A 124,145-nucleotide genomic window follows, 5' to 3' on the forward strand; every position below is an offset into this window, starting at 1 on the left:
TATTCCTTTACTTTCAGATAAGCAGTTCCTGCTTGGCTGTCGAGGTGGATACTAGTTAGTAAGCCACCCTGGATTACGCTAGCATTTTCACTGGAGTGTTCCACGTCATTCTCTGAAGAAAACATGAGATCAGGGGAAGATTCTCCAGCAGTACTGTTGGGTAGATTATTTTGAGCAAGAGACTCTTTGGGGTCTTTTCAGATACTCAGAATGAGGCTACTGAATCCAGTCACGTCTGCCTGGGCACGTCCTTAGGTTTCAAGGTATACAGCTTGGAGAGGGCGGAGGTGGATCACAGAGCAGCTCTCTTGTCAGCCCCAAGGCGGGCTTCATGGAGAAGGGATCAGGCAGCAGTGACCACGGAATGGAACCCCCTCCACTCTGCAGCCCAGGGGTGGGTGAACAAACGTGTTCAGGTCACGGCGCGGGCTGACATACCGGGTCTGGAGTGCAGCCTGTGATTTGTGAGTGACCATGGCACCAGCCAGGGCAGCTGCTGGACAACGGGGGGTGCCAGCATTTGGACTTGAGGGCTTTGAGGACCTCCACCATTAATGCAGGATCGGTTCTTTCCAGGCTCCTCCCAGCTGCTCTACTAGGGTCTAATTACTCTTCTGTCAGTTAAGGCCTTTTATGTTGTCTCCTGATGAACAAAGTGTCATCAGGGGACAGCCTAGGGGACTGGGAGAGTCCAGGGGCCGAGTGAAGACATGCGTTGGTGGAGTTGTGGCCTTGGAAACGCTTATCATTCTCAACCCTCCTATCATGCTAGATTCATCTGTGAAATGAGGGGGTTTCAGGTCATCTCCACACATTTAACACACAGTGATTTCTGAGAGGGTTCCTAAGCTGAGGTCCATGGACCATGGATGGGTTTCAAGGGACCCATGAACCCTCTGAGCCTACACGTGCTCATCTCTGTATGCTCATATCTGCACAGGGCTCGGTGACAATGATACTGGCAGAGCGTTCTAGGGAGATACCATTCACATTCTTCAAATGAATGAACTCACATCCAGTCCTCACCTCAGCCTTCAGGGGCACAGAGAGGGTAAGTGATTTGCCTGAGGTCACACAGTGGGCATTTGGGCTCTGTAGCCCAAGCTTTTGTCCACTTTACTACCTGTGGGTAAGAAATGGTCTTTCCATTTTTTTTTCTTGTGTCTGATAAAAACCTTCTATTTTCACCCGAGGAGATGCTATAAAGACTAACAAGGTGTTTTAAGGTTAAATTCCTCTTCCGATTTAAATCACCAGTGCTGACTTAATCACTAATAATTAAACCATCAATACTGATTAAAATCATAGGTAATAAGTTAATTATAATGCATCAATTGCAATAAATCAATAATGATTTAAGTCATTAATAATAAAGCTTTATTAAGAGCTACGGGAAAACTGGTACATGAAAAGCAGTATATATGCATGACTTTCACACAATTCTTTTTTCACAGTAGGTGACTGATCTCAGATAATCACTATTTTTACAGATTCCTGTAATTTTCAATTAATGTCCTATGGAAACCAGTCTATTGTATTAGAGACATAAAAGATTATTCATTACTCATAAAATGTTTTTCTGTAAACACCAAATATGGGACAATTATTTCATTATAGTCAAGTCTGACAGCCTCTCTTAGCTTTATGTTTTTATGTGTTTATTCTGGAGGCAGTTTGACTTCCTCTTTACTAATTTGGATGCCCTTTCTTTCTTTCTTTTGTCTGATTGCTCTGGCTAGGACCTCCAGTACTATGTTGCATAGAAATGAAGAGAGTGGACATCCTTGTCTTGTTCTATTCTCAGGGGGAAGGAATGCTTTCAACCAAAAGCCAATTTTGACTTTTTTTTTTTTTGAGACGGAGTCTCGCTCTGTCGCCCAGGCTGGAGTGCAGTGGGGCAATCTCGGCTCACTGCAAGCTCCGCCTCCCGGGTTCTCCTCAGCCTCTCCGAGTAGCTGGGACTACAGGCGCCCGCCACCATGCCCGGCTAATTTTTTGTATTTTTAGCAGAGACGAGGTTTCACCGTGGTCTCCATCTCCTGACCTCGTGATCCGCCCGCCTCGGCCTTCCAAAGTGCTGGGATTACAAGCGTGAGCCACCGCGCCCGGCCATGAGTAAGTTCTTTAGTGGTGATTTGTGAGATTATGGTGCACCCTACTCGTAGTCTTTTATCCCTCACCCCCTTCCCACCCTTCTCTCCAAGTCCCCAAAGTCAATTGTATCATTCTTATGCCTTTGTGTCCTCATAGCTTAGCTTCCACTTATCAGTGAGAACATACGATGTTTGTTTTTCCATTCCTGAGTTATTTCGCTTAAAATAGTAGTCTCCAATCTCATCTAGATCCCTGCAAATGCTGTTAATTCATTCCTTTTTATGTCTGAGTAGTATTCCATCATATATATATATACCACAGTTTCTTTATCCAGTCATCGATTGATGGGCATTTGGATTGGTTCCACAATTTTGCAATTGCAAATTGTGCTGCTATAAACATGCATGTGCAAGTATCTTTTTCGTATAATGACTTCTTTTCCTCCGGGTAGATACCCAGTAGTTGCTGGATCAAATGGTAGTTCTACTTTTAGTTCTTTAAGGAATCTCCACACTGTTTTCCATAATGGCTGTGCTAGTTTACATTCCCACCAGCACTGTGGAAGTGTTCCCTGATCACTGCATCCACGCCAACATCCACTGTTTTTTTATTTTTTGATTATGGCCATTCTTGCAGGAGTAAGGTGGTATCGCATTGTGGTTTTGATTTGCATTTTCCTGATCATTAGTGGTGTTGAGCATTTTTTTTCACGTTTGTTGGCCATTTGTATATCTTCTTTTGAGAATTGTCTGTTCATGTCCTTAGCCCACTTTGTGATGGGATTGTTTGTTTTTTTCTTACTGATTTGTTTGAATTCGTTGTAGATTCTGGGTATTAGTCCTTTGACAGATGTACAGATTGTGAAGATTTTCTACCACTCTGTGGGTTGTCTGTTTACTCTGCTGACTGTTCCTTTTGTCATGCAAAAGCTCTTTAGTTTAATTAAGTCCCAGCGATTTATCTTTGTTTTTATTGCATTTGCTTTTGGGTTCTTGGTCATGAAATCCTTGCGGAAGCCAATGTCTAGAAGGGTTTTTTCAATGTTATCTTCTAGAATTTTTACAGTTTCAGGTCTTAGATTTAAATCTTTGATCCATCTTTAGTTGATTTTTGTATAAGGTGAGAGACAAGGATCCAGTTTCATTCTCCTATATGTGGCTTGCCAATTATCCCAGTGCCATTTGCTGAATAGGGTGTCCTTTCCCCACTTCATGTTTTTGTTTGCTTTGTTGAAGATCAGTTGGCTGTCAGTATTTGGGTTTATTTCTGGGTTCTCTCTTCTAGTCCATTGGTCTATGTGCCTATTTTTATACCAGTACCATGCTGTTTTGGTGAGTATGGCCTTGTAATATAGTTTGAAATCAGGTAGTCTGATGCCTTCAGATTTGTTCTTTTTGCTTAGTCTTGCTTTGGCTATGGGGGCTCTTTTTTGGTTCCATATGAATTTTAGAATTGCTTTGTCTAATTCTGAGAAGAATGATGGTGATATTTTGATGGGGATTGCATTGAATTTGTAGATTGCTTTTGGCAGTGTGGTCATTTTTACAATATTGATTCTACCCATCCATGAGCATGGGATGTGTTCACGTTTGTTTGTGTCATCTGTGATTTCTTTCAGCAGTGTTTTGTAGTTTTCCTTGTAGAGATCTTTTGACTCGTTTGTTAGGTATATTCCTAGGTATTTTATATATATTTTTTGCAGCTATTGTAAAAGGGGTTGAGTTCTTGATTTGTTTCTCTGCTTGGTCGCTGTTGTTGTATAGAAGAGCTACTGATTTTTATACATTAATTTTGTATCCAGAAACTTTGCTGAATTCTTTTATCAGTTCTAGGAGCTTTCCGGAGGAGTCTTTAGGGTTTTTGAGGTAAATGATCATATTGTCAGCAAATAGTAACAGTTTGACTTCTTTTTTTTTTTTTTTTTTTTTTTTTTGAGACAGAGTCTCGCTCTTTCACCTAGGCTGGACTGCAGTGGCACTATCTCGGCTGATTGCAAGCTCTGCCTCCCGGGTTCACACCATTCTCCTGCCTCAGTCCCTAGCTGGGACTACAGGGGCCCTCCACTGTGCCCAGCTAATTTTTTGTATTTTCAGTAGAGATGGGGTTTCACCATATTAGCCAGGATTGTCTCGATCTCCTGACCTCGTGATCCACCTGCCTCGGCCTCCCAAAGTGCTGGGATTACAGGCGTGAGCCACCACACCTGGCCCAGTTTGACTTCTTCTTTCCTGATCTGGATGCCCTTTATTTCTTTCCCTTGTCATATTGCTCTGGCTAGGCTTCCAGTACTACGTTGAAGAGGAGTAGTGAGAGTGGGCATCCTTGTCTTCTTCCAGTTCTCAGAAGGAATGCTTTCAACTTTTCCCCATTCAGTATTATGTTGGCTGTGGGTTTGTCATAGATGACTTTTATTACATTGAGGTATGTCCCTTGTAGGCCAATTTTGCTGAGTTTTTTTTTTTTTTTTCTTTTGAGATGGAGTTTCCTTCTTGTTGCCTAGGCTGGAGTGCAATGGCATGATCTCGGCTCACCGCAACCTCTGCATCCCAGGTTCAAGCAATTCTCCTGCCTCAGCCTCCTGAGTAGCTGGGATTACAGGCATGCACCACCATGCCTGGCTAATTTTGTATTTTTAGTAGAGACGGGGTTTCTCCATGTTTAGGCTGGTCTCGAACTCCTGACCTCAGGTGATCCGCCTGCCTCAGCCTCCCAAAGTGCTGGGATTATAGGTGTGAGCCACTGCACCCGGCCGAGAGTTTTAATCATAAAGAGATGCTGGGTTTTGTCTAATGCTTTTTCTGCCTATATTGAGGTGATCATTGATTTTTTAAAATTCTGTTTATGTTGTGTATCACATTTATTGACTTGCATATGTTAAACCACTCCTGCATCCCTGGTATGAAACCCACTTGATCGTGGTGGATTACCTTTTTGACATGTTGTTGGATTCGGTTAGCTAGTATTTTGTTAAGGATGTTAGCATCTATGTTCATCAGGGATATCCGTCTGTAGTTTTCTTTTTTGATTATGTCCTTTCCTGGTTTTGGGATTAGGGTGATGATGGCTTCATAGAATAAATTAGGGAGGGCTCCTTCTTTCTCTATCTTGTGGAATAGTATCAAAAGGATTAGTACTAATTCTTCTTTAAATGTCTGGTAGAATTCTGCTGTGAATCCATCTGGTCCTGGACTTTTTATTGTTGGTAATTTAAAAATTACCATTTCAATCTTACTGCTCGTTATTGGTCTGTTCAGGGTATCTAATTCTTCATGATTTAAGCCAGGAGGGTTGTATTTTTCCAGAAATTTATCCATCTCTCCTAGGTTTTCTAATTTATGTGTATAAAGGTGTTCATAGTAGCCTTGAATGATCTTTTGTATTTCAGTGGTGTCAGTTGTAATATCTCCCTTTTCATTTCTTAATGTGGTTATTTGAATTTTCTCTCTTCTTTTTTTGGTTAATCTTGCTAACGATCTATCAATTTTATTTATCTTTTCAAAAAACCAGCTTTTGTATTTTTTTGTTGTTGTTTCAATTTCATTTAGTTCTGCGGTAATCTTGGTTATTTAATTTCTTCTGCTGGGTTTGGGTTTGGTTTGTTCTTATTTCTCTAGTTTCTTGAGGTGTGACCTTAGATGTCAGGTTGTGGTCTATCAGTCTTTTTGATACAGGCATTTAGGGCTGTGAACTTTCCTCTTAGCATGGCCTTTGCTGTATCCCAGAGGTTTTGATAGGTTGTGTCATTATTGTTGTTCAGTTGAAAGAATTTTTAAATTTCCCTCTTGCTTTCCTTTTTGACCCAATGATCATTCAGGAGCAGGTTATTTAATTTCCATGTATGTCCATGGTTTTGCAGTTTCCTTTTGGAGTTATTTCCTGTTTTATTCCACTGTGGTCTGAGAGAGTGCTTGATATAATTTCAATTTTCTTAAATTTATTGAGACTCATTTTGTGGCCTATGATATGGTCTATCTTGGAGAAAGTTCCATGCGCTGTTGAATAGAATGTGTATTCTGCAGTTGTTGGATGAAATGCTCTGTATATATCTGCTAAGTCCATTTGTTCCAAAGTATAGTTTAAATCCATTGTTCCCTTGTTGAGTTTCTGTCTTGATGACCTGTTTAGTGCTGTCAGTGGAGTACTGAAGTCCCCTGCTATTATTGTGTGGCTGTCTATCTCATTTCCTAGGTCTTTTAGTAATTGTTTTATAAATTGGGGACCTCCAGTATTAGGTGCATATATGTTTAGGATTGTGATATTTTCCTGTTGGACAAGGCCTTTTACCATTATACAATGACTCTCTTTGTTTTAACTGCTGTTGCTTTAAAGTTTGTTTTGTCTGATACAAGAATAGCTACCCCTGCTCGCTTTTGGCGTCCATTTGCATGAAATGCCTTTTTCCATCCCTTTAAGTTTATGTGAGTCCTTATGTGCTAGGTGAGTCTCCTGAAGGCAGCAGATAGTTGGTGGGTGATTTTTTTATCCATTCTCCAGTTCCATATCTTTTAAGAGGAGCATTTAGGTCAATTACATTCAATGTTAGTATTGAGATGTGAAGTACCATTTCGTTCATTGTGCTATTTGTTGCCTGTGTGCCTTGGTTTTTTTGTTTTTTGTTTTTGCTTTATAAATTGTATATTTGTTTTATAGGTCCTGTGTGATTCATGCTTTATAGAGGTTTTGTTCTGATGTGTTTCCAGGATTTGTTTCAAGATTTAGAGCTCTTTTTCAGCAGTTCTTGTAGTGGTGACTTGGTAGTGGCAAATTCTCTCAGCGTTTGTTTGTCTGAAAAAGACTGTATCTTTCCTTCATATGTGATGCTTAGTTTTGCTGGATCAAAATGCTTGGCTGATAATTGTTTTGTTTGAAGAGGCTGAAGAAAGGGACCCAATCTTTTCTAGCTTGCAGGGTTTTTCCTGAGAAATCTGCTGTTAATCTGATAGGTTTTCCTTTATAGGTTACCTGGTGCTTCTGTCTGACAGCTCTTAAGATTCTTCCCTTTGTCTTAACTTTAGATAACGTAATGACAATGTGCCTAGGCGAGGAGCTTTTTGTGATGAATTTCCCAGGTGTTCTTTGTGCTTCTTATATTTGGATGTCCAAGTCTCTAGCAAGGCTGGGAAGTTTTCCTCGATTATTCGCCCCAAATATGTTTTCCAAACTTTTAGATTTCTCTTCTTCCTCAGGAACACCGATTATTCTTAGGTTTGGTCATTTAACATAATCTCAGACTTCTTGGAGGCTTTGTTCATATTTTCTTTTTTTTTTTTCCTTTGTCTCTGTTGGATTGGGTTAATTTGAAGACATTGTCTTTGAGCTCTGAATTTCTTTCTTCTACTTGTTCAATTCTATTGCTGAGACTTCCTAGAGCATTTTGCATTTCTATATCTAATGTTTCCTGAAGTTTTGATTGTTTTTTCTTTATGCTATCTATTTCCTTGAATATTTCTCTCTTTACTTCTTGTATCCTTTTTGGATTTTCTTGCACTGGGCTTCACCTTTTTCTGGTGCCTCCCTGATTAGTTTGATAACAAACATCCTGAATTCTTTTTCAGGTAAATAAGAGATTTCTTTTTGGTTTGGATCCATTGCTGGTGAGCCAGTGTGATTTTTTAGGGTTGTTAAAGAGCCTGTTTTGTCATTTTACCAGAGCTGGTTTACTGGTTCCTTCTCATTTGGATAGGCTCTGTCAGAGGGAAGGTCTAGGGCTGAAGGCTGTTGTTCAGATCCTTTTGTCCCACGGGGTGTTCCCTTGATGTAGTACTCTCCCCCTTTTCCTATGGATGTGGCTTTCTGAGAGCCAAGCTGCAGTGATTGTTATCTCTCTTCTGGGTCTAGCCACCCAGCAAGTCTAACAGGCTCTGGCTGATACTGGGGGTTGTCTGCACAGAGTCCTGTGACATGAACCATCTATGGGTCTCTCAGCCATGGATACCAGCACAGTATTTGGGGTGTCTCCCAGGTCCTGCAGGAGCAGTCCACTTCCTTGAGAGGGTCTGTGGGTCCTCTCGGGATTGCCGGTTTGTTTTTGCACTCGTTCTGGAGCTAAAATTCACAATGTGAGCCTGCGCATGCTGCTCTGTCCATCCGAGTTGGAGCTGCAATCTCAGCACTACATTTTAAAGCTCATAACCACTTCCTAAGGCCTATTGACATCCATGCCAGCTTTTAAAATGTGGGCTGTCTTTGCTGTGCTCCTTGAACAGCCTGTGAGGTTGTCAGCCCTGGGGTGCCAGTGGCAACCCAGGATGCTTTCACATTGTGTGTTGTGGGCTGCCTCTGATTAAATGGGGGTTCAAATCCTTTAGCTCCTGACTTCTCAGCCACACTCGCCAGGTCGGTAAAGCTTCCTCCACCTTCAAGTCTTCTCATGGGTTGTTCCTCCTTCCTCTATCTGGTCCTCAGGTGCTCATCGGGGCTGACCCTCAGCTCTTTCCTTTCCTTAGCAAAGAGTCATAGAGGGCTCATCCCTGAGCTGCCAAGCCCTGCCCTTGGCTCTAGTGCTGCCTTCCCCAGGGCCTCCCCTCCATTCCTCCTGTTGGCTCCTTTGATGAAATTTGGTAGTCTCTTTTTATTCTTTTTAGTTAACGAGTGCATGTGCATAGCTGACAAAATCTGTACAGTTGACTACTCTCCAATGTTGGTAGAATCAATGTAAAGCCAACTGGTTTTGTCAGCTGTAGAAATGTTTAAAAGTGAAGCTTTTACAAAACAATAGCTCCAAGACAAAACAGTGAGCTCACAGGTAACTGCATTCTTCCTGTTTGCTCATACAAGGCACCTGGAAACTCCCCACTGGCTGGTAGAATTTGGAGTGACCGTGTCCCTGCTCCCCCATTTATAGAGGGGACAGACATGGACTCTCACCCATGCTCTGGGGGCACTACAGATGGGAGATGTTCTTGCAGAAAAGTGTGAACAGTCAGACTTCCTGGGTTCTCCCCATGCAACCTTTTTTTCTTGTTTTGCTTTTTGGTTGTTTTAAGACTTCGCTGAGGCCAGAGAGGAGCCCTACCAGATAATGTTGACAAATGGGAGTAGTGCATGGCCCCTGATTAATGTCTAAGCTAAGAAAGAAGAAGTTAAACATTAACTGTTGCATGATTATTGCAACAGCTAAGTCCTGAGGTGACCTGTGAAATAGCACATATAGTTTCATAACATAATACACAGTTGACCCTTGAACAACATACGTTTGAACGGCATGAATCCATTTATACACGAATTTCATCTCCACCACCCCTGAGACAGCAAGGCCAACCCCTCCTCTTCCTTCTCCTCCTTGGCCTACTCAACATGAAGATGATGAGGATGAAGACCTTTATGATGACCCACTTCCACTGTATGAATAGTAAATATATTTTATCTTCCTTATGATTTTCTTAATAATCTTTTCTGTAGTTTACTTTATTTCAAGAATACAACATATAATACACATGACTTACAAAATATATGTTAATTGTCTGTTATCGGTAAGGCTTCTTGTCAACAGTAGGCTATTAGTAGTTAAGTTTTGGGGAAATCCAAAGTTATACATGGACTTTCAACTAAGCGAAGGGTCAGTTCCCGTAACCCCTGTCTTGCTCAGGAGTCAGCTGTGAGGTAGAAGGATAATTGTGGAGCACAGAAGTTGTGATCAGAGAAGCCGAATATTCACTGTTATTGAAGCAGCAAGGGCCAGGCAGTGTACATGTGAGAAGGCTGTGGGGGCACTCCTTGGGGGTGGATTAGAGCATGTTGTCTGCTCCTGGCTTAGTGTCTCTCTCTGGGACTCACCCTTGACGGGAACTGCTGATGCCAAGGAGGTGCTTCCTCCCAGGAAAGACTCTAATGCTGTGGGGGTACAAAGGTTCAGCTCAGGTGATCCACAGGGGTATATTTTGGTACTCCCTGCCCAATTTGAGCCTGAGAAGGGCATGGGGATCAGGGATTTAGACCCCCTAGGGATGAAGGTTTGGTTACCCCCACCAGGTAAGCTGCATATAACAGCAGAGGTGCTAGCTCAGGGTGAGGGGAGGCAGAATGGGTACAGGAGGGAGATGAACCTCAGTTCTCTGTTGTGCTCTGAGATCAGCTGCAGGAGAGGGGACTGTAGTCTGCCCCACCAATTCTCCTCTGTTAAAGTTCACCCAGGAAAACTGACCATTCAGAATCCTGGAGGAAATGGAACCAGCAGCATGCGCGGTGGACTGTGATGAGACCCACCTTCCCCCAGAGACTAGGGGTGTTAGGTGTGAACTGTCCTCATCTCAAAGGAGTCCACTTACCCAAGGCCACACGCCCTCCTGGGGGCAGCTTGTGCTCCACGACCAATTGATGCGGGGGTATGAAGGCCTGGCATCTTGCTTCAACTGGGGAAATCTCTGAAGGGCCACCCCAGCTCCAGAACTCCCCATGGCTCCAGAGCTCCCCATCACACCCAGCAATGCAGGTGGTGTCTGCTGACTGCAGCATCAGTGTCACCTCTCCCTGGCTGGCAAGGGCTGCGCCCAGGGCACTCCTCAAGAAACCCCTCTGGGACACGAGTCTCTTTGTGAACCTCATCTCAGACGCGTTCCAAAGCAACTGCTTCTACCAGTGTTGTGTTTCCTCCAATTTACTTTTTTTGTTTTTTGAGATGAAGTCTCACTGTCACCCAGGCTGGAGTGCAGGAGTGGGATCTCAGCTCACTGCAACCTCTGCCTCCCAGGTTCAAGCGATTCTCCTGCCTCAGCCTCCCAAGTAGCTGGGGTTACAGGTGCACACCACCACACTCAGCTAATTTTTGTATTTTTTTAGTGGAGATGGGGTTTCACCATGTTGGCGAGGCTGGTCTCAAAACTCCTGACCTCAAGTGATCCATCCACCTTGGCCTTTTCCCAAAGTGCTGGGATTACAGGCGTGAGCCACCATGCCTGGCCTGTAATTTTCTTTTATTTACTAATGTCATCATAGTATAACCCTGTCACAATTTTCATGGAAATAGAAACCTGTATTCTGCATCTAGCCACTCATCTCGAAGGTTTTTTCCGCTTGTAATTTTATAGTTGTCCCAGGATGACTCCTCCTTTGCCCATGAAAGCACCCACGAACTTTACTTGGATTATTTGTAACCTCACAAGTTCATACTAAGTTTTGCCTTTATTTACAAAAATCTTAACTCCCCAATTATGAATTACATGCTATTGTAGTTAAAAATATTTTTTAATTACCCATAATTATCCTATTCAGAACTGACCACTTTAATATTTTTATGTTTCTTACCTTTTAAGAATTCTAGTTGAGACCATACTGTCTTCTCCCTTTAACACCTGACATAGTATCTTAAGCATTTCTCCAGGGCATTAAAAATCCTTTCTAAAGATGATTTTTTAAAGGTGATGTAATATTCCATGGTGGAGGCTGACCTCTGATAAGTAAACCATTCTCTGATATCAGGCCTTTAAAATAGCACCCATTGGCCGGGCATGGTGGCTCACGGCTGTAATCCCAGCACTTTGGGAGGCTGAGGCAGGCAGATCACTTGAGGTCAGGAGTTCGAGACCAGCCTGGCCAATATGGTGAAACTCCATCTCTACTAAAAATACAAATATTAGCCAGGTGTGGTGGCAGGTGTCTGTAATCCCAACTACTTGGGAGGCTGAGGCAGGAGAATCGCTTGAACCCAGGAGGTGGAGGTTGCAGTGAGCCAAGATCATGCCACTGCACTCCAGCCTGGGCAAGAGAGTGAGACTCCGTCTCAAAAAAACAAAAACAAAAAACCAGCACCAGTGTTTTGAACCAACCAGGAGTCCACCCACAGGGAATGGCTTCCACCCCCAGAACGTGGACCCAGGCATGCCTATTGGTACTACAAGGGAGCAGTACTTTGAGGACTTTGTAGGCCATTTGAAGGTAGAATCTAGAGTCTTGTGTATCCCCCCAGAGAACCATTTCCCAACATGTACCTCTGCTTCATAATTTCAGATGGCTTGCAGGTGACCATTACTATTTTTTAATTTCAAGACTTGTGTAAATTATCTGGGACTTCAGAAATGCTATTCCTTTGGCCAAGTAGAAAGCATTTTAAAAAATGAGTTGATAGCCACTAAGCACATGAAAAAATCCTCATCTCTAATAATTGGGGAGATGCAAATCCAAACCATATGGAGACTCCACTTCACATTCATCAGGATAACTAATATTAAAACAAAACAAAACAAAACAAAACAAAAGAGAAAGCAGGTGCTGGGCAAGGATGTAGAGAAATTGGAACCCTTCTGCATTGCTGGTGGGAATGCAAAATGTCACAAAATTGAGACTTGGTATTACCATATTATCCAGCAATTCCACTTCTGAGTATGTACACAAAAGAATTGAAAGCAGGGACTCAAAACAGGTGTTTGTACACCAGTGTTCACAGTAGCGTGATTCACAGTAGCCAAAGGTGGAAACAACTCAAATGTCCATCAATGGATGAATGCGGTACACACATATAATGATGTGTGTACAAAAATGTTTTTAAACCCTCTGTGGTAAATATGCAGGTAAAAAGAGAAGAAAATGTGACATTTTGTGAGAACCTGTTTTGTATAAATGTTTTAACTATTTAACTATTTTATGTCACTTATATTCAGCATTAAAAAAAAGTTTGACGGACCCGGCGTGGTGGCTCACACCTGTAATCCCAGCACTTTGGGAGGCCGAGGTGGGTGGGTCAGCAGATTGAGACCATCCTGGCCAATAGGGTGAAACCCCGTCGCTACTAAAAAAAAAAAAAAAAAAAAAAAAATACAAAAAGTTAGCCGGGCGTGGTGGCAGGCGCCTGTAGTCCTAGCTACTCGGGAGACTGAGGCAGGAGAATGGCGTGAACCAGGGATGCAGAGCTTGCCGTGAGCCGAGATCGCGCCACTGCACTCCAGCCTGGGCAACAGAGCGAGACTGTCTCAAAAAAAAAAAAAAAAAAAAAAAAAAGTTTGACACATGCTACAACATGGATGAACCTTGAAGACACGATGCTGAGTGAAATAAGGCAGACACAAAAAGACAAATAGCATATAACTCCCCCTACTGGAGGTATCCAGAACAGTCAAATTCAGAGACAAAGGAAGTGTGGTTACCGGGGGCCTGGGGAAGGGCAAAGGGGTAGTTAATGTTTAATAGGTAGAGTTTCAGCTTGGGATGATGAAAAAGTTTTGGAAATAGATGGTGGTTAACAGTTGCACAACAATGCAAATGTACTTAAATGCTACTGAACTTACAAATGATTAAAATGGTAAAATGTTATGTATATTTTACAATAAAAATAAGTTGATATAAAGAAAAGCATAAGCACAGATGATGTGGCTTAAATCAAGAACCCATTTCTATAAAAAATAAGCAAAATTAGCTGGGCGTGGTGGTGTGCTCTTGTGGTCCCAGCTACTTGGGAGACTGAGGGTGGCAGGAGCGCTTGAGCTCAGGCAGTCAAGGCTGCAGTGAGCTGCTGTGAATGCATCACTGCAGTCCAGCCTGGGGGACAGCATGAAACCCTGTCTCAGAAAAAAATAAATTCTATTTCTGGCCCCAAAAATGTTTTTAAACCCTTTGTGGTAAATATGCAGGTAAAAAGAGAAGAAAATGTGACATTTAGTGAGAACCTGTTTTGTATAAATGTTTTAACTATTTAACTATTTTATGTCACTTGGTTCTAATACTGTAATGTAGGCACTAATCTAGATTCAGATTAGGAAGCTAGGTCCCACTGTGAGTAAGTGGCCAGACCACCTTCCAAACCCAGCCTGTCCACCTCCTGATTTTGTGCTTTCTGGTACACCTCACTGCTTCTTGCTTACCCCATTTTACTTTCTTTCCATTGGGCACTGTAAAAAATGTCACTATTTGGCAGTTTGCACCTGCAGGGAATTAATTTGGAAAAACACAAATTATGGACCAAGTGGTACCTAAATAATGGAAGCAAATCTTGTCCTTCACAGAACACACACATCAAAGCCAGAAACAGAACTGAGCACTCACCTGGGACTCGGCTCTTCTGGTTTCCCCAGTTTTGAGCCAGATGTAGTTGCCATATTCTATATGAAATCAGTAAAAATCAATAAGGTGAAAGGGTTCTGTGACCAGTCATGGTAGGGTATGGGGAGGGAGTTGCCAGGGACTTTTAGGACCCTGGAAAACAGATATAACACATCCTCACCATGGTACTTTGGAAAATGCAAAAGGACATCGGGAGCAAAAACCTACCACCATAAAGCACCTCACCACCTAGAAATAACCAGTTCACATTTAGGTCAATATAGTTTCCACTTTTACTGTGCATACACATATATACAATGTATTTTAAAAATGGGCTTTACAATATGTAGTTTGATCACTTGGTTTACAACTAAATATATTGTGAACATTTTCTCTTCTGCAACAGTTAAAATAATTGCATAGCTTGGAGGAAACCCAATTTATTAAGAAATCTTGTTGGGGATATTGAGGTATAATTTTTTTTCTAAGGAGACTTCATTCTTTTACAATGCCTTTGGGAAAAGAAAGGGGAGTCCTTGTCTTATATAGCTTTCTATAGATGATGGAAACTTGCCCTTCCATTTAGCCTTTTTACTTGCCTCTCCACCACCAGCTAATCACCAATCAAGTAACCAATTTTATGTTTTCCAACCTCTCTTTTCTATTTGCTTCCTCTTTCCTACTCAGTCTCCCTGCACACTTGCAGATGGACTTCCATTCCTTCAGCACTCTTGTTCCTCCCCTTAAAGAGGCTTTCTTTCCTTTTAAGGAGACTATTTTAATTGATTTTGATCAACTCTACTCAAAACTGTATTCTAAGGTCCACATTAGAATTAGTCTTGAATAATCTGAAACACCAGGCCTTGTGCAGTTGCTCACGTGTGTAATCCCAGTGCTTTGAGAGGCCGAGGCGGGTGGATCATAAGGTCAGGAGTTCGAGACCAGCCTGGCTAATATGGTGAAACCCTGTCTCTACTAAAAATACAAAAGAATTAGCTGGGCGTGGTGACACATGCCTGTAATCCCAGCTACTTGGGAGGCTGAGGCAGGAGAGTTGCTTGAACCTGGGATGCGGAGGTTGCAGTGAACCGAGATCATGTCATTGCACTCCAGCCTGGGTGACAGAGCAAGACTCCGTCTCAAAAAAAAAAAAAAGAAACATTGGACTTGGGCACAATGGAGATATGGCCGACTTTCTTTTGAAAAAAGAAGTAGTTTTTTGGGAGAGGGCAGGGCAAAGAGATAAGAAGTAGTTAGTTCTGTAAGGAAATGTTAGAAGCCATTTTGGAAATGTATTCATTATTTTAAGGCAACTAACAAATGATCATCTTTCAGTTAGGACATTGTAGCAGCAGCCTTTACTGGTCATGAAATTTGCATGATATCTAAAATTGTATTTCTGGAAATAGATCAATGTCAATTAATAGTAGCTTTGTATAGAAAGGCAGATGCCAGCTAGCATAAAAGTGGTAGTACGTGCAGACGGTGGTAGTTCTGGAGTCCTGGAAGCCACGAGGTGCTCATCCATCACAAGGCCATCTGGAAGGTAGGGATGCTTGGTCATTAAAGGAAACCTCTCTGGCAGTTCATCCTGCTGCCCACAAACATGGCATATCCACATGCCTACTGTGAACCTGCTCTTCTCAGGACACTCACACCTGGAACCTAGCCCAGTGGTGATGCCTTCACTTGCAGGGATGAGCAGAACCTGGTTAGGTTCTGATTGGTCCCCATGTTCCGGGAAGTGAACATGGTCCCTACACATCCAATCACCCAACCCACACTTACCAAACACCTATCCTGAGCCTGACACCCAGGATGCATAGCAAAGACACAATCCCCGTCTGGATTGGGGAATTCCTTCCTGTTCTCAGTGAAATGTTTGCTTTCATTTACTTCCTGGACTTGAATATTTTCCATTTCTAACATCTCCAAGCCCAGAACTAGAATAGGTCTCTGAACTTGGGGGCCCTAGAAACCTGGCTAAGGCTGGGGTGGAGAGAGGACTGTCGCCTCTTTTTCTCTCCAGGTGCTGCCTTTCTTTTCATTGTTTTCCTCCAATCAGTAAAAATCAATACGGTGAAAGGGTTCTGCGACCAGTCATGGTAAGGTATGGGGAGGGGGTTACCAGGGACTTTTAGGACCCTGGAAGTTTCTAAAGGACTAGCAAGGGGCCAAGCCTCTGATAGAATTTGTCATTGGGGTGGGCTCTAAATGAGCTGCCCATCCTGGTTTGGGTCCCCCTACCCAAAGGAAAGGAACACCAGAGAACATCTCTTGGTTAAACAAGAGACCAAGACTTGTTTATTTTCCTCGGTAGAAGTTCAGACCATAAAATGTCAAATAGACTTGAAATACATCTCCATCTGAAAGGCAGCAGGATTAGCCAGGTTCCTGAGGAAATAAATATCAAAGAGACCAAGACAGGAGTCTGCGATGCTTTTATAAGCAGAACTTTGGCTGCCAGGCTCTAGCAAGCCAAGAGGTACAAGGAGAGCCTGCTAACTAAGCACTCCCCAAGGCAACTAGGTAACTTCAAAGGGCAAAAGAAAGAGGAGAGCCTCCGCTTACCACAGCCGGGTAGAAATGCCTGAGGAAAGCAGCGGAGCTGGCCGTGCCAGCATTTACACAGGGAACACTTCTTGGGCAGCCAGGTGTCATGGGGCACAGACCCACAGTTCCTGAGAATGAACAGGTAAGGTGATAGCCTTGGGTCTGAAATTTCCACTTCCCCTTCCCTCTTCTCTCCACGGCTCCCCGCCCCTCTGAATGGCTTACTCTTTGCGCACATTGTGCTCACAGTTCCGTCCGTAGAAGGAGGGGGGGCAGGCACAAAAGGACCCCAGCATGCAGGTTCCCCCATTCAGGCAGCAGGTTCTGTTTAGCTCCTTACCTGAAAGGTAAGAACGGATGACTGAGGGTGTAGGGATGGAAAAGGGCAAGGGCAATTCCTGTAAGGGAAGGTTAATGCAACACCAATGTGTTGTACCACAGAATAAGACTCTGTGCCTTTGAGCAGAGAAGTCATTTTCATGCATAGGCCAGTGGTGGTTCTGGGGTTCCCCAGCGTGAAGCGGACTTAGGTGAGGAAAACTGCGCTCTAGAGAAGTAAAATACACAATCCTTGTCTCACTTCCAAAACCAAAAGCAGTCCAGCACCTGCCCAGTTCCAGAACCAGGTGCCCTTTTAGGTGACAGAGTGTTGGAAAGATCCTCAGGAGACACATGAAGGGCCAGCGCAGAAGCATCGAAGCCAGTCAGTTCTTACTGTGCTGTATCCCCATGGGCGGCACACGCTGGGAAGACCGAGGCCGAATTGCAGGCTCCTCCTGGGGCCGAATGCTGTCATCTCTGAAGGCCAGGTCTCCCCGAGATGGACGCGCAAATTCCTGATGGCCCAGCCCTTAACGACAAAATCAATTCATGGAGTCTGTATTTCAGGTCACATAAAAATTGTGAGTGATCAAAAGAACAAAAGGTCTCTCACCGGCAACTAATCCCAGCTCAAAGGCTTTAGAAATGGCCATGATCCAAACGACACTAGGAAGAGGAAGTCAGACATGAGTTAGCAAAACAAAGGAAATAAAACCTTACAAGTTAACACCTGCGTCCTCTCATCACAAGGACAAGACCACAGATCACTAAAGAGAAATTGTAGAGCACCACCTTTCTTTTTTTAATGGTTAATTCATATAACAAAGAAAAATGTTGAAAAAAAAGTCACCAATATCCAAGTCTTTTTAATATACATTATTATTTCTTAGGCCCGTCCTCACATAAGTACCTAATTTTAAGTAGGTATATGTCTTGTATCTTCTGTTTCACATATTTTTTCTCCTGCATACAGTTTTCATATAAAGATTTAAAAATGGCTGCATCCAATGTTACTGATGAATCACATTTTACAAACTATTTATTTATTTATTTTTGAGATGGAGTTTCGCTTTTTCACCCAGGCTGCAGTGCAATGGTGCGATCTCGGCTCACTGCAACCTCCACCTCCCTGGTTCAAGCGATTCTCCTGCCTCAGCCTCCGGAGTAGCTGGGATTACAGGTGCCCTCCACCATGCCCGGCTAATTTTTGTATTTTTAGTAGAGACGGGGTTTCGCCATGTTGGGCAGGCTGGTCTCAAACTCCTGACCTCAGGTGATCCACCCGCCTCAGCCTCCCAAAGTGCTAGGGTTACAGGCATGAGCCACCGCGCCTGGCCAAACTATTTTAACCAAACATTTAAAAGGTTTTTAGGTAAAAAATGTGGGTTTTTTTTTTTTGCTATTATTTTAATGATTTTGCAAGTATTGAATCTGCTTATACCTTTAATCTTTTCAGAAGATTTTAAATTTGGTTGTAGTATTGACCTTTGTTTATACAAGAATAAAGAAACACTATTTCATAGGCAGTCATTAACATAAAATGAAAATTAACATTAACACGAAAATGTTAAAAGCCAATGGCAAAGTTAGAAGTAACCGTGTGAAATTTCAGGTCTTTCAGGAAAAACAGCAGTGCCATTGGCAGCTCTCTTAAGTCTTGAGCAAGAGAAAAATCAAATGACAGGTGTAGAACATTATTTCCTAAGCTGGCAATCTCTAGCAATCAAAAAATGTTCACATTAAAGATTAGCTCATACCTGTAAGAGAAGCGGGCCATCTTCCTGCAGTCCATAGCTTTTAACAATTAGGGGGAAAAAAGGCGTTAGCATCGCTTTAATTCAGAGTCATTGCCAAAACAGCCAAAGGAAAACATTCATCTCCTAAAGCGAAAATGGCAATTTAAGAAGAAAATGAGAAATACGCGTTCTCCAGAAGGCCGTAGCAGAAGCAGGAGCAAGGTGTCCAGGGGAAACTGGAGGGCTTTCGGCCTTGGACGTTTTGACCTTGAGCTGGGGACTCAGCCTTTCCGGGGATTCTCCTTCTTCAACGACAAGCCCCAGTCGGGGCGGGGAGACCTTTCAGGTGGGCGGGACGCCCACCAGCATGACAATGGCCCACAAGTGGGGAGAGGAGTCGTGTAAAACTGTGATTAACTAACCCTAATATCTCTATCCTTACTCGTTGCAGGCTAAAATGATCAGATGTACTCTTTTGGGGAAAGAAAAGAAAAAAAAAAGAAAAAAGAAAAATCAGTTTCTCTAATCAAGTTGGTGATTCCAGGTTGGAGGGGTGGTGGAAAGTAATTGCTTTAATAGGAAAACCTGAAAATGTATGGGTCTCAAGGCGTTCGATATTTTATTTTATTTCAGGAAGTTTTACTTCCTGAAATTTGCTTCCACCTTTGTTTTTCCAAAAGGGAGTTTTGAGCCCCGTACTCCCCCTGGGGGATACCCGGGTGGCCAAGAAAGGGGTGCTCTCCGCCCGAGGAGCTAGGTATGTGTGTGTGGGAAGACTAGGAAGCTTGAAACTGAGATAGAAGTTCAGGGTCAGGAAGGGTTCCTAGGGGGCTTCAGACTTAAGTGCAAATTCCAGGCGGACCTGAATTCCTGAAAGGAAGCGGGAGCCGGCGCCAGGTGCCCGGGAGAGGGGAGGGGCGGCCAGGGGCGCAGCCCCTGGGGCTCTGGCAGTGGCAGTGCCGGCCTGTTCCAGGAAAAAGTTCTAGAACCACGGCAGTCCAGCATGGGAGGCCATTTCAGCCCCCAATCACGGGAATTTATCTCAGCCTCCCAGCGCCCACAGGGCGGCTTCTTCCAGCCCCTCGCCGTCCTGGCCCCACGACACCGAGAATTACCCCCGGACTCTGATGTGCCGCTTGCAGGGGTAAACATGTTTATTGAGTGGTTCCACTATGCACCAGACGCCCCAGATGGAGAGAGGCGTCTATGAGCCGGAGTCGCCTCACCTAACATTTAATTCCTCCGGGTTATTTCATGTGTTACTAAATACGCCCAAAGTCGTTAATAGTTTTTAAATCGCATTTAATTCCAATTTCTAAAGGAAAGCCTGACGGTTACTTAATATTTGCAGGCACACAAATGCGAAACTTTTATTAGATAGTTGTTTCCATCCATCTCTGTTATTGGATTTAGGCCTCGGCAGAAAGAATTGGTAGCATCCGAGGCCATTTCAGTGTCAGTGCCCACCTGTGTGGATGCCATGGATCCACAGGTGCTGGGAAGAGGTGTTATTTACTTCTACACATGATCTCAGGAGAAGCAAACGTAAAATAATTTGTATTGGGGGAGTGAGGCCCCATCCAGTCAATGGTGGGATGCAGCAACATTTCCAACTCCACAGCAGTTGACTATTTCATTCCTGCTGCGCTTCGCCTCTTCCCTGTGTGGCCTTTTCAGGTGAAACGCTTCAGGTAGCATGCTGAGATTCACAGGGGACAGGGGAACATGGCCTGAAGCTCTAGGAGGCCGGAGGTGGGGGAGGGCTCTGCAAAGGAGAAGGCTAGCCCTGGAGCTGCAAGGAGGTTTAAAGATGTTACTCAGTGCGGTACATTTGTAAGGTAGCTTGTGCACCACAGTCCTCATCAGTCCAAGGTGCTAAGTAGATAAGTAGCGCCCACAATATTAGTCTCACTTTATGGACAAGACAACTAGTTCTATTTGGGGATTTGAAGGTCTTGTCTTCAGAGACTGGGCAGGCCTGTGGCAGAACCGGCAACAGAACACACCCCTGCGTTGCTATTTCCTTATCTAAAGCTCTTGTGGAATTTTTAGAGCTTAAATAGGACCCCTGGAAATCACTGCATTTTCAGAGGAAGTAACTGAGGTCTCCAGTCTGGCGATGTTGGCATTGACGGGACCAGAACCCCAGGACGCCAGCTTTTCAGCCACACAAAATCCCTTCTCTAAGGGCCAGAACCCCCTGAAGAGATCCCCATTCCCCATAGGTACTGACTGCAGAGGAAGCCAAGTGGATCCAGGGTAGTCAGCGCCTGGGCCAGGTTTTGGGATGGGGGGTGGGGAGAAGGGGAAGGGAAGGGCTGTGGTGTTTAAGAGAGGTTAGATATTTGCCACTGGGCTAGAGATGTAAGGGCTATTTAACAGGTATTTAACGTCTACTACTGGGCTGCCTGTGGACTGGAGCTTGGCTCTGGAGAAACAGTTATGAGAAGTGACCCCACTGTGAGGCTGGAGAGAAAGAACAGTAACTGTTGATTCTAATTGTACTAACTGCAAAAAGTTGTTGCTGCCTTCAGGTGGGGGAATTGAATGACTACCCTAGGATGGCCACTGGTCACCTCTGCTTGGTCACTGTTGAAACTGGGCTGCTGGCCAGCCTCCAGGCCAATGAGTGCTTTGTGTCAAAAGGTCAGGCCTAGGATTGGGAAGTGCTGTGCAATGGGGGTTCCCCAATCACAGGCAGCCCATCTCAACTCTTACGAAAGGCACTGAGAGCAGAAAGTGAAAAACAATGCTCTTGGTGTTGGCCATTTCTTGGTACTGCCCTTGAGACATTGTGTATTAAAAACTGGGGCAGAATTGTGTTTAAAAATCACACAAATAAGCATTTGACTTAAAACCATTCAAACAAGAATGGTGGAATGAAATACATCATAATCAAAGGACAGAATTGCTGTGTCTGCCTAAAATTCAAGGAAGAAAATAAACTTGGAGAATGGGATCAATTTTAGCTATCAAAAGCCAATTCGACCTTGTTTAAATGGTTGAGAACACGTAGAACTAAATTCCAACCAAAGAGTTAACAAAAGAATGCCATGTCTGCAGTACAATGACAGTATTTCAAGGTAAAAGCCTCCTTTTATCATAGGGCACTTAGGTCTTACCTCTGTCATTGTTCCCTTGAACATCCAGGCAGGCCAGAAGATGAGAGAGAGCAGAGGGGGCGGGGGAATTCTGTATAAGTATGTACCGTCCCGCTGAGGAATGTCGGGGCCTCTAATTTCATCAAGCTTAGCTTCTGTTAACACCTGAGCTACACTCCTGCGGAAGCATTATCCACCCAGTGTGTCCTGGCCACACTTCATTAACAAGTTAATGGCTTTCTGTTTTCACTGGCAAACTTACAAATTGCAACTGGAAACTTATTCGGTATTTGCCACAGGTCTCTGTGTGGGACATAAAAGGACAGATTCCTGCATTCAAAAATCTGCAATTTCAGTGGGGAAGACGTGCTCAAGCGAGTCATTTTAGAGCCATATTGTTACATAAACAGTGTAAGAGGAATGGAGAAGGGCTTAAGAGAGGACTTCATTTTTATCCGTGCGCCATGGGGGCCGTATCATATTTCTTCCTATGTAGACATACTATACATTATTTTATCAATGAATAGACATGACATGTTTCCACATTTTATCGTGAACTTCCTTGTACATATATCTTGGTGAACGCTTGAGAGCATATCCCTCTTGTAAATTTCTAGCACTGGAATTGCTTAGTTAAAGGGTGGATGCTTCCAAATTATTTTCGAAGAAGCCTACACCAATCTCCCCTCCGCCCCTCCTCCCTCCCCCTTGAGTTGGTATTGAGCTCATCTCCCAAGTACTTACCAGCTCTGGCTGCAGCAAGCATCTTAAGTTTTGCTAATACAGTATGTGAAAAGTAGTATTTCATTGTTGCTTGGATTTGCACTGTGTCCTGTGGTTATTGGGTGTTTATATTTCATTTTCTATGACCTGGCTGGTCCTTCTTACAGAGCACTTGGACTGGCTTCTTTGAGACTCAGCCCAAATGTCATTTGCTCTGGGAAGTCCTTGCTGAGACCATCCTCCCTACTCCAGCTTCCAGCTGTTCTGAGAGCCCTGTCCTGGGCAACCACTGTCCCCAGAGTTTATCTTGTCATCACAGTATATATATATATATATATTTTTTTTAGATGGAGTTTCACTCTTGTTGCCCAGGCTGGAGTGCAATGGCTTGATCTCGGCTCACCGCAACCTCCGCCTCCCGGGTTCAAGTGATTCTCCTGCCTCAGTCCCCTGAGTGGCTACGATTACAGGCATGCACCACCATGCCCGGCTAATTTTGTATTTTTAGTAGAGATGCGGTTTTACCATGTTGGCCAGGCTGGTTTCAAACTCCCAACCTCAGGCCATCTGCCTGCCTTGGCCTCCCAAAGTGCTGGGATTACAGGCGTGAGCCACCTTGCCGGGTCTCACAGTATTGTAAACTGCTTGTGTGTGTGTGTGTGTGTGTGTGTGTGTGTGTCTTTCACCAACTCTCCCCTTATCCTTTATTCCCTTGGACTAAGAGGTCCAGAAATCTGGTCTTCCAGAAACCTCAGCTTCTCCAGCCTCTAGTGCAGTGTTTACCTGTGCTGGTTTTCTTTTGGCTTAGTATTTCTCCACCAGCCACATCTGCCACAGACACATATTAAATCTCAGCCCCAGTTTCTAAAATGGGGGTGGGGCGAGGGCAAGGTCCTTGAGAAGCGCCACAGGAAAACAACTTGTTTCCTCAAACTTGATCCTGGAAATAAAACAAAGAATACCCTCTTCCCCCAGCAAAGGAGGGAAAAAAGACAAATTTGAAATATGTAACCCAAACCACCACTGATATTCTGGGCTGAATTCTGGGCAACTTATTAAGAGTATTTAACCATATATAGCCAGGCACGGTGGCTCACGCCTGTAATCTCAGCACTTTAGGAGGCCGAGGCGGGCGGATCACGAGGTCAGAAGATCGAGACCATCCTGGCTAACACGGTGAAACCCCGTCTCTACTAAAAATACAAAAAATTAGCCGGGCGTGGTGGCGGGCGCCTGTAGACCCAGCTACTCAGGAGGCTGAGGCAGGAGAATGGCGTGAACCCAGGAGGCGGAGCTTGCAGCGAGCCGAGATCGCGCCACTGCACTCCAGCCTGGGCAACAGAGTGAGACTCTGTCTCAAAAAAAAAAAAAATGAGTATTTAACACATATAAGACAAGATAATTTTGATGTACTTACTGGGAACCATGTGAGACTATGGAAACTCTGATTTACCCTTTTTTTTTTTGAGATGGACTTTCATTCTTGATGCTCAGGCTGGAGTGCAATGGCGCGATCTTGGCCCACTGCAACCTCTGCTTCCCAGGTTCAAGCGATTCTCCTGCCTCAGCCTCTTAGATAGCTGGGATTACAGGTGTGCGCCACCATGCCCTGCTAATTTTGTATTTTTAGTAGAGAAGGGGTTTCACCAGTTGGCCAGGCTGGTCTCGAACTCCTGACCTCAGGCAATCTGCCTGCCTTGGCCTCCCAAAGTGCTGGGATTACAGGCATGAGCCACCGCACCCAGCCCTGATTTAGACTTTTAGACATAGCTATAATTTAGAATTCTTTCACACCAAAATCTTAATTTTTTTCAATTAAATTCAACAAATATTTACTGATCAGCTATCTGTACTTAGCACGATGGGGTAAACAGAGATTTCCAAGGTAGGGCTCCTGCTCGCATCTCCCCTCCCCTGAGATAAGACAAGCCCAGTAATCTAAATGAAGTGCCATTTTAGTGTGATCAGTAAGCTGCCGATGGTGAGGAGGCAGTCACTTCCTAATTTCCTACCAACCAAGTCAAGGCCATTTGGCCCCAGCAGACAGATAGGTGGGCAGACAGACTCCCAGGAGTTAGACTTGGGAGGCAAGGTGGGGTCTCACTTGGTTTTCATGACCTGCACAATCTCATTTAAAAGTGCTTCTTAAGCCGGTGGTGTGGCTCATGCCTGTAATCCCAGCGATTTGGGAGGCCAAAGCAGGCGGATCACCTGAGGTCAGGAGTTTGAGACCAGCCTGACCAACATTCAGAAACCCTGTCTCTGCTGAAAATACAAAATTAGGCCGGGCGCGGTGGCTCACGCTTGTAATCCCAGCACTTTGGGAGGCCGAGGCGGGTGGATCAGTAGGTCAGGAGATCGAGACCACGGTGAAACCCCGTCTCTACTAAAAATACAAAAAATTAGCCAGGCGTGGTGGCGGGCGCCTGTAGTCCCAGCTACTCGGAGAGGCTGAGGCAGGAGAATGGCGTGAACCCGGGAGGCGGAGCTTGCAGTGAGCGGAGATTGCGCCACTGCACTCCAGCCTGGGCGACAGACCGAGACTCCATCTCAAAAAAAAAAAAAAAAAAAAAAAAAAGAAAATACAAAATTAGCCAGGCGTGGTGGCAGGCGCCTGTAATCCGAGCTACTCAGGAGGCTGAGGCAGGAGAATTGCTTGAACCCGGGAGGCAGAGGTTGCAGTGAGCTGAGATCAGGCCATTGCACTCCAGCCTGGGCAACAAGAGTGAAACTCCATCTCAAAAAACAAAAAAACAAACAACAACAACAGAAAAAACAAGTGCTTCTTATGTGGTGGATTTTGTATTTGATCACATACAGCTCTTAATGGCTATTTTTTTTTTTGAGATGGAGTCTCGCGATGCTGCCCAGGCTGTAGTGCAGTGGTGCCATCTTGGCTCACTGCAGCCTCTACCTGCTGCTGGGTTCAAGTGATTTTCATGCCTCAGCCTCCTGAGTAGCTGGGACTACAGGCACGTGCCACCACGCCTGGCTAATTTTTTTTCTTTCCTTTTTTTTTTTTGAGATGGAGTCTCACTCTTGTCTCCCAGGCTGGAGTGCTATGACACAATCTCAGCTCACTGCAACCTCCACCTCCTGGGTTCAAATGATTCTCCTGCCTCAGCCTCCTGAGTAGCTGGGATTACAGGTGCCTGCCACCATGCCTGGCTAATTTTTTTTATTTTTAGTAGAGACAGGGTTTCACTATGTTGGTCAGGCTGGTCTCGAACTCCGAACCTCAGGTGATCCACCTGACTTGGCCTCCCAAAGTGCTGGGATTACAGGCGTGAGCCACCGTGCCCCGCCAAAAAGCATTATTTTCAAAAGGCCGGGCACAGTGGCTCATGCCTGTAATCCCAGCACTTTGGGAGCCGAGGTGGGCAGGTCACCTGAGGTCGGGAATTCTAGACCAGCCTGGCCAACATGGTGAAAGCCCATCTCTACAAAAATACAAAAATTAGCCGCACGTGGTGGCAGGCGCCTGTAATCCCAGTTACTGGGGAGGCTGAGGCAGGAGAATTGCTTGAACCTGGGAGATGGAGGAGGTTGCAGTGAGCCAAGATTGCGCCACTGCACTCTAGCCTGGGCGACAGAGTGAGACTCCTCTCAAAAAAAAAAAAAGAAAAGAAAAGAAAAGAAAATAATGCTTTTTAAGGAAATGAATTTTAGAAGTGTGACACATATATCACAGAAAAGGTATTTTTCAGTTTAGGCTAAGGGATATGAGGAGCCATTGCCATTAAGGATCAGGAAGTGGTCACATGGACTCCTGGGAGCAGCCAGGGACTTGATTACTGATTATTAACTTGTCATATTTTCACGATGTCGGCTATCAGCAAAACATATTTGGCCAATTAGTAAAGTATCTAAAGAGAACCTAAACTCACACACATTTTAGGATATTAAAAAGATAAAATATAATGGTGAAATTGAGACCTTCGATGTCTGCTGCTTCTAACATCGAAAACACTTTTACATTCCCTTGGTCATACGGCTTTCAAAGCCTGCGTCTGGCTGGGTTCCCAGCTTAGCGTGCTGAGCACTCGGAACCCGCTCCTTTCCATTCCACACCCTCCGGGATCTCCTGGCCCTGGGTAGGAGGCTGCAGATAGTCCCTGGGCCGGGACTCGCGCTGGCCGGCTGCAGCGCGCAGGGTGCCAAGCCCTCCCCTACGAAGTCTGTTTTGTCTCAGGCTGGGCTGAGTCACATAGAATAGATAGATAGTTGATTTAGCACATGTCCTCCAGATCATATTATCCGCCTACAAATATAGCCTGTTAGCGCACAGGCACGGGAGGCTTCTTCCCGCTCGGCCGTGCTGCTCAGCGGGTGTAAACAGCCTCTGCGGTGTAAACAGCCTCTGCGGTGTAAACAGCCGCGGCGGGCAGGCCAGGACTGTCAGTGCCCGCCCCTCGCGGCAGGTAAGCGCTGGGCGTCCGAGGTGGCCGGCGGGGCGGGAGCGGGGGCCTTGCGCTCCTCGTGGGAGGACGCGGGCCGACTGCCGGTGCCCCGGGCGTTCAGTTGTTTACTCCTTCCTCCGTGCCTTGGTGACCTGCAGTCGGCCGGAGCGACAGGGGTAAACGTCCCTAATCGGACAGCGGCTGGGGCTTAGGCATCGACCGGTATCTGAGGTCCAGGATTACGGTGGGATGGCGAGAAAGGAGAGAGCGTGGGGAGGCAGGGGTCCCCGCGAGTGAATCTCGCTCCGGCTTAGGCTTAGCAGTTCCCCTGCGCGTACTGCTCCGGCGCCCAAGGCTGAGCCCAAAGCTTTCTGGTCCAAAGCGCTGTCCAGGGGAGATAAATCAACTTTGTTTGTGTCCTGAATGGTATGATTGACACATGGCCCTGGCGGGGAAGTCTTTTCTTCCAGCGTCTCACGCCCTCTGGCTTGGGGTGGGGACAGGCGTGAGGCAAGGGCGGAAAGTGACTGGAGACTCAGAGGAGGAGGAATTGTCTGGCTTGTTAGCGGCTCTGCCCTGTTGCTGGCTCTTCTGCTGGACCAAACCCTCTCCCAGAACTCAGGGACTGGGGGTTCACCCATTATTCACCCAGAGAACCTCTGCTAATCACGCCAGGTGGAGAAAAACCCTCGGATACTCTCATACCTCTTGTTTCTGTCTTACGTTTAATTGGTGACAGGGATTCTTAGTTTCCTTTCTTTTTTCTTTAAATGATTGAACTTTTTTTTGACCTTACTAGGTGCCAGGTACTGTCTTAAGCTCTTGACACAGTGATCCTACGTGATGTTCTCGCCAACCTGTGAGCTCAGTGCTGTTTGTTCCACCACGTCCACATGAGAACACCAGGCTCAGAGAGGTTAGGCCGTGTTCTCAGGGACATGTGGCCAGAGAGTGGGTAGGCAAGGCTCCAGCCCAGGCAACTTGGCCCTGGAACTGCCCTCTTAATCCCGTCTGGACCCTCTGCCTCCCCTGGCTGGATTTGCTAGCTTAACAAATTACAATAAAATTAATCAGATGTCCCCAGGGAAACTCTGATCATGTGGCAGAAATGTCATTTAATTCAGGATTTGGCTGACTATACTGACCTTACTTGACTATTTAGCTCCTATTTACCCCCGTTTCTATCAGAAAACTCACTGCGTTCATTCCAACCCTAGTGTCCAGGCAGTGGCCTTATGTGAGGATAGAATGGAATTTGTGAGTCACCAAAGCTCCTTGGTTGTCTTATTATTGCCCATTGTATCTTGGTGCCCCCAGAAATTCCCATGGGTTAGTTGTTCTCTTGGATACAGCAAGGCTGATGATAGAGGCTTTCCTTACATTGATGACACACCTGGAAGGGTGCTGTGGAGGGCTTGGAGCTGGGTAGCCTGGGGTGGAGGGGTCCTGGGAGTTCTGAGGGGCAGGTGTGGAGGAGAGAACCTCTCTCTGCCTGGCTGGTTCAGGTGACCTCTGGCATCAGCTCCGTCCTCCTCTCCTGCTCCATCCCTTGCTCCTGTCCTCCTCCCAGCCTCACAGTGGGAGTGCCAAGAATGGCTTGGCACCTACATGATGAGGTGAGTCTCCTCCCAGACTCCCCCAGATCCTTCTTAGGATGCTCTGAGAGGTTAACGCTGAACCCACTTCACACCTCCTACCCAGCAACCCAGTGTCATTTGACAAGAAGGGAGAGGACTAGGTGACCGGAAAGCCCCCCCTCCCCCTGGCATATGACTTCTGAGTGGAGACTAGTGCCCTGGTGCCAGGGGACATATTTTTCCAGTCATGCCCTCTGGCTCTGTAAAGTGGATGGCTCTGTAAAGTGGATGGCTCTGTAAAGTGGATGGCTCTGTAAAGTGGTTCTGATATAACTGGTTTGGGGAGGGGGGTGTGGAAAGTTATTCAGCCAAACCTGCACCGTTAGCCCTTTCCCCTTCCTCAAGGTCCCTGCAGGACTCTCCCAACCCCTCCCCCTCCCCTTTCTCTTTTGGCTCCTACAGGGGTGGTTCAGCCTCTGTTGTCTAATGAACATACTGCGCTCAAATATATCCTTCGATGCTCTCCCCTGTAGATTGGGAACTTGGAGGCATGGACAAGGCTTCTGTCTTTCTGCATTTAATGAGTGTCCATAATGTCACTTAGGGTTCCTAGGCATTGAAAAACAGAAATACACACTAAGTACACTGGCTCAGTACACATGGTTTCTGTGTTGAGGTTCAGAAGCAGGAGACTGGCATCTGTAGCCCCTGGACTACTCCAAACCTCCTCATTTGATGGCCATAGCACACCTCTCTCTGCAGGGGCTTGGACAACGTGATGGAGAGGCCCCTCCAGTTCCCATAGTATGCTACAGTATGACCTGCTCAGCTGAACTCGTGGGGGCCAGGCTGTGAACCCAAGTCTGGGGACTCCCAAGTGGCTGCTCCTTTCAGTAAACTGTGGCTCGTCTATGGCTTGGTCCATGGATAGATAAAATATAATGAATCAAATACTTTAACTTGCACTAAGTATTGTGATGCAAATAAACAGTAGACTGAGAAATAAAATAACAGGCGGGTTTACTTTAGATGAGGAGGCCAGGAAGGCCAGACAGGAGAAAACATTTAAGGTGGGTTCCAGGGGTGTGGGGAGGAAGCCACGTGACTTGGGGAGGACTGCTCTAGGCTGAGGGAGCAGTGTGTGCTGAGCTCTGAGCGGGAAGAGGCGTGGGGTGGATAAGCACTGAGAAGGGGAGCAGGAGGGGTGAGGTGGGATGGGCTGGCCGAGGGCAGACCATGCCAGGGGCTCACTGCCTCTGTGGAAAGCTGGGATCTCATTCTTATTTCAAAGGCAGGCCTTGGGGGGAATTTGTGCCAGGTGGTGGCATGATCTAGGTCTCATTGGAAAGTGACTCTCACTATTGAGTAGAAGATGGTTTGCATGGGGTTGAGTGGGAAGCCAGGAGACCAGTTAGGAGGCCTTTCCCCAACTGAGGCAAGGCGTGACACTAGTTGGTGGTGAGAAATGCATGCCCTCTAAGACGTAGGTGATAACTGGATGTGTGGATGAATGTGTGTGTGCATGCACGTGTGTGTGTGCATGCTGTCTGCATAGTGGGTGGGCAGAGTGAGGAAACGAAGCAAAAGAAGTGACTTCTGGCCGAGTGCAGTGGCTCATACCTGTAGTACCAGCATTTTGGGATGCCGAGGCGGGCAGATCACCTGAGGTCAGGAGTTCGAGACTAGCCTGGTCAACATGGTGAAACCCTATCTCTACTAAAAATACAAAAATTAGCCGGATATGGTGGCTTTTGCCTGTAATCCCAGCTACTCAGGAGGCTGAGGAAGGAGAATTGCTTGAACCCAGGAAGTGAAGTTTGCAGTGAGCTAAGATTGTGCCACTGCACTCCAGCCTGGGTGACAGAGTGAGACTTCATCTCAAAAAAGAAAAAAAAAAAAAAAAGAAGTAACTTCCAGATCTTCTAGATTATGATGGAGTTATTCTTGAGGTGTGGAATTAAGGGAGGCCTAGGATGGACAGACTCTAAAGGAGCAAGTTTGGAGAACATCATGTTTCTTTGAGATATGTGTGAGACATCCAAGTGCATATTCAAGGAGGCAGCTGAGCATGCACACCAGATGGCACTAGAAGTTAAGACTGATTTTTAAAGTGTCTTTTATAAAAATCCACTGTCTTGGTTATTTATTGCTGCATAACAAGTTACCCCCAGGCATAACAGTTTAGAATAACAGACATTTATTATCTCACAGTTTCTGAGAGTCAGAAATCCAGGGCAGTTTAGCTGAGTGTTTCTGGCTTAGGGTCTCATGAAGTTGTGGTCAAGATGTCCACAGGGGCTGCCGTCATCTGAAGGCTTGACTGGGGCTGGAGGATCTGTTTTAAGACAGCCCCCTCTCATGGCTGTTGACAGGAGGCCTCAGTTCCTTTCCTAGTGAAGCTTTTCCACAAGGCTGCTTGAGCATCATCATGACATGGCAGCTGACTTCCTAGAGTGAGTGATCTGAGAGAGAGTGAAGACCTAGTCTCAGAAGCCACACACCATTATTTTCACCACATTCTAGTCATTAGAAGTGAGTCACTAAGTCTAGCCCATGCTCAAGGGAGGAGGAATTAAGTTCTACCTTTTTAAAGGGAAGAATGTGAAAGACTTTGTGGATATAGTTTAAAACCATCACATCCACCAAAGCAAAATATTTTACATTTTATTGTCCACTAAAGCTAGGATCAGTAAACTATAACCTGCAGGCCTGGCACCTGTTTGCATATGGAATGTGGGCACTGCTGGAACATCTGGGGACCAAGCTGGAGTATTTTCTTCTGTTTCTATTCCCCCACTGCTCTCAGCTCCTGTCCACCTGGCCAGCTGTATTTTGCTGCAGCCCAGGGCCCACCCTGGTTGCCATCTACACATTGGAGACTCTATTGTTAGCAACCAAGCAGTGGAATCTCAATTCAGGAGCTGGTGACTGAGTAGGTCACCTTGCCTCCAGCCAGCTGTCCAACTTGTGATGACTGGAGGAGAGAAGGACACACAGGCACCTGTCTGGGTGATACTGGGGCAGAGAAAGAAACAGACTGCAGCAGGCTCACTCCCCGGCCCCTTCCCCTGCCAACCTCTCTCCTCTCTGTTTTTTTGAGACCCAGGCTGGAGTGCATTGGTGCAATCTCAGCTCACTGCAACATCTGCCTCCCAGGCTCAAGTGATCCTCTCACATCAGCCTCCTTAGTAGCTGGGACCACAGATGCATGCCACCACCCGGCTATTTTATTTATTTATTTTATTTTTTATTTTTGGTAAAGACAGGGTTTTGCCATGTTGCCCAGGCTGCTCTCAAACTCCTGAGCTTAAGCAATCTATCCACCTCAGCCTCCCAAAGTGCTGTGATTACAGGTGTGAGCCACCGCACCCAGCCACCCTGCCCCTTTTTCACCATACCTGCTAGGCCTTTCCCTCTTGGGCTAGTCCCTCTTGTTCTGAGAATGTTTTTGACAAGCAGCAGCTGGACATGAAACATGCTCACTACTCCGGATGGTTCTCTGGAGGCAAGCAGGGAGAGGCTCGCCAGAGGGTTCTCTTTTGTTATGTAAACACCTACATATATCTTCAATTTTGCTTATTGGCCTGTGAAACCTCTATTATTTACCATCAAGTTTTCTCAGCTCTGCACTAAAACAAAAGATTTTCCAGGTGTTATTTTCCTTAATTCAACCTTTGAGAGTGTGCTGATGGTTAACATTTTCACTCAGGAGCTGGAACACTCCTTTGCAGTGAGAGATGCCACCGTTCTCCTTCTGTCTCATCATTGCAGGTGTTTTCTTCCCTGGAAGATGCTGTGTGACTGTGGACAGTGTAGCCCAAATCGAGGGAGGCTTGTTCTCATAATTCTGCTACAACCACACAAAACCAGACCCACAGCAGGGAACCGGAATCAGATGCTGTCTTGGAACCATGACACTTTGCTGTCAAATTCAATGAGGGTCCAGGCTGAAGCTTTACACTTAGGCGGCTTTGTAGAATCTACTTCGTTGTAAAGTTTCCTATAAGAGGATATTGCTTTGTTTGTATTGAGGGTCTCCTGACTGGATCCCGTAGAGGTTAATTTTTCCCTTTTCTGTGTTGGAGTAGCATATGATGATGACATTTCTATAGTTCTAGAGAAAGTTAATGCTTAGGACATTGCATTCTATGTCTTTGCCTGAAAGATTGTGTTGACTAGAGTTTATTTTACAAAGAAGAGATTAGCTTTGTAAATTTGTGAGGAGATCTCTCCCCTGAGCTGCTGAGGGACTGGCACCTGTGTCTGTCCCTGACAACTGTGTCCTATGGGATACCCAGTGTGCTTTCTCCCCTGGATGGAGGGTCTCCTACTTACCCTGGACTGACACATGGACTCTCATTTGAAACTACTTTCTCAGTCTCAGAACCCACCCATGAACTACCTTCTAGGTTAAGGTAAAATTTGTCCAGTTGTCTAGAGAGGTCTGGACTTATCTCTGTCCTACATGGAATGCCAGGGGCTGGGCTGGAGCTGGCACTCAGGACTTTGTATGTCATAGCTTCCCAGCACCTCTGGACATCACATGTAAATTGCTAGCAAATGTGGTCATCACCCACTGTTCTTAGAGTCTCCAGTTTTCATTATACATGTTTGCAAACCAAACTGCATCTTACAGGCAAGATGCTGATTTACATCCCAGTACATTCAAAGCCCCCTTAATTGTATAAGAGAACCTCTTTTTCTGCTTTTTAAAAACACACGGAAAATGGTGAACATGGTTAGATGACAGAGAGAATATATTCTTTCCCACCAAAATACCAAGAGTAGTAATGACTTATAACTACTTAAAAATATGTCAGGGCCTTTGGTAATTAAATTTCATAATTCCAGGAATTTATTAAAGATGATTAAGCTGTTTTTTGTTGACATGATCAAATATTTAGAACACAAAGGCATTAAGAAGAGACCATTCCTCTAAGATGGGAATTAGAATTACATTTCTCTAAGTTAATGCATAGCAATTCATAAGCAATGATTTTTAAAATGTAGGGGCAGTTAATGTACAGCTCTGGCTACTTGCCAAGGGCTAACTGGCCTAAGGAAATGAAAGAACGTCAACAACAGAGTCTGTGATGTGTCTGGTTGATCTAGAGAACACGAGCCCTGTGTGTAGGGAGTAATTCTTCCAGCTTCAGTTACTCTGGCTGGCTGGGCTGCCCACACTGCTCAAATGCAGTTAACTTTACTTTGGCTTGTTGGTTTATGTGTAGACTTGGGATCTGTGTAGAGATTTCCTCAAAAAAACTAGGCTGACTGATTCTCTTATTAATGTTTCTTCACCACTGGCTGTGGACTTTGATCTTTATTTTCAGGATGATGCGTAGTGTTCCTTTATAGAGACTTTTAAGTCGAAAGCCAAAGCGTTAATTAAGATCTTTGCAGGTTAGATACTCCTGAGCTGAAGATAACAGAGTAAGAAAAGTGGTAAAATAAAAATTAAATGCACTTCTTTTACCTATCATTTTTATGGTAGACATTTGAAATTTACCCTTTCAGTGATTTTGAAATATGCGATACTTTATTATTGACTATAGTCGCCCTGCTATGCAATAGATTTCAAAACATTCCTCCTACCTATCTGAAACTTTGTACCCTTTGACCAGTAACTCCCCATTCCCTTCCTCCCCGGCCCTAACCTCTTTCTACACTCTCTTTCTACGAGTTCAACTTTTTTAGATTTCACATAAAGTGGGACATGCAGGGAACCTTCCTTTTCTGATTAGAGGAGCTATAGCCCAAAAGAGTGGAGCAAACCGTCACGCTTTCTTACTCTCTTAAATCTTCGCTGCTTGGCCGCGACTGTGGGTACAGTTGTAGGAAGTGCACGGCAGAGCAGGGTAACTACACCACCAAGTTTTTGGCCAGAGGACCGAAAAAGGGAGCCCAGCGATCAGGAAAGGACCAGGGAGATCAAAGAGAGGGAGGAATTGGGAGAAAACAACTCCGTAAGTTTGTTCCTGGGCTCCTCCCCGAGCTGCGCATGCGTGGATCTGACCCTAACCAGCACTCCAAAGATGTTAGACCTGAACACTGAGATAGACATTCAGCCACGCCGTAGACTGGCCACTGGGTGGCGCACACGGAACATAGCTGAATAGCACCACGAAAACTGGAAACTGACCTGACATGGGGATCACAACCCACAGAAGGCAGGTTGGAATTTGTGGTCTGAACTCAACCAAATTGGTTACCCACGGTGTCAGTTACCAACTTACTGCCTCTCAGCTTTGAATGCGCCACTCAATAAATATACCCTGTGTTATACAATGGCATTCCTTTAAATATTGGTCCTTTAAATATTGGTCCTTTAAAGTGAGCGCAGTGCTATGCTTTCTCAGTAGAAGGCACTGGAGGGGCAAGGTAGTAGGAAGAGGCTTCCTGCCTCTTTTTGGCGTGGGCTGGGGATCAGCAGTGTGCATGTGAGAATATCCATCGGAACCTGCCCCAAGCATGGGCTCAAAACAGTCCCTTTGCGACTTTGCATCCTTGGCCTTGCAGCCACATTTCTACAACTCTCTTGAGCCAGAAAACAGAGCCCTTGTGCAGCCCACGTGCTCTGAAGACCTCCTGCCTGTGCTTGTATTTCGACTTTCTTCGCAAGCCTCCATATTACCTGCACACAGCTGCCTGTGCCCCTGAGGGTCACATGTCAACCTGCCATGCCTTCTGCAAGTGCCTGTGTGGTCCACACACTCTGAAGGCCATCTAGACTTCCATCACATGCCCATGCCACCAGTTGCTGATTGGCTGTCCCTACCTGCACTTGAGGGGTTCTTCTATTACTTGCCGAGCAACTCCAGATCAGCCTGCCCAAACCAGTGGACTTACCTGCTATCTGATGGGCTGAACCCCTTCCAAGTTGGCCCTTCCTTGGATATGCTCCCTCAGCCCTGGGGTATGAATGGAAAGATAGAAAAATATCAACAAAGAAACAGAAGATACAAAGAACTAATTGGAAATTTTAGAAATAAAAAGACAATAATTGAAATAAAATACTGGATAGGCTCACAAACATAATGGAGATGGCATAGGGAAGAGCTAGGAAACTTGAAGTAGATTCCTGGGTTTCGTGCGCGTCCGTGTGAAGAAACCACCAAACAGGCTTTGTGTGAGCAATAAAGATTTTAATCACCTGGGTGCAGGTGGGCTGAGTCCGAAAAGAGAGTCAGCAAAGGGAGTTAGGGGTGGGGTCGTTTTATAAGATTTGGGTAGGTAAAGGAAAATTACAGTCAAAGGGGGTTTGTTCTCTGGCGGGCAGGAGTGGGGGTCGCAAGGTGCCCAGTGGGGGAGCTTTTGAGCCAGGATGAGCCAGGAAAAGGACTTTCACAAGGTAATGTCATCACTTAAGGCAAGGACCGGCCATTTTCACTTCTTTTGTGGTGGAATGTCATCAGTTAAGGCGGGGCAGGGCATTTTCACTTCTTTTGTGATTCTTCAGTTACTTCAGGCCATCTGGGCGTATATGTGCAAGTCACAGGGAATGCGACGGCTTGGCTTGGGCTCGGAGGCCTGACACTGGGTATTACCAATCTGAAAAAAAAAAAATAGAAGAAAAGATTTATCTAAAATGAACAAGCCCTCAAGAATCTATGGAACAATACTGAAAAGTCTAATATTTGTGTCATCAGAATTCCAGAAGGAGAGGAGAAAAAGTGTCATGCAGAAAAAAATTTCAAGAAATAATGGCTGGGGCTGTGCGCAATGGCTCATGCCTGTAATCCCAGCACTTTGGGAGGCTGAGGCGGGTGGATCACAAGGTCAGAAGTTCGAGACCAGCCTGATCAACATGGTGAAACCCTGTCTCTACTAAAAATACAAAAATTAGCCAGGCATGGTGGCATGTGCCTGTAATCCTAACTACTCAGGAGGCTGAGGCAGGAGAATTGCTTGAACCCTGGAGGCTGAGGTTGCAGTCAGCGGAGATCACGCCACTGCACTCCAGCTTGGGCGACAGAGCGAGACTCTGTCTCAAAAAAAAAAAAAAAAAGAAATAATGACTGAAAAATCCCCAAATTTGTCAAAAGACATAAATCAAGTGATTAAAAAAGCTAAACAAATCCAAATCAGGATAATCCCACCCAAAATCCATGCCCAGATATAATAATTAACCTGAAGAAACCCAAAGATGAAAAAATTTTGCCAGGTGCAGTGGCTCATGCCTGTCATCCCAGCATTTTGGGAGGTTGAGGTGGGAGAATCACTTGTGCCCAGGAGTTTGAGAGCAGCCTGGGCAATAGTGAGACCTCATCGCTGCAAAAATATTTTTTTAAAAAATTAGCCGGGTATAGTGGTGCATCCCTGTGTTTCCAGCTACCTGAGAGGCTGAGATGGGAGGATTGTTTGAGCCTAGGAAGTTGAGGCTGCAGTGAGTTGTGATGGTGCCACTGCACTCCAGCTTGGGTGACAGAGTGAGATCTTGTCTCTGGAGGGGGGAAAGAAAAAAAAAAAGAGAGTAGCAAGAGAAAAATGATGCATCTCCTATAGAAAAGTGTGATTCAAATTATTTCAGATTTCTAATCAGAAACTATGGATGTCAAAAGAAAGTGGCACAACATTCTAAAGGTGCTGATTAATAGAAAAGAAAAGATTGCTTTCAAATTCTATATCCAGCAAAAATAATATTTATGAATGGAGGTAAGAAAAAGACATCTTCAGTTGAAGGAAACCAGAATATGTCAGCATATTTTCTCTAAAATAATTGTTACGGCAAGTTTTTAGATAGAAGGGAAATGATAACAGATGGAAACTTGAACAGCAGGAAGGAAGGAACAGGAACATATAAATATCAAGATAAATATAATGGACTAGTTTTCTCCTCATGAGTTCTTTAAATTTGATGATTAGAAGCCAAAAATATAACATTGATTGACATAATACATAAGACATCTGCAACATAAAGGTGGGAGTGTAGGAGGACCTATATGGTGGTAAGATTTTTACATCTCACTTGAACAGTATGGTAACATACTGTTTCTAAGTGGACTATGAAAAAGTAAGTATGTGTAATAATTCTTAGGACAACCATAAAACAAAAGAAAAAAACTACCCAAAGAGACATAGTAAAATATATAATAGAGAAAATAAAATGTAATACTAAAAAATGTTCAGAGAAAAGAAGGCAGGAAAGTGTAAAAGAGGAAAACAAAAGAGGGATCAAATAGAAAAAAAGTAATAAAATTACAGATTTAAATCCAAATATACAAGTAAGTGTATTAAATATAAATGGCATACATACGTCAATTAAAGACAGAGATAGTCAGAACTGGTTAAATAAATGATCCAGTAATAGTCTGTCTACAAAATCTCACATCAACTATAAGCATATAGTTAGATTAATATAAAATGATGGAATCAAGAAAGTGAAAAGCAACTCACAAAATGGAAGAAATTTTTTGCAAATTATATACCTGGTAAGGGACCTGTATCTAGAATATATGAAGTACTATTGCAACTTAACAATAAATAAAAAGACCAATTAACCGAATTAAAAAAGGGGAAAGGATCTGAATAGACATTTCTTCAAAGAAGATCTATAAATGCCTAGTAAGCATATGAAAATATGCTCAACATCATTAGTCATCAGGAAAATGCAAATCAAAACAACAAGATACCTCTTCACTCTACTAGGATGGCTATAATAAAAAAGACAGATAATAACAAGTGTTGGTGAGGATGTGGAGAGACAGGAATCTTCATACACTGCTGGTGGGAATGTAAAATGATGTAGCTCCTTTGGAAAACAGTCTGACAGTTCACAAAAAGGTTAACTATAGAGTTATCATATAACCTAACAATTCTCCTTTATATTTACCAAGGATAAGACAACAAATGTACACACAAAAACTTGTGCATCATTTTAACTTTTGTCAAAAGTCTCCTTTAGGTAAAACAATTCTTTTTTTTTTTTTTAGACAGAGTCTTGCTCTGTCTCCCAGGCTGGAGTGCACTGGCATGATCTCGGCTCACTGCAACGTCCGCCTCCCAGGTTCAAGCAATTCTTCTGCCTCAGCCTCCCGAGTAGCTGGGACTACAGGTGTGCACCACCATGCCCGGCTAATTTTTGTAATTTTTAGTGGAGACGGGGTTTCACTGTATTGGCCATGGTGGTCTTGAATTCCTGACCTCATGATCCGCCCACCTCTGCCTCCCAAAGTATTGGGATTACAGGTGTGAGCCACTGCACCCGGCCTCCTTTAGGTAAAACAATTCTAAAGGAGACAAAGGCAGTCTCCAGCTGGGCAGAGTGTCTCATGCCCATAATCCCAGCACTTTGGGAGGCCTAGGTGGGTGGATTGCGTGAGCCCAGGAGTTTGAGACCAGTCTGGGGAACATAGTGGGACCACCAACTCTACAAAAAATACAAAAATTATCTGGGCATAGTGGCGCATATCTGTAGTCCCAGCTACTTGGGAGGTGGAGGTAGAAGGAATGCTTGAGCCTGGGAGGTTGAGGCTACAGTGAACCATGATGGTGTCACTGCATTCTAGCCTGAGCAACAGAGTGAGGCCCTGTTTCAGGAAAAAAACAAAAAAACAAAAAAAACCCCAAAAACCAAAAAACAACCAACCAAACAACAACAACAACAACAACAACAACAACAACAACAACAACAAACAAAGGCAGTCTCAGACATCAGAAGTCAAAGGAAAGAAGGGAATAAATTAGGTCAGCATTGTCAGCTCTTTAGAGTAAAATTATACACGTTCATATTTTCAGCTGCACAAACATAAGCCAGTTCTCCCACTCCTATTGGCAAGCAATTTATAGAGAGCACACTCTTGAGTCAGAAGGTTAAATATTTTGGCCAGGCATGATGGCTTGTGCCTGTTGTCAGGCCTCTGAGCCCAAGCTAAGCCATCATATCCCCTGTGACCTGCATGTACACATCCAGATCGCCGGTTCCTGCCTTAACTGATGACATTCCACCACAAAAGAAGTGAAAATGGCCTGTTCCTGCCTTAACTGATGACATTGTCTTGTGAAATTCCTTCTCCTGGCTCATCCTGGCTCAAAAGCTCCCCCACTGAGTACCTTGTGACCCCCACTCCTGTCCGCCAGAAAACAATCCCCCTTTGACTGTAATTTTCCTTTACCTACCCAAATCCTAAAAAACGGCGCCACCCCTATCTCCCTTCGCTGACTCTCTTTTCGGACTCAGCCCACCTGCACCCAGGTGAAATAAACAGCCATATTGCTCACACAAAGCCTGTTTGGTGGTCTCTTCACACGGATGCGCATGAAACCTGTGATCCCAGCACTATCGGGGAGGCTGAGGCGGGAGGATCACTTGAGCCCCGGAGTTCAAGACCAGCCTGGGTAACATAGCGAGGCCCCGCTTCTACAAAAAATTTAAAAATTCGCCAAGTGTGGTGACGCACGACTGTGGTCCCAGCTACATGGGAGGCTGAGATGGGAGGATCCCCTGAGCCCAGGAGGGACTACAGACGTGCGCAGCTATGCCCAGATCCAGGTGCAATGAGCAGTGATTGCACCTGGATCACTGCCCTCCAGCTTGGGGAACAGGTAATACCCTGTCTGAAAGAAAAAGAAAAAGAAGATTAAATATTTGGCTTCGTATCCATGATTGCTATTTAGAAGTGTCTGAAATTGGAGGGGAAAGTATTCACCATCCCTACTATTTAGCAACTGACAATCTGTTTGTGCAAATCAGGACATGGATTTAGCAAGACTTTGCTGCTGCAGTTAGGGAATTACAAAACAATATCTAGAAAGTTACTTTACTTAGATAAGGGACATAAGTATAACTTAGTGGAATGGACACTGAAAGGTACTTTTCTGTCCTGATAATTTTTTTTTTGCAATGATCAAATAATTACTTAAAACAAAAAGTAAATATAAAGTAGGAAAATAAAAAAGAAGAGAGCTCATTTAGTGTCCTGAGAGTGAAGCAATATCTTTTATTTACTCATTCATTCATTCACTCCCTCATGCATTCCACAAATATTTATGGAGGGCCCACCATGTGCAAGGTGCTATACTAGGTGCCAGGGATATAGACATAAAATTTTGGGGGGCCTCTCATGTTTCATTTGGTGACACTAAAAGTAGAGACTAAATCATCTCTAAATTCCCACTGAGATGTCATGGCCAAAATGTGCCCAAGTTTGACTTTCCTTGCTCTTGGAAAACCAGGTAAACAGAGATCAACGGTTTGTGAAGGTTCAATCTGCAGGGAAACCTCAGAGGACATGTCTCCAGGCTGTGTGGTCAGTCTTAGGTGGCAGAATGCTCAGTGGGGCTCAGTGCCATTTTTTTTTAACTTAGTGGTGGCTGGCCTGTGGCCTCAGATGATGAGGGCTGGGAATATTGGGGAGAAGAGGCAGAGACTGGTGGTGGCAGAGACTACCCTGGAGAACAGAAATGAGGTAGGTCAGCCGGACTGAGGAAAGAAGGCAGGAGGAGGATGGAAAAGGCAATCCCAGAGGGGAAGAATTGAGGTGATGGGTTACAGAAGAAAGTCGCTGTTATGTGCCTCATGTCCTATACTTAAAGGAAGGAAAGAACACTCAAATATCTTTAGAATAAATTCTACCAACAAAAGGGGACTTTTAGAAAAGCAATTATAACACTGCCTATGTGAGCTTTTTTTTTTTAGATTTAAATAAACTAAGAAGTTATATTCCATTCTACTTGAGAGGAGAGAGGATGTGTGTGCATGCGTGCCTGCGTGTGTGTGTGTGCACGCCCGTGCCCTGTGATTAATTCATCTAACTTATCCTTGATTATGTAACAACCTACTGGGAATATTAGGTACATATACTAGTGAATTCAATACAATGTGGAACTGTGAAGTTTGAGGAATCCCCAGGGGGCTTTGGGAGCCCAGAGTCTATCTGAGGGTTAAGGAGACAAGTGTGACCATCTAGAGAAGGTGACCCTAGGGTGAGTGTTGAACTATGACTTACTTACACAAAGTACTACCAAACCTTAAGAACATTAGGAAACTGTCATCCTCCCAGCCTGGGCAATAGAGTGAGACCCTGTCTCTACAAAAAATTTAAAAATTAGTTGGGTGTGATGGTGTGAGCCTGTAGTCCCAGCTGCTTGGGAGACTGAGGCAGGAAGATTGCTTGAGCCCAGGAGGTTGAGGCTGCAGTTCGAGCTATGATCGTGCCACTGCATTCCAGCCTGGGCAACAGGGTGAGACTCTGTCTCAATAAAAACAAGACAAAACAAAACCCAACCAGCCAAACAAGCCAAAAAAAAAAAAAAAAAAAAAGGAAACTGTCATCCTTGAAGTAGTAAGGCATATCATTCCTTAAGCCAACTGATTCATTCATATTTCATTTTAAAGTTTATGTTAAAACTGTTTTCTGTTTGTGTATCAAGCTGACATATCTATGTATTTTTTAAATAGGTAATTCCATGCTCCCAGAATGGGACATAAAGTGGTTGTCTTCGACGTTTCTGTCATCAGAGCCTTGTGGGAAACTCGTGTCAAGAAGCACAAAGCTTGGCAGAAGAAGGAAGCGGAAAGGCTTGAGAAGAGTGCCTTGGAGAAGTACGTGTTTTCTCAACCTAGTCTTGTAGCTTGTTTGGCGAATTAGGATTTGGACAGGCAACAGTTGCTTTGTGGAGGAGGATGCTTTTCTTCTGGGATTTCTCACTGTTGGTAACATTTTCCTCATTAAACTTCAGAACCTTACACTGTTGCTCAGTACAAATATGCAGTTCCTATGATAGCAACACCCATGGTTATAAGGACCTACTTACCACCCTCGTGGTAGGCACGAGGAAGACCGAGATGACACAATAAATCCCCCTACAGCAAATGCTGTAGCAGGCTGCCTAGCTAGAGTTCACTGAGCTAACTCACCAGGCTGCCTGGCGCTCTGGAGAACATCTGATTGCCATCTGGGGCAGCTTGGGGCTACTCTGTTGTGCACTTCAGCCCTCCCCCATTGAGCTGAATTCTAGGTAAGATTCATTGTGTTGGTGTCATTTTTACTTGGATGAAATGGTGTCATTTGCCTATCATATATGGCCATGAAATATGAGTAAAAGAAAGTTATGTATATGAACACCAAGTTGAGTGCTTTGGAAAATCTACAAGGTAGAAAGGTTGCAGGTGGCTTTGTATATATCTGCAATTTTTATTCCCTGTGGAGAATCCAGAACTGGAACTCATGGATGATGCATTAGGGGTGCTGTTTCTATAAGACTGACACAGTGGGATTCTCACTGGCAGACCCATTCTCAAAGAAAGTCCCAACCCTACATCAAGTTGGCCAATGATGGTATATTTGCACACTTTAAGTTAAAAATAAGATGTGTAGGGGCTGGGTGCAGTGGCTCACGCCTGTAATCCCAGCACTTTGGGAGGCCGAGGCGGGCGGATCACGAGGTCAGGAGATCGAGACCATCCTGGCTAACACGGTGAAACTCTGTCTCTACTAAAAATAAAAAATTAGCTGGGTGTGGTGGCAGGCGCCTGTAGTCCCAGCTACTTGGGAGGCTGAGGCAGCAAGGCAGGAGAATGGCGTGAACCCGGGAGACAGAGCTTGCAGTGAGCTGAGATCAAGCCACTGCACTCCAGCCTGGGCGACAGAGTGAGACTCCGTCTCAAAAAAAAAAAAAAAAAAAAAGATGTGTAAGGTGTGAATGTATCTACATTCTTGGTTCTCCACCTTTATTAGCTTTTTGGATTAAACAAATACCTATTCTGATCATGCTTGATAATTAAGCTGCTACTGTATTCACCACAGTGGTTTCAGGTGGTTACCACCATCCCTAATTTGCAGATGAGGAAGTTGGGACTTAGGTAAGTTGCTCAAGTTCACACAGATGGTAAGTGGAAGATGTGGCCAAGCCCTTGCCTCTATATAATGCTGTAATCACAGGTAGTTAGAACATCTTTTCTCTTGCCACTAATCTGAGATTGCCCAATATGAAGTAAAGGATTGCTTGAGGAGTTTGAGACTAGCCTGGGCAACATAGTGAGACTCCGTCTTTACAAAAAAACAACAAAAAAGAATTAGAACCCTTAAACCAGAAAGCCCACATGGCAACGCATCCAAGAGACCTACACTCACATAAATCATACAAGGTCCCAGAGCCCAAAGTAGCTCTCAGCCCTGCTTCGATTTCCTCCGCACACCTAGCATCTGGGGTTACTCTAGAGCAGAACAAGCTTGCTGCATGGAGGCCCATGCCCTTGGCAGTGGGGAGGGGAGTTAGGGAAGCACTTGTAGCTGATGCAACTTCCGGAGGTTCTTGGAAGAGGAGCCATCTGCAGACACCTGGGGTCTGCAAACTGTATTCTCTCATCTGCTTTGGAGTGGGATCTGCCCTTCAACCCTGTCTTTCTTTGTGGTGTTAAAAAGCTTCACGCATCTCACGTACATAGGATTGAGCTTGACTTGTCATTGAGCTTGTGCACTGTCTCATCTTAACCTAAGACAGAAAACTTCTCAGATATTTGTTTGGCTTTTCTAGCCCAAGATAAGGAAAACAGCCACCAAGTTGGCTGGGCAGATAACGAGGAATGTGAGGCAGGGCTGGGGAGGAATGTGCATGTTTAAGAAAGGAACTTAGTTTCTCAGGCTCCTCAGAAATGGGGGTAGTGAATTTGCCTTCTTTACAGGTATTTTTGAACTTCCATAATATAATTCATACTGTGATCATTAGTACTATTCGAGGGTTAACTTTTAGTTTCTCAGGATCTGTTTACTGTGCAAAGGAGGAATTAATATGTTGAAAAATTAATGGCTGCCTGATTATAAAAGGCAACTATTTGGTTAATTTAAATTTATTGAAACAAATAAAACCTCCCAGCTTGTTTTGTGACCTCACTTTAGGGTATCTCATCCTGTAATGCTGTAGCTGTTCCATGAAGTATATACCGATGCTTAAACATTATAAGTAGAGATAAAATACGAAATACCACTCTCTCCGAATGAAACTTGATCATTTGGAGTGGAGGTTCCCAAGCCCTGGGCTGACCTGTTAGGAACTGGGCCGCACAGCAGGAGGTGTGCAGTGGGCGAGCAAGCATTACTGCCTGAGCTCCGCCTCCTGTCAGATCAGCCGCAGCATTAGATTCTCATAGGAGCACGAACCCTTTTGTGAATTGTGCATACAAGGGATCTAGGTTGCCCACTGCTTATGAGAATCTAATGCCTGATGATCTGAGGTGGAACAGTTTTATCCCAAAACCATGCCCCCAACCCCTCATCCATGGAAAAATTGCCTTCCATGAAACTGGTCCCTGGTGCCAAAAAGGTTGAGGACCACTGATTTAGAGGGAGAAATAAAAGAGCCATTGTTAGGCTGTAAGTGAAGAATTTCTTCTCCATTGAGGCTGTTTGCCATCTGGGCTGGGATTGTGGGTTCCTTTCCTAAGGAAAAGATATTTTATTTGTACATTTATTGGTTTAATTAGAAGAACTCTAATGGCATTTTTTTGTATGTTTATTGCATATTTGGCATTCACCTAAAACTGAGTTGAGAGGAAGATTTCACATTCAATTATATGGGAGATAGAGTGAAAAGACAATGAATTTTATTTATTTTAATTACTCTCAAGGAAGAGAATGGAATTAAAAAATAGTTTATATTTCCTTCTTCACTTTCCTTTCATTAGGTTTCAGAGGGAATAAGACATAAAATATTTAATAAAGAAAATAAGACAAAAAATATTTATGAAAGATTACAAAATAGATTTGGTATATAATTATTTTTAATGGGGTACATCTAATTTTCTTTTTTTCTCCATTTTATATTGGCTGTGCCAAAATACGTGAAATATTTATAACAATTTGTAATATGTGCTATAGGAATGATATATTACATAGGGATGAACCGGTATCATCTCATTATATTGCTAGGATCTGCCTTCAGGTTCAGTCTAAGAAATGAGGAAAGAAAAGTTAGAGACATTAATCTGAAAAGTGCCCAGTGAATACAAAAACTTGCAGTGGCTGTGCTGTTGGTTTTAAAAATTTTGGAGGTATTGCTTCTAACAGAAGTTCCAGCAGCATGTCTTTGACCTAGAGTCTGCCCCTTGTCCTGACTGCTACAGTAAGATCTAAATCTACAGGTAGATATTTAAAATTCATTTTTATCGTATGGTTATAAAGCTAAATCACACAGAAAAGCTAATAAGGAAAAGCAACAATTCCAAGCCACTACAACATCTCCCAGAGGAGCCCACTTCTCTTTCAGCACTCTCTTCTGCTTTTAAATTCATATCCCTTCATGTGCTGACACACACACACACACACACACACACACACACACACGTTATATATATATTTTTTCTTTTAATTTTTTTGAGACGAGTCTCTTTCTGTTGCCCAGGCTGGAGTGCAATGGTGTGATCATAGCTCACTGCAGCCTCGACCTCCAGGGCTTAAGCAGTCTTCCTAGCTCAGCCTCCTGAGTAGCTGGGATTATAGGCACGTGCCATCAGCCCCACTTTTTTTTCTTGTATTTTTTGTAGAGACAGGGGTCTCACTTTGTTTCCCAGGCTGGTCTCAAGCTCTTGGCCTCAAGAGTTCCTCCCGCCTGAGCCACTGCACCCAGCAATATTTTTAAATTTATCACTTTTGTTATATTACTTACAGACTTCATATGTAGATCCTGAAGCCCCGACTCATTGATTGCTGGGTGCCTTTCCCCAGCACAGCTCACTGGGACTGAGACCTATAGAGCTGTGCCGGCCAGTGCTGTCAGCAAAATATTTTTTTTTCAAATGTTCCAGCTTCCCTCAGCTGAATGGCAAGCATGAAACTCCAGCAACATCTGAAATGGTTTCTTAAAAGCAAAACGTCTTATTAAGAAGGTGACATTTGCATGTAGACCTGGGGAGCCAGCCCTGCAGAAATTTAAGAACAAGGGTTCCAGGCAGGCGTAACAGCAAATGCAAATGCCACTGATGGCAAGAGAGGGGCAAGGGAATTAAGGATGGATGCCAGGAGGTGATTACAATGGGAGCCATGAATATGTTTTCCTTTCAAAGCCAGACCGGTGTGCAAGGTTATGAGTTTTCCTTCATTTCATTTACTGTGTGGGGGCAGGTGTAGAGCAGGGAGATAATGGGATATAAACTAAACTGTGGCAGGCACCTGTAATCCCAGCTACTGGGGAGGCTGAGGCAGGAGAATCGCTCGAACCCGGGAGGCGGAGGTTGCAGTGAGCTGAGACCGTGCCATTGCACTCCAGCCTGGGTGACAGAACAAAACTCTGTCTCAAAAAAAAAAAAAAAAAAAAGGAGCAAATTGGTGTTTCTGGGGATGGGAGAGGGTTGTCCCTCCACTGGGTAGAATTTATGTGTTTATGGATAAGAATTATTTGTATGGCTTTCCGTTTTCTACAAGTTAACTTTACTCTCTACAGAGTTATAAAATAGCTTAGTCAAAGTCAAAGGTACATTCCTATAGAATCGGAGAATCCCCTGGAGGCTCCAGCATTCCAGGAAAACACTATCCAGCTGTGTTTTGCTTCTTTCAAAATCTGAAATTTCTCCTTACACTTGACAGTGCCTGGTGGTCCAGACCGGGACTTCCTGCGTGCCCAGTCCTGGAAGCTGGTCTTGTCCTAGGTGCAGTAAATCTTCAGACCCCTCCTAACCACTCCAATGGCAGGCTTGCCTGTGCCCCACAGTGCCACCCTACAGCCTGACTGAGACTCTGAACCACCCTTCTTTCAGATAACAGCAGAGAGTTTCATACTAGGATTGTTCCTTGACCATGGGGCTTATCTCACACTTATTTAGTGTATATACTGCCTTGGGCCATGTGAAGACCAAGTCTGCACCTGCAGCTTGTTTCTAAAGTAGCCCCCAGAAGACCTGAATCCTGACTGCCACAAGGTTCCCAGTTGGGCTGAGTAGGGTGTGGAATGCTTTGCTGAGTGTGGAATGCATCTAAGCCCCTATCAAAGGTGGGCTACCTTATTTTGAGTCGGACAACATCTGTGTTTGATGGTTTTGAAGGAAAACCACAAAGCATCTTGTTTTGCATCACATAGAATATGTTAAAGGCCTCAAACAGAAAACAAATTCCTAAATGAAGAAAGGCCCACCAGGTGCAGAGCCCTGTTCTGACAGCTGTGTTGGCATCTGAAGGGCTGTGAGACACGCCAGCTGTCATCATGGAGCTTAGCATCAAGCTGGGGGATGAGCTATGGATGTGGAAAGCTCTAAAGGATAGGTCAGAAAATTAGCGACACGTGGGTGGTGAGGTTTGGTGGGGATGCTGAGTCCTCAGCCAGCTCCAGTGTCTGAGTGGACCTCAGGTCCATCTACAGGAGTGAAATTCCCCAAGGTGGCTGATGGTGACATTCCAAAGTCAGGTGTTTTATACAGTGGAGCTCTGTATTTCTATTCAAATACCCTTGAAAGATCAGTGAATCCCTGTGGCCCTGCACTTTTTTAAAACTTAGGTTGGCATGATATAATTTCAAAGGAAATTATAATTAAATGCATAGCCAGAAATTCCATCTAACCCATCGTCTCTACTTTTAAAGTTAAAGTTACTAATAATTCGCAAAAGGGTTTAGGGTTTCCCCTGCACCCCCACAGCAGGGAGGAAAGAGGAAGGGAGTGCTTACGTAGGCCTGGGAATGGCAAGGAGAGCACCCATGCCCAGGTGGCTGACTCACTTCTCTAGGCAGGTGATGGCCAGTCCCCAGGAGAGTAACTGTGACTCCTGCTGCCTGTTTTAGGATAAAGGAGGAGTGGAACTTTGTGGCCGAATGCAGGAGGAAGGGCATCCCCCAGGCTGTATACTGCAAGAATGGCTTCATAGACACCAGCGTGCGGCTTCTGGACAAGATTGAAAGGAACACTCTCACAAGGCAGAGTTCACTTCCCAAGGACAGAGGCAAACGGAGCAGTGCGTTTGTGTTTGAACTTTCTGGGGAGCACTGGACGGTGAGTCGAGGCAGTTCTCGCCCAATGAGGTGCTGTGGTCGATGACTGCTGTTCGCCTGAGTCCAAGGATGAATGAATGAATGCTTTTGCCTTTAGAGGCGATTCTCCTGTCCCTTCCTCAGTGAAACGCAGTGCAGTCCTGGAAGCAGTGATGGGACCCACTTGGATACCTCTGTGGCTGAGCAGCTGGGATGCTCGCACCCTCTCCTGGACAGCACCGTCTTTCAGGATGCGTTCCTCTCCTGTTCCCCGCCCCAGACCCTTAACATAATTCTTTGCCTTTAAAAAACATTAATTTAAGTGACAGCGCGCTTTCATTCATCTAACACCCTGGCAGTGGGCAATTACTTACTTGCCGAAGTGCCGAAGGGCAGCAAAGGAATTTCTGCAGATCCTTTATCTGGTTTTCCTGTCCTGAGATTCTGAGGCCAGGGCAAAGACAATTCCATCTTTCTTTCCTCAGGTCCCATAATAACTTGGGCTATTGCCCATTTCATCGGGACAGGGTTCCCTGGGACCCTCCCTCCATCTCTTTCTATCCTGCCATTTTGTGTCTTTTTTGTTGTTGTTGTTGTTCAAGAGTCTTGCTCTGTCACCCAGGCTGGAGTGCAGTGGCAAGATCTCAGTTTCCCGAGTAGCTGGGACTACAGGTGCGCACCACCACACCTGGCTAATTTTTGTATTTTTAGTAGAGACGGGGTTTCACCATGTTGGCCAGGTTGGTCTCGAACTCCTGACCTCAGGTGATCCTCCCGCCTCGGCCTCCCAAAGTGCTGGGATTACAGGCGTAAGCCACTGTGCCCTGGCTTTGTATTTTTTTTTCTAGAGGCGGGGTTTTGCCAGGTTGCCCAGGCTGGTCTCAAATTCCTGAGCTTAAGCCGATTACCCTGCCATTTTGTGACTAAAAGGACTCGGTGGAGAGACTAAATATTTGGCACGACCCGGGGCTGTCTTTTATTAGCCATGTGATCCGAGGCGGTTTTTATCATTTGATAAAAATGCATATCACTTTTATGGGTTTTTATCATTCTTATCAGTAAAATGCTGCTAATGCTTGCCCTGACCCTATCTGAGGGCTATTGAGAGGATGAAGTGCATGAACATTCTGTGAAGTATAAAGTTCTTAAAAAATGCGAGAGGTTATTACTGTAAACCTTTTTGCTGTTCTTTCCCTTGCATCCCCATCATTGAGATCAGTAGGTAACAGGCTGCCTATTCTGGGGCACGAAGGGAGGCATGTCTGGATTGTTAATTAAACACCATTGGCCAATAAACACGATCCTGGGTGTGGCACTTACCCTGTAAGGGTGTCCAGTTCACCTGGAGAACCTGCCACGAGCCCTCATGTTTCACAATCTATCTTTTGAAAATCATTGTAAAGCATATTTATTATTATTATTATTATTTGAGATGGAGTCTCGCTCTGTCGCCCAGGCTGCAGTGCAGTGGCACGATCTCAGCTCGCTGCAAGCTCCGCCTCCCGGGTTCGCGCCGTTCTCCTGCCTCAGCCTCCTGAGTAGCTGGGACCACAGGCACCCGTCACCACACCTGGCTAAATTTTTGTATTTTTAGTAGAGACAGGGTTTCACCGTGTTAATCAGGATGGTCTCGATCTCCTGACCTTGTGATCCGCCCGCCTCGGCCTCCCAAAGTGCTGGGATTACAGGCGTGAGCCACTGCACTCGGCCGTAAAGCGTGTTTAATGTGCCCGGTATGGTAAGGGGAATGGGAAGATGGTTAGGATTCAGAAGGCTCGGAGAGACCTCCATTGTGAACCAGGTGGATGGCGTCCTCAAAACTTGCAATCTCTTTGTCCCCATACTCCATCCCCTAAGCTGTACTCTGTTGTGACTGAGTACAGGAGAGTCCAGGAAGGCTCTGGGCCCCACGTATTCATTAGAGTGAATTTCAGTTACAATTTTCCTCCCCCAGAGAGCTTGTGCTTCGGCCTCACCTCTGACTAAGGAGTGAAAGGCTGTGTGTGTTAAGGGATTTTTCAACCTCTTAGAGTGCTCTGTGGCAGTGAGGGAGTTGTGGCCTCTAAAGTCACACCTGGCAGCCTGCCTGGCCCCTGCAAGAGGTCAGGAGGGAAGGAATGGGCTGTGGAGCTTCTGGGGCCTTAGGGACTAGGTAGAGATCTGCTACAGCCCTTAGGGCTGGCTGAGGCTGTGTGGCCAGCTTGGACTGGGGCCTGGGGCTCCTGTTTTGAGCCAGAAGCTCTCAGACCCCGGACCCTGCTCTTATAGGGGAGATCCTCAATTTTATTTTCCAACCCTGCAATAGAATTTTTCATTTTTACTACCACATGTTCAATTTCCCAGAGCTGTTTGCTGTTTGTTTCTTCAAATGGATGAATTCTGTGAAGTGGCTTTATTTTTCCACTTTTACAGATATCTCTTAATCTTAGCTTTTAAAATTTTGTTCTGTTTTTATTTTGCAGGGTAATGGCTTTTCTTAGCTATCTCGGGATCAATCTTTTTTTTTTTCTTCTTTTTTTTTCTTTTGTTTGTTTTTTTGAGACAGAGCCTTGCTTAGTCACTCTGTCTGGAGTGCAGCGGCATGAACATGGCTCACTGTAGCCTCTATCTCCTGGACTCAAGTGATCCTTCCACCTTAGCCTTCTCTGTAGCTGGAACCAACAGGTGCATGCCACCACACTCGGCTAATTTAATTTTTTTTTTTTTTAAAGATAGAGTCTCACTTTGTGGTCCGGGCTGGTCTTGAACTCCCGGGCTCAAGTGATTGTCTCGCCTTAGCCTCCCAAAGTGCTGGATAGTTTTTTTGTGGGGTGGGGGGGTGTTTTCTCGTTTCAGAGTTTCCTTTTTCTTTTAGGGTATGTGTCTTTATCTTGCATGTTGGGACTTTTCTTGGAGGTCTGGAGACACTGGGTTGTGCAGAGCACTAACAAGCTGACCAGAAGCTCTGAGTGTGTGTCGGCCACACTTAGCTTTCGAGGACCTTGCTGTAAAGTCCTCATCTCACTGGTGCCTCCCCTCTCCTATTCATGATTATTCATGAATGTTCATGAATGCACATTCATGATTTGTCTGGAGCTGTGGGAGCATACAGAGAAGGATCTTCTCAGTTCCTGGGACAGAGAGAATCTCAGCATTCGTCACTCATCATCTGATTGTCGCCTCCCCTGCCTCAGCTGTGCCTGAGATACCCCAGTTCAGGGACTTTGTTGAACCTCCTCCAGTGACTAAGCCTCAGCTTCCTACTGGTGGGGAGCAGAGGTAATTGCTGTGTGGCATGGATGGGGGTCAAGGTTCTGGTCCTCAGACTTTGAACCTGATCTCTTTCTTTGGGCCCTGACTTCAGCTCTCACTTCCAGGGGTACCAGGCTCTTCTACCGCTGAGTCTCTGGTGGCTTCTGGTGAGAAGCCCAGGTTGTATCCCAGTTGTTTCTGCTGCTGGTCTAAGATTGAGCAGCTCTGGGAAGCCAGGTTACCATCTTCCAGCTGTCTGGTTATCCACATTTTGCAGCTGATGTCTCCTTTCCCTTTCTCTTTGCCCTTCTACAAAGTTTATGGCACCTAAAAGGTTCCTGTACTGTTGTCTTTAATGGAATTTTGGAGAAGAGCAAAAGTACATGCATACATTCAATCTGTCATTTTTACTCGATTCTTTTCATTTCTATTTCATATGATATCCTAATTTTTGTTTGTTTGTTTGTTTGTTTGAGACGGAGTCTCGCTCTGTCGCCCAGGCTGGAGTGCAGTGGCATATTCTCGGCTCACTTCAAGGTCCGCCTCCCGAGTTCATGCCATTCTCCTGCCTCAGCCTCCCGAGTAGCTGGGACTACAGGCGCCCGCCACCACACCCGGCTAATGTTTTGTATTTTTAGTAGAGACGGAGTTTCACTGTGTTAGCCAGGATGGTCTCAATCTCCTGACCTCGTGATCTGCCCACCTCAGCCTCCCAAAGTGCTGGGATTATAGGTGTGAGCCACCATGCCTGGCCTATCCTAAATTTTTCTTGTTAAAAATAGTCATGAACATAATTTTAGAAATTTAATAATCTTTCATGTGTGCCATTCTTGAAAGAGTGGAATGAGATAGGTTATTTATGAGGGAGTCAGTACATTGAAGTTTCAATGAAGAGATTGTGATTATGAGCCTGTGGTCAGCTCCCTGATGACCCAACTCATTCTGTCTCAGTTCCAGGAGGCAACCCTCTGGTGTGGTGCAGGTTCCATTCAGATCAAGAGGTGTCGGGACAGTTTGCCAGGACCACTCGAAGGGGGCAGGTGGTAACTAGGTAGTCGGCTGCAGAAGCAGTGGCACAGGGCCCTATGCTTGGTTTAATGCTCTGTGCTCACCATCTTGAACTTCTTAATTTTTAACAAGGTGCCCGCATTTTCATTTTGCACTAGGCTCTGCAAACTCAGTAGTGGAGCCTCACTGTAAATCATTCACTTAAATGTCTTTGGGGTTTCAGCTTTCCTCTTCCAAAAGGGCTCACTTTGCCTATCAATTTTTTTTTTTTTTTTGAGGTGGAGCCTCACTCTGTCACCCAGGCTGGAGTGCAGTGGTGCTATTTTGGCTCACTGCAACCTTCACCTACCGGGTTCAAGCGATTCTTCTGCCTCAGCCTCCCAAGTAGCTGGGATTACAAGTGCATGCCACCACACCCAGCTAATTTTTGTATTTTTAGTAGAGATGGGGTTTCACCATGTTGGCCAGGCTGGTCTCGAACTCCTGACCTCAGGTGATTCACCCGCCTTGGCCTCCCAAAGTGCTGGGATTACAGGCGTGAGCCACTGTGCCCGGCCCACTTTGCCTATCTTATGGTACTGTTGCATGAGATAGTACTAGAGTGAAAGCACTTTTGCAAGTTAACAGCTTAACCCACACACAGGATGGCAATGGTTGTAAAGCACATTACAAGTACCAAGTACAAAAAAGAAGGATCACTGTGGACTCCATTGCTCCCTCCACCTCCCCTTCAACTGCCATGGAGTTTTCCACACCTCATCCCACCTCCACCCTGTGCTCCAGCCACTTTGCTGATGGTGTATTGTGGTCAGCTTCTGAGGTCAGGGGACCTGTGTTTCTCGTATTTGCCCCACCCCTCAGTGCTGAGCACCCCTCACCTGCAGTGGGGGCTTGGTAACTCTCGGTGAATTAGATTTCTTCAGCTGGATAAATAGCCTCCCTAACGTCTTTAAATGCTTCTTGCTTGACACCTTTACAGTTTTATCCCAGAACATTTGAGCTAGGGGAGGCCTTGGACACTGAGTTCATCAATGTCATTTCAGCAGTGGAGACCCAGGGAGGTGGCGTGACTGAAAAATGGCAGGGCCTGGGCCAGAACTCAGGTGTCCCAGCTGTCTTTCTCATGCTTTTTCCCTTTCATAAACTCTTAAGAATATTTGGAAATGTGGTGCAGCAAATATTAGAGGTTTATCAAGTATTTCTAAAAGCAACTACAGACAAAGGGAAATGAAGCGCAAATTTTGAAATCAAATGTATAGACAGACCTTAGGGGATGTTAAGTTGGTATGTTGCAAATAAATAATACATATTGTAGCTGTAAGTGTGAGTCTGGTTTTTTGTGTTCACTAGGATTTAATTTTAATAACATCATGAATTCACGGCAGTTTTGAAATAGGGCTAATATACTGTTGTGAAGTTGATGACAACTGTGGTATCTTTGGTTTCTTTTTGAAATGGCTGGAGTGCTGGTGGTTAAGTTTTATGCTCTCGTGTCTGCTTTCTCTCTTCCTGTTTTAAAATAAATGCTTGGCTTTACACGGCTTTGTGCACACGGAGGAGCTAGTCCTGACTGATGTCATTCTTTCTATTTTAGGAGCTCCCAGATTCATTGAAGGAGCAGACACACCTGAGAGAATGGCACATAAGCAATACCCTGATTCAAATCATTCCTACATATATTGAGTTATTTCAAGCGATGAGAATTCTGGATCTGCCAAAAAACCAAATCTCATATCTTCCAGCAGAAATCGGTATGTCAACTTAGCAGGGGTCTTCGGGCCTCTGGTGTGTTAAGCAGGCAGCTGTCAGGCAGGTGACAGACACTGTGCAGACACCGTGTTTCCTCTCCAGCTGCCCCAGGAAGTGGCTGGGCAGGGCAGTTTCGAGGTTCCCCAGAGCTGCTTGTTTGCAGCATCCGTTTGGGCGGTGAGGTCGGCATCTCACCTGTATAACTCAGCACGTGGGACACTTGCCAATTGCTCAGAAACCAGAAGTTTCATGAGTGAGCAATACTTTGTTTAGGAACTCTGTGTTTATTTTCTTTTAGTTTTAAACCTATAAAAATGCAATATGCTTATTATAAATGTAATGTATTGTTCCTATACATTAGTCCATTGATAAATCTAGTTTAGCTTATGATGTCTTTTTTTTTTTTTCCTTGAGACAGAGTTTCTCTCTTGTTGCCCAGGCTGGAGTGCAATGGCACAATCTCGGCTCACTGCAACCTCTGCCTCCCTGGTTCAAGCGATTCTCCTGCCTCAGCCTCCCAAGTAGCTAGGATTACAGTCACATGCCACCAGCTGATTTTGTATTTTTTTTTAGTAGAGAGGGGGTTTCACTGTGTTTACCAGGCTGGTCTCAAACTCCTGACCTCAGGTGCTCTGCCTGCCTTGGCCTCCCAAAGTGCTGGGATTACAGGTGTGAGCCACTGTAACCAGCCTATGTCTTTTTGATGGATCAAAATTTTATAATTCTCAGTCATTATTCAGTTGTGTTATCTTAAAATGAAAATAAGAGTGATCATTATTGCTTCTCTTTTTCCTGGGGTGTGAGGAGTGAAGGTCTGGGGCTGCACGGAGCTCCATTCTTACACATGTGCCCTGGGGCCAGTGGTTTCAAACAGTTACGTGAAAATTTACCAGAAGCCAAGACCCTGTGGGACAGGTGGCTTGTGGGGCCTCTGGTGTTCGTACACATCTTGCTGGCTGTGTCAAGACTACAAGGCTCTGACCGCCCTCTTACCCAGGCCGATCTTGGGGATGTTTATGCACGTACTAACCTTGAGGGATGAGGTGACACCTGCTCCCAGGCAAAGAGCAGCCTTGCTAACCACTTGCTGTAAAAGCGGTGGGTTCCCCAAGCTCAGGGTTCTCAGCTGTGATGTATATTTGCATAGCATCTATCCAGGCCATCTGCGTCAGGCTTGGTAGACTTAGCTGTAAGTCCAACTCACATCAGTATGCTGTCTTGGACCAGGAGCCTTGTGTCTTCTGCCGGTATCCATGAAACAGGAATAGGCAAAACTTGTTAGCTTCTAAGCAGGGTAAAATCAAATTCTAGACCCAACAAGGACTAGTACTTCTGTTTCCTTGCCTAGTTTCTGGAAAGGTAGAAATGACCTTAGAATTTTTATGACTAAAAAGTACCATTTTTGACACATAAGGGGTCATTTACCTCCTGCCCCTTTATTTTGCAAATTGGAGAGACCCACTGACGTTAGCTGACTGAATCATTTATCATTTACATATTACACTAAGGAACTTCTTCAGAGCCTGGGCTAGAAGCCAGATTTCACTATTTGCAGGTCATTTTTGGGCAAGCTCATGGTATATTTAAATAACTGGATAGAGTTTCTGAGGACTGAGTTACTTTTAAAAACGCTTTTTAGGCTGGAGGCGGTGGCTCACGCCTGGAATCCCAGCACTTTGGGAGGCTGAGGCGGGCAGATCACTTGAGCCTAGGAATTTGAGACCAGCCCGGGCAACATGGCGAAACCCCATCTCTACAAAAAGTAAAAAATTAGCCAGACATGATGGCACGTGCCTGTGGGATGATCGCTTGAGCCCAGGAGGTTGAAGCTGCAGTGAGCGGTGATGGCACCGCTGCACTCCAGCCTGGGTGACAGGGTGAGACCCTGTCTCAAAACAAACAAACAAACAAACAACCCTTTTCAAGTAGGAAGGTTCTGTCCTTATACATTTGAGAAACCACAGTGGTTGACCTAGACTCAGGGATCCTTGCCATCCTCCACCTGGGCTTGGGAATCCAGTGGTTGGCAGCAAGATAGATGGGGTATTAAGCATGGATCCGTCAAAAGGGGGGCATCAGAGCATCACCATGAGATGAGTCATGCTCACAAGTTGTCTGAAATGTCATCAGAGGTGCTCCACTTAATATGTGTTTTTGTTCATCTCTTGAAATGTCTTCCTTGAAATTATTTCCAGCAAGATTAACACCTGTTCTTTTTTAACTTCCCACACTACACCAACGTAATATTCATTCTTTCCTCATGAGCCTGTTTGATTTGAGCAGTGGTCTTCACCCTGGCTACGCCTTAGAATTCCCCAAAAAGCCTTAAAAATCTAAATGCCAAAGACCCACTGCAGACCAATTCTGTAGGAATCTCTGGGTACAGGGCCAGGAATCAGCATTTAACAAACTCCCTACATGATTCCCATGTGCAGCCATGGTTGAGACAACTGGTGGGGGAGTGAGGATGTTATCCTTGCACACTCGGAGGAGGAGAAGAGATTGGTGGGTGAGGCGTAACCGTGGGGGGACCAATGTGGGACTGGGGCACTATACTTAATCTCTCTGCTCTTCAGTTTCTTCATCTGTAAAGTTGGGATAATAGTTGTTGCTGTCATTTAGTTGTTGCGAGGATTAGATAAGGCAATAAACACCAACATATTGGGTACATAGTTGTTATTCCAAGTGATCATTCAAGTGATTATTCCAAGGCACTCGAGTCCTGTTGAAGACATGATGTCATCCCCACAGACCTCATTCATGTGCAGGGAAAACTATTCAAACATACTAGAAAGGTGTAAAATGTAAATCAAGCCTCTCAGTAAGCGCTAAGTTTCCTGGGTATTCACATTGTACATACACTCATGCTCTTCTAGAGACCTACATTGTAGCTATTTATAAACAGACATGTAACCATGCATGTTAAATATATTTACACACATGGGCTTACACTGTGTTCTTCAGTCTGTGCCTCACATGTTTCCCCCGATCACCCCATGAAGGCAGAGGTGGACTCTAGGATCAGGCTCCCTGGCTCTTTGACTTACTGGAAGGTCACCTTGAGCAAGTCATTTACTGGTTTTCAGTTTCCTCATCTGTGAAATGGGGATAACAAGAGTACCTAGTTCACAGGGTTGTTGTGAGGATTAGATAGATAATACATAGAAAGCATTTAGAGTAGGTGAATCACTGGTATTCACTAGTCATTATTATTATTATTATTACTATTATTAGAATCATCTTTACGTTAATGTTATTTTTCAGTATCAGAACATCTAAACCTTCTCTATTCTCCTTAGTAGCTGAGTGATGATTATGGCATTATTTATTTAACTTGTTCCCCAAATATTTTAAAATTAAACTTAGTGAATTGAAGACTGACCTAAGATTCTGAAGACACAGATGTTATCTAACTTCGAGTAACTTGAGCACATATTTTAATTTTTTAAATCTTAGTATCCTCTTTTGTAGGATAAGGGGTCAGAATGATCTTTAAAACATCTGCCGCCTCTAAAATTCTCTAGTTGAATTTTTTTTGTGAGTTAACCTATGGGAGGGAGGGGGACAATAAATCTCAGAGGCTTTAATACTCTTTCTATACCAGACTTAAGTCATATATGTATTTTATCCAACTTACAATTTTCAGTCTATTTCAAATCAACGGAATATATTTTATCCAAATACATCCATAACTTAGGCAAAGACAGACCATTCCCTTCTCACATGGCCGAGACATATATCATATCTCCAGTTTGGAAATTCTTATGACATGTGAGTATCACAATTTTTCATCGTTATATAGGAAATTCTTAAGAAAAGAACACAATAATAAAGAGGGAGATGTTCTTAGAATGATTTAGGTAATTTTCTTTTTTATTTTATTTTATTATTATACTTTAAGTTTTAGTGTACATGTGCACAATGTGCAGGTTTGTTACATACGTATCCATGTGCCATGTTGGTGTGCTGCACCCATTAACGCGTCATTTAGCATTAGGTATATCTCCTCATGCTATCCCTCCCCCCTCCCCCCACCCCACAACAGTCCCCAGAATGTGATGTTCCCCTTCCTGTGTCCATGTGTTCTCATTGTTCAATTCCCACCTATGAGTGAGAACATGCAGTGTTTGGTTTTTTGTCCTTGTGACAGTTTACTGAGAATGATGATTTCCAGTTTCATCCATGTCCCTACAGAGGACATGAACTCACCATTTTTTATGCCTGCATAGTATTCCATGGTGTATATGTGCCACATTTTCTTAATCCAGTCTATCGTTGTTGGACATTTGGGTTGGTTCCAAGTCTTTGCTATTGTGAATAGTGCCGCAATAAACATACGTGTGCATGTGTCTTTATAGCAGCATGATTTATAGTCTTTTGGGTATATACCCAGTAATGGGATGGCTGGGTCAAATGGTATTTCTAGTTCTAGATCCCTGAGGAATCGCCACACTGACTTCCACAATGGTTGAACTAGTTTACAGTCCCACCAGCAGTGTAAAAGTGTTCCTATTTCTCCACATCCTCTCCAGCACCTGTTGTTTCCTGACTTTTTAATGATGGCCATTCTAACTGGTGTGAGATGGTATCTCACTGTGGTTTTGATTTGCATTTCTCTGATGCCAGTGATGATGAGCATTTTTTCATGTGTCTTTTGGCTGCATAAATGTCTTCTTTTGAGAAGTGTCTGTTCATGTCCTTTGCCCACTGTTTGTTTTTTTCTTGTAAATTTGTTTGAGTTCATTGTAGATTCTGGATATTAGCCCTTTGTCAGATGAGTAGGTTGCAAAAATTTTCTCCCATTCTGTAGGTTGCCTGTTCACTCTGATGGTCGTTTCTTTTGCTGTGCAGGAGCTCTTTAGTTTAATTAGATCCCATTTGTCAATTTTGGCTTTTGTTGCCATTGCTTTTGGTGTTTTAGACATGAAGTCCTTGACCATGCCTATGTCCTGAATGGTAATGCCTAGGTTTTCTTCTAGGGTTTTTATGGTTTTAGGTCTAACATGTAAGTCTTTAATCCATCTTGAATTAATTTTTGTATAAGGTGTAAGGAAGGGATCCAGTTTCAGCTTTCTACATATGGCTAGCCAGTTTTCCCAGCACCATTTATTAAGTAGGGAATCCTTTCCCTATTGCTTGTTTTTGTCAGGTTTGTCAAAGATCAGATAGTTGTAGATATGCGGCATTATTTCTGAGGGCTCTGTTCTGTTCCATTGATCTGTATCTCTGTTTTGGTACCAGTACCATGCTGTTTTGGTTACTGTAGCCTTGTAGTATAGTTTGAAGTCAGGTAGAGGGATGCCTCCAGCTTTGCTCTTTTGGCTTAGGATTGACTTGGTGATGTGGGCTCTTTTTTGGTTCCATATGAACTTTAAAGTAGTTTTTTCCAATTCTGTGAAGAAAGTCATTGGTAGCTTGATGGGGATGGCATTGAATCTATAAATTACCTTGGGCAGTATGGTCATTTTCACGATATTGATTCTTCCAACCCGATTTAGGTAATTTTCTTCTAGTACTTGCTTCTTGATACTCTTTGAGTTATTAACATGGAGTATTTTGAGTAAATCCTCTTTTTCACCAAACATAAGTATTGAGAGCATCTAGAATAAATCAGTTTTCACATGTGGGGCAAAACGAAAAGAGATGAAAACATATTAATTCAGGGCATGTTTCTCTCCTAGAGGAGCAGATATATCTCCTTACAAACTTGGGATAAATGAAGAAACACTCAGCTGCAGGATCTGATGCTCAAGCATAGTAAGGAATGTGGGAATGAACAAAGGATTTTTAGCTCTTTTATGTTGAGCAGCTGAATTTTGTAAAGGAGGTGGGGTTTGATCTCTTATCGTGTTGTCTTATAGATCTATTGAGGGCTGATGGAGGGGAGGAGTCAGGGAGGTGTGATTACTAGACAGGGTATTCTTTATCTCATTATTAGAGCAATTATTTTTGACATTTGACATCAAAGAATTAAGAATGACAATGAGTGGTGCTCTTAACTTCTTTGTGAAACTCCCAAGAAATTATCATTATATGGATTTAAAATAGCTAATTATTGGAATTACAGATGATCCCTAATTTACAGTGGTTAGATGTAAGGTTTTTCAGCTTTTTGATGGTGTGAAAGCGATGTGCATTCAGTAGAAACTGTACTTTGTTCCTAGAAGGGTGCGGCTGCTAGAAAGAAAGAAAGAAAGAAAGAGAAAAGAAAAGAAAAGAAATACAACAAAAAAGAAAAGAAAAGAGCAGCACTATTTACAATAGTAAAGAGTTGGAACCAACCCAAATGCCCATCAATGATAGACTGGATAAAGAAAATGTGGCACACATACACCATGGAATACTATGCAGCCATAAAAAAGGAGGAGTTCCTGTCCTTTGCAGGGACATGGATGAAGCTGGAAGCCATCATTTTCAGCAAACTAACACAAGGAACAGAACACCAAACACCGCATGTTCTCACTCATAGTGGGAGTTGAACAATGAGAACACATGGACACAGGGAGGGAACATCACACACCAGGCCTGTTGGTGGCTGGGGGGAAAGGGGAGGGAGAACATTAGGAAAATACCTAATGCATGTGGGGCTTAAAACCTAGATGATGGGTTGATAGGTGCAGCAAACCACCATGGCACATGTATACCTGTGTAAGAAACCTGCATGTTCTGCACATGTATCCCAGAACTTAAAGTAAAACAAAAAAAAAAAAAAAAGAAAGGAAGGAAGAAAGGAAGAGAAAGAAAGAGAAAAAAGAAAGAAACAAAGAAACAAAGAAAGAAAGAGAAAGAAAAGAAAGAAAAGAGAGAGAGAGGGAGGGAGGGAGGGAAGGAGGAAGGAAGGAAGGAAGGAAGGAAACTGTGAGTACCTATACAAACATTCTGCTTTTCATTTTCAGTGTGGTATTCAATTTATTACAGGAGACATTCAACACTGTATTATAAAACAGGCTTTATGTTGGATGATTTTGCCTAACTGTAGGCTAATGTAAGTGTTCTGAGCACATTTAAGGTAGGCTAGGTGAAGCTACAATGTTTGACAGGTTAGGTGTATTAAATGCATTTTTGACTTAATGATATTTTCAACTTATGGTGGGCTTATTGAGGTGTAACTCCATCGTAAGTTAGGGAGCATCTGTATTTAAACATTTTTACTCAAATATTGTAGGATATGGTAATTCCTTAAGCTGCTTCTTGGGCTCTAGAAACAAGGAGCCTCTATACAATTCACTGTGCTCCAGTTGTAATATCTTCCCCTTACTGGAAATTAGGTCTGAGGGCTTTGGGAGAACAGGGAGTAGGTAGGCAGCTTCATTTCAGTTGGAAAAGATCCCTGGGCATTTCAAGAAAGAATAGACTAATCAGTTATTTAAAAATATGACACACTGAAGGCATGAGCCTTAAAAGTTTTGTTTTAGATTCTGTAATGTTGGACCCTTATCACACTGAAAAACTCTGTGATTTCCAGAACCTTGGGGTCGTGATGCTACAAGATAATGTTCATCAGATACACCCCCCAAAACCCAAATACTAAATTATGTTTAGTTCCTTCCCCATCATTATTTACAGAGCTGTTTACTTCTTAGTTTTGTTTTTTGTTCTTAAAAGACCATAAAGGACCTATTCAATGGAAGTTAACTTTTTCTGATGACAGGTTGTTTGAAGAACCTGAAAGAGCTCAATGTGAGTTTCAACCACCTGAAGAGCATTCCTCCAGAATTGGGAGACTGTGAAAATCTAGAGAGACTGGATTGTTCTGGAAATCTAGAATTAATGGAGCTACCCTTTGAAGTAAGAGATAAACATTTCTGCACTACGATTTACTTTTATTTGGTTTATGACATAGAATGGCCTATAATATGGCAAGAAGTTTTAACATATGAAATCTATCTTTATTATATCACGTTTTCCTGACATTTCAATCACCGTATACTGGTCTTTAAAAACTCTTTTTTTTTTTTTTTTTTTTTTTTGAGATGAAGTCTTGCTCTGTCACCCAGGCTGGCGTGCAGTGGTGTGATCTCGGCTCACTGCAGGTTTTGCGTCCTGGGTTCAAGCAATTCTCCTGCCTCAGCCTCCTGAGTAGCTGGGACTACAGGTGCACACCACCACGTCTAGCTAATTTTTGTATTTTTAGTAGAGATGGGGTTTCGCTATGTTGGCCAGTCTGGTCTCCTGACCTCAGGTGATCCACCTTCCTCGGCCTCCCAGAGTGCTGAGATTACAGGCATGAGCCACCGCACCTGCCCTTCTTTAAAAACATTTTATACTAGGTCAGAACCCAAATTTAAGTTCAGAAATGCTAACAAAGGAAAACCAGGCAAAATTTCACACAAGAAATTTTTATTTAATGCTTGTTAATGCTTGTAATATATGATGCTTGTTGTTTCTAATGCAGATCCTGATTTATTTATCCACAATGGTAAAATTGAAAATAAAAGTGGTAAAATTTTTTATATACTCATAGCAAAACTTGTAGATGATTAAGGTAGTCCTACAGATAGGATTTAAGAAATCCACTGATTTAAAAATATTCATGAGTTTCTTTTGGTCTGTATTCATGGAAAAATGATTTTAAATCATTTTCTGATAAAGTAGAGCACATAAAAGTGAACAATTTTTAATGCCAAATTAAACTCAATAAGCATCTCATGCTAGAGCGAGACAAGGATATCACAATCTTACTGGTAATTAATGAGCTAAAAATGGTGATTGCTGGTGACAAGGCATGGGACACCAATTGCCATCCTAGAAGGGGTGTTATTTTCCTTTCCTGTATGCTGCAGGGTAGGAGGAAGTGGCTGCTTCTAAGCTGTTAGCACCTATTCTACCCTAGGAGATGCACAGCACGGGTCCTGGTGAGGGTGCACAGCCAGGGGTCATGGTTCCCCGCACAGATCCACTCATCTCCCAGTCTTTTCCAGTTCAGGCAATGGCTCAATCTTCACACAGATGTTAAGGCTGGAAGTAAATTAAGTCATCCTTAACCTCTCTTCTCCCATGTGCCATATCCAATCCATAAATAAATCCTGTTGAGCATGCCCTCCAGAATATACTCTGTCTAACCATTCTCATCACCTTCCCACTGCCACCCTGGTCAAGACAGTGTTGTCTGTCATCTGGACTGGGGCAACAGCCTCCCTGTTTGCTTCTCTGCCCCTTCTTCTACCTTTTCCTCCTTTATTGAAGTGTAATCCACATACCATACTACTCACCCATTCAAATTTAGGCCATTTCCATCACTCCTTCCCCACCCACTACCCCCAATTCTCTCTTGCTCCTTTGATATGAATCCCCATTCCCACTCCCAGGACTAGGCAACATGGGAGGTGGAGGCTGAGATCTCTCCACTGCACTCCAGCCTGTGTGACAGAGTGAAACTCCATCTCAAAAAAAAAAAAAATCTAACTATAATTGTTGAATTGTCTCTTTGTCCTTTTAATTCCATCAGTTTTTACTTCATATATTTTAAGTTGTTAGTTGCATATACATTTATGATTCTTATATCTTCCTGACATACATCAGGGGAGCTCCTGCTATTGACCCTTTTATTATTATGAAATGTCCTTCTTTATTCTTAACAATATTGTTTCTTAAATATATTTTGTCTGATATTAATATAGTCACTCTAACTCTTTTATAGTTATGTTTTACACGATATGGTGATATTGTTTGGCTGTGTCCCCACCCAAATCTCATCTTGAATTGCAGCTCTTGTAATTCCCACACGTCGTGGGAGGGACCTGGTGGGAGGTAATTGAATCATGGGAGCAGGTCTTTCTTGTGCTGTTCTCGTGAGAATAAGTCTCATGAGATCTGGTGGTTTTATAAATGGCAGTTCCTCTGCATAAGCTCTCTTTTTGCTGCTGCCATGTAAGACGTGCCTTTGCTTCTCCTTTGCCTTCCACCATGGTTGTGATTCCTCCCTAGCAATGTGGAACTATGAATCCATTAAACCTCTTTTCTTTATAAATTACCTGGTATCGGTTATGTCTTTTTTGTGTGCAGTGGCATAATCTCAGCTCACTGCAACCTCCACTATCCAGTTTCAAGTGATTCTCCTGCCTCAGCCTCCCAAGTAGTTGGGATTACAGGTGTGTGCCAGCACATCCGGCTAATTTTTGTATTTTTAGTAGAGATGGGGTTTTGCCATGGTGTTCAGGCTGGTCTTGAACTTCTGGGCTCAAGCAATCTGTCCACCTCAGCCTCCCAAAGTGCTAGAAGTACAGGCATGAGCAACCACACCCAGCTTGCACTGATAATTTATAGCAATATAAAATCCTGGAAGGCAGCCGCAGTGTATTATTTATCTTAACTTCCCTACATGTACACAGTGAATGACACATCTGAGGTGCTTCAAAATACATACTGTATTGATCTGCTTTGCATATATTCATAGAAATGCCTTTGGGGAAGAAATACCAATCTTAAAATTATTAGTTGAACTTAATTCCCACTCTTACAAAAGTAATTAGAACATTTTGTTATTCATTTCTAGTTAAGTAATTTGAAGCAAGTTACATTTGTAGATATCTCAGCAAACAAGTTTTCCAGTGTCCCAATCTGTGTCCTGCGGATGTCGAATTTGCAGTGGTTGGATATCAGCAACAATAACCTGACCGACCTGCCGCAAGATATAGACAGGTAGCTACTTGCATTCTAAGGTGAGGTGTATGTATTAGTTACTAACGCTTCGAACACTGTTAACATTTAAAACATGTACAGTACATGAATGTTCTTTGGAATCAACTAATTTTCCAGAATTTCTTGTTTCCAGGAAATCAGTTTCCAAGGAAATTATAGAATAAGACAATTTCCAGTCTGCATCATACATGTATGTGTTTACGTGCATTTGAACACATCTTCATTGTCTTGATGAACTTTAATTTGCTTTAGTCTTCCATAGAATGGCACCATTAACTTTCCTTCACTCTACAGAAGTGGAAAAGTTAATTTATTAAGTATAGAATAGAAACATATCACTGTATGCTTAGAATATCAATGAGGACAAATTTTATTAGTTTCACTTATTGATTCATTATACATAAACTTTCAAACAAAATTGATATACTTAGCCAGGTTTTCAAATTATATTCTTTCAAATCAAAAGTACACATATTTTTAAATTTTTATTTTTGGTTGAGACAGGGTCTTGCTTTGTTTCCCAGGCTGGTCTCAAACTCCTGGGTGCAAGCAATCCTTCTGCCTTGGCCTCTCAAAGTTCTGTGATTATAGGCATGCCACTGTGCCTGGCCCAAATTATATTCTTGCAGCTATTTCATGTTTTTTAAAATAAGAATTATCATGTAAGATTCAGTCATTCACTTATGATATTATTAGACTCCAGTATGGCAAGCCTAGAGAATGGGATGGGTTTAAAGTGGTAAATGAAACACAATCTCTGGCATCCTGGAACCTACAATTTTTTTTTTTATTTATTTATTTATTTATTTATTTATTTATTTATTTATTTATTTATTTTTAGACAGAGTCCCGCTAGCTGACCCAGGCTGGACTGCAGTAGTGCAGTAATGGCTCACTGCAGCTTCGACTGCTTGGGCTCAAGCAATTCCCTCACCTCAGCCTCCCAAGTAGCTGGGGCCACAGATGTGTGCCATCACACCTGGCTAATTTTTTAAAATAATTATTTGCAGAGACAAGGTCTTGCTGTATTACCCAGGCTGGTCTTGAATTCCTGGACTCAAGTGATCCTCCTGCCTCAGCCTCCCAAAGTGCTGGGATTACAGGCATGAGCCACCGTGCCCGGCCTACAATCTTTTTTATAAAGAAACACAAGCAAGCTATGATGACACAGAGGCCAGCAATGGCTTAGGCCTGAATGCCATCTTGTATGACTTTTCTTGATTCCTGGTACATGTGATGTGTATTGATGCTTTCTAGGCTTTTGAGACTAAGAGGGAATCTTATAGTTTGCAACATGGGAACTTTATGAAATATTTTTGGGATTAGCCAAAGTTTTGGAAATAAATGAAAGAAAAATTCCCAGGGGCAGGCCACTGAGTTAGAATAAAATGGAAAACAGAATAAGACATATTTGGAACATATTTTGCTCATTTACTTTTCACTCTGCAGTTGCCTTCCTGTCTTAAAGTTGGAAGATGTGATGAGAGAAGGATAATAACTGGGCTTTAAAGATATACAAGAGGAGGCTGGGCACAGTGGCTCTTGGCTGTAATCCTAGCACTTTGAGAGGCCAAGGAAGGAGGATTGCTTAAAGCCAGGAGTTCAAGACAAGCCTAGGCAACATAGTGAGACCCCGTCTCTCTCATTAAAAAAAAAAAAGGTGTACCAAAGGAAGTACATTGCTAAAATCTGTTTATTCTCATTTCAATTCTAGTATGATTGCCTTCCCATGCCCTGTTAACCCTTGTAAATGCAGTAGACTCTCAGAAGGGACATACTGATGTTTGAGGCTCCATCATGGCCTAGTGTGTATTGTGCAGTATGCTTATCCCGCTGCTATAGCTGTGTCTTCAACTGGTGATTAAGTCAGTAAAAACTTACAAAAAATCATGTCACCTGGCATGACTTTAGTTATTTAAAACTTAGGCAGAGCATAGTGGCTCATGCCTGTAATCTCAACACTTTGGGAGGTTGAGGCGGGCAGATTGCTTGAGCCCAGGAGTTCAAGACCAGCCTGGACACTATGGCAAGACCCTCTGTCTCTACAAAAAATACAAAAAATAATTAGCCGGGCATGGTGGCGTGTGCCTGTAGTCCTAGTTACTCAGGAGTCTGAGGTGGGAGGATCATTGAGCCCAGGAAGTTGAGGCTGCAGTGAGCCGAGATTGTGCCACTGCACTCCAACCTGGGCAACATAGTAAGACCCTGTCTCAAAAAAAAAACCAAGAACAAAACTTAGAATAAGTTGGTTCTCATAAAGGTCACATGTATAAAATAAAGTAGGGACTTCCTATTAGAATTTATTTGTAATTCATGTTGGTTTTCTTAGCTATGATGCTAAGTCCAGTGCTATGATTGTTTTTACCTCTTCTTAGGCTAGAGGAGCTGCAGAGCTTTCTCTTGTATAAAAACAAGTTGACCTACCTTCCCTACTCCATGCTGAACCTGAAGAAGCTCACTCTGTTAGTCGTCAGTGGGGACCATTTGGTGGAGCTCCCAACTGCCCTTTGTGACTCGTCCACACCTTTAAAGTGAGTAGCCCAGAAATCCCAGTAGACACACTCAGACACAGGTAAGGAGTGAGAAGCACCGGAGCCTGGGAAGCTGTCTCAGGACCCGGATTAGATGGCTCTCATACTCTGAGAACCTTATCCTAACTCACAGAAGTTCTGGTGACTTTTTATAGGATTTTGGAGTTTGTGGCATATGACACGAGGAAGAGGCATAGGGTTCAGAGGATTTCTGCACAAATGCTGCATGCTGGTTGATGGTGTTGTGAGACATATGTCCAGGGCCTGTGATCTCTCGCTCAGTGCTCACATCGCTGCTGGCCTGGAGGGGTCAGCAGATGTTGAAAGGACCCTCCCTGGTTGCTTCACCCTTCTTTAGGTTTCCTTAAGTGAACCTATAAACCACCCACAACTAAGAAAAATCACCCATGCAAATGTACTCCAAATAACCTTCAATCTGGGGATGTGGAAGTGGACTTGAAAAGTCCTAGCTCCGCCCTCCCCTGAAATGACTCCAAGGCAGCTGATGGCTCCCTGGCAGCACATCCTCCCAGAATCCGGAGCTTTGGGGTTGCCCCATTAATTCTACCTGAGACCATTTTTGTCCATCCCTAGCGGTTTGGGCCCTCCCCACATTCTTCACACGAGGCTGCTCTAGTAAGAGCCACCTTCTCTCTGTCCAGAGACCCATTGGCCTTGAACACCAGGTGGCTCTTAACACAACCACTAGCGAGAATATTTCCCCAGGACTCCTAGTTCTTCAGTGGTAAGAGCTTACTGTCAGCAGAGTTCAATCTTATCTTCCTGTCCTTGCAATAAATGCATGGCAAACAAATAAAGAGTTTCGACCGCTGGAGAGAAAGAGACCAACTTCATATCTGCATAAGCACAAGATAAACAGGGTGTAAGACATCTCACACATGCCCTACTCCGCTCCTTCCACTAGAACAGGTCTTCCACTGTGCTTGGCTGTGTGTGGAATATTGTTTGAATAAGAAGAGGACCACTGGTGAGAGGGGTAGCAGGACTCCTCCCTAGAGCCCCTTCCACATCCAGCTCCTGGAAGCAGGCTTGGCAGCTTCACGTCTCATAGCAGTCAGGGTAAACCTGTCACCTAACTAAAGTAATTTCAAATGATATAATTGTAGGACTCAGAAATCTAAGAGAATCAGATGGAAGCTCTTTGAATTATTGAAATTTCAATAAAAAAGGATACAGGTTTGCATAAAAATTTAATAGCTTACTGATTCTTAGAAATAACCTGTAGAAGTTCAAGACCAGCCTGGCCAACATGGTGAAACCCCATCTCTACTAAAAATACAAAAAATTAGCTGGGCACAGTGATGGGCACCTGTAATCCCAGCTACTCAGGAGGCTGAGGCAGGAGAATCGCTTGAAACCGGGAGGCGGAGGTTGCAGTGAGCCGAGGTCGCACCACTGCACTACAGCCTGGTGACAGAGTGAGACTCCATCAAAAAAAGAAAAAAAAAAAAAAAAAAGGAAATAACCTGTAGAAAAATAATGGAAGAAATGATGACATTAATAATAATAACCAAAAAATCTAAAATATCTAGGAAAACCTCTAGTGAAAATCATTCTCTTACATGAAGAGTATTAAACAGTCTTCCCAAAGAATAATAAAGAAGACTTGAATATTTGAAAAAGGTATAATGTATCTTTTCTGGGTGAAAAGTTGGTCAAGATGTGATTTTTTCCAAAAATTATACTTAAGTGTAATGTAATTCCAATCATAACTCTAATGGAATTTCTTTTTTGGAGCTTGAAAAATGTATTTGACAGTATGTGTAGAAGGACAAAAGCTAAGGACAGTAATAATAATTTTAGAAAACAAGAGTAATGTGACAGAACTTGGCTTATCAAGGATCATAGTGTGGCTGGGCACAGTGGCTCATGCCTGTAACCTAACCCTTTGTGAGGGTGAGGCAGGAGGATTGCTTTAGCTCAGGAGTTCGAGACCAGTGTGGGTAACATAGCAAGATACTGTATCTACAAAAAATTAAGAAATTAGCCAGGCATGGTGATATGCCCCTGTAGTCCTAGCTACTTGGGAGGCTGAGGCAGGAGGATTGCTTGAGCCCGGGAGTTCGACGTTTCAGTGAGCCGTGATCGCACTGCTGCACTCCAACCTGAGCAACACAGCAAGACCCTGTCAAAAAAAAAAAAAAAAAAAAGCCTGGCTTGGTGGCATGTGCCTGTAGTCCCAGCTACCTGGGAGGCTGAGGTGCAAGAGTCGCTTGAGCTTGGGAGGTCGAGGCTGCAGTGAGCTATGATTGTTCACCACTGCACTGCAGCCTGGATGACAGAGCAAGACTCTATCTGAAAAAAAAAAAAAAATTAATTACAATACATTTAGAAGGGGTGACCTCAAAATGATGCAATGCTGGGCAATGATTTGTAGGTGAGTTATTGGAAGAGAATAGATAGTCCTGAAATCAATGCTAATACGTGATATAGGAATTTTCATAAGCAACTGGGGAAAGTATGAATGACTTCATATGGTATGAAGAAACTGGCTAGTGATAAAGCCTGTTCTTCACTTTATAGCATAAGAAATCTTGGAGTACATTGCTATATATGCCATATATAGTTAATATCACAAATATATGGTATAAATAGCATATAGAAAGAAAACCAGACCAAGAGACAAGTTAAATATAAAAAGAAAGTTATTAAAAGAATAAGGAATGCCATGTTAATGATGATGGCTTGATCCCTTTTAACACTTATACACTTATCCTTTATAAGAGCCTATTAAAATGAAAGGAAAAAATTTAAAATATGAGAAATCTCAATATTTTTATGAGATACATCAAGCAGACAGAATAGCAGTCATTGATGAAAGTAAGGTGAAACAGACCAAATGCCAGAGAACAAGCCGAGGAGCAGGCCAATCTGTCCTGAAGATGCTTGGTGGCCAGAAATTTCGGTACAGGGAGTTGTAGACAGAAATATGGTGCTTAAAACAAGAGGAAAAACGGAAGAATTTTTATATCAACAGGCACCCCCCAACCTCCTCCTTAATTACAAGGGGCAGACCACTCTGTACCAGCAGTCCAGGCCCCAGACCAAAAGCCTGAGATTTTCTCTAAGGTAGCCCTGGAGAAAAGACCCCAGAGTTCTGTGTTTGGCGACTGCCCTGGGGACCTGCTAGCTCCGTCCCTGAGTGATCACCCACAGTGAGGCCAGTACCTTGGCCAGCGCTGCATACATACTCAGGGGCCCAGCCAAATTCTGCCGTCTCATTCTCAGATATGAAGGCATTACCAGCCTTACCAGATAGTTGTCACAAAAATGTAAATGTTATTTATTGATTTTCAATTTTAGAATCAAACTGCAGGCAAAAGAAAAGTGAGATGTGATTACACATCAGAATGTGTATAGTATTGACCTTAACAAAGTAAAAGTACACAATGTCTGTGATTGTGCTTTGAGATGCATCAAAAAAAATGAGATGTCTGACACGTGGATAGATGGGTGGATAGATGTGTGAACAGATGGGTGGGTAGATGGGTGCATGGATGGGTGGATAGATGGGTGGACAGATGGGTGGATGGATGGTTGGATAAATGGGTGGATGGTGGGTGGATAGATGGGTGGATAGATGGGTAGATGGTGGGTAGATGGATGGGTGGATGGATGGATGGATAGATGGGTGGATAGTTGGGCGGATAGGTGTGTGGACAGATGAGTGGATATGTGTTAAAATAAAGCAAGTATAGCAAAATATTCAACATGGAATCTAGGGGATTGTACATGGGTGTTCACTGTGAACTTTTTTCTACTTTTGTGAATATTTAAGAATTTTCATAATGAAATGTTTAAAAAGTAAAATAGTAGGTAAAAATTTGGAAGTGTGAAGGTTGGGAAACTGGAAAGAAGGGGAGAAATACCAACACTTGATTGAATGACATGCAAGTATTTGTCCTAAGGTAAAAGGTATTTTAAATAGATTAAGGAAAAACAGTGATAGACCAATGAAAAAAGATTGCTTTTGGGATCTGAAGAGTAATCAAAGGGAGGGTGAGAGACTATTGCTTCACAAAGAAGCACGATTACATTCTGAAGATTTAAAAATATGTACAATGATTACTTTGATTAAAAAATTTAAGAATGATAAAATGTAGGTATATTTCTTATTTTTGAATAGGGAAGGATGATAAACATTAACTCAGTGAAAAAATTATAAAGTAAAAGTTGAATGGTTCTATCTACATTAAACATTACAACTTTTAAACTTTCTCCATGTTCAGACATTAAATAAAATTAAAAGGAAAATGAAGTGGGAAATATATATGTATACTAAAATACAACACTCGTGGCTCATATCTTCCATATATACAGCCCTCGTCTATAATCCAATGAGAACACGCTAACATCTCAAGACAGCAGGGCCTGCAACTGCAACCAAAAACTATTTAAGAGATTTACTGTTTTGAATTGAAATAATTATAACATTTTTCACATCGATACATCTTTGAAAATTGTGAAGACGGAAGATCAAATGCCATTTGGGTTTCCCCGCTTTAGCTTGTGTGTGTGTGTGTGTGTGTGTGTGTGTGTGTTTTAGCAGTAGTTCATCTTTCATTTAATTTTATTCTTATTTTTTCAGAGATGAGGTCTCTCTCATTCTGTTGCCCAGGCTAGAGTGCAGTAGTGTCGTCACAGCTCACTGGAGCCTTGACTTCCTTGGACTAAGCGATTCTCTTGCCTCAGCCTGCCGAGTAGCTGGGATGACAGGCATGTGCCACCACACTCAGCTAATCTTTTATATTTCTTGTAAAGATGGAGTCTCTCTATGCTGCCCAGGCTGGTCTCCAACTCCTGGCCTCAACCGTATCCTCCTGCCTTGGCCTCCTAAAATGCTGGGATTATAGGCATGAGCCTCTGTTCCTGTCCTATCTTTTATTTATTTATTTGTTTATTTTTGAGATTGAGTCTCCCTCTGTTGCCCAGGCTAGAGTGCCATGGCGTGATTTCGGCTCACTGCAACCTCTGCCTCCCAGGTTCAAGCAATTCTCCTGCCTCAGCCTCCTGAGTAGCTGGGATTATAGGTGCCTGCCACCACACCCAGCTAATTTTTGTATTTTTAGTAGAGACGGGGTTTCACCATGTTGTTTAGGCTGGTCTCGAACTCCTGACCTCAGGTGATCCACCTGCCTCAGCCTCCCAAAGTGCTGGGATTACAGGAGTGAGCCACTGCACCCAGCCATGTCCTATCTTTTAAATACCCATTTTGTGGGGATTTTCCTTAAGTCCTTTGTAATTTGGACACATCATTTTAAAGTTGGATGTCCCTTACTGGGAGTAACATCAAACATTGCATGACTACATGCAGCTGTGAGGATCTGCCTGAGAGGAGGTGTTACTGTCCACTCCATGGCCTCCTGTCCTCTCTGCCTGTGACTAAGGAGCTCTCATTTCCGCATCAGGCCTCTGAAAAGTCTGTACTTTAAAATTGGCTCTATATTACTGTTGGATTATTCCACACTGGAATTCCACTGGTGATGCTGGTATCATGTGGTCAGTTGTGACTTTTAAAGATAAGCCAGAACTTGGGATAACAGAGGTTATTTTATGTGAGGAATTTTGCAGTTTAAAATGCACAGGCGATAATGTGATACTTTCCATGCTTTCTCGAATAGATTTGTAAGCCTTATGGACAACCCTATTGATAATGCCCATTGTGAAGATGGCAATGAAATAATGGAAAGTGAACGGGATCGCCAACATTTTGATAAAGAAGTTATGAAAGCCTATATTGAAGACCTTAAAGAAAGAGGTGGGTTACTCATATTTAAAAATTATTTAAAATTAGTGTACAGACTTCCACTTATGGAATACATTTGTTAATAGAAGTCAAATTGACAAAAAGTTTATTGGTTGAGGGGCATGTTACTTTGTAAATTATTTTTCCATTTACCCTCCAATACACTCCAAATGATACATTTCCTTAAAATATCAAATTGTCCTAGTCCACTTGAATGCTTGATGAATCATCCACTGTTTGACAGGGAGGCTGGGAAACGTGCACTTAAAATGTCAGGGTTGCATTACTAACCATACGTGAGTTTTTAACTAAACGATATTGACAAAATAGTATCCTAAGTTACTAGAAAAATAAGATGTCATTTCAAAATCCATTTACATTCAACTTTTGAAAAAGTTATCTCACATAAATCAAGAACACTTACATAAAAATCACAAAAGGGAAAGCACAGGATGGCCAATTTGTGCATAGATGCATTTAGTTTTGGTTCCCATAGGGTGGTGAGAATACAGAGGGGCGAGGGGGGTCAAGTACCTCAGGAAAGGGTGGGAAGGCTTTTTCCCAGCTCCAGATTCTGGCGGCTGTTTCCAAAGGAGTGGAGAGATCCTAATGGTGTTCTGGAAGCCTTAAGGCCTTCCTTCCATCGCAAGACAGCTTCCCTAGGAAAAAGGCATACATCAGTCTTTGGTCTTCTAATCACTGCCTCCTTTCTGGGTGTGGATGCCTGAGAGTCATTCCTTAATTTTTCAGTTCTTTGATGAGCTAGGTGCAGACCTGGCAGGAAGAGAGATGTCCCACATGTGGATTTAGGAAGGAAGCAGCACTGGCCCTGGGCCTCTGATGATGAGCATCTGTGGGCAATCTCCCTCAGCCACTCTCAGAAAATGGCATGTGTGAGCATGCCCCTCCCTCATCAGTAGATGTCTGAAGACGATTAGTCACATTCAGATAGTTAGAAATGATGGAAAGTGTCACTTATTGGGCAAATTAAAAATTGTTTCAGCTAAACTAAAATTTCTATATGGTTACTTTTAATCTGTTTGGATATCCCTAATTTTGAATGCTGAACTAATATGAAATAAATTAGAAATTTATTGTAAATGTGAAACTGAAATAACAGAACCATTTATTTGTCAAAATTTACCTTTGGGTTGTATGGTTTTCCTCTTGTGAGAACCTTTAGTGTTCCATTTTATTCATTTATTTATTCATAATTATATTGTAGTGCTATTATGTAAAACTACAAGAAAGAAAGAAAATAGGTGTTAAGTTTTGGATCTATGTGGCCAGCAATAATAATTTGCTTTTAAAATTAATCAATTTAAATAAAATAAATATATTTATATATTATAAAATATCATTTAATAAATATATTATTTATTATTAATTTTATTGATAATATATTATTAGTTATTATTTACTTAAATAAATTAATTTATTTTAAAATAATTTGCTTTTAAAAATTAACTTTAGGGATGATAGATTTTTAATTTGTTCACTTATTTCTAAATAATAATAATTTATTCTGTATATATTCATATATATTAGATTGAACACATGATATTGCTAATATTCAGCTGGTTTTGTCCTACAGAAATGACACTTTTTAATGTTTCAACCTAGATATGGTCAGGCATGTGCTCTGAATTTTAAAAAATTTGTTCGTTTTCTTTTCTTTATCATGGTGTCTTCCCTGTTTTCCTTCTTTCCCCATCAGACCAATGTCTGAGTGAAAAAATAGTAGATTTAATCTGCCCACAAGGACCTACAACCTTGTGTGATTCAAGAAGGATGAGGATGTGAAGCCCTCACTGGTCCTCAAGCTTTAGTGAACATAGGAATGAGAGTTTTTACTCATCAGGCCTGGGGCAGGGCCTGAGAAAGTACACTTCTGACCAGCTCCCTGGTGATGTTGATGCCTTGTGTCTGAGAAGTACACTTTGAGAGCCATTGGTGTAGACCATCCTTTGACAAAACTTTGGCTGTGAAAGGAGAGAGAAGAGGGGTCAGCATCTAGTGGGAAGAGCAAGGCTGAGAGAAGGTTTACTTTCAAAGATCATGTATGGTTTAGGAACAGCCCAAACTTCTCTTATAAATGGTACCCTCTGCCACCTACTAGCCACAGACCCAAGTCCATGACCATCTATTTCTATTTTGTCAACTATTAATACTATAGGGTCATACAGCTTCCAAGATCTTGATGTAACTGTGAGTTGGCTGGAAAGATGGCCAAATAATGAAAGTTAATGATTCTTAGATATAAACATTTCTAAAGTTGGACTGCACATTTGTGATGGCTTACTTAATGGTGACAAATGCATTATTTATCACCTATACAGTATCTCTGTACTTAAAACATGAAGTGACAATAATGAGTATATTGAAATAGGCCATAGCATGTAGTTAGATTTCATAATAAAATGGTGAATGATTGAGCATATTTTTTTCTTTCTGTTACAGAATCCGTTCCCAGCTATACCACCAAAGTGTCTTTTAGCCTTCAACTTTGATATCCATCAGAAGACTGCAAATCTCACTACTCTCTGGAGCTATATATAAATCTTTGTTATGATCATGTCATATAGGAAGAATGGCTTGTGCTTAAGGACAAAGTCTAGAAACCACTATCATAGTTGCTAAGAAAAATGGTTTTCAAATGTCAAATACATGAATATCTCCCTCCATGGACTGGAGAATTGAAAAACTGGTTTATATATTGATATTTCCAGGTTCATTTGCATACATTTGTTTCCAAATAATGCACATTTAATATGTTTTAAAATGTCTTATTTTTAAGAATTATAACTAAAAGACCAAATACTGAAGTTAAGTGCATTGTTTTCAGGAATCAAAAGATAAAGGGGCAGGGTGTGGTGTGGCTCACACCTGTAATCCTAGCACTTTGGGAGGCCGAAGTGGGTGGATCACCTGAGGTCAGGAGTTCCAGACTAGTTTGGCCAACATGGCGAAACCCCATCTCTACTAAAAATACAAAAAATTAGCTGGGCATGGTGGCAGGTGCCTGTAATCCTAACTACTCAGGAGGCTGAGGCAGGAGAATCACTTGAACCTGGGAGGCGGAAGTTGCAGTGAGCCGAGATTGTGCCACTGCACTCCAGCCTGGGTGACAGAGCCAGACTCTGTCTCAAAAAAAAAAAAAAAAAAAAGATAAAGGGATGGTGAAAAGAGCATTTATATTGGACTAATCAGATGAGAGTATTTTGTTATTTTGAAAGAGTTTAATTATTTCTTTTACTGAGAAAAATCTTCCTTGAGTTTATATAAACTGCTATTTCCATATGTTTTAAGTTATATTTTAGCAAGTGTAGACTCCCAGGAGAGACTTGTAGGTACAATCTAGGCCTTGAAGAAAGAAAGGCTGGAATATCTGCCCATGCTTTGGGCACGAGATGCTCAGATGGTGCATGGGTAGCTCTAGTTGAGGAAGTGTGGGCCTGGCTGTTCATGGGAAGTCTTCAATGGCCTTCATGGATGGCCATCCTGCCCTGAGTGGTCACCTTGGGGGTCCTGGGACACACCTCAGTAAAGAGCAAAGGCAATGCCCTCAGGGTCCCTTCCTCCAAGATGGCCATGTAGGGCAACGGAGATGACCAGTCCACACTGATAAGGAGTTCCTATCAAGGCTTCCTTGTGGGTACCACAGGACAACTCTGCCCATAGCAAAGATGCTTCAGTCCGGAGGGAGCCCATGGGCTGTTTGAATCTGGGAGAGGTGGGATTCATTACAGGACTTTGGGCTCTTATGTCACATCACATGATTTGGAGAAATTAGACACAATCTCTTATTTTTATACCACTGTCTTGGGCTAAAATAAACAGGTTGTGGCTCATGTGGTGTTGAAGATAAATAAGCTTAAACAAATAACTTTGGCCGGGCATGGTGGCTAACACCTATAATCCCAGCACTATGGGAGGCCGAGGCAAGCAGGTTGTTTGAGCCCAGGAGTTTGAGAACAGGATTTCGAGAACAGCTTGGGCATCATGGCGAAACCGCATCTCCACAAAAAATTCAAAAAATTAGCCAGGTGTGGTGGCACGTGCTTGTGGTCCCAGCTACTCAGGAGGCTGAGGTGGGAAAATCACTTGAGCCTGGGAGGTCGAGGCTGCAGTGTGCTGTGATTGTGCCACTGCCCTCCAGCCTGGGTGACAGAGTGAGACCCTGTCTCAAAAGCAAAACAAACAGCAATAACAATATTATTATTGTTATAACTAAAAAAACAAGCAGCTTTTGTGACTAAGAAGGAAAATATGCATATAGTGGCGTATTTTTATATGAATCGTCTCCTCTGTGGTCCTGCCCAGTACCATCCAGTGGAGCTTTCTGCAGTGACGGAAATGTTCTGTATTTGCGTTGTCCAACGTGGTAAACCAGACACATGTGATTCTTGAGCACTTGAACAATGACTGATGTGATTGAAGAACCCATCTTTCAATTCAATTAAATTTAAATAGTCACATTTAACGGTTGATCTTTCAGTGTTTCCAGCAACAACCTAAACACCTTTATCAGTGCCTAGGAATGTTCAAGGCCCAGGCTGGGGTTCAGACCTGCAGAGGAAAACATCAGCTGGCTGGGTCAAGGCACCGTGTGTTTCTTGGTCAGGACAGAGACAAAAATGAGGAAAACTAGGGGACCCCACACACACATGTGGCTACCATACTCCCAAACAGGTCTAGCCAGTTTTTTGTTTTTTGGAAGTTAATCTGGGGTAGAAATGTATGGTGATTTTTATTTTCTCTGTCTGAAGAACCAGCCATTTTTAAAAAGGTTATTATTGACATCCCAATATTTTGTCTTGATGGGCTTACTCATAAGTCCAAACATTTTATTCTCAACAGGTGTAAAACAGGCAGAGCGTTCTAAAACCGCATGGTAGTGCTTCAGTGGAGGACTGCTTCCACTTAGAGGCAAACTCTGCAAAGTAGGCTAAGAGAAGACAAGAGGGCCGGTGCGGTGACTGACGCCTGTAATCCCAGCACTTTGGGAGGCCGAGACGGGTGAATCACAAGGTCAGGAGTTCGAGACCAGCCTAAGCAACATGGTGAAACCCTGTCTCTATTAAAAATACAAAAAATTAGCCGGGTTTGGTGGCGGGCACCTGTAATCCCAGCTACTCGGGAGGCTGAGGCAGGAGAATCGCTTGAACCCAGGAGACAGAGGTTGCAGTAAGCTGAGATCCCACCATTGCACTCCAGCCTGGGCAACAGAGTGAGACTCCATCTCAAAAAAAAAAAAAAAAAAAAAGGGATGAAAAGAGTAGGAAAATGAGAAATCACCTTCGCTGAATCTTAAACAGTTACATTTTTTCTTTTTAACACTAAAAATACAATTCAAATTTATTAGCTATACTACTTGAATGATTTTGGAATTTTATTTCATGCTAAGGTATGTGTTACATATAGCCAAGTGGAAAATATATCTGAAGAGGGGCTTTCACACAAATAGACTGTTCATAATTTATGTAAATTTTATTTTAATAAAACCAGTTTTTTGTTTAAAAATCTTGTTTCACTGTCACATATGAAAAAAATACTGCATTGATATATAATTATTTCATGTTACATAATAACCCAAAACAAATATATTACTTGAATATGTTTGCAGAGATACTATTTAATTTATTCATATAAATGCACAGAAAGATTCCAAAGGAGAATATATATCTTAGGGAAAATATAGAGATTTGAAAATTTGACATGATGCAAATAGACTGATACATAATTTGGAAAGGTTATTTACATGGCAGAATACATGTATGAATATTAAAGTAATATGAATGGAAGAATAAAATATTCTTAGAAGAAAAACATCCTGGTTCTAAAAGCTTTTTATTAAACCTATTTTTTATATGTTGGAAGTGTAGGGGGGAAAAGATTTTTTTTCCTCATCTGTTGCTAGGTTTATGGCTGAGACTCCTATAACAAAAGATGGATTAAGAAGTGAAAATAGCAAAGAAATATATTTAATATAAGTTTTATTCAATATGGGAGGCTTCAGAAATGAAGACCCAAAGAAACAGGTAAATTTGTGTGTGTTTTTGTTTTTTTTTTTTGTTACCCAGGCTGGAGTGCGGTGGTATAATCTCAGCTCACTGTAACCTCCACCTCTCGGGCTGAAGTGACTCTTCCACCTCAGCCTCCTGAGTAGCTGGGATCACAGGTGTGTGCCACCACGCCCAGCTAATTTTTGTATTTTTAGTAGAGATGGGGTTTTGCCATGTTGGCCAGGCTGGTCTTGAACTCCTGACCTCAAGTGATCCTTCCACTTTGGCCTCCCAAATTGCTGGGATTACAGGCATGAGCCACTGTGCCTGGATAGCTAGTGCATTTTTTAATACTAAGTTTGATGATGAAGTGCATAGTTGTGGAAAAAGATGATTGGAGGACAACAGGGTGTTATCTAATAGAAATATGCTGGGGGAAACTTAACAAGGCCTGTCAGTTCAATTCTTCTAGGTGTCCCTGTGTCTTTGAGGATAAGGTTGTTCCTATAATTCAGATACAGGCAGGATACCTCTGCAAGGGGGCGTCTTATGACTGACTGCAGGGAGGAAGGTCAGATAATTCTGTTATGGCCTACTTCAGGGGTGAAGGCGGAGAGGAAAGTCAAAGATACCTTCCTGCTTCTGCCGTTTTCTCAAATGCCAAGGCGCCATATTTTGGGATAGAATGTAATGAAGCCCATAAGAAGTGAAGGGGCAAAGGCACTTAGGTGAAATCCTTAAGTGGTGTATTGTAATTAATAGCAAGACTCACATCTGGTTTCTTGACTGTAGCTTTAATTTTATTTCCACCAGAATCTCTTAAATTTATTGATGGTTCTAGCCACCCTCCCCACCCACATGTTTCCTTGTTTGGGGTGTAATGGATCATGGAGCTAGTAAGCTATAAAGTAGTGAATTAAATCCTTACTACCGTATTCCTCCCAGTTTGAACTGTGGAATAATTCAACAGTCCTTTTTGTACAGAGACAAAAGGTCATTTTAATTTTAATAACTGGATGTGGTAGGAGATGATTCCTTCTCACTTTCTCACTTTTCTGTAGGAAGACCCAGCAAGCTTCTCAACTCTCCTTCTGGCTTAGACACGCCTCTTTCTGAAGGCTTAGCTGGTGTTTATTTGGGTCATTAGAGCAGACATTCACAAAATGGTCAGTTTTTTAAACTTTAAAAGGGAAAGGTTGAGGAAGTGGATATCCAATCCTATTGCTTACTGAGGTACGTATTCTAATTGGCTCAGAATGGATTATGTTTTCACCCAAAGACCATTCTGTGTTTGAGCCAAAGTTTAGTGCTTTATAATTGTACTGAGGGTACTAATCCTTTTTAAAACGAGGATTTGGTTTTGATACATAGATGACTTATGTTTCTTACTCCAGCTTTGACCTTCAATATTGGCACCTGTTTCTGGTTTCTCCTCTATGGGGCAGCTCCACTTGGGAATCACATTGACATCTAAAACAAGTGTATTACAGGTGTGTTTATTTTCTTCCTCCATTTCCCAAAGTTACATGACCAATACTTACAAATGTGTAATTCTATATAATTTTCTTTTTGAAAAATTACCTACTTAAAAAAACCCACAGATCTTACTCATTTCTCTTTTCTTTAAAATGTTTACTTGATTCTAATTTTTCCTGATTAATAAGGAGGACATTTTTTTCTAGTATCTCATCTTTGAGCTTCTCCCACACTACTTGTCAGTGGCAAGATCTGTCATCAAAGTCAGTTTAGACCACATGATAGCATTTCTTAGGATTTTGAAGGGCTTTCCAATTCTTTCTTGAGATTAAAGATCTTGGCTCTAGTCTTCAGTGAGCTCACAAATAATCTAACTTCCATTTCTTTTATTGTTCTAATTATCCAAGTTTAAAAAATTATCGTCTAGTTTGTTTTCCTTATTTAATCGGTGCTATGATATATAAATATTGTTTGTGATATTGCCTTGAAAGTGTGAATGTGCATCATAAAATAGCATTTTCTAGAAATGCAAATCAAAATGACTACAAGATATCACTTCATACCCATACGTATGGCTATGATAAAAGAAAACAAAAGCAGAAAATGACAAGTATTTGTGAGGATGTAGAATAATTGAAACCCTTGCGCACTGTTGGTGGGGTTGCAAAACGGTGTTATCATTGTGGAAAACCATGATAGTTCCTCAAAAAAATTAAAAATAGAACTACCATATGATCCAGAAATCTCACTTCTAGGTATATACCCAAAAGGATTGAAAGAAGGGTCTCACTTAAAATAAAAAAAATAAAAAAAAAAAAGAAGGGTCCCAACGAGGGATATTTGCACATTCATGTTCATAGCAGCTCAGTTCAAAATAGCCAAGAAGATGGGCTGGGCGCGGTGGCTCAAGCCTGTAATCCCAGCACTTTGGGAGGCCGAGGCGGGCGGATCACGAGGTCAGGAGATCGAGACCATCCTAGATAACACGGTGAAACCCCGTCTCTACTTAAAATACAAAAAAATAGCCAGGCATGGTGGCAGGCACCTGTAGTCCCAGCTACTCAGGAGGCGGAGGCAGGAGAATGGCGTGAACCTAGGAGGTGGAGTTTGCAGTGAGCCGAGATCACGCCACTGCACTCCAGCCTGGGTGACAGAGCGAGACTCCATCTCAAAAAAAAAAAAAAAAAAAAAAAATAGCCAAGAAGAGTAAGCAACACAAATGTTTATCAATGGGTCAATGGATGAATGGATAAACAACATGTGGAGTATTATTCAGCCTTAAGAAGGAGAGAAATTCTGACACATACTACAACATGGATGAACCTTGAGGATGTTAAGTTAAATGAAATGAGCCAGTCACAAAAAGACTAATGCTGTGTGATTTCACTTATTTGCAGTATCTAATGTAGTCAGATTCGTAGAAAGAGAAAAGTAGAATGGTGGTTGCCAGGGGCTTGGAGGAGAGGAAATAGGGAGCTGTTTGTTAATGGGTATGGAGTTTTAGTTCTGCAAGATTAAAAAGTTCTGGGGAGCTGTTTCACAACAATGTGAATCTACTTACATGACTGAACTGTGCACTTAAATATGGTTCATGATTTATGAGTTTGTTTACCACAATTTTTAAAAATTGCATTTTCTTACTTTTGTGAAATCAGATGTCAAGCCTGGCTTACAAGCATATTCTGTGTGCACCGAAGCTCTCTGAAACCTTGCGTTAAGTTTCAACTCTCCAGTGAGCCAAGTGAGAATATTTTAGGGCTAATTTCTCATCTTCACCTTTGCCAACTTGACTTTAAAAATCCTCTCATTATATAACAGAGGATGGTACGTTCATTAGATAACACTGTAATTAAGGTGACATTACAACTGAGGTAATTAGAACCTTGCAGAAGCCAAATTGCTTGGGGCTGAGAGGAGACAACTGGCAGGCTGCATATTTAGTAATGTAATCTGAGAAATTAAAATAACACTCCTTCACAGAGGATTATGTTAATCTTCTACAGTTCTCACTTCTATCTCTGACGTGTCTAGTAACCAGCTATTTCTTATTCGTTCAAGTGCAACTTGCTGGACCAAAGGTCCAGCTTGCTGTCCTTCCCATCTGGGTTCTGGGGGTGGGTTTGGCGGGCGGGGGTGGGGTTCCCTTTTGATTCCCCGACCTGTGCCACTATTTCCAACATTCCTACTGAATAAAAATTTAGGAAAGAGCAGTCAGAAGCTTAGATTGTGACTTAGGATGGGGCCGGGAGACAGTCCCTTTGCTTCTCAGGCAGGGAAATTTAAGAGGTATGAATTCCCTATTGCTGCTGTAACAGAACCACAAATTCAATGGTTTAAAATAACACAAATGTATTCTCGTACAATTCTGTAGGTCAGAAGTTCAACACAGTTCTCACTGGGCTAAAATCAAGGCAGGGCTGCGTTCTTTTCTAGTGGCTCTTCGAGAAAATCTGTTTCCTTGCCCATGCCGGCCTCTGGAGGCAACCCCCATTATTTTGGGCTCCTGGCCTCCTTCCTTCATCTTCAAAGCCAGCAACATTGCATCTCTCTAACTCTTCTGAAGTCACATCTCTCTGACAAAAGCCAGGAAAGATTCTCCACTTTAAGGACTCATGTGATTATACTGAGCCCAGCTGGATGATGGAGGACACTCTCCCCATCTCAAGGTCCTTCACCTTAATCACATCTGTGAAGTCCCCTGTGCCACGTAAGGTTACATGTTCACAGGTTCTGGGGATTAGGACATGGGCATCATTGAACCACAGCACAGAGGAATTTACTCATTTTTTCCATGTACTTATAAGGTTTTATTATTTCCATTTAAGTCTCTAATTTGTTTGAAATTTATCCTGGCATATGGCTTGAAGAATGGTTCTAATTTTATCTTTCACCATAGGGCTGTCTAGTTATCCTAAAAACACTTACTAAAAAGTCTGTCTACTCTTTCTGCACAGATTTGAGACGATGCCTTTGTTGTATATTAAATATACATATGAGTCTGTTTATCTGTTTATGGACTTTACATTTTGTTTTAACGGCCTTGAATGCCCATTCTTGGTTTCAGAATACTCAATGAAATAGAAATTGATGAGTATTTTCAAAGCCAACTTTGTACCTAATGAGGAAAATTTGGAGACATCTCCTCTAAAATCCCTACTACTACTACCCAATTAGAGAAGAGGAAGAAAACAGAGATATCAAAGTTAAAAAGGAGGTAAAACCCACATTTTGCAGATGATGTGATTGCCTACCTGGGAAACCCAAGAGAATCAACTGAAACATTACTATAAAAAATAATAAAATTCAGGAGGATAGTGGCATATAAAATAATATATGGAAGCCAAAGGCCTTTATACATAGCAATAACAGCTAGAAGATATAATGAGAGAGAAACCAATTTGTAATATAAAATATTCCTGATAACATATATGCAAAACCTATATACGAAAGACTTTAAAACACATGTGAAGGACACAAAAGACGTTTACAAAGGGAATGATGTACCATGTTCTTGGATAGGAAGATTTAGCATGATAAAGATCCCAATTTTTTCTTTTTTTTCTTTTTTTTGAGACGGAGTCTCGCTCTGTCACCCGGGCTGGAGTGCAGTGGCGTGATCTCGGCTCACTGCAAGCTCTGCCTCCCGGGTTCGCGCCATTCTCCTGCCTCAGCCTCTCCTAGTAGCTGGGACTACAGGCGCCCGCCACCACACCCGGCTAATTTTTTGTATTTTTAGTAGAGACGGGGTTTCACCGTGGTCTCGATCTCCTGACCTTGTGATCCACCCGCCTCGGCCTCCGAAAGTGCCGGGATTACAAGCGTGAGCCACTGCGCCCGGCCTAAAGATTCCAATTTTTTCTAAATTAATCTATAAATTTAATGGGATCACAATAAAACACCCACAGGTTTTCTTGTCTTTCTTTAAATTTCTTTCTTTTTTTTGTTAGGTTGATTCTAAAATACATATGGGAAAATAAACAAGCAAAATAGCCTGGGAAACCTGAAAAGAAGAGTAAAAATTGTGAAAGCACTAGTCGGTTCTTTATCTCTTAGTAAGTTTGAGGAGATGAAACACAAGCTCAGGACTTAGTGAGATTTATGCTGGGAAGGGAAATCTAGGAAGGTGTAAATGGTTCATTTTAGGTGTCTACTTGACTGGTCTAAGAGATACCCAGATATTATAGCTGGTGAAATGTCATTTCTGGGTGTGTCTGTGAGGGTGTTTCCCAAAGAGGTTTACATTTGAATCAGTAGACTGAGTAAAGAAGATTGCCCTCCCCAATGTGGGTGGGCAGACAGAATAAAATGGTGGAGGAAAGGCGAATCCACTCTTCTGGAGCTGGGACATCCATCTTCTTCTGCCCTCTTGCTCTCAAATGCCAGAGCTCTCAGGCCTTCAAACTCTGGGACTTACACTTGTGGCCCCATACCTCCAGTTCTCAGGCCTTCAGACTCAGACTGAATTACACCCCTGGGTTTCTGGTTCTCCAGCTTGCAGACTGTGGGACTTTTTGGCCTCTTTAATCACATGAACCCATTTCATAGTAAATCCCTGTCACAGGTGAGTGGCGACTATCTGGGCTGGTTGTGAGGGGGTAAAAGAATTTACCAAGACAGTTGTAGGTAAAGAAAGGCAGATTTATTGCAGAAAGTATGAAAATACATTGCAAGAAGGCAATGGGCAGGATCAGCAGAAGAGGAGCTGACTGCAAGGAGACAAAGGCTTGCTGGAGATTTTATAGAATGGAACTTGGGCTGGTTGATAATGCCAAGGCAGCAGGGAGCTTAACTTGCATTCTTCTGTCAGCTGGAGTGTTTGATAAATTGAGGCATTTGATGGTAAGCAGGAATTTTTTGAGTTATGTACGTCATCAGGACATATGGCCATATGTCATGCACAGATAAATCTTGTAACTAAAGGAGATAGGAGTGAGTTAGGGATAAAAGACTAATCTTTAGGGGACAACTCCTTGGGGGAATTCCTTGAGGAATAATGACCAAATTATTTTTAAGAAAAGATCATTTCCTAAGTTAAACTTGAACTGTTTCTAGCCCAGTGTTACTATTAGCATATTTTGTTACTTCCATGAGTTCAAGAAAATAAGAAAACCCAACCCACTAATGTGGATTTTGGAATAACAACTGCAAAATTATTTCTGATTCTGGCCACTGCAGAGTAGCTAGGTTTGGACCCTTCCTAGCAAGCCCCATGTGCCCCGGGTTTACTCGAAGACAGTTTCTGAATTGCAGCCCGGGAAATAAAGCAGAGCAAAAAGTGATTATTTCAGTTGACTGAGGAGACAGAAGTCAGAATTTGAGGCTTCCTAGGCACCTGAAATTTAAAGGCAAAATCCCAGAAAGAAGAGAATTGAAGAGAAGAGGCTCAAAATGCTGCATTCCATTTTTCTTTCACTGGGTGATTACCAGGATGTGCTGTTCTAAGGGAAAACAAAGCCAGGCTCTGGGAGGCTAAAGCCTTGCATGGGAATTTTGGCAGCCATGCAGTGCTGGGAAGTCAGAAATGGGAGTGAATGCCTAGTAGGGAGTGTGTGTGGGGGTGGGGGTGGTGTTGGTAAACACCCGTGGCTGCCAGGCGAGACCACAGAAAACCTCAGCCTAGGATTGATGGTCTCCCCAGCATGGGCTACACAGCCTATGAGTAAGCGCAAAGGTGAAGTATGCCCCAGCTTCAGGTAGGTCCCAACGATGTCTAAAAACAAGCCAAATTGCCCAGCCTGCTGCCATCACTCCTCTCCAAACACAGGGACCTTCCTTCAGTTGGCCTGGCTTGCTCTGCAGTGCTGCCTGTCCCTGAGCCAGCACTCTGTATGCTAATTACCACAGTGGTGATGTCTTCTAAGGCAAGGTCCACCTGTGGTCATTTTTTCCTGACTTGTTTATCAAGTTTCAGTCACTCATTCTTCCACATGAATTAAATACACATCTTTTTCAGTTTCAGAAACAGTGTGTCCTTTGCCAAAGAGTGAGCTAGGATCACCTATGAATACACATGAGAGAAACGGCAAATGGGTAAAGTGGAAAACACTATTTTCATTTCTAAGCTGTTCATGGCCAAATGACATGCAGAGAGCCCAGCAGTGCTCAGTCCAGATGAGGCAGGCTCATTCTCCGCGCAGCCCTTCTTTCAGCTCACACAGCTGCGCAGAGGCTCCTCCCTGGGTTAGGAAGCAGGCAAAGGTGAGGAGAACCGGGCCCTGCCTCAGACGCTCCTGGTTCACTAGGAAGCCAGTCAGAACTAGAAGTGGGTGGAATAGAACAGGGGCTACGTAGATGGACAACCAGCACTAGTGGAATGAAACCCTCACCAGGGGGATGAAAGGAGGCATCGCAGGGATACTGGCACTCCAGTAGGGAATTAAAAGATGGACATGGTCTCATGAGTAGCTAAGAAGAGGCAGAGGGAATTTGTGAGCAAAAGCCTAGGAGTGGGAAAGATACATTAGCCAAGGCATGGTTGCAGGTGTGGTTTGAGGGGACAGGTGGGAGATGTGAACTGCCAGAATGACACTCCAGAAGGATAACGTGAGGATGCAATGTGCCCTAGAGGGAGCGCCAGGATGCAGGCAAGGCACAACTCCAGTCGATGGAGGGGGGCAGATGGGGAGAGGATGGGGATGGGGTGAGTGAAAAGAAGTTATCGGCTGTAAGTGACTATCACACTAATTTCCATTGCATAAATGGAAGGATTCACATTTCTAGTTTTTTAAAAAAAAGGTGTGAGAGGGAGTCTTAAAATTAATGTCATTAATCAAGACAGAGCATGTTCAAAAGACTGCTTTGGTTTCAGAGTCCTGGTGATACGGTTTGAATGTGTCCCCACCCAAATGTCATCTTGAATTGTAGTTCTCATAATCCCCACGTGTCATGGGAGGGGCCCATAATTGAATCATGGGGTTGGTTACCCTCATGCTGTTCTTGTGATAGTTAGTGGGTTCTCACGAGATCTGATGGTTTTATAAGGGACTTTCCCCCCTTTGCTTGGCACTCATCTCTCTTTTGCCACTCGGTGAACAGGTGCCTTCCGCCATGATTGTGTTCCTGAGGCCTCTCCAGCCATGTGGAACTGTGAGTCAATTAAACCTCTTTTCTTTATAAATTACCCAGTCTTGGGTATTTCTTCATAGCAGCGTGAGAATGGACTAATACACCTGATAAGAATCTGTCCACAGACTTCCACATTTGCTCCTTTAGAATGGGAGTCCTCAGTATTTCTTTTTTATTATTTTTATTATTTTTTGATCATCCAGCCCAAAATGTCAGTCTCAATGTTTTTTGTTGTTGTTGTTGTTGTTTTGTTTGTTCGTTTTTGTTTTGTTTTGAGACAGAGTCTCTCTCTGTCGCCCAGACTGGAATGCAGTGGCGCAATCTTGGCTCACCAAAAGCTCTGCCTCCCAGGTTCACGCCGTTCTCCTGCCTCAGCCTCCCATGTAGCTGGGACTACAGGCGCCCACCACCACGCCCGGCTAATTTTTTTTTTGTATTTTTAGTAGAGACAGGGTTTCACTGTGTTAGCCAGGATGGTCTCGATCTCCCGGCCTAGTGATCCTCCCGCCTCAGCCTCCCAAAGTGCTGGGATTACAGGCGTGAGCCACCGAGTCTGGCCTCAGTCCCAGTGTTTTTGATTGCACAACGAGGTTAAAAAAAATTGAGCATGCACTCCAAATGTGTGTATATTTGTCATTCATGCGTCGTCTGTATACTTATGCATATCATTATTCTAATATGTTTGCATACATTATAAAAACATACCATAAGAAATAATAAACTTTAAAGAAAAACTAAACAGGATATCTCTCCCTCCTCAGTGGTGCATCCTCCCTCACCCCTTAGTCACAGGTGGCCCCAGGGAGACCACGCACTGAGAACCCATGTTTTCAGCCTAACTGGCTCCTTCCTCAGCAGACCCACACTGTGGCAGTCTCTCCTCCTCTCCACCAGTTTTGTTTTTCAGTATTACTTTGCTCAGCTCAAAAGTTACCTAGATTTCAGGGCTCTCTTAAATTCTCCCTTTTGACTATTTCTTTTCTTTCAGCCTCTCTCTCTGTGCTCCTCCCACTGACTCTCAACTTCAGGGAAAGGGAGAGGGTGCAGGGGAGAGAATCTGGACTAGAAGTCCTGGAAGCTTTTGGCCTTGGGCTCTGAGCAGCTGTGGACGATACCCTAGTCACTGCGGGTATTCCGAGGATGAAGAGCAGCTGCTTACGTGGAAGGGTGCTAGACACGTGCTGTAGTTTGAATATTTGACCCTTTAAACTTCATGATGAAATTGGACCCCCAGTGTTAGAGGTGGGACCTAATGGGAAGTGTTCGGATCATGGGGGCGAATCCCTCATGAATGGCTTGGTGCCATCCTTACTGTAATGGGTGAGTTCTTGCTCTTAGTTCCTGCCAGAATCAGTTGTTAGAACCCAGCATCTCTCTTGCTTCCTCTTTCCCCATGTGATTCCTGCTTGTGCCGGCTCTCCTTCACCTTCTATCATGAGCAGACACAGCCTGAGGCCCTTACCCGAAGCAGATGCTAGTGCCATGCTACTTGTACACTTTGCAGAGCTGTGAATGAAACAAGCCTCTTTTCTTTGTAAATTACCCAAACTCAGATATTCCTTTATAGCAACATGAACAGACTTAGTATGCCAGTGCAGAGAAGGGCCCATAAGCCAATGCTGGTCTCTCATCTGCTTGAGCTTGACAAACATAATTCCAGGATCTATTTGGAACACCCTCTACTGTCACCCAGGCCTACCCACTCTGGAAACAGATATTTATCAACATAAATACCAGCTTGCATTACCATCTCTTATCTGGCAAAGGCAGGACAGGCTTGGTACTCTCTTCCCTTCCCCTAGGGGGTGGCTTTGTCATGACCCTCCATACACTCACCTCAGTCTTCCAACCTAGAGGCCACTCTCCTTGGAACGGGTCAATTCCCAGCCTAGACACTCACTGTCAACTCTTTCTGAATATTGGACTGGGCCCTCGTGTGTTGCTGGGTGGAGGCCATCTCTGGCCTTTGTATACTGGGAGATAATGGGAGCTCAGGGAGGGGCGTGGGTCTCCTTTCACTTTCCTGCTGACCTGCTGGAGGCCTTAGGTCAAATTTTAATTTGCACAGGAGCAATACCAGTATTCATCCAGTTCAGGTCATGCCCCAAGCCCACCACTTGGACACCCCCTTCCTCTCCCCTGCAGGCACTAGGCAGCAGCTGTCACTGATCAGGCAATATATTTGTGAGCAGGTGTATGTATGTCAGAGGCTACTTTTTTTTTTTTTTTGAGACAGTCTCGCTCTGTCACCCAGGCTGGAGTGCAGTGGCACAATCTCGGCTCACTGCAACTTCTGCCTCCTGGGTTCAAGTGATTCTTGTGCCTCAGCCTCCCAGTAGCTGGAATTATAGGTGCATGTCACCACATGTTTGTATTTTTAGTAGAGATGGGGTTTTGCCATGGTGGCCAGGCTGGTCTTGAGCTCCTGAGCTCAGGTGATCTGCCCAACTTGGCCTCCCAAAGTGCTGGAATCACAGGCGTGAGCCACCAGACTTCAATTACTTCTTTAAAAATTAGGCATCCCCTTAGAATTGATAGATTTTTATTGTTATCCGGAATATTTAAAATCAAAACTTTCTATCTAGCCAGGTACCGTGCCCACTCACATCCATCTTTCAACAGAAGTTTCATAAAGTCAATCCTTTGTTCGATTTTACTAAGAAAAATCTCAGCTTCGGTTCAGTCACTGGGAGGACATGGTCTAAGGAGAAAATAGTTTCTGAGACCCTGTCCTCTGAACATGAAAAATTCTGGTTAGCTGGTAGGAATCCCACAGCTCCAAGCTGACAGCGCTCACGTGAGCCTTGTGGGTGAGAACTCCACATGTGGACCTCATGTGTTAGTAAAACGGAGTCATTCACAGTTCAAAGCCATTTGAGAATGCACAGGTCAGCCCCATTATTCGTGGAGTCTATTTGTGATTTTGCCTACCTGCTGAAATCTATTAGTAACCCCCAAATCAGTACTCATGGTGTGTTTGTGGTCATTCACAGATATGTACAGAGTGGGGGAAACTGGAGTCACCAGCACCTGTGTTCCCAACTGAGCCAGAGCAGGGCCTGTGTGTTCCCTGCCTGTTTGTTCCAGCTTTTGTACTATAAACAAGCGTCCTTCTCCTGATCTATTTTGCCATGCATTTCACATTTTTGTGCTTCTGTTGGTGATTTTGCTGTTTCAAATGGCCCTTGAGCATAGTGCAGAGTGCTGTCCGGTGTTCCTAAGAGTGAGAAGGCTATGATGTGCCTTATGGAGAGAATATGAGAATATGTGTGTTAGAGAAGCTTGCTTCAGGCCTGGGTTATGATGCTATTGGCTGTGAGTTCCCTTAATCAACAATTTACACTAATTACATTATCTTTAAAAAGAAAGACCTGGTGGCACATCCTGCCCTCCCCCCCTCAGCAGCCTGCACACCTCCCTCCATGGAGACAACTGTTTGAGAACCCAGGTTTTCATCCCGATGCTTTTGCCTTCACAGTCTGACCTCAGAGGGTCTGTGCAAAATTCCCTGGTGAGGGGGCCCACAGGCTTCACAAGATTTCCAAATGGTTTATGAATCATAGACACTTCAGACTCAGTTCTCTTGAGAGTGAACACAATTGTGAAGGTCTTTTTTAAAAATACTGAAGTGAAAGTCACATAACAAATTTAACCATTGAAAGTGGACAGTTCAATGACATTTAGTGCATTGACACTGTTGTGCAACCACACCTCTATCTCAGTCCAAAACATTTGCATCACACCTCTCTCCCCCACAAAAGAAACCCCATCAGGATTAAGTAGTTGCTTCCCATCTCCCACTATGTCTAGGCCCTGCTAGCAATTCATCTAATAGATTTGCCTATTTTGGACCTTTCACATAAATGAAATCATCCAACATATGACTTTTTGTATCTGATGTTTTTTCTGACTTAGCATCATGTTTCCAAGGCTCATATAGCAGTTTTTACAACAATCACCACGATAACAATGAGAATGACAAAACAGCAGAAAATGCTTAAGTTCCTACAGACGTGGTTCTGGCATGTGTAGGAATAGACATTCTCTCCTGAGGCCCAGGGCTTAACTCCCTCCTCCACCTTGCAAATGGAGTATACTCTTGGGGTCTGAGATGCGGGGAGGCTTGTAACCTGTATGGGCCCAGCACAAAAGCCCTGCAGACATGCCTCACAGTTGTCAGTATTGTGTGGCCCTTCAAGAGAGATGTCCTTGATCATAGGAACCTCCTCTATCAACTGAAATCTTCCTCTATAGCATTTCTTCAGAATTCGGAACACCAGGTTTTTCAGGATCCTTGAGATGTTCTCTTGCGTGAACTCAGGGTCCTCAAACAGAGGTTGGGGGCACTTCTTACATCTCTGGGTAAACACCCTCATCTTCACCTGGCCCCTGGACTTCTCCTCACTCCAGTGCATGTGGAAAAGGACCAGAACTTGGGCAGAGGCCCAATTACGAGAGCAGGAGGAGCACTGGAACCTGTGGAGACAGAAGAGAGCCTCAGCCTGGCTCCATGTGGCCAAATCACGGGGCACTGCCAGAGAGAGAAAGGAGCTACCAACTGCACAGAGACATGACTTGATTGGGGCTGTGGCTCAGTGGTGGAAGAAATGGCTAAGACCTTGTTCCCATCTCCACTGTGCCACTGACACGCTGCATGCCGCACAGTGTCTGCTATGAAAACAGTGAATTGCAAGCTGTTAGATCTGGGAGGGACCTTGGGCATCTTCTAAGTCCAACGCATTCATTTTAGAGATGAGGCACACTCTGGAAACTCCTCATGTCCAGAGACCCAGTGGGTGTAAAAAGGCATGACTGGGACTCTGGTCTCCCTATTCCAAAGCAAAGCTTCTTCAAATGTAGATTAAATGGGTCAGAGGCCACAACTGCAACAGCAGCCAGTTCAGTTCAGGACCCTGAAATCTACAAATGCATACAGGTGGGTGTTGATTAAGTTATAGACTCATGGGTTGGCGGCAGGAGCCTGAAGTGTCCAGGGTTCTCCTAGAGGAAAGCCTTTGCCTTTCTCTTGGCTGCCGAGGGTCCCTGGTCTGCAGGATTGCAGGGAGATCCCAGTGTCCAGCTCTCTCTTCATTTGTTCCCCCTCCAACCCAGTTCCTTCGCTCAAGGTAGCCTGGAAAACTTCATATTCTGAATGCCACTGGCTTCAGACAGGGTACAAGAGAATACACCTTGTCTCAGCAGGGAGGAGGGCAATTTTCTGAGCTAAGGTATCTGGACAAATACATGTCAGGAGGTAGAGAGAGAAGAAGGCAGGAAGCACATGGCTGCACCTGGGAAAGGAATTATGGGAGAGGAAGAGAGCTGCACTGTGGTGGAGACATTTAATGCTCACCAAATTATACATGCACTCCCTCCCACTTCCCAGCCCCTTTGCGGTGAGGCTGGGGCCATGGGACCAGTTGGGCATGAGATGAGGCCAGCAGTGATATATGTTCCTTCCAGATATGGTCACAGAAGCCCTGGTAAGACATTCCAGCTCTCTCCTCCTCTGCTTCGGTGACCTTGGGAGCCACATGTAAGGTTAAATCAGTGATATTTCCAGGTTTATTTGTCACTGTGGCTGAGCCTAGCCTTGGCTTGATGCCTGGATACAGAGAAATTAGGCCGTGGGTGGTGAATTGGAGGGGGCTGGGAAGAGTGAGGTAGTCCAGGGTTTGCTCCTGTATCTTGACTCTAGCCGCAACCCACAGGATGAATGCAAGGTTGAAATGAGAGAGAGAGGCCAAGAAGCTGTGATCACTGTGAGAGGACCTTGCTGGGAGTCACCCAGAGTCAGCAATGCAGAGGGGCCTGGGCCCTGTTCTGAGCAGAAGTCCACTGCTGTCCCCTGGGTCTCAGTGCTCTGTTCCTGTGCTTGTTCAGAGTTCAAACTTCCCATGGATAAATGGACTGAGACTTTGGTGCCATGCTCCCTGTGGCAGCTTCTGGCCTGGGAAAGCCATAGGCCAGTGGGAGAGCTCTGCCCCTCTATGTAGACTCTCCCTGGGAGGGGACAGCAGGTGGGACAGAGTCCCCGGCCCCCACCCTCTGTGCACTGTGGGCAGTCACCCCCATCACCCTCCCACGCCTTGGGGCTCCCCATTTCCACCTGGGAAAGAGAGGATGAGACTTAGGATGATTTCTAAGACTCCTATTTTAAAAAGATTCTATCAGCTGAGAGTGGAGAGAGGCAGGATTGCTGCCTGTTGCCCAGGCCCCCTGCTCCTCCGGCCTCCCCCGAGGGTGTCTCCTCAGTGCCAGGAGTCTCTCTTCCTAGGGGCTCCATGGTGGGTCCAGCAGTCTCCCTAGGCAGGGGGCACATGCCCCGCCTGTGGGTGCAACAGCTGCCCTTCCTCCCCTCCCCTTTCCTGGCTGCTCCCTGTCCCCACCCCCACAGACTAATTTCTCTGTATCCAGGCATTAGCTCACAAGGGTGCTCAGGCCTGCTCTTGTTTTGGGGTTCATTGTAATAGTGAAAAAACAATCTTTAATGAAGTTACAACTTCTTGGATGATGGGCATCTTACTACCCATAGTATTCAATTTGCAAGCACGGAATAGAACAAGAAAAGTAACGGGTATACCTAGTAAGAAATGTGCAAGAATTTTCTGGAATGCATACCATCACATTCCCCCTCACCTGGCGAAGGTCCACTGCTGGTATTGCATCCAGCCTGGCTTCAGGACATTGGGAAGAAGGCCCTTGTCTGGTCTCAGGGTCCATCTGTGCCATGGCTTCACCTCCTGCATTAACTCCTGAAACATTTGCTTCCATACTTCTGTGTCCCCAGCCATCTCTGCTGCTATGGTGTGCCTGGGTGGGTCAAGCTCTCCTGGGCCCTGGCAGGTCTGTAGTGGGAGATGAGGTTTCTCACTTCAGAGGGTGAGGACTCAGACCTGCCCTCCCTTTGAGGACCTGGATTGGGCCCATGGACCATGTCTCTGCCCCAGGGACAAAGGTCAGTTGGCTCCAAGTTCAGAGGATGGCACTAGGCTCCACAAGGAATTTCAAAAGACACAGAACTTGTGATTTTATTCATCAAATTGTTGCCAAAGAAGAGCTCTAAACTCCAAATCAGGAGGAGTGAATTTTAGTCTGGCTCTGCTGTCTACCTGCCTGTGACCTGGAACACATCTTTTCACTTCCAGCACCACTGTAAACGGTGGAGACAGGCTGCAGGTGTCCTTTCCAGTTCTAACACTGGAAAATCCTTCTCCATCAGGCTGCTGTGCTCATGCTGGGGAGGAGAGGCACAGGGAAGAAGGATGCAGTGGTCCTGGGACCTCAACGGGATTCGGATTCCCACGTCCTTGCTCCATGCTTTTTACGTTCTGGCAGACACCCGAGGCTGCCCACCCATGAGAAACCAAAGCTGATGCAATCAGTGTTTGCCCAAGTGACAGGTACAAGGGCACAGGTCGGTGAGAGGCCACTAGCCCTAGGCAAACCCAGAGTCACTGCCCTCCTTAAGGGCGTTCCCCATCCTCTACTTCCTGCAAGAGAGGATTGGGGAGCAGGAAGAGGGGAGATTAGGGAGTGGGTACTGGAGTGGGCAACACTCCAGGAAGGTGCACAAGACTCTGGGTGTCCGCATCCCAAGACCCGTCCACAAACTGCATGTGTCTTCCTCAGAGGCAGGCACTGACCTATGTCCCTGGCCACCTCCCAAGAGGAGGAGAGGAAGGAAGGGAGCAGAGCAGGGAGGAAAAAGGAAAGGAGGCCGGGGATGTGGGGGACGAGGAGGTCTTCCAGGGCAGTTGGAAACAAAGCCACCTCCTTCCTCCTCTCCAGCCCAGCTGCCCGCAGCTCTTGCCCTTGGGTTTAGCTTCTCGGCAGGCTCAAGTCCTGGGTCTCCCCTCTTTCCAAGCCAGTTTTGTTTCTCAGCATTACAGCTGTCCCTCAGTTCCTGGGGGATTGGTTCCAGGGCCCCCTGGATACCAAAATCCTCAGGTGCTCAGGTCCCTTATATAAAATGACATAGTATTTGCATATAATCTATGCACATCCTTCCATATACTTTAATTGATCTCTAGATTACTTATAATACCTAATACAATGTAAATGCTATGTAAATAGTTGTTATACTGTATTGATTTTAAACTGCAAACTAAAAATAAGTTCCTAAGCCCCCAAACCAACTGAATGGACCCGTTTTTGGCCAAGGGGACCCCTGAGAAACCTGAAAAACTAAATTCCCAGCTATGACAGGAGGGGAGGTTGGAAACACCTTATCATACTCCCTCCCTTTGAGTTTAGGGACAACTGACCAGCATCGAGGTTAAAACAGGGATTGTAAGACTGACAAAATAGACTGCTTGTCGTAATAAGATAACCAATTTATAAACAAGACCTAAGGCCACACGTGGTTAAAGTTATGCCCTACAAACCATAATATCTCATTAGAGGGAGTTTTATTAACCTGGTATAATGGGGCTACTTTCCAACCTGACTCTGGTATAGCATCACATGACAGAGAGCAGACTCCCTTGACTTTAGCATTCCTTTTGCTGACTTCATCTGTATACAACGCTCAAGTCGTTGCTACACCCTGAAAGAGATGTCCACCTTTGAATGTGACCATATTTGGAAAAAGGGTTTCTGCAGATGTAACTAAGTGAAGGATCTAGAGATGAGGTCAGTTTCATGAAATTTAAAGTTTCTTTTGATGGCAGGACACAACACAATGACATGAAGATAGATAAAAGGCAGAACTTTTTGTTAGTTATACCTCTAAACAAGGGAAGGCTGCCAGGCAGGCCCACACAGGGTGCCTGGGGACAGGGTAACAGTCAGCTGGAGCTGTGAGGGGCAGTTTATGGGTGGGAAGTTGGGGAGTTGCGTGGGTCTAGCTACGTTTCATGGGCTCCCTGTGGATTGGCTTATTTAAATAATTCTGAGTGCTCCAGGGCATAGGGACTGCCCCTAGTTGTCTAGTACTATTACAGACAAAGCTGGTTCCCCCACAAATGGGGTCTTTTCCTGTTTAGTGCTGCAAAGCCAATATGCAAAACCAAAAGTGAATCGTAAGCAGCACGAGTTTTATTCAATGGCCATGGAATTGAGAAGCGGGAGCTTGGCTCACAAATCAACTTCTCAACTAGTGAGGGAAGCAGGATTTCTCTAATGAAGGGGTTGAACATTAGAAACGAGGGGAGGAATATTCATGTCTTTTCTGGAGATGGGTGGCGAACTTCTTGGAACTGGAGTGCTGCTTTCCTTTTTGTCCTTTTATGGCCTCTTTTGGTCATGGTCATGGCGATTGTCAACTGTCATGGTGCTCGTGGGAGGGTCATCTAGCATGGAAATGACATTATAATAAAGCCTCAGATCTTTCTGAAGTCATTTTATTGTCTATCTTGGTTCTAACCAGTCTTAGCTGGTCTGGTTACAAAGGGAAATTTGTATCACAGGTGTCCTGTTTCTTAAAGATAAGCAGAGGTAGAATGGGGTGGAAATTCAGCTATGTCACAGAGGCGTTACACCAGGTAACAGTTCCCGGCCTTGGGGTTACTAGGGCAGGTGCACAGTGATCAGGAGTGTGACGGCCAGATAACAAAAGTGGTTGCAGTGTGGACTGACTCCTCTTTAGCCAGGGCCTCAAACATCATTAAAAAACAAAACTAAGCTGTATTACAAGACTGTCCTGGATTTGGGCCCTAAACCCAGTGACAGGTATCTCTATAAGGGAGAGGCAGAGTGAGATTTGAGACACAGAGACCTAGGAGAAGGCCATGTGGAGACAGAGACCAGAGTTAAGCTGGCACAAGCCAAGGAACACCTGAAGCCCACAGAAGCTGGAAGAGGCAAGAAAGGATTCTCTCTAGACCAGCCTTTATAGGAGGCATGGCCCTGCTCACACTTTGATTTTGGTCTTCTAGCCTCCAGAATTATGAGAGAATTCATTTGTATTGTTTTTAAGGTGTCCAGCTTGTGGTATTTTGCATGGAAGCCTTAAGAAATGATATACCGGCGTCAATGATACTCCTTGACCTCCCAGCTGTCCTGAGGGTTGGAGCCACCTGCCTGCTCTCTACAACAGGTACAAGAACAGGAAGCAACTTCAGCCATACTTGTGCTAGTGTGGACCTTCCTTTTCCTACCTGCCACCACTTCCTTGGGTTCAGGTCTTCACTATTTGACTGGACAATTTTGGTTTATATCCCCGAGTATTGTCTTTCAGGAATCATCCTTTACAGAGCGCCAAAGAGCCTTTTAAAAATGCAAATGCCACCCCCTGGCTAAGCTGGCCCTCTTGCTCTTCCTTTCACAGAATAAGCTGGAGCATGGCTCATTCTGTCAGTTCCTCTGGGCCTCCTCTCGAATTATTAGGGAGGCCTTCCTTAAATTCCCTCAATAAAGTGGCAACTCTCTCCCTCTCCTTCCACACACTCTTTTCTTCTCATTATTCTGTTTTTCCACATTTGTTTATTTTTTAATCACCTCCTGACATAGCCTTGGTTTCTAGGAAACTGCCAGTCTTGAGATACAAAAGGAGGGAATTTTTGTTCATCTGAACAGTGCCTGGATATTCAGTAATTATTTGAATGAATGTTGAATGAATTCTGTCCCAAATTCTGTTAACTGTATAGAACTAACCCAGTCTGGGGTTCCAGGGGTGGGAGGAGGGAGGACGGGGATGGTCTTGCAATTGCTCTTATTACAGTTTTTATGAGGGCAACTGTCCACAGTTTTCTGGATCTATGCATTCTCTGGGGAATCCTCCATTTCCTCTCTGATAACTTACCTCTTTTTCTGTTGGGGCTTGCTGGTGTGTCATCATCTTAGACCTAATGACACTTAAATAATTCCCTCTTTTAGTTTCCCAACTATCCAAGAGCCTTTGAGTCAAGGTAAGCCTCTTTTCCCTTTCAAATGTGGCCAACCTACCCTCTGTGATCTTATTCTCCAAAGAAATTGCTCTCTCGGTCAAGTTTAACGAAAACACTTTCCACTATTTTTCTTTCCTTTCACAGTGTCCCTGTGCTGAATGCAAGATCAAAAGTTTTACAAGCCAGTTTAGTTCCTCCTTGAAGCTGGGATGTGATTCCTAAGAACAGAATTTTCCAGGGCTGGGACTTTTAAAAGTTTCCTTTGAACGACTGGTTTTATGATTCAACTGAGAATTTTTAACTGCAACCCAATGAGAAGACTTGCCCTCCATATTCTAAAAGTTCTCATTTCTGATGACCTGTTCATTGGCTCCCACTGCCCTGAGATAAAATTCACAGCCTGAGCCAGGGCTTATGTAAATGAACCATCCAGAATCAATATGAGACCATGTGACTTTGGAAGACTGGGGATGGCCACAGGAAATCCCTCCTTGCCCAGCAGTCGGGGCAGCTCAGGCAGCGGCACCTACTGAACCTAGATCAGATAACCACGTGTGCTCCCAGGCTGCAGAGGTTCCTGACTCGCAGAGCTCCTGGGGCCTGCTCTTGCCACGAAAATGGAAAACCTCCAAAGTGGGCAGTGGCCCTCGCTGCTCCTGGTCCTTCTGTCTTCTTGAACTTTTTTGTCACTTGTGTGTTTCAAATTTTTTTTTTTCATAATTCTGTTGTCAATGGCATAAAAGGCATACATATAAATGATTATTATTTTTATTATGTGGTTTTGGTCTACACAGGCTCCTCCCAACCCTGTGGCAGGAAACATGAAGTGCCTTAAAAGGGGTGTTGGAGGAGCCTGCTGACCAAATTCCAAATGTTTATAAGCATGTGGAGCAACAGGGACAAATATAGCTGCTGCTCTTAGAAATTAGTACAGCCACTTTGGGAAACAGTTTGGGATTAAAGATACACATGCCCCGTTCAGCAATTCTACTTGTATGTTTACCATCCAGATAAACATTTGCACATATAGTATACTGATATGTATTAGAATACTTATAGAAATACAATTTTAAAATAAAAACAACTGGAACACTCCTCTCTCCTCCCAGTGAACAGATAAACACTTTTGTTAGAGTCATCCAGTGGAATTCTATGCGGCAGTGAAAACGAATGAACTAGTGTAGGGTTTGGTGAACTTTGGCTCACAACCAAATCTGGCCCATCACCAGTTTCTGTGTGGCTCGAGAACTAGGAATGACTCATAAAGATGGATATTTGCAGTAGATAAGAAATAGTCACTTTGATGCTATTTTCCCCAAAAGAATTTCATTTTTCTAGATCCGTATTATAAAAAAATTGATTTGATTATTATTATTATAATAATATTACATTTTGAATTTCATCAACAAAGTTTTGTCGAAATTTGTCTTCCTTCTTATACCTAGATAAGGACTTACATAATATCTTTGATTTGCCTCTTGGTCCACAAAGCCTAAAATATTTATTATCTGGCTCTTTACAGAAAGAGGTTTGCCATTCCCTAAACTAGAGCTACATATATCAACATGGGCTTATCTCACAATCATGGCATTGAGTAAAGAATTCAAGCTGCTGGGGCTTCTACACAACAAAATACCTCTTACATGAGGAACAAAACCACAACGCCATCACTTAGGAAATCATGCGCTTGTAGTTAAGAACATAAGGAAATTTATAAACATAAAGGAGGGTGGATGAGAGGTCCTGTGGCTGTGCTGGGGTTGTGAGCTACCCTGGCTATGGCAGTATTTCCAGTTCAGGCTTGAGAGAGCGAGTGCTACCTACCCTTCTAAATGCTGCAAAGTGTATCACTGAGCAAAGGATGCCATGATCAGCACAGGGAACAGAGAACACACTGGATTCAAAGGAGAGAAAGTGAATTTGTAACTTTGGGTTCCTTTAAGCCTGATTTTCTTGTGATCCCTGCTCTCTTACTGTTGAAGCTGTGGCCAACCTGTTCCTGAGACCAGCCTGCCTCAGGTCCCTGCCTGAGTAACTCTGCCTGTGGGGCAGTGGAGAGTATGTCTCACTTCCCTGGACCAGGTGACCCATGGTCAGTGGCTCCCAGGCCAAGCTCCAGGTGAACGTTCAAAGCTGGGGTTTGACAGTGGGATGCTAACCAGCCCCGTTGCTCCTGCCACCAGCCCAGGGGCACAGGGCACCAACCAGAACCTGCATTTCTCATCCCACTGGCCTTTGTCCCCAAGGTGCTGCAGTAATTGAGCTGCTCTTTAAATTAGGACACATTCCTCTGGGGCCAAGGCTGGTCTTCTTTCCCAGAGGGAGTGATCCTAGGACAGGAGAGGAGTTAATGAAGAAACTCTACATTGTATCCTCGTGCTGAGGGAGTGCACCCCGGGAAGGACAAGCTTGGAAGGGTTCAGACTTCTTGGAGGTGCAGTCAGCACACCTGCTAGCGGAGGACTCTCACCGGTTTGGTCAGGCTGGCGCTGGCCAGGAATTTGCTGGGCAGGCAACAGGCCACTGTTTGTAAGCCGACAAAGGAGCAGGGGATCGGGAACCAGTGACATGGGCATACAATGGGGACAGGAGGCCTTCTGAGCGCTTGAGCCACTGGAGGCTTGCAGGAAGTGCTGCAGCTCAGCATGGAACCTTCGGGACCACAGGGCAGGCGGGAGCTTGGAGAGGAAGTCTGGGCGCCAGCACGGACAGCAGGCCTGCAGAGCACACAGGCTGCTAGGAGACTCCGAGGTCTGTGTTGAGAGGGCTGCAGAAAAGGTCATTGCCACAACCAGGCTGCAGGTGCAGCAGACCGCAGTCCTCACACCCGGACCGTCCTCCCGCGGCCCTCACTGGAAATGGCAGGAGCATCCCTTCCTCCTGCAACGTCCCTCCAGCTCCCCCTACCGAGCAAGCTTGCCGTCAGCGCATATGCTATATTGAAGGATGCATTCGGAGCTGGGAGACAATGCACACAAAGCATACAAACTTTATTACAAATTCATTATATAACCGCACCAGTGGGGGCTGGGGAAGAGAAGGGACTGGCCTAAATAACATTGGAAGATAATGTTTTTCCTGGAAATTATTAGGCTAAAGATGAAAGGCAGTATGAATGATGTACTCTAATTGATAAATATTAATTAATTAATTAATTTATTTATTTTTGAGACAGAGTCTCGCTCTGTCTCCCAGGCTGGAGTGCAATGGCGCGATCTCGGCTCACTGCAACCTCCGACTCCCTGGTTTAAGCGATTCTCCTGCCTCAGCCTCCCAAGTAGCTTGGATTACAGGCAATGCCACCATGACCAGTTACTTTTTGTACTTTTAGTAGAGATGGGGTTTCACCATGTTGGCCAGGATGGTCTCGATCTCCTGACCTCATGATCCGCCCACCTCGGCCTCCCGAAGTGCTGGGATTACAGGTGTGAGCCACTGTGCCCGGCCGATAAATTTATTTTACATAAGGGTACCCAGGTTAAGGATTCTGAAACAGCTTCACAGGTGTACTGGGGATGAGCAAATAAGTAAATGCATGATAGAAGGTGGGCCAGGTTGTTCTCACTGTGGGAGAGGAAAGTTACAGATTAACAAGAAAGGAAGGCTGGAATGAATCCTGGAGATGGGATTAGAGTTGGAGACATCAGTACGAAGCTCAGTATATACACGGATGGATAGATACAGAAACAATGTGGATATGTGTATATCTAATAATTTAGTATGTATGCATATATTACTTGGCTTAGTCTACTGAGAGGGCCTAGAGGCAATGACACCCCAGTGCTCACATCTTGGTTTCTAAATACCTTTCTCCAATAAAAGAAGCAAAGTCTCGTTGGAGAAATGACTGATAAAATACAAGAGCCTGGAGCATGTTGTAGTACCAGAAAGAAAGGAAGTACTCAAAAACAAAAAGGTTGAGAACACATCAGAGGGACACAGGAACCAACCTGAAGGAGCTCCCAATGGCCAATGCTGGAACGATGTGAGCAACAAAATAACTAACATAGTATTGTATTGTATTATAACCCAAAGTATTAAATATAAGTGAGGCTATTCTGATATAAATGATTGAATAGAGTACAAAGACAAATCTTTTTTTTTTTTTTAACAGAATTTCAAATAGCATGTTAGACAGTCCTCCCTCCAGGGGATGAGGCTTAGTTCAGCTGCTACCATCCTCTTTCTGGGTAGGCTAGACTCACTTCCAAAGAACAGAATATGGAAAGGGAAAAACAGTTATTAGTAGAGAAACCTGGTAGATACTACCTTTAACCCAGTGATGAAGGTGAGCATCACCAGTGTGGATGTAATGCACCCTCTAATAGGATGTGATAAGAAGGGTGCTCCTCCCCTGTAGCGTGCTTCCCCCAAACCTGTAACCCCAGTCTAATCGTGAGAAAATCATGAGACAGACTTAGACTAAGGGACGTTCTACAGGATGCCTGACCAGTACTCCTCAAAACCGTTGAGGTCATTAAAATTAAAGAGAAACTCAAAAACTGTCACAGCAGATCAGAGGAGGCTGGGACAAATGACAAGTAAATGCAATGTGGTGTCCTGGATAGGATTCTGGAACAAAAAAGAGGACATTAATAGAAAAGTTGACGGAATCCAAATAAGGTCTGGCATTTAGTTAATAGTAATGTACCAATGTCGGCGTCTTAGTTTTGACAAATATACCATAGTAACGTAAGATGGTAACAATGGGGGACATTGGATGAGAGGTGGATGGGAAATCTCTGAACGGTCTTTGTAACTTTACTATAAACTATACCAAAATAAAAAGTTTACTTTAAAACATGGATATATTGGGCAGGTAAGTTCTCCTTTGTGAGACCCAGTTTTCTTACTTGTAAAATGAGGTAAATAGTCTTCTCCGGGTCCCGCCAGGCCATGATGAAGAAATGTCTTTGTGGTCAACAGATGCACCGTGCATGTTGAGGTACAGGGGCTGGATAGTGAAGAGGCCAAACTTGCACCTTTACGAGGTATCTTGGTCCACCTATGTGGCTGAGCTGGACTTCTCTTGGCTCCACAGCTTTCTTTACCCCTCTCTGTGGAGAGTGGCAGTTCTGCTGTCTATCTTACCAAAGTCTTCCCAGCTGCAATTCATTCTACTATTTTTGTTACCTCCTTTGGGAATATATGAGTTCACTAATACAGCCTGGAGCCCACCTCATCTTCATGGATGGAATATAGGCTTCTGAGAAACAAACTCGCCCATTCAAACCCAAAGAATGGACTCAGAGACCCCGAGAATAGTGAAAGTGAGACTTTTAATGATGGTCTTGCAAGATCGGGTGTGTGGCATGCAGGCACACCCAGCAAAGTTTCAACAAGCAATTTATACCCTAGTGCGCAGGTGCCTCCCCCGCTTCCCAATAGGCTGAGTACTATGGGGTTACAATCTTCCTGGATGTTGCCTATTGATTGTTAGTCAGGGGCTTCAGGTGTTTTGTTTGTTTGTCTGTTTTTAGGGTTGTCTTGCTGCATTTTGTTGCAGCCCACAATGCATTGCAATCCTGGTTAGCTTAGTGGCTCTTTAAGTATTTGACTTATGACCTAAGTAGCTGGGCAGGCTGATAAGAACAGACAAAGCAAGCTATTTTGCAGACTAGTAAACTTTTACCTTAGACTAAACTTCTTTGGTTCAGGTGAGGGCAACTAAGGGTGGGGGAAGCGGGAGGAAAGGGCAGGCCGACAAGCAGGCCTCTGCTATCCAAGCAGGAGCCTAGTACATCCTGTTTCTTCTGCAGTTTGCTGACCTAAGCTGATTCAAGGCACTTTGTCTTGGAAATGGACCACTGTATACATTATTTCCTTCAGACCTGTCTGGGCCTTGGTCTCCAAAACCAGAAAATGGCAGCAACAATGAATGCGCCACAAACTGCTGCATATGGCGGTGAACACCGACCCCAAGACTTTGAAGACGACTTTACAGGTGTGAATGTCAACATTTGCTGGAAGCAATAAAGCTAATCAATGTGAATGGGTGCTTTAAGAGTGAGTGACTGGGCACAGGCAAGAGTTAGGGTTGAGGGCCTCCTGGGGCTGGACACCTCCTGAAGTCTCTTCCTCAGAGGAGAGCCTGCAATTCTCCCTAGGAACCATGTTGGGGCCTCTGCCCCTGTCCCCAGCCTTAGCCTGTGAGTTCAGCATTCCTGTGACTGCACTAAGCAAGCAGATGGTCCTCAATTCCACCAGCAGCTGTCACCGAACTGTGAGTGGACACCTGCCATACAGGGCTTCCTCTTTCCCATGCAGGAGCTGCCGGCACTCCCAGAGGGAGGGAAGGTGGGGAGCTCTTCTGAGGGGCCAGGAAGTTCTGGAAAACTTCCCCTCAGGAGAGCTCCCCACCTTCCCTCCCTCTGGGAGTGCCGGCAGTACCTGCGTTCCCGCCCATTCTGGCTCTCCGGCAGGGAGCTCCGCCTCGGAGCTCCGCCTCACTTTCCAGTGGACAGTGACGTGGCCTTCACAGTTGGCCTGAGTGAGCACAGCGGGCACTGAGGGGAACAAAGTGTGGGGGCCCTCCAGCAGCCCTTATCATCACCTGCCAGCCACCTGCTTCAGGCTGGGCAGGCTGCACCCTGAGCTTTCTGCTATTGGCTTCCTGGATCCCTGGAACTCTAGCTGGGGCCCTGGGCTGTGGTCTGACTTGATCCAGAATTTAATGAGCAGAAGGAACGGAAGAAGACTCATTCCCCCGGCCCTGGCAGGTGCTCCCAGAGCCAGAGGAGCTGGCTGTGCTCTGAGAGCAGCCGGGTCCCAGAGAGGGTCTGGAAGCAGTGGGGCTGGCCAGGGAGGAGGCATCATCCCAGGGCCAGGCCCGTACATCCTCCTTTCTTCCCCAGCAGCTCCCAAGGATGTGAAAGAATTGACTTCTCTGCCCCGAGGTGGTGGGTAGGGGCATGGGGTGAGACAGACTGTACGCCTTCAGGTATCAGCACCTGCTGGGAATGTTTGACTTCATTTTTCATCTGTTTCCTTGTTCCTCCTCTGGGCACTTTTAATGTTCTTGCTTCATCAAGTTTAGCTAATTTTGATTGATAACAATACGCTGGGGCCCCCAGATCATAAGGGCTCAGTTCCAGCGTGGGAGGAGGGTGGATATTGGCAGAACATTCCAGGCCCTTCTTGGCACTGCCTTCCCAGCAGGGACATGCAGTTTTTTAGGGGAGCAAGGGTAGGGGTGTTGTGAGGAGAGCACAGCCCCTAAGGCCTGAGGCTGCCTGGAGGGAACCTCAGTTTCATCTTGCCCCAAGCCTCAGTCTCCTGATCTGTGACATGGGGATGGTGGTCACAGGACCTACCTCACGGAGGTGGCTGAGGATCAAGCAGTGTTCAGAGCAGCACCCTATGGGGGTAAGTGTTCAGAAGATGTTCCCCAAAGTCTGCCAAACAACTTTGTTCTTTCTTTCCTCCCTAGTTTTTACCCTTTACTCTCCAGAGCCCAGGCCCCAGCTCAAACACCTATGCCACTGTGACTTGGGTAATCATGACTATTGTCCATTTACAAATTTCCATGCTCTTGTCTTCTCTGACCCCTCCCTTCCCTCTTCAGCCATTGACAAGGGTTGACATTTGAGGGAGGAGGCCATATTTCAAGAAAGCTTTGCTCTGCAGCCTCCAGGGGGCCTTCCAAGGGCATCTCTGGTACATCCCAAACAAGGACAGCACCTTTGGGGAGTGCCAAGGTTATTCATGAGGCCAAAGTCATTTGTATGCCTTCCTGCTGGGGGCTTTTAAAAATAAACTTTTGCCCACGGTGCAGCAGCTCACATCTATAATCCCAGCACTTTGGGAGGCACAGGCAGGAGGATTGCTTGAGGCCAGGAGTTTGAGGCTACCCAGGCCAACATAGCAAGATCCCTGTCTCCATTTTTTTTTAAACTAAATAAAATAAAATAAACTTTATATTGACACCTAACATACATACAGAAACATGCACAATTAATATTTGTGTAGCTAGATGAGTTATCACAAAATGAACACTTTTGTGTAATCATCACCCAAATCAAGGAATAGAAACATTTCCACCCCCAGGCCCCACTCTTGCTCCTATTAATCACTTTCCTGCCCCTCTTCCCCGAGGTTAACACTCCCCTATCTTGTGGCCTTATGGGCACTGGTTTTTACTGTTTGTGAGCTTCACATAAATGCAGGCAGGTGGTAGGTGCTCTTTTGTGTCCAACCTCTTATGCTCAATACTATGCATGTGAGATTCAACCATATTGTTGTGGGCAGTAGCAGTTAGCTCATTCTCACTGCTTAGTTGACAGTATTACAATTGATTTATCCATCTACCACTCACAGACATTTGGGACATGTATGGACGATGCTGTTATCAACATTCTTGTTTGTGTTTTTGGTGCACACATGTATGCATTTCTGCTGGGCGTACACCTAGGAGAGGAGAGCCTGGGTTCCAGGCAGTGCTGTGCTGGAGTTGGCTCATTCTGGATCATGGGAGCTGGCTGTTACGTTGTCAGGGATTTGCAAAATTTTCCCCCATTCTGATCTCCCTTTCCCTTGCATTCCTGTGGCTCTTGAGGTTATTTCAGCCTATTGTATCTGTATGGTGGGAATGTTATACAACAGTGGAATATCACTCATCTCCTCCCAACTCCAAATTCAGTGGCAACCATCCATGTCAGCAGCTTGAACTCAGTCATTGGAGGAGTTTTTACACCACGGAAACTGGCAAATGCTACAAATCAGGGCTTCATAGGTTTATTGTTTTGTTGATTGTCCAAAGTTAGACTTAAGGAAGTGATAGAGAAAATGTTTTTCTCTCTTTCTTTCTTTTTCTTTCTTCTTTGTTTTCTTTCTCTCTCTTTCTTTCTGTCTGTCTCTTGTCCCTCCCTCCCTTCCTCCCTCCCACCTCTTTCTTTCTTTCTTTTTTTCTTTCTCTCTCTCTCTTTCTTTCTTTTCTCTCTCTCTCTGTCTCTCCCTTCCCTTCTCTTCCCTTCTTCTTCTTCTTTCTTTTTTGACAGGGTCTCACTTTAATGTCCAGGCTGGAGTGCAATGGTGGATCACAGCTCACTACAGCCTTGACCTCCCAGACTCAGGTGATCCTCCCACCTCAGCCTCCCAGGTAACTGGAACTACAGGTGCTCACCACCAAGCCAGGCTATTTATTTATTTATTTGTTTATTTATTTTTGGTAGAGACGGGGTTTCTCCATGTTGTCCAGGCTGGTCTCCAACTCCTGGGCTCAGGTGATCTACCTGCCTCGGCCTCCCAAAGTGTTGGGATTACAGGTATGAGTCACTGTGCCCAGGCTGAGAAAATGTTAATAATGCGGACTAAGCTTAGGTGTGTGTCATCTCTATAGCTGTGACATTGTGAGTCACATAAAAATTGAGAAAATATTTCTCCAGTATCAAAAACTATTATCTGATTCACGAAAAAAATGCTTATGTCATTGATGAATGGGTGACGTTCTGAGACATGTGCAGTGTTTTTCTCTTTCTTCTTACTCTTTAACACAAACATCTCAATAGTTTTTATTTTTTCAGTAATTCAATATTTTTCCAGTAATTCAATATTTTTCCAATATTCTTGTTGGAACTCTATTTTCAAAGATGGTTATTAAGCACTTGCCAGTCCACATTAGTCATTAGGCACATCTTGCTTTAACTGATGCTGCCAAATGGTTTTCCAAAGTGATTGCACCAATTTCTACATCTGTTGGTGGTTTTTTTGTTTTGTTTTGTTTTGTTTTGTTTTGACGGAGTCTTGCTCTGTCTCCCAGGCTGGAGTGCAATGGCGCAATCTCGGCCCACTGTAACCTCTGCCTTCCAGGTTCAAGTGATTCTCCTGCTTCAGCCTCCCAAGTAGCTATGATTACAGGCGCCTGCCACCACGCCCAGCTAATTTTTATATCTTTAGTAGAGACGGGGTTTTGCCATGTTGGCCAATCATGACAATAGTCACAATTACCCAAGTCTTAGTGGCATAGATGTTTGAGCTGGGGCCTAGGCTCTGGAGAGTAAAGGGTAAAAACTAGGGAGAAAAGAAAGAACAAAGTTGTTTGGCAGACTTTGGGGAACATCTAGGTACCCAAAGTGCAGGGATTACAAGTGTGAACCACCACACCTGGCCCTGTTGGTGGGTTTTAAAGCAAAGTTCATTTATACTTTGTCTTCCTATCTTGGGACCAGCAGTTGCCTGGACACTAAAGCTATGGCTAAGGGAACAAGCTGGCACAGCCTAGTTGAAAGTTATCCTAGGAAAGGATTCCATAAGCAATTGCTAACTTCTACAGGACCACTTGCTCAGGGGTGATCCAGGCAGGGTGGTGAGTTGCAGGAAGGAAAAGGTCACAAAGGTGCAGGTACTGAGCTTCCTGGAGGGGGGCTGCACTCAAATGGCCCTGAGAGTTGGAGTGGCCAAGGAGAGACATCATGCACCAGGGCAGGGACAGCCTGTGAGTGCTGTGGGCAAGGAGTGTGGCTAGGCCGTGATGCCTATCAGCAGTGGAGGAGGGTGGAGGCTGGGGCACTTCCACTGGCAGTTGTGTCCCTGCTGTCCAGGGCTACTGTCTTTTATGTGTCGGCCCCCATGGCCCACCTGGAGGGGAAGCTGCATGGCTGTCCCTGGGGCAGATGCCTAGTTTGAGGAAACTCTGCTTCCTTCTGGAGACTTCTCTCCTAGGTTTAATTCTCACGTCTTGTATTTCACTGCTCAGATCTAGTCTCAATACGTTCTTTTGTGCACTGACAATGGTGGGCAATGCAGAGTGACCCGTAAAATAACAAATCAACATTGTCCAAAGCTGCACACAAACCCTTTTGAGACCCGTGAATGTGCCATTGTCCTCTTCGTAGCTGGGACACACATTTCCTGCTCTTACTCTCACGGAAAGGCCATGATGCTGTCAACAGTCGACCACAAACAGGTTTTAATTTGAAATTCCCAGAGCCAGGCCCAGCACCAGACAGGGACTATGCAGAGAAAAGCTTTAGTGCCTCTCTGGGTCCACGAGTAAGGAAGGAACCAACGTGCATGCAATAAGGCAGGAGAGTGGCAGGTCCCTGCAGCCAAAGGCATGACAATCCATCGCCACAGGCACAATGGGCATGGTGCGGAAACATCAGAGTGGGGTTTCAAGGGTAGTTAGGAAGGTTGCGGAGTCCAAACTCTGGAAATGTGAGAACAATCCAGGGACATGATACACAGCATTCTACAAACCCCAGGAGCTGGACACAGCAATTTGTGTGAATAGGCATTGTCCTTGGGAGAAAATGAGCCCATGGTCCAAAAATTAGTTTTAAATAAAGTTCAAGGCCTCTACCTTTGGCTTCTATAGCAGCAATGCCATTCTGAATGGCAGCGAGTCAGGGAGCTCGCGCTTCCACGATCCACCTGGGTGTCCGGGGTCTGCCAGTCTTACCATGATTAGAATGGAGCTTCTGATCCACCTCCTCCTCAATCTGCTTTATTCCCAGTCTTCCCCATCTCAGTTAATGCAACTCCCTCCTTTCAGTTTCTCAGGCCAAACACCTTGGTACCATCATCCACCTCTCTCCTTCACACCCCACATCCCCTTGTAATGTAAGCAAATCCCATGACCACCTCCTCCTTTAAAATATGTCAAGAATCCAGCCATCTCACTATTTCTCCACTGCCACATCTTAATCAAAGCCACTTCTGGCCGGGCGCAGTGGCACACGCCTGTAATCCCAGCACTTTGGGAGGCCGAGGCGGGTAGATGACTTGAAGTCAGGAGTTTGAGACCAGCCTAGAAACCAGTCATGGTGAAACCCTGTCTCTACTAAAAATACAAAAATTAGCCAGGGATGGTGGCACGTGCCTGTAATCCCCGCTACTTGGGAGGCTGAGGCAGGAGAATCGCTTGAACCCTGGAGGCAGAGGTTGGAGTGAGTTGAGATTGTGCCACTGCACTTCAGACTGGGTGACAGAGCGAGACTCTGTCACAAACAAACCAGCAGAAAAGCCACTTCATCTCTCTCCCAGGTCACTGCTGGAGCCTCCCCAATCATCTCTCTGCTCCCCACTTGTTCCCCCTCTCAGTCCATTCTTAGCCTTCTGCCTTGGCTCCTACATCCCCAGAGTAAAAGCAGATGGTCTTCTAGGTACCCATAGGGCCCCACAATTCCCGGGCCCTGTAATCTCCCCCTCAATCACTTGGTTCCGGCCAAACCCACTTTATGGAGGTTGCTGGAAGATGCCAGGGTGGGAGAGAGGGGGCTATGGGGTTTTCCCTGCCTGTCACAGGTCAGGCTGCCCCTCCTCCAGAGCTGCCACAGGTGGGAGGCAGATTCCCTACCAAGCACAAGGCCTTGGGCACAGGCGTGGTTCTCCACGCTTCTTCTGTTACCATGGTCCATGGACATTCTCATCTCCTACGGTGGTAACTGCCTATTCACTTGTCTGTTGCCCTTGGGGGCAGAACTGAGTCTAACTCAGTTTGGTGACCCAGTACCTAACAAGGACCTGGTCCAGGGTAAATGCTCTGTGAGGATGGCTTTAGTTGAGGGAACCCCTCTAAGTGCAAGGAGTCAGGAAGCTGGATTCTACCTGGCCACACCATGTCAGGTCTGAGCAGACCACACGCCCTCTCTGGGCTTAGAGACCTCATTGGTAAAATGGCATAAAAAATATTATTTTCTGAGAGTGTCTGATTTTCTTGGTCAAATTATTTCATGGTAGTAACCTCAAGCCAGAATATTTCCAAATATCCTGGAAATTGCTCACTTTCGTGACTCTTTCCTCAATTTCCAAAGAGCCATCAGGTTCTGCTTCATCTACCAGGTCCCCAGGCCCACCCACTAGTTCCTCATTCTGCCAGTCATCTTCTGCCCTACGTCCTCCCCTTGGCCCTCTAGCATCCACGTTGCATCCTGCGGCTGCTTCCTCATCCAGCTGCACTGTCCAGGAAGATGGGGAGTGATGGTTAAGAGCGGGGTGGACCTGGCCTCACCCCTTAGTCCCTGGCACTCTCTAGGGCCTCTGCCCATGCCTGCTGATAACACTGTGGAGGGCAAAGTGTGTCACCTGCCCTTTGTCACCAACATAGCGACCTTCAACTTCTGGGGAAGTGACTGAGTGGCCATACGGGTTCTAGGAAAGCTTCCCTTGTAGCCCAGAGACCCTTGGAGGGGGAGAGAGAAGATGTGTGGAGCAAAGCCAGGACTGACAGTCGGGACGCAGCTGGGTGACTGGTGAGCAGAAATTCAAGGAGGCCGCCCAGGCTGCTGAGATGGGCCATTAGGAAAAGTCTCAGGGCAGTGGGGCGGGAAGAGGGCGTGATGGTGAGAGAGACAGAGAACTGGAGAGAGAGGTGGACGTCATAAAAGAGAGAGGAGTGAAAGAGCTACAAAGGGTTACAGATAACAGGACAGAATGTGGGCATAAGGAGTGTGGGTGTGGAGAGGAGCCCAAGGAATCACAAAGACAGATGTCTGGAAAAGGGCGGGGGCACGCTGCTGGGTTCAGCTTCAGGAGGAAGACTGGGGAAAGTGGTTCCTCCTCGGCCCTCTGTCCTCCCTGTGGGTGAACTTGCCTTTGCTAACACCTTCTGTTGGATTGTGACTCATCTGGAGCCTGGGGCAAGGGACCTCTTTGCAGATCCCCAGGACTCTGCATAGGGTCTGGCTCACAGCGGGGCCCAGAAATGCCTGGAAACAATAACGATAATAGTTAATATTGACTGAGTTTTCACTGTATGGTTTGGCCTTGTACTGAAAATCTTACATCCATTCATTTATTAATTCACACACCCATTCCGTCATTTAAAAAATATCCATTGAGCAGCCCCCATGTGCTGGGCACTGTTCTAAGCATCTTTTTAAGTTACCTCATTAAGTTCTAACAATTTTATGAGGGAGATGCTTTTAGTATTCCTATTTTCACATGGGGACACTGAAGCTTAGACAGGCTGAATGATGTGGCTAGATCTGGGGAGTGGGGAAGAGGTAGAGCTGGTTTCAAACTCCCCTGCCTGCGATGTTTAACCACTCTCATCACTGACCCTGCCTTTCAGGCACCAGACTACCCAGTGAATCAAAGGGACAAGGGAGTCGCCTAGAATGCAGGTGTGGCCATGGGATGTGCTCAGAAGGGCCAGGCTTCATCTGGGCTTAGAAGAGCTGAGGGAGGAGGAGCACTGGGCTCCCTCAGAGAGGCAAGTGGAGGGAAATGGTGACTCTGAAGAATATTGAAAGAACTATCCGCCAATAAGAAAAAGCCTTACCAAACAATCAAAAAATGGACAAAAGACCTTCCCAAACAGAGTGGCTGAAATGAAAAAGGCAGACAATGCCAAGTGTTGGCAAGGATGTGAAGCAGCTAGAACTCTCATATACATTGGTGGGAATATGAATTGCTACAATTAACTTTGGAAAACTGGCAGAATTTTCTAAAGCAGAACGTAGGCATATGCTGTAAAACTCCATTCCTAAGTACATGACCAACAGAAAAGAATACATATGTTTGCTTCAGCACCATTGTAATAACCCCAAGTTAGAAACGACCGAAATATCTATCACCAATAGAATAGACAGGTAACTGTGGTACACTCACATACATAAAGATTATACAGAAGTGAGCATGTAAGAGCTATTTCTTTATGGAACAACATTGGAGAATCTAATAAAATTTTAAACAAAAAACCTCAGGCACCTTCTATACAATTCCATTTATAAACACTTCACACACAGTCATAATGAATACATTGTGTTAGATGTCAGGATAGTGATTACCTCTGGGGTAGTGATTGGAAAGAGGCATGTATAGAGTTTTTGTGGGCTGGTGATCTTCTCTTACTTCATTTGAGAGCTGTTTTATAGCGAGGTGTTCAAATTTTAAAAATTCACCAAAGTCTACATTTATAATTTGTGCATCTGCTGTTATATATGCATATGTATTCTACACTTTAATAAAAAGTGTATTTTTAAAAGACAAATATTGCCATTTACAGACTGCATGAGAAATGTAAGTTTGGCTTGGTATTTGAAAATAAATTGGTACGATTCATCACCAAAGAGAAAAATCAAATGATTATCTCAGTTGATGCTGAAATTCAACATCCATTCATGTTTATAACTAACTATCTAAAGGGACTTCCTTAATCTACAAAAGTTTCTATAGAATCTACATATCTATAAAAAAGCCAACAGCAAATAGATATCATATTAACGGGGACAATGTTGAAAGCTTGCCTTCTGAGATCAGGAACAAGACCCGGATGCTGTTATCTCCATATCTGTTCAACATTGTACGGAAAGTCCCATCCAGTGCAAAATCACTGGAAAGAAAGGATAAAGCTCTCATTATTATGTTAGTGGGAACTCCCAAGTAATTAGATTTTATAAGTGAATTTAACAAGCTTGTCAAACAGAAGGATAAATACAAAAATAGATTGTATTTCTAATACTAGCAATTATTATCAAATGAAATAAAAATTAGAAAATGAATTAAAGGATGATCTCACAAGCAGAATGTTGAATGAAGGAAATAAAATACAAAAGAATACATATTATATGATTCCATTTATATAAAATTCAGAAGTAGGCAGATCTAAGGTGTAGTGTAGAAATTAGAATAGTAGCTAGCTTTAGGGGTTGGGAGAGGGTGTGGGGTTGAGTAGAGGCATAGGCAGTTTTTGAATGTTGGCAGTTTTCTTTGACCTGGGTGGTGGTTACATGAGTGTTCTTTGGGATAATTTGCTCAATTGTACATTTATGTTTTGTACTTCTCTATATGAGAGTTTTTTTAAGTTAAAAAAGATTACTTGGCCAGCTTGAGTTGGGTGGTCTCTAATGGTCAGTTGGCTGCAGCTGGATCAAAGGAGCCACGTGGTTCCCATGGTAATGCCTTGCAGGGCCATAGAGTTGGAGAGTAGATGAAGAGAGGGTGTGTGTGTGTGTGTGTGTGTGTGTGTGTGTGTGTGTGTGTAGGGGGAGAGCAGATGAAAGTGACTGACATCTCATAGGGAGTTTCCCCCAAGAATAACGGAGATGACCCTCTCCTTTTTCTCTCTTGGTAACAAACGGGCCTCATGAAATGTATTGGAGAGTATTTCCTCTTCTCAGTTTAGAAGAGGTTGTGTGGAATTGGTGATAATTATTTAAACGTTTAGTAGAATTCCACAGTGAAACCATTTGAGTCTGAAGATTTCTTTTTTGAGAGTTTTAAAATCATGAACTCTGTTTCTTAATTCAGATGATCTGTTTCATATTGTGAGTTGCAATAGTTTGTTTTTTTGGAGAAATTGGTCAGTTTCACATCAGTTGTCAAATGTATGTGTGTAGAGACCTTTTAGTAGTCCTTGAGTTATCTTTCCATTGTCTTTAGGATCTGTCGTGATAGCTTCTGTTTTCTTTCTTTTGCTTGCTTTAGGTTTGTTTTGCTCTCCCTTTTCTGGTTCCTTGAGGTGGCAGTTTGGATTACTGATATGAGGCTTTTCCTCCTCTAATGTAATCATTTGGTGCTACAAATTTCCCTCTGAGTACTGCTTTAGCAGCTTCCCACACATTTTGATATGTTGTATTTTCATTCTCATTAAGTTCAGTGTATTTAAAAAAATTTTTACTTGAGGTTTCCTCTTTGACCCACTGATGATTTAGGAGTGTGATATTTAGTTTCTAACTGTTTGGAGATTTCTCTGCTATCTTTTTGCTAGTGATTTCTAGTTTGATTTTATTATGATCAAAGAATAAATTTTTATGATTTCAATTTTTTAAAAATTGTTGAGGTTTGTTTTATGTCCCAGGAAATGGTCTATCTTGGTAAGTATTCTGCAGGAACTTGAAAAGAATGCATATTCTGCTATTGTTGGGTAAATGGCTCTATAAATGTTGATTCAATTCTGTTGGTTGATGGTGTTGTTGAATTCTTCTACACTCTTGCTAATTTGGTCTCTGTTCTATCAGTTGTTGGTAGAGGGCTTTGAAGTCTTCAACTATAATTGTGGAGTCTATTTCTCTTTCTAGTTGTATCAGATTTTTCTTCAGGTATTTTGCAGCTCTGCTTTTTGATGGGTACATTTAGGATTGTTATGACTTCTAGGTGTATTGACTCTTTTATTATTACATAATGTTTCTTTCTGCCCCTAATAATTTTCTTTGCCCTGAATTCAACTTTATCTAATATCAATGTAGCTCTTCCTGCTTTCTTTTTATTAATGTTTGCATGGTTTATGTTTTTCTATCATTTTACGTTCACGCTACCTACATTGTTATTTTTTCTAATGAGTTTCTTGTGGGAAGCTTAGAGCTGGGTTATGTTTTTTAATCCACTCTTCCAATCCCATTCTTTTAATTGGAGTATTTAGACTATTTACTTATGTAATTATTGATATGTTAGTGTTAAGCTTACCATTTTATTTTATTTTTTTCTCTGTTTTTAGATTTTACTGTTTTCTTTTTCTCACTGTCCTGTGGGTTACTTAAACATTTTTTAGAATTCCATTTTGATGTACCTATAGTAACTTTGAGTATATATCTTTGTATAGGTTACTTAGTGGTTACCGTAGGTATTACTTAGTACACACATGATTTATCACAGTCTACTGGAGTGGTATGTTGAATAATGGACCCCAAAGATGTCCATGTCCTAATTCCTGGAATCTGTAAATATGTTAGCTTAAATGGCAAAAGGGACTTTGCAGATGTTATTAAGATCTTGAGATGGGGACATTCTCTGGATGGCCACAGCGTAATCATGACAGTTCTTACAGGAGGGAGGCAGGAAGGTCAGAGTGTGAGATGGAGATGTAATGAGAGCCACAGAGGTGAGAATGATGTACAGCCCAGATCCAAGGAATGGAGTCAGCCTCTAGATGCTGAAAAAAAATGAGGAAATGGATTCCCCCTGGAGCCTCCAGAGGGAAAACAGCCCTGCATTCTTTAGTTCACTGCTGATTTTGAAACTCTGATCTTCAGCATTGTAAGATAATACATTTGTGCTGTTTTAAGCCACAGCATCTATAATCTTTAGCATTTTAATCTGTACTTAGTGAGAGGAGTAGAGAGAGATATGCCAACTCCATCTTGATCCAGAACTGGAAGTTGGACATGCTGTTTTGAGGTGCTGGTGGAACTTCTAGGCTGAGCTGTTTTGTTCACAGTTGAGTACACATTGCCAGAGTAGAGTAGAATAAAGTAGTTTTCAGCACAGAGAAGGTATTAATCCAAAGGGGGAAGGAGAATGAGGTTCTTCAGGAGTAGATTATGGGAGAAGAGAGGAAGGGCAAGAAAAGATTCCTTGGAACCATGGTTAGCTCTGTGGTTCTGAAAGCTTCCCTCAGGGATGGGTGCACTTCGGGAGATGAGGGTCAGGAGAGTGGTCAGAAGCTGAGGCAGGAGTCCAAGGTCATCTCCAGACCATGGAATGGAAAGGAACAGGCAGCGCAAGAGGCAGGATGGAGGAAGAATTGAGTGCCTCAGATGACATGTAGTGACTGAAAGAGAAAGGGGAATCAGTAAGGACACACACGTATTGACCTAGAGACATGGAGAGTCTGGCCCCCGCCTTGCCAGATGCAGTGAGGAGAAGGCCACCTGGACGGATTCCAGAGAGGGATGAAGAAGACGAGGGGAAGAAGCAGGAAGGATTGGTTCAAGCAGAGACAAATTCTTTGATTGCTGAGTTTCCTTTACAAATCGGGCAACATTTGGCAACAACATTATTGGTTCAGAGGCATTGCTGTCCTGGACCCCAGCCAGCCCCATACCCACAGCTTCCCCCTAATTCCTCCAACAATACATGTTCTGGAGAGGTCAGCTTTACTCAAAAGGGCTGACCAGGTGGCTGAACTTCAAGAGGATCTCTTGAGCCTGGGAGTTCGAGGCTGCCATGAGCTATACTGTGCCACTGCACTCCAGCCTAGGCAAAGAGCAAGAACTTCTCTCTCTCTCTCTCTCTCTCTGTCTCTCTCTCTCTCTCTCTCTCTCTCTCTCACACACACACACACACACACACACACGAGTCTTTTCCAAAATTGATTTTCTGGAAATTAATACCCTCTGGAGGAAGACTTTGCCCAGGATGAAGTTTTGCTAGGTTGATCACGAAAAAGGGGCATCTTTCTCCCTGTCTCTGCTCCTTCTCTGTCCTTCAACAGGAGCACACAGGAGGCTAAGGATGAGTGGACAGGATGCCCCGGAGAGGACCCCGGATGAGAAGTCTCTGTAGCTTGCCTGCCACATGGCCTTGGGAGGGTGTAATTTCAGTAAAAACATACACTATAAATACCATGGCTCATGGCAGGCACCTCCTAGTCATATGAGTTTGTGCTAGCTTTACTTCTGGTTTTAGCTGAATAAGAGTAGAGGAAGGAATGGGGAGGGTAGAATCTGGAGTTGGGAGGGGGAGGGGAGGGAAGGGTGAGAAGGGAGGAGTGTTGCTGGAAAAGACTCATGCCCAGAAGGAGTGACACAGGGAGGCCCTGGGCTGCCAAAGACCCTCTGGAGGATCCAACAAGCCTCTGACTGCAAACAAAATTGGCTAACACGACAGCATCTTGGCCTTAAAGTGGTGCGTGTTAAAATTTGGGGGAATCGTCCCCATGGCCCCCAGCCCCTATATTTCTTTTTGCTCATCATTGGCACTGCCCCGATACTCTCCCGGTGCCCTTGCTGCTTACCCTTGGAAGCTGATGGGGCTGTAGGAGAGGAGGCCTTTCAGTAGGAGAAGTGTGTCCCAGCCTCTCTGCAGGCAGGTGCTGGGTGCTGGGGGTGATGGAGAAATCTCCTCTTCAGCCTCTCCATCCTCAAGACACACACAGGTGGGTGCTACACAGGGCGAGGCAGGGGCCATCGGGTGGCCCGCTCCCTGCTCCTTTCTCCGTGTACCTTTATGCGGGGCTTGTCCTCCTCTGCTCCCCACACTCACCTGGTCAACAGCCCTGAGGGAGGCTCTCCACTGGGCCAAGCCTGGAGGTGGGCCCTGGGGATGCAGAGCTAGTCAACCGTAGTCCTTTCCCTCCTAGAACTCAGAGTGACGGCATGGGTGCAGGGACAGGTGTCGGTAGTTACAAGTACTATGCTAGAGGAAGCTCAGTCAGGGTCAGAGCCCCTCCCTATGGCAGGCATCCATAACCTGTATAGACATAGGTGTTTGAGGCAGAGAGGGAAATAGAGACAGGGAGATAGAGAGGGAGAAGGTAAGCCAAGGAGAGAGAAACAGACAGAGAAAGAGAGGAGGCAGGGATTAGGACAGAGACACAGATGGAGAGTAGGCCAGCCAGACTGTGAACACTCTAGAAAAGGCTGGCAGCTGGGGGCAGTGTGTGCTCTCCTAGGAGCGCCATTTTGGAGAACAGACTCTGCCACTCTCTCCTCCACTCTCAAAGCTCCCCGCAGCCTCTGTCAACACTGTCTGCAAGTAGGATGGCAACTCTCTGGGTCCATGCAGCCCCTCTCACTGACCAGGCACCGCTGGAGGCTGCGCTCCTTCCTGCTCCACCCTGAACCTCTGTGCCCAGCTGAGGTTTTTGCACACAGTGGGGGCTCATGAGTGTCTGCAAATATCAATGTCAGCTTGCCTGTACCGAGCACTGCACAAGCATCTCAACATCGGGTTTTAATTCTACCCATCTCATATGGTGGATATTATTTGTGTCTTTTTTTTTACATATGGAGAAACTGAGGCTTAGATAGGTTGAGAGACTGACCTAGGTCCAGGGAGCTGTTTAGGGTGGAACCGGTTCAAACTTAGCCAGCCAATCCCATCTCTGAGCTTCTAACCACATCTCTCCCCATGCCTTCCCGTCTGCCCAGCTGTCAGGTGAATAAAGGAATGGTGGGATGAGGAAGTCCACTACCAGAGCAGTAGTGAGGCTTGAGGACTGGTCAGAGGAGCTGGGCATCTCTAGCCTGGAAGAGCTGGGGATGAGCAGCCTCACCCAGAGAAATGGAGGAAAATCATGCTTCCTCACTCCTCCACTCGCCTATCTCAGGCTCCTACTGAGTGAAAGATCCAGCTGATCTTGTCCTTGCAGGACACAGACAGCAGACACAGAGGCCTCCAGCACAGTGAAGCCTGTGGAGCAGTCCCCTCCAGAATGCAGCCTTGTAGGAGGGCAGCACCATGGGTCAGCAACTCAGGTACTTTCTGCCTGCAACTTTCCCTGGGCCAGGGCCTCATTCCTTCTGGGAAGAAATTTGCATGGCTGGCCTTGGGCCACACACAGGCTCCCTCCAGGCCAGCACCTTCCCAGAAGGCTCTCCCCCAGGGCCTGACCTGCTGTACAGTCTCAGTGGATGTGGTGATTAGGTGCTCAGTTCAGATTCTGCCAGGAACTTGGGGTGCTATCCTGGCCAGGAGAATTGAAAGCTCAGAAGTGGGGTGGGACTGGAAGCATGGGCTCTTTCCACTACCCCTTGCCCACTGGGGAGCAAGCTCAGCAGGTCTTTGGAGAAGCCAGCCCCAGGAGGGCTGTCCCTGTGAGGAAAGGGCCAGAGGGCAGAGGGTCCTGCAGAGGAGGAGGGTTAGGTGAGGGGAGGGAAGAGGAAGAGGAAGAAGAGGGCTGATCCAAGCAGACAGAAGCTCCTTGTCTCTGTGGGGCCTTTGTAAATTGGGCAACATTTGGCAACAATACATGCTGGCTAATGAAGCCACTGTTTTCCTGCCTGCTGCCCTTCAGCAGATCTTCCCTCCTGATGGAAGCTCCCAGGAGCCCAGAAACATTCCCAGACTCTCAGGGCCTTTGGTTGTCTTCAAAAGGGCCAATGTGGGGCCAAACGTGGGGCCTTTCTCTCAAGGTTATTGTCTGTGTTGGGATCTTGTGGGGACTTGGGTGGGTAGAGACACAGGCAGCTCTCCATCCCTCTCTGTCTCCTTCTTGCCCATTCTCTGCCCCTCTCTTCAGGGTGATCAGCAAATAAATGATCAATACGAAGGCACCAGGCCCTAAGAAGTCACTGGATGGGGTCCCGGGTGGATTTCTAGCTCTACTGTCCACTGGCTGTGAGACCATGAACAGGGTGCATTGCCCAAGTCCACTCAGCTGGAAACAGGTATAGCAAGCACCTTATGGTATTTCCAGAGCATCAGAAGCCAGCTGATGTGTGGAAGGGGCCAGGCAGGGCCTGCTTCACGGAAGGTTCAATTCTTGCCAGGTTCCCTTTGTGCTGAGATCCCTGGGCCTCAGTCCCTTCACCCTGAGCTCTCAGAGGGTTCTTGGCTCATGGAGGAGAAAGCCCCCGGCTGTGGGCCTAATGGGAGACTCAGGGATAGCAGTTGTATCTCACTCACTGTGTGACCTCAGGCGACACTCAGAGTACCTGTTTTTAGAATGGAAAGAGTGACTGTCTTAACTCACAGAGTTGTTGTTAAAGCCATGTGAGACAAAGTCACTGACAGCACTATTTGGATTTTAAAATGTCATCCAAATATTAAAATTATTATCCTATTTCTCTGCTAGGGATGGCACAGCTACCCACACACAAACACACCCACACTAACGTGGACACTGCATGCCACCAAACGGTGATGAACGTAGGCAGCTGTGTGCTGGTCAACTGGCCCTCTGGGGGTGTGGAGGGAGGAAGCCCTGATTTAGAGCATTTGCTAATTCCATGGCATAAATACATCGACTATGCCTGATATCAAGCTGCTATCAGTTAACCCACCCCAAATCCCTAAATATTTAACAAGTGGCTCTCAAGTCAGCAATCTCTCATCACTGGCAGGGAAAAGAAATAGGGCCCAAGGTCTCCCATCTGCCAAGCTATTGTCCAAGCATGAGTTGATATCTCAGGAAGGCCTTTTCTGCCTTATCCCACCTGAAGCCAGCTCTACCCAGATCTCACACTTCCTTCCCAACACTCTTCTTGGGGTTTGAAGCTAGAGGCTCATAGAGGGCAGGGTGTGAGATTTACTGGCTTGCAGGGAGGACTTAGGTTGGCTAGAGACTGTTAGCTGCTGATGGGGCTTGGGCCTGCCATTCTGTAAAGGCTCCCTGGAGGAGTTTTGAGGGTGGGGGTAGAGCAGGGTTAGGGGGAAGGGAGTCAGCCTCCCACACCTGCCTGTTGACCACTAGCTCTTGCCACTGCATGGCAGTTTCCGCAGCAGCTACCTTCTTTGTGCTCCTTAAACTCATGTTACTCTCCCAGCATTTAGAAACTTGCATTCTGCTTCCCTGCAGGCTCTTTGAGATCTGACCCAACTCCTGGCACGTTGGAGATGTCCCATAGACCAGTGTTGAATGAATGGATAAGTTAATGAGTCCATGTACACAGGCTTTGGCATGGCCTGGCTTAGCCAGCCCTGACCCTCACTATCCTTCAGACCCAACACATTACAAACAGGATCCTTTGTCCCTTTCTTAGCCTGTTCCTCCTCCTCATTTATTCATTCCTTCAACCGATATTGATCATCAAGTGCCTATAACATGCACAGAGCTAACTGGCCAAAGGATTTGAGGGTGCCTCTGTGGCTCTTTGGTGGGTTTGGTGGAAAGTGGTAGGCAATATGAGAGAAGGTGCAGGGTTGGAGGGACTACGTGAGTTGCATTTTTGATGCATTAAATTTAGGTGCCTTCAGGACCTGCAAGAGTAGCTTTCCAGAGGCAGATGAACTCATGATGTGGAGCTCAGGATAGAGGAGGAGGATTTTGTTAATCCTTCTTCCAACAAGGGTTCCAAGCCATGGCTGGGTGCAATGGTTTATGCCTGTAATCCCAGCAGTTTGGGAGGCCAAGGTGGGAGGATCGCTTGAGCCCAGGAGGTCAAGACTGCAGTAAGCTGTGATTGCACCACCACTGCATACCAGCCTAGGTGACAGAGGGAGACCCTGTCTGTAAAAAAAAAAAAGGAAAAAAGAAAAAAAGAATTCCTGGCCAGAAAGCTAGAGGGAACTTTTGTTGCCCCTGGCGCTCAGGTAATTGGTCACTGGGTTCATGCTCCCAAGCCTTTACTTGTTTGATTGTTTACTTTACAGAATGCTCTACCTGTAGAAATCCCACCCTTCCTTCAGGTACCCAGGCCAACTCTTCCTGGAGTTCTTCTGGAGCCCTCATGATGGGTGCTGGTCATTCCTCCTCTGGACCCTCACACTCACTTGCTTTATGCTGCTTGGCCTCTTCTTAGGGAGCCTCTGTGATAGAAGTGCATTCCTGTGCCTGTCCCTCCCCCACGGTCCTGTGAGCTCCTGAGGGCAAGGACAGACCCCTCTTCTCTGTCTCTCATGGCATCTACCAGTTCTGGCATGAATGAATGAATGAATGAATGAACGAATGAATAAATGCTGTTAATAGATCAGCTAAACTTCATTGTTTTTGGGGGCAGACTCATCCCCTACATCAGCCTCCTCTGCAAATGGTCTTGGGGGGCTGCTCTGCCTGTGTCCAGATGCACACATCCCTGCCCTGGGGCTGGGCTGTTCCCACAGGCACAGCAGGAAAACAGTCTGCCCTGTTGCCTACCCATCCTGCCTTCAGGGCACTCCTTAAGCTGAGCCTCTTGGTAGTGCCCCCAGGTTCTCTGTGTTCTTGCCAACACTGTAACATACTTAAGAGGGTCCAGGGCCCTCTGACCTCCCAGTCATCCTTTTTTTTTTAATTTGGACTCAGAAAAAGAGACACGGGTTATGATGTTTCTTAATTCTTTTATAATGATGAAAAGGCAAAGTCTTGTTGCCAATTTAGGTACAAAGATGCTTCAGCACTCCTGGGAATTAGTCAATTTTGTATTTCTTCAGTATTTTTGAAAGAACTTATTGCAATTATTGATGATGACAACTTTAAATGGTGCAATATCATGTTTCCAAACAATGAGAGACCTTGGATCTGTCACCCCAAAACCCAGCTGGTGATTCTAGCACCAAATCTCAGACCCCAGTCTCATGGCAGGCAAGCATGATCCCTGACTGGCCTCCACCCTGTGCCTTGGCAGGATCATGCCCAGAGATGGAGGGGCTCCCCAGCCTCCTTAATGGCCTCTCCACCTTGGGCTGAGCCTGCTTCTCCATGGCTAGGTGCCCAATGCATGCTCACTCTTGGCAGAGCTGGCTCCCTGGGGCATTGCCCATCTGCTCCAGGAAATGCTTTTTAGTACCAAGTAGTCTAAGCAGAGTCAAGACCAGTTTTTCAGAATAAGCAGATTTCAGAGTCACATATTGGCCAGACTCACCTGACAGGAAAGGTGTTCAGGTGACCTATTATTTCCCTCACTGTTAGTACCTTTTTTCTTCACTTAGTTACCTTTTTTTTTTTTTTGGTGGGGGTTACAGAGTCTGTAACAATAAGTAACAATAGTTACTCTATTGCCCAGGCTGGAGTGCAGTGACACGATCATGGCTCACTGCCACCTTCATCTCCCAGGCTCAAATGGTCCTCCCACTTTAGCCTCTCAAGTAGCTGGGACCACAGGCACACATCACCATGCCGGGCTAATTTTTGTATTTTTTGTAAAGATGGGGGTTTCCCTATGTTGCCCAGGCTAGTCTTGAACTCCTGGGCTCAAGCGATCCTCCCATCTTGGCCTCCCAAAGTGCTGGGATTA

The 124,145-nt window shown here is 44.4% G+C and overlaps 3 protein-coding genes across 4 annotated transcripts; 1 reads left to right on the forward strand and 2 right to left on the reverse strand.

The window, feature by feature from the left end:
• Positions 1-15,484: 15,484 nt before the first annotated feature.
• Positions 15,485-18,850, reverse strand: TDGF1 (teratocarcinoma-derived growth factor 1). Its single transcript, XM_003256984.4, has 6 exons — positions 18,696-18,850; positions 17,552-17,604; positions 17,333-17,467; positions 16,843-16,957; positions 16,636-16,745; positions 15,485-15,603 (listed from the first exon to the last, which is right to left on the reverse strand). Exons 1-6 carry the CDS (start codon positions 18,728-18,730, stop codon positions 15,485-15,487), a joined length of 567 nt encoding a protein of 188 aa, XP_003257032.1. The 5' UTR covers positions 18,731-18,850.
• LRRC2 (leucine rich repeat containing 2) lies at positions 16,614-76,440 on the forward strand. Of its 2 annotated transcripts, none has more exons than XM_003256983.4 (9): positions 16,614-16,759; positions 41,875-42,018; positions 48,183-48,390; positions 54,202-54,358; positions 62,008-62,144; positions 64,852-64,997; positions 67,373-67,528; positions 73,171-73,307; positions 75,756-76,440. In XM_003256983.4, the coding sequence occupies exons 2-9, from the start codon at positions 41,894-41,896 to the stop codon at positions 75,803-75,805; spliced, it is 1,116 nt and encodes a 371-aa protein (XP_003257031.1). In that variant the 5' UTR covers positions 16,614-16,759; positions 41,875-41,893; the 3' UTR covers positions 75,806-76,440. The 2 variants fall into 2 exon arrangements, with proteins under 2 accessions (XP_003257031.1, XP_003257030.1); XM_003256982.3 differs by lacking the exon at positions 16,614-16,759 and adding an exon at positions 26,704-26,919 and having other exon boundaries at positions 75,756-76,113.
• A 15,282-nt stretch (positions 76,441-91,722) lies between these two features.
• RTP3 (receptor transporter protein 3) lies at positions 91,723-95,465 on the reverse strand. The gene is made up of 2 exons (XM_012510294.2): positions 94,481-95,465; positions 91,723-92,317 (listed from the first exon to the last, which is right to left on the reverse strand). Exons 1-2 carry the CDS (start codon positions 94,633-94,635, stop codon positions 91,774-91,776), a joined length of 699 nt encoding a protein of 232 aa, XP_012365748.2. The 5' UTR covers positions 94,636-95,465; the 3' UTR covers positions 91,723-91,773.
• Positions 95,466-124,145: the final 28,680 nt, after the last annotated feature.

This window comes from Nomascus leucogenys, chromosome 4 (genome assembly GCF_006542625.1).
Source record: "Nomascus leucogenys isolate Asia chromosome 4, Asia_NLE_v1, whole genome shotgun sequence".
Lineage (NCBI taxonomy): Eukaryota > Metazoa > Chordata > Mammalia > Primates > Hylobatidae > Nomascus > Nomascus leucogenys.

Bases quoted from the DNA above. Each gene is read 5' to 3' on its own strand.
- RTP3 (XM_012510294.2), bottom strand. From the start codon at position 94,635: ATGGCTGGGGACACAGAAGTATGGAAGCAAATGTTTCAGGAGTTAATG. The intron at 92,318-94,480 runs GTGAGGGGGAAT...CTGTCTCCACAG, and splicing joins CAGCAGTGGACCTTCGCCAG to GTTCCAGTGCTCCTCCTGCT.
- TDGF1 (XM_003256984.4), bottom strand. From the start codon at position 18,730: ATGGACTGCAGGAAGATGGCCCGCTTCTCTTACAG. The intron at 16,958-17,332 runs GTAAGAACTGAC...CTTACCTTTCAG, and splicing joins GCCCATGGGGATACAGCACA to GTAAGGAGCTAAACAGAACC. The intron at 16,746-16,842 runs GTAAGCCATTCA...GTTCATTCTCAG, and splicing joins GAGCACAATGTGCGCAAAGA to GAACTGTGGGTCTGTGCCCC.
- LRRC2 (XM_003256983.4), top strand. From the start codon at position 41,894: ATGGGACATAAAGTGGTTGTCTTCGACGTTTCTGTCATCAGAGCCTTG. The intron at 48,391-54,201 runs GTGAGTCGAGGC...TTTCTATTTTAG, and splicing joins TTTCTGGGGAGCACTGGACG to GAGCTCCCAGATTCATTGAA. The intron at 54,359-62,007 runs GTATGTCAACTT...TTCTGATGACAG, and splicing joins ATATCTTCCAGCAGAAATCG to GTTGTTTGAAGAACCTGAAA.